The 136234-nt window shown below is 41.1% G+C and overlaps 5 protein-coding genes across 13 annotated transcripts in view; 1 reads left to right on the top strand and 4 right to left on the bottom strand.

The window, feature by feature from the left end:
* Positions 1 to 27840: 27840 nt before the first annotated feature.
* On the bottom strand, positions 27841 to 45792 carry CASP2 (caspase 2). The gene is made up of 11 exons (XM_027722156.2): positions 45775 to 45792; positions 44644 to 44794; positions 41016 to 41183; positions 39242 to 39317; positions 37781 to 37875; positions 36167 to 36343; positions 34846 to 34974; positions 34317 to 34407; positions 30585 to 30734; positions 30384 to 30493; positions 27841 to 29765 (listed from the first exon to the last, which is right to left on the bottom strand). Exons 2-11 carry the CDS (start codon positions 44791 to 44793, stop codon positions 29631 to 29633), a joined length of 1281 nt encoding a protein of 426 aa, XP_027577957.1. The 5' UTR covers position 44794; positions 45775 to 45792; the 3' UTR covers positions 27841 to 29630.
* Positions 45793 to 46348: 556 nt separating this feature from the next.
* On the bottom strand, positions 46349 to 51607 carry TMEM139 (transmembrane protein 139). The gene is made up of 3 exons (XM_027722076.2): positions 50864 to 51607; positions 49540 to 49848; positions 46349 to 48197 (listed from the first exon to the last, which is right to left on the bottom strand). The coding sequence occupies exons 2-3, from the start codon at positions 49785 to 49787 to the stop codon at positions 47789 to 47791; spliced, it is 657 nt and encodes a 218-aa protein (XP_027577877.1). The 5' UTR covers positions 49788 to 49848; positions 50864 to 51607; the 3' UTR covers positions 46349 to 47788.
* A 17022-nt stretch (positions 51608 to 68629) lies between these two features.
* On the top strand, positions 68630 to 114247 carry LOC113988455 (rap1 GTPase-activating protein 1-like). 9 transcript variants are annotated; one of them, XM_039381630.1, is made up of 24 exons: positions 68630 to 68656; positions 75998 to 76091; positions 76554 to 76589; positions 81945 to 81992; positions 83088 to 83126; positions 83265 to 83456; positions 90049 to 90152; positions 91614 to 91692; positions 91976 to 92029; positions 92120 to 92203; positions 92914 to 93014; positions 93623 to 93752; positions 94001 to 94156; positions 95917 to 95988; positions 96170 to 96256; positions 96951 to 97085; positions 98517 to 98663; positions 99889 to 99992; positions 102271 to 102384; positions 107236 to 107362; positions 107451 to 107553; positions 111221 to 111306; positions 111458 to 111529; positions 113550 to 114247. In XM_039381630.1, exons 3-23 carry the CDS (start codon positions 76572 to 76574, stop codon positions 111479 to 111481), a joined length of 2004 nt encoding a protein of 667 aa, XP_039237564.1. In that variant the 5' UTR covers positions 68630 to 68656; positions 75998 to 76091; positions 76554 to 76571; the 3' UTR covers positions 111482 to 111529; positions 113550 to 114247. The 9 variants fall into 9 exon arrangements, 8 of the variants coding, with proteins under 8 accessions (XP_039237564.1, XP_039237563.1, XP_039237559.1 ...); XM_039381629.1 differs by lacking the exon at positions 68630 to 68656 and adding an exon at positions 68714 to 68804; XR_005563654.1 differs by lacking the exon at positions 68630 to 68656 and adding an exon at positions 71850 to 71951 and having other exon boundaries at positions 111458 to 112088.
* On the bottom strand, positions 113755 to 121997 carry GSTK1 (glutathione S-transferase kappa 1). The gene is made up of 8 exons (XM_027722093.2): positions 121814 to 121997; positions 121157 to 121238; positions 120274 to 120402; positions 119795 to 119895; positions 119347 to 119382; positions 116322 to 116438; positions 115715 to 115808; positions 113755 to 114716 (listed from the first exon to the last, which is right to left on the bottom strand). The coding sequence occupies exons 1-8, from the start codon at positions 121877 to 121879 to the stop codon at positions 114676 to 114678; spliced, it is 666 nt and encodes a 221-aa protein (XP_027577894.1). The 5' UTR covers positions 121880 to 121997; the 3' UTR covers positions 113755 to 114675.
* Positions 121998 to 124231: 2234 nt separating this feature from the next.
* Positions 124232 to 136234, bottom strand: part of LOC113988479 (antigen WC1.1-like) — a 15786-nt gene continuing 3783 nt past the window's right edge. Inside the window, exons 3-15 of the mRNA XM_027722130.2 lie at positions 135214 to 135522; positions 133362 to 133676; positions 132257 to 132568; positions 131507 to 131824; positions 130486 to 130800; positions 128902 to 129216; positions 128061 to 128123; positions 127660 to 127974; positions 127435 to 127470; positions 126979 to 127116; positions 126584 to 126679; positions 124759 to 124932; positions 124232 to 124375 (exon numbers count right to left, since the gene is read on the bottom strand). Of these exons, the coding sequence (XP_027577931.1) occupies positions 124269 to 124375; positions 124759 to 124932; positions 126584 to 126679; positions 126979 to 127116; positions 127435 to 127470; positions 127660 to 127974; positions 128061 to 128123; positions 128902 to 129216; positions 130486 to 130800; positions 131507 to 131824; positions 132257 to 132568; positions 133362 to 133676; positions 135214 to 135522 (2813 nt within the window). The 3' untranslated portion in view covers positions 124232 to 124268. The remainder of the gene's footprint in view (positions 124376 to 124758; positions 124933 to 126583; positions 126680 to 126978; positions 127117 to 127434; positions 127471 to 127659; positions 127975 to 128060; positions 128124 to 128901; positions 129217 to 130485; positions 130801 to 131506; positions 131825 to 132256; positions 132569 to 133361; positions 133677 to 135213; positions 135523 to 136234) is intronic.

Genomic DNA, 136234 nt, shown 5'->3' with positions numbered 1-136234 from the left:
GCACAACCGGAGTGAAGAACATTTTCAGGGTTTATCTTCCCAAAAACTGGGGAAGTTTCATTGCTTGAGTAACAGAGGAAAAGCTGCACAGAATCTCAGGGAAAAAATACATCACAATCTCAAGACTTTTCTGGGAGCTATTTTCTGAGAGCTCAGCACATGTATAAAACTGTTCTCTCACAGTCCAAAGTCTAAGCTATTTCCCATGCCGTTCAGACTGAACAATACATTTTACACAGAATACTCCAGTCCTGAAACCCCCTTTCCCCAGCACTGTCAGTGCATCCTGTTTATAAGTTTCTGCTCCTGGTCACTGAGGCAGTCCTGGGCTCTGCTTCTCATCCCTTTCATTCCAGCCTTGTAACCATCCTTCTATCTTCATTAGGTGATTTTTTTCTGATGGATCACAAAAGAGAAGCCGTATTGGTCTCAAAGGTGAAAACTCCCAGAATTCACTGCATAAGTAGATTCAGATGTCAGTAAAAAGTCTTGACTCAATGGCTTAGACATAGAGCCAGTGAGGCACATGCAAGCAGTGGGGGACAGCAACAAAGTAATAGTTTTTCCTGTAGAAAAGGTGGCAAAGGGGAGGGTCTGTCAGCAATTCCATTACTTGAAGGGCGAGAGGGGTTGGAGAGAAACATCAGAGCAAGACTTCGTGGAGGGGCACAATGAAGGACAAAAGGGAAAAAATACAGCTTGCAAAAAAATCCATGCAAAAGGAAAACATGTCCCCATCTACCCCCTCTTGAGGGTGGTTCAACACAGGAACAGATACCCAGAGAGCTGGGGAATCTTCAGTCTTGTTGATGCTCAGAATGTGCCCGGAAAAGGCCCTGAACAACCTGACCTGTCTTTGGAGTCAGTCCTGCTGTGAGTAGGAGCTTGGGCTGGAGAGCTCCAGAGGCCCTCTCACCTACCTCTCTGTGAGCCTGTTATTCTGTATTACTGCATTGCCTGATTTCGTATTGCACATCCCTCCCACTACACCCATCTGTGTATTGCTGAGTGAGCTCTCTGCCAGGAACACACTTTCTATAGTCACAAATAACACAGCTTCTAAATACTTCACCAGCTGTAGCTGCTTTTTCATGCAGACAGAAAGCAATACAAAATCCTACAGTGTATGATAATGTATATTTTTATCAAGGTATATTATATCATCTATCATATATCTACTATCTGTTATCTTAATTGTCCAACATCATGTGTATATTTTTATTATTATTATTATCATCCTACTATTGTTATTATTTTATTATCTATTAAGCACTATATGCTTTTTTACCATTTGAAGGTCCAAGACAAAAGACCAAGACTTCACTGTTCTAGGGTCTGTGTAAATCCAATCAAATCACAGGTAAAACAGAAGGCAACAGCTAGCAAAAGAAAAGTGTACAACAGAATCAAAACCTCTCTCTGCCAAATGTTTTTTCACGCATCAGTGGAGAAAGAAATCTTAATGATTAATCTAGATGGAAATGGATGAAAACATGTGCAGCAGGTTGTTTTTCATGTTAATAACATGCTAATAAGTATGCATGTTTGTACAAAGTATACATGCATATTTATAATTTATCTGAATGTGGATGAATGGCTAGCAAAATACACACATGCACAGCAAGCCTGGCTTTGCCAGAATATGTCTGCATACAAAGTTTCATACATAAACATACATGCATATGTGTACATGGTTGTTTATGTGAAGTATTTCTGGGACATATTTTTCAGTAAAACTATAAATAGAACAGTCTTTTTTTTCGGTTGCAAATTTTGTTCACAAATGCATGCTTGCTTGGGGACATATCTGCCTGAAGATATCCTTGGGAATGGATTTGATGGCCTTCTTGTTTGTGCTTGAGGTTGTCTATCTACGTGCACTGACCATCATGCCTCTGGAGCCGAGGGCAGAGACATTCTGGTGCCAGGCAGCAAGAGCACAGCGGTGTGTTGTGTCTCCTTACTGTGTCATCTGTGTCTGCTGGTGAGTATGGTTTTAGATGTGTGGGACTGGCGTATCTGGTGGATATGCGTGGACTGGAATGTTTCTGGGATGCACTTAACTGGAGAAGCAGTTTACATCCTGCAGCTCCCTCCCACACCCCAGCTCACTGTCTGTTCATGGTGCACACACCAAGGTGCATTTCCTTTGCCCATCTCAGCTCTCCAGCCCCAGGTGCTGCCCTACTTGCACGCCATGGGGCAGGTGTGACCCCCAGTGGAGTTCAGCTCCAGGTGGGCACACGCACCTCTCCATCCTGTCCCACCCTACCCCATGCTCCAGTCAGACCTTTTCCAGAGGCCTTCCCAGTGGCGCTGCTGATTCCAAACCATCTGGGGGGTGGTTTTGGAAGACTTTAGTGTAGGACACATGCAAATTCTCTGATGTTTTAGTTTCAGAAGAGAAATTACTGAATATGGCCAGATAACCAATTCTCTTATCTTTTGTGATGTGACACATAACCATCCTCCTTGGGATGCTTATCTACTGGAAGAGATTTTCTTGGTGCCAAATGTGGCTTTTTTTTCTATCACTAAATCACAAATGTCTTCCCCCACCAATTATTCACCATCCATGTAAGGGGATTTGTATTCATGTAAGGAGAAACACCCACTCTATGAATTGCACATTCACACACTCTCTCCCTCATCATTTAATTGGATCCTTTGTTGCACCAAAGCCCTCTTAGGTCAGATTGGTTTGAGCAGAGTGGTAGGAAATTAGATACCAGGACTCTGCTGTAAAACCTCCCTTTGCATGAGGGTGTCCCAAAAGTAGAGGTAAAGGAGATACAGAGAGTAGTGGAACAAGAAGCCATAACCAGAGTACATCTCTGTCCCAGATATTTTTCTGAACCACTGCTTTTATGAACTACAACAAAAGCCAGGTCAAGTGTAAGGGTTAGAAAATCCCTCATTTACAGCTCCCCTAAGAATTACCAAAACTATCAATATACATGTATGGGTCTATGACCATGAAGTTCTTTTTGGTCAGAGAAAAGTCACAAGAGAGCTTTACTTCATCTATACAGCTGTGCAGACAGATACCCATCCATCTACATCACTGTTCTCTTTGATTTTATTCACTCTTCTGCTCTATTTAATATCACTATGCAGATGAAGGCAGCTGCAGCTTCTCTTTGTTTTTACAAATACATTAATGCACTGGTTGATTTTTCCCCATCCCAGCATGTCCATTCCAACTCTCATTGAATCTATGGCAGGTGAAAATGACCTCTGACTTGAAATGCTGATAAGGACTCCTGGCTTTAAGTACAACCCTGAATGCCAATGCCTGACCTGGGAGTCAACAAACAGAAAGGGGAGAATTGGTAGGACTGGGAATGGACAGCGATGTGTCCTCTACCAGCACTGTTCTGGGAGCCCTAAGAGCCTATGTGATCTCAGGGAGACCTGTGCTGCCACAAACATCCCAGTTGTCCAGCCCTACCTGTGGGTAGCTGAGGGAGTTCTCCAGGTGGCGCGGGTCGTCCCCTGTCCCCCCGGCCTCGCGTCCTGCCTCCAGGGGTATCCCATAACGGGTGCATTTCTCAAAGCAGACATAGTCGTATTGCGGTGTGCCCCCCCCCAAAGCTGGTTTCGATTCGGGTTCCTGCGTCATGGTCTCTGAGCTCTCCATGCCTCTACTCTTCCTCACGCTCATCCTTAACGGAGCTGCTGCTCTGGGCCTTACCTAGAACCACCTCGTGTTCTGGCAGAGAGCAAGGCCTCCGCATTTTCTGCTGCTCCTTCCTTCTTTTTTTCTCTCCTCAGACCACTCTGACTTGTCCTATTCTTGCACTCTCTTTCTCTCTGCACCCCCTACCCTCTTCCTCCTTGTGCCTGTCTCACTTTCTTCCCTTCCTGCACAAAGGCAGTGATGACAGGGTTCAACTATATTTATAGCAACCTTCATCTGCCACATGATTCCTCAGTACTGTGCCTGATCTCAGTAAAAGGCAATAACTCTGTTGGGATTGAATATCAGGTGTGAGCAAGAGGGGAACTCCTGAAGGAGAGGGAAGGGGGAGGGGGAAGGAGGTGGTATGACAGACAGAGATATAAGTACAGAGAAAGAAAGCAGACAGGAGGAAGCAGAAAATATTATCCAGGACATCAGTTCTTTCACAGCTTCCCATCCTGAGCAAGCCGTGTTTGCAATGACTACAAAAGTCAAGGGGCTTCCTCATTCTCTCCCCAGACACCAGGTGTCCAGAAGACTGAGCGACAATCATAAAGATGCCAGCAACTATGATGAGATGGAACAAGATAGGTGTCCACTTAGTGTCCCAAGAAAATTTTACCTAAGTCCACGGCCCACAAGAGAAGGAGCAATCCCTAATGGAGAAGTCAGGCATCCCTGTAAACTGCTGAGCATTACAGTCTAATCTCAGCCTTCCGACGTGCCCTTATGGGGAACACTTTGCACTTTGAAGAATGTCACCAAACTGCTCTGCGGGTACTCAATTATATGTGTATGCAGAAATTTATTCTTTTTAATGCTCATTTTTCACACACTAGAGCATTGAACAGCATTTTTTCTCCAATCTGCCAGTTGTTTCTCAGCCAGAGAAAAAAGCAACAAGCTGAGCCAACACCAGTGAGCTACCAGACAGTGCTAGGAATAAGAAGCGTGTTACAGTAACGTGGCCTAGAGGCATCTACCAGTATTGCCAGTGTGCTGCCTGTATCCATTCTGATAGCTGTTAATTACGAAAGAACAGTGAGTTCAAGATCCTAAAAACTGTGTACAAAAAAAAAGAAAAAAGACCCCCACATGTCAAGCTTCTCATACTGCAGGATAAGATGGTGTTGAAAGAGAGGCAGGCAGGATGGTGTTGAAAGAGAGGCAAAATTCCAAGCAGTGGTCCCATTATTTCATTTTGCAGACCCCTGTAAAACATTTCTTCTTTTGCTTTTTCTTAATCTGCATAGTTCTTGAGAGTGAATTAGAAAGAAAGTCTCCAAGAAGAAGACACACCTAATTTCCTCCATAAACCACCTTTTCAACTCCTCCTGTGTTTCTGCTAAGATATCCATATCGATGTTCATTAGCAGTAATATCCATACGGATATTGTTAGTCTCTACAACCCACGACTGGTGGTGGGCCAGGCAAGCACTGAATATTTACAAAAGCAATACCAGTGCTGCCTCAAAATCTAGAGACTTACCTGTTTCATTCCCACCAGCACTCACTTTACTGTCAACAAGCAACGTTTTCTGGAGGAAGGCTACCTACCAACCAGTAGGACAAAACTTGTAATGAGTCACCTTAAAGAAGAGTTTCTAAGTGACTATGTCTAGGAAATCAGAGAAAAACATTTGGATACCCTCATAGATTACCATCTATAAAAGCATTAATTGCTCCCAACATACTGATATGCTTTTGGAAGATCAATGTCACTATGGCATAGCATATACTATATAGTGTATAAAACATAAAAAACTCTGTAGAATATAAGTGCACATCATATATAGGAAGCCTAAACACCAACCACAGTAAGGCTCAGCAAACACCAAAGCTGTAATACAGCGCCAGATCTTTAGTTACTATTACGTGTACCGGAGGGGAACACTCATCACAGCCACTGGAAAAAGCTACTGAGAACCTTTACCCAAAAGTTCACTCTTCTAGCTCATGTTTTTCAAGAGGTACAAGAATAGCACATTAGAAATTGCTACAGTATGAAAATGAACCCCACACTGCCAGCTAATCAAACTCTACTCTCTCTCTTGCCTAATATTGTTGTGAAATTTCCATGGGAAATAATTACATAATAATAGCCTAAAATAGGATGATCCTACCCTGAAAGGTTTTTTCCAAGAATTGTCCCTCTCAGCCTCTCAGCACCAGTGTCACTCATCTTATCAATAAAAGCATGAATGATCCCAAGGCCAACATTCACCAAATGACTCTAGATGCCACTTGAACCTCTACTATCCACATGAAGAAGGCAACCTACAAAAACCCTGAGCCCTCACTCTTGCTTTCCGCAACATAATACATCTCATCCAGTGCATGGAGTGATAACTGAACAATCATTGTGCTGTGGTGGTACCTATGTACACTCTAAAGACCTAGCTCCAAGGACATCTGCAGCTAAGGACCTAGGATTTATCTGATTACCGGTGGGACAGCACTTCTCATCAAATAATATCTCTACCCCTGGTCTCCATACTGCGATACCGTTTACCAAGAAAAAGACTGAGAACTGATCTAATGAAATGTATAGTTCCAGCTCTACCTGTTGTCTTGCCTGTGTTTTCAGATCCACAGAGTAACATAAGTACAGAATACAGAGCACACTCCAAAAAAAGTCTGCCTTTCTGCATTGCTGCTGCCTGGCAACTGCTGTCAAATCTCCCCTATCACTTTTCCTGTAATTTCTTGCCACAGTTCTTCTTCCTGTATTTTCTTTATTGTTCATTTGTCCTGCTTTCTACTACCCAGAGCTTGCTCTGCCCTTATACCAGGACTCAGCAGTGTAGTACTGCTGCTGCTTAAGAGGTTGCCAGCAGACTCAGGAAACTAGCACAGACAAAAAAAAAGAGGAAGATTTAATAACCATCTTGCACTAGCTACAAACACAGATGATCTGTATGCATAGCTTGACTCTTCAGGTGCACCTAAGCCTCTTGAAAAGGCTCACAAAAGTTTCTGGACTGCTCACGGCATGCAAGAGGAAAGGTATACAACTTGCTCATACACCTTTTTTTTTTCTTTGCACATTACAGGCCCTAGTGGGACTGCAAAGTATGTTTCTGAGTGTACTTCCTTCAAGCAGGGCATCTTTGTGACAGATGAAACTGCAGCTATAGTCCAAATTAGGGTATTAAGTGATGAAAAAGGAAGGAACAGAAGTTGGAAGAACTCTCACCCAAGATGGGTCTCTTCAGTCAGCCATCTATTTTTCTCCCTCTTCTTCCCAGTTTTCTCTCAGGTCTCCCTTTATCTGCCTTTATTTCTCCTGCATGCTTTTCAAGATGCAGAAAATAAACATATAATTCCCTTATATATGTATATAATGGCCTTCCCATTCTACTGCCTTTATAGTGAAAGCTCTGATAGGGTGAGGGGACAGATAATTGAAGACTTGCACTTCTCTTATGGCAATTTATCACCTGAAATCCCAGTACTATTAATCTACAGTGAAAATCTTAATGTTCCCTGTGCTCTGCCCACACAATTATCAGATATCATTCTAACTTCTGAGACTTCTGCTTATGCTAGAGCTTTTTTTGGTTTGTTGTGTAGCAGATTCATCCTAAAAGATCTAGACCACTTCATGACCTCACTGTATACAAATGTTATGGCCCACCACCAGACTACAGCCTCCTCTGGAACAAAACATCATGTTTGTTTTTCAGCTGCCACCAATACTTCATACACAGACATTATAGTAGCTGGTAGTGCAAGCCCTCTACCACCCCAGACTGACAGAAGTTGAATTTTCTGAGGCAGTTATTGTTACTCAGAACCCTGCATGCAGAATAGAAAAACAGTCATTTAAGAACAAAGAAAAAATAGCATTCTGTGCTTAAGAAACCTCAGTCCAAGAGGTCTACCAGGCTGTGAACGAGATAATGTAAAAGATAGATATGAGACAAAAGAAACTGCAAAGGTGAAAAAGGGAATTTTAAAGGAGGAAGAGGAGAAAGGTAACAAAACTACTTAACAGCAACAGAGGGTCTAAGAGATAAACACAGAGGTAAAAAGAGACAAAGCACAGAAGGGCATGAGACAATGAGATGCTGGACAGGAAGAAGATACAACAAGCATATTTTGCCTCAAGCAATAGCTTGAGATAGAGCAGAAAAAGATGGAAAAGGCAGGAAAAAGATTTCAGTATGTGTCAGATAAGGCAATGGCTTCTAAATGAGAACAAAGTGCTTGACTAGGACATTTTATTAGAAGAATACCCATGGTGGCTTCAAAGAGCTACAGGAGGCAATTAGAGCTTTGGCAGAGAGAGAATGCTGTGAAAAGGGTTAGGAAGAGGGAGGGAGACTGGAAGAAAAGGCAGCTTTTGAAGTTAAAGAAAGATATAGATCATGGACTGAGGCTTGAACAGCAGCAAAAGACAAAAATTTAAGCTGTGCAGGGGCACATAGTAAGCCAGGAGACACAATGACAGAGAATTCTCAGAGGACACTTAAAAGAAGGGTTGAATTCACAGCAAAAAGTAAAAGGACCAGAAAGTTCAAGAGCTTTCATCATGGAGAAATAACAAGATAATATGATGATATTCAAGTGGACATGTACTGACTAATACTAGACTGAATAGAGTAGAATTGACAGAAACAGGGCAGATTTTGAGAATCATTAGCTTTTGATAACTCAAGTAGAGAGAGGCAGAATGGGGAAAAAATCTCACAAATGAAAGCAGGTAAATACTTACAGGAACACAAGGACATGAAGGAGCCATTGAAGTACATGTTGGAATAGATGAATTTGGAAGGAAACTTGAATAGATCATGATAGGGCATGATGACATTGTGGTATGACATGATATGACAGTATGATATACCATGACTCGACAAAAAATAAATGAACTTTAAAGTTATGTCTCAGTTCCAGAAACAATCCAACTGTGACTGTCTGCACAGAGCACCATATCCATGTTGATGCTGGCACTTAAGGTAAATTACTTGTTAACTTGAGATTGTCTTGTCCTACATCACAATGTGGTCATAGGTTGGAACTGAGAGCAAAAATAACAAGCAGAGAGAACGTAAACAAACCCAGCAACAAGAGCAAGATACAGAAAATCAGATGAAAGAGAAGACAGCAAAATTAGGTTTTATAAATGGATCCCAGCTCATTCGGAGCTTTAAAGTGGACCTGACTGTCCTGGTGAGACCATCAGGCTTCAAAACTCAAAACAGAACAGCCTTTACTGGAATAAAAATAAGATAATTTGATTTTTTTAGACAGAGAAAACTTCAAGCATGCAAGTCAGGAAGCACAGAAATAAATATATAGCTTATACACAACTCTTCCCCACCCACTGTGACCTTGGTTGCAATTAAGCTGATGACCTTCTGAGCTGCTAAAATTTTGTGCTTACAGTCTATTGCCTAGGAGATTGTTTCCATACCTCCACAGCTTGGATGACTCCTCCCCTACAGCTGCCCCTCTTCTTAAATTGCAGTCCTCAATTCCATCAGTGATTCCCTACCCTACAGCATCCTGTAGCTTCTATTAAATAATTTCTTCTTTGCATATGCTCAAAGACTTTCCAAATGAAGAGGTGTCTTACTGGCGGGGTAGAGAAGTGATTGTCTTGTCTTAGAATAAACCAAGAACAAATCAAATAGGCACAGTGTGTATACAAGTGCCAAAAAGTTAAAGAAAAAACTAATAGTGGACTGCCGAGAAGCAGAAAACTTTTTATAACTGGACTGTGCATCCAAAAGCAGCTAAAGTCAGTGAGAACTAGCAAACATTTAACTGTTTGAAGTGGATTCAGTGGATTTCTTATTTTCTAGGATAATAATTTTGCATGACAAACATTCTCTGATGTAATTGGCTTGAAGACAGTTTTAGCAGAAAGGACCAAAGAACATCTAGGAAACACGGATTTATTAGGGATGCTTCTAAGCTAGTGAATTTCTTTTTATTTCAGCACAGATAATCTACAGCTTGTGCCTTTCTTCCCCTTCTCTCTACAGATTGCCTGTTGCATAGGTAAAATTCATAATTGCACATTAGGTCTGTCAATCATGCTATTACACAGCAGCATGACTGACATCACGAGGGTGGAAAGAAAGTGCAGTGATGAGCTGCATAGAGCTGGGCTGCCACAGGCTGTGCCAGGGCTCCTGGTTTTGAGTCGGATTTGGCTAATTTCAAGTGAAGAATGCTGCCTCTTATGTAAGCCATGGCCAACTAGGAAAATGTGTGGTCAAAGCTGAAAGGTTTAGGAAGAGGAATGGCTTATGAAGTAAAATTATTTGGACTGAGTTGAAATGGGAAAGTTTCAAGGACATGTTTGTGGTGTGCTTGAGCTGGCGTTGGTCAAGAAGAAGAGAGCGTAAGTATGGACAGAGTATCTCCAGAAGGCCGTAGCTAGGATTAGAGATATGCAAGAAAAGAAATAATGTATTTAATTTTCTTGATATATGTTCAACTTTCAAAGTCTTGAAAAGTAATTTCTTTGAAGCCCTATAATCTATAGATATCTCTGAAAGAGTGATTACATTACATAATTTAGGGGACTTAAGGAGCAGACTGGTTGAAAAGGACAGTCTTAATTTTTTACGTACTGGAACTAGTGATCAGGAAGCTTGATGCAAGAAAAAAAATTAATTTTTCAGCCAGCTCAGTTCTCCATTCCAAGTGATGAACGGTCACGTGAATATTAGTAAAGAAGTGGTCAGGAACACACCTAGAAACGAGGAGAGGGACTGTCTTTTCTGATTGCAGCAGAGACATAATCAACCATAACCCTTTTCTCAGTAACATGAGTCTTGCTTACATTTCAGACTTCCACCATGATTAGAGCAAGTGCTGTGAACTACTTACAAGAATTCCATGGTTGCCAAGTACTAGTTGTTGTCTGTACAAGTTTATCCTGTCCTGTCTCAGATAACTGAGACAAATGGTGTCAATATAAAAGTTATAGCACAGATGTATTATCATTACCATTCAAGATTTTTTATATGCCTTATTTACTATGTTATACTAGTAAATCTTGTACAGTTTTGACTAAGCTTCCTGTTTTCCTTCTCCTTCCTCCATCTAAATGCAGATACCTATACAAAAGCACCTAATCATCCAGCACAGCTGAGGTCTTGCCTGTTTCCCATAAAACAATCCCTGGTGGTAATATGAGATAAAGACTAAGGTAAACAGAGGGAAGATAGTGTTTCTCTTGGCACCTGAATAATAAATCCATCATAAATGAGGGCAAAGCAATTCCCCTGCAGCAATAACCTTTCCTGTTATCACTGGCTGCTGATACAGGGATGATAGTGAGAGTCAGCTGACATTCACTGGACTCTCTCCCTCTTTTATCAGTCCCTTGCTTTGACTTGTAGGAAGGTGTTGGGGTAAGGGAAGAAGAACTGCATCAAGCAGGAGATCTTCACTAATCTAAGTGTACTTTGTGGTAGGATTACTTGGACAGGCATGTCTGTCTATACAATTTCATACTGAGTTTTGCCACACTCATCATTACAATCCTGTCCTGTCTTGACCTATAGTCTTGTACACTGAGGAACATGATCGTTGCACTAAATCAGCTGCTGCACATTCAGATCTGCTTAGAAGCGTTTTAACGTCTTTAATATCTGTGTTCTGATACCAGGTCTGCAATGTCATTTTTATCGAGATGCCTTCTTCAGCAGTTCTCAGTCCACAGGAGTGTTTGGAGTCAGCTGTGAATTTTTATTCTGCCCTGCTGACAGAACTGCACTGGAAACAAGAGGCAGATATCATCAAAAAGGCAGGAGGTCAGCACTCCCTAAAGGACTTTTGGTACACTCTCCAACCAGATAATAATGCTTCTTTCACCTATATCCATGTGGAACGAATCAGTCTGAGCTGCTCCTGACTAGACAGAACCTGCATCTTGCACAAGAACATCTCATGGACAGTCTCTGGCACCTAACTGTTGTCCTTCCCAGATGACCATCCACTCTCTGTAAGGGCTGTTGTCACTTCTTGCTGGCCTGATGGTCATTTTAATATGGGCATTGTAGGACCTATGGAAAGACAGGTCCAAAGGCATTGGAAAATGGCATGTACCTGATCACCTTGCCATACCTACACATAGTGATGGCTGCCAGCGGAAGGATATGGCAAACATGCAGTTGTATCAAGGGATTTTGGAGCTGGATGGGTATTTGCCTTGTGATCCATCATTTTACAGTGAATGTTGGCAGAAGTAGAATAAGGTGTAGGATTTGGAAGTTTGATTGTCCTGACATGTTGGTTTTTTTCTTGTCATTGCTGCAGCTCCCCTGGGAAACAGATCATATCATACATTTCCTCTACACCCTGAAGAAAAAGAGGGTTCTAGGAAGCATATCACCTGCATTCTGGCAGAGGGCAGCACTAATTTTAAGAATCTGAATATTTAGAAGGTTATCAGCACACTTTGGACTGAAGATTTAGGAGAGAATCACGCATGCAAAAGCATTTTTTTCTTCAGGCTGTTTCTATGAAGGATAGCAAAATTACAATAATTCTGTATCCTCAGGTGCAGGGCAGATCAGAGTCTGTGAACAAACAAATTAGACATAGAAAGCAAATATGGTTCAGTGCAAATGAAGTACCAAAACAGGAACCAAAGCAGGTACACCTGCTTCTCCAGACTGATTCCTGCAGCTGGTCTGTCCCTTCTGTACAAGGTCACTCTTCACAACAGTCAATGCAGCAAGAAGCTGCATTACCAAACAATTTTTTCATCCTTTCATAGGTTTTGAACAATCATGTGACTGAGAGGTGACCAAGATGAGTTGATGGAAAACCAGTTGTCTTGATGGTTTGGATTTCTCTTCAATCAATGGCCTGAGCTAATTTAACATTACAGTCATGGACATTAGACTAATCAGGACAGGGGCAATAGGAAAGCAAATCCAAAGAAGTAGGGAAGAAAATAAGTCTATCCCTTTTCACAGATACTTGACATCAGATCAAATCACATTATATTATATTGTAAGACTTCACCCTGGGAAGCATAAAGAGTCAGCCGATACACTGTTATGGAATCAGCTATGTCAGTCCTCCACATTCAGTAGCAAAGTGCCATCAGCTGATGATTGTTCATTCTCTTTAGACAAGATCCCTTTATTACAAACCTAAGCACACTGCTCTGGGAAAGTGGGAAAAAGGAGGTAAAACCCTACACATACAAAAAGGGATTGTGTTGGAAGTGGAAACCACTAGAAGTTCTGAAAGAGTCAAAAATCTTTGCGGAATGATTTAGAAAGGGTATGTTGGAATATCTAACGTTACACTATTGCTACGTAGCATTCAAGCAGTTTCCCACAGCGAAGGAACAGTAAAAGTAGAGAATAAGGATGACATAGGGCAGCTCAGGGCTGTAGCTGAATGGGGAGTGAAAGGTACCATGGGGAAGGACTACTTCTTGCAGATATTCTGCCTGTTTCTGGGCCCTTGTGGTGAGGGGCTACAAGCCAGGATGGAACAAGACACTCTACCCAAGCTATGCACAGAAAAGGCTGCCTGTCACACTGTGCACTGGCCTAATCAAAAGCTAGTAATATATCAGACCTTGACCTTCTTAGTCTCCCTTGTTCCACATCTCCAGACAGTGTCGAGTCTGGTCTTTTATCTTTTGGTATAAGGCAGCTAAAGAAAAAAAAGAGAACTTTTCCGCAGTCATGGCATAAGAGTAGTTGAGACTGCTTTTGAAATATAGCTCAGTTAAAGAAGAGAGAACACACAGCATTTCAAGATTTTTCAGTGTGGCCCGAACCTTCACAGCTGTCCCAAAACTGTGAGCAGCATAAAGAAAGGACAGTCACATTCCTTTCCTTGCACTAGCTTTGATATTTCTGCTCTGAGCATTGTGAAAGGTAAACTGACAAAAAAATATTCATATCCTCATGCAGTTAACTGCTCAGTTGTGCTCTGAGTGAGTTCACTACAGGTTAGAGGAGCAGCATGTAAGTACCAGGCTATTCATGTGGCTGTCAATATATCATGTCAACTACAAAGTACATACTCATATGCAGCACTAAAACATACGTTTAGGGAAGAGAACTTTGCTTAGCCTTTGCTTCATCTTCCCAAGAGAAAGATTTCTATGTACCTCTGGAATAAAGTTCCTACCCCACTCTGGCTGTCTCTACTGTCACTACTCTGTGGCACAGCTGTGATAAATTTACTGCTGCATTTGCCATTACTTGGAAAAGCTTAGGTGATCCTGCAGCTCTTTTGCCCTATGAGCCTGAAGCATTATGGACTTCAAACTAATGGAAATGAGGTTTCTAACATGCCCTATTTCTATATGAAAATGGAACTAAAAGCAGCCTACCCTCAGTGCCATGTCCTCTATCTCTGATAATAAACTTGATGCCAAGCAGCATTAATATCAACTACCTCTCTGGTCTGGATAATGGCTAACAGTGTTGTTAAGGAATTCAGAAGAGTAAAAATGGCTGAAGAATTGTACAAAGACTTTAACAGGATGATTGAGCATAAAATCACAGAAGTCAAAATAAATCGAAAATGATTACTCTGAGGAGGAACAGACATTCTAGCTTTGCATACGCCAGAATCCTCCAACTGTTGCTATTTAAGCTTTTACTATTTAAGAATAAGGTCTTGGGGTTACACAGAATGGTCATGATAATGATTCCCTCAGCATTTATTTAGAATTACAGGTTAAGAAGTAGGAAAATAAGACTGAACTAAATGCAATGTGCCTTTCTGTTTCCCCCAGTTTAAAAAAGAATATAATAGAACTGGAAGAAGTTTCAGAGGATGGTCAAAATTATGGAATAGCTGCTGTATGAGGAAGAGTTAAGTAGACTTGAACCTCCCATGCTGAAAAGGGCAAGGAGATCTGGACATGAATAAAATAACGAGTGATATGAAGAAAGTGAACTGAGAAGATTTGTTTTGCTGTATCTCAGGAGGTAGGGTTAGTTGTTCAGAAGGGTCAGTTCAGAAGAACAACAACAAAAAAGTTGATCAAAAAATATTCATCTTGTTCTACTGAAGTCAGAATTTCTTGGAATTTAGATGCAGGCAAAGAGTTTTAATTTGCTTCTCCATAATAGAAATAAATGACAGGTTTGTGTGAATCACTTAACAATAAGGGTAGATAAGAGAGTAGAAGATCTTGTAGACCAGTAGCTAACTTGCACTGCTGTTCCTCTGAGTACTTTAGTTAATTACAGAATCACAGAATATTTGAGCTTTGGATGGGACGCGTGCTGTCTTGTCCAATACCATGCTCAAGCAGTGTCAACAGAAGCAGGCTGCCCCAGGCTATGTCCAGACAGCTTTTGAATGTCTCCAAGGATGCAAACTCTACAACCTCTCCAGGTAACCTGTGCTAGTACTCAGTCATGCAAATCCTCTTTCTTTATGTTCAGACAAAAATTCCTATTTCAGTTTGTGCCATTTCCATCTTGTCCGGTCACTGGGCACCAATGAGAAGAGTCTGGCTTCACCATGTTCAGTCTTCCATCAGATGACAAGACCTCACCTGAGATTTCTCTTCTGGCTGAACAATTCCAGCTCTTTCAGCCTTTCCTCAGATGTGAGATGCTCCAGTCTCTTCATCATCTTTGTGGCCTTTTGCAGAACTCTTTCCAGTAGCTCCATACGTTTTTTGAACTGGGGAGCTCAGAATTGGACACAGGACTCCAGGTATGGCCTCATCACAGCTAAGTGGAAGGACAGGATCACCTCCCACAGCCCACCAGCAACGCTCACCCTAATGCAGCCCCAGGATACCATTGGCCTCCTTTGCAGCAAGGACACATTGCTGGCTCATGTTTAACTTGGTGTCCACCAGGACCACCAGGCCAAGCTGCTTTCCAGTCAGTCAGCCCCCAGCATGGATTGGTGCATTGGATTGTTCCTCCCCAGGTGCAGGACTCTACACTTCCCTTTGTTGAACTTCATGAGATTCTTCTCTGCCCATTCCTCCACCCTGACAAGGTCCCTCTGAATGGTAATGCAAATTTCCAGCATATCAACTGCTCATCCCAGTTTTGTATTATCTGCAATCTGCTGAAAGCTTACTTAGTTCCATTATTTAGGTAATTAATGAAGAGGTTAAACGGTACTGGATCCAGTATTGACCCTTGGGGTACAGTGCTAATGAGTGGCCTCTAGCTGGCCTTTGTGCTACTGTTCACAACCTTTTGAGCCCTGCAGTCCAGCCAGTTTTAAATCCACTTTGAGGTCCACTTGTCTAGCCTTAATTTTCTTCCTGAGGATGTTGTGGGAGACAGAGCCAAACGCATTGCTAAAGTCAAGATAAACTAGTCCATTGTTTTCCCTTCATCCACCAAGCTGTCATCTGATCACTGAAGGCTATATGTTGGTTAAGAGTGATTTTCCCTTCACAAATCCGTGCTGGCTACTCCCAGTCATCTTCCTGTCCTTCATGTGCCTGGAAATGGTTCCCAAGATGAGTTGCTCTATCACCTTTCTGGGGACTGAGGTGAAGTGGGCCAGCCTGTAGTTTGCTGGACTTCTTGTCCTTTTTGAAGATGAGTGACATTTGTTTTATTCCTGTCCTCAGTAAGCACTGTGAATCCCTATGATCTTTGAAAGATAAGTGAGAGTGGCCTTGCAATGAGATTGACCAACTCCCTCATACTTGGGGGTGCATCCCATTAGGTTCCATGGATGTGTGCATGTCCAGTTTGTTTAAACGCTCCCTGACCTCAACCTCTTCCGATGAGAGTCCTTGCTCTTTGTCATCTGGTCCCCTGACCATTTTGCTGTTGATATACCTGTAGAAGCATTCTTGTTGCCCTTCATGTCCCTCACCAGATTAAATTCCAGATGAGCTTTGGTTTTTTTAACTTCATCCTCACACACTGGGCTGGTGTTTCTAGATTCCTCCCAGGTCACATGACGCTGCTTGCACCTTCTTCTGTCTTAGTTTAGTCAGGAGCTCCTTGCTAATTCATGCAGGCTTCCTGCTGCCTTTGATTTCCTGCTCAGCAGGATGGATAATTTCTGAGCTTGGAGGAGATGATTCCTGTACACCAACCAGCTCTCTTGGAGCCCTCTTCTCTTCTGGGCCATATCCCATGGGGTTCACCCAAGCAGATCCCTGAAGAGCTAAAGACTTCTCTCCTGAACTCAAGGATTGAGATCTTGTTTTTAGCCCTTCTCTCTTCTCAGATCTTGAGGCTGTCCTGGGCCTTCACACCCCTGACCACTCCTTTCTCCTTTGTAAATATCAGGTCCAGCAGAGCACCTCCTCTTGCTGTTGCCTTGATTATCAGTGTTAAGAACTTGTCAATGCACTTCAGAAACCTCCTGCATTGCTTGTAAACATGAGGCTCTTTCAGTTGTCTGAAGAAAGCCTCATCTAATTCTGAAATCTGTTTGGAGGACTGTGATCTATACCCAGGCTGAGTACATTCTCAATACTAGGTAAATATTTTTCTGTAGCTGCTAAAAACAGTAAATTCTTTCTGATAGTAAAATATTTTGTAAGCTTCTGTGAGGGGTCTTCAGGCAAATTCTGTTCTTCAGTGTCCCAGTGGAGATTTGGATAACTCCAGGTCTCAGGTTATAGACATCCACAGTCACTATAGCAGTTTACACCGTATCAAAGAATATGTATGCTAGACTATACACAGTTAAGACTAATTGGACTAACTTTAATCTGAAACAAACCCATGGGTGCACAAGATTATGTACTTAAACACTGCGTTTCTTCACATCACCAAATCAGAAAACAACATACCACATGTAATTTGTCAGAGTTTTTAGACCTACAGATAATGGCTTTCTTTGAAAATGTGTAGGTGCCACTCACAATTGCATTATCAATGCAATAGATACAGTGAAGGTGCTTTGTATTTTTATGTACTTTTAGAATCCACTCTCAATGCTGATAGTTGATAAGCAAACATTCCTGATCCATGGCCTTTTATAAATATGTTATGGAAATGGATGACTGTGACTCCCAACATCCACTTGGTTCCTTTATGGACACACAAGAATCAATTTCTTCACCAGGAGGCAGGAATTTGTCGTAAAGGTACATGGCTCAGTTTTAACAAAGTGAGCAAATCCTTTAACCCTCCCTATATCCTTATCAATGTCAAAAGACTAAAGTGTCTGTTGCAGTCACAACTCACGGAGGATCTCTTTGTTAGTCCTATGTTCAGTGTGAAGAATACAAAAACATAACATGCTTTCTGATGCAAAGAACCCACAATATAATCTGGTTCCCCAAGAAGTCCTGTGTCACTTAGTAAATGTAAACACTAAATAAGCAGATTCTGTCTGATAAGGTGCTCTCCAACATTATTAACCTATGTTTGTTCTCCCTCTGTGTTAATGAGTTAACAGTTATCATTTATTATGCAGGTATGTGGAAGCTGTTCCATCAAAACTGACAACAGCAACTTACTGCTGCCTTGCTAAAGCAAACATTGAAAAATAACTTATTTTTATGTAGTGTTTACCACCAGCTTCTCTCCAGCATGCCCATGTTTTTTTGCTGTGATTTCATGGAGATTCACAACAGTAGTCGAGTTTACCTTGGGGATTTTTATTTGCTGTACATTTCAGTATTGATTAATTATTTCTCATTTACCATACTTTGTATGCCACCTGCTGTACAGCTTGGGCAAAAATTTCTGTATTCCACTTGCCCCTCTACTGCCATTGTTGAGAACTATACTAGCAACAGGTCTAACTTCTTTTAATGTCAGGAATTCTAGTACATGGTCTTTCCATACATACACCCTCGGCCACAAACTTGCCTGAAATAATTTAATCTGCTACATTGCCAAATTAGCATATATCAGCTGTCAAAACAATTATGTACTTTCTTTGTCCATATATTAAAGCTTATAGCATGTAGCTACCCTATTAAGTTTCAAACAAATGTGGGATGCCTCCATATGCCATTTATACACAAGCAAGTTTTCTTACTTTTTACAGCACAAGATCAACAGCAAGGTTTAAATTGATCAGCATGCTACCAGCCTCTGGGATTTATTTGTTTGGGCAGGAGGTCTGTACCATTCATGGAAAAGCTTAAATTTTGTAGCATTATAAATAAGGGATATGTAGCTGGACAAAATCACTGAAGTATATTCTTACTGCTACTGTGCTATAATTGTGACAGCTTTCTCAGGAACAGACAACTGCAGTGCTGAGGGACAACACCACTGCTATCCTACTAGCTCCTGGTGAGAGAGCTTCTGGTGTGAGAGTTCCACTTTGTACCTGGACACTTCAGGTGGTTTGGAAATAACATTTTTAAAAGTATAATTCTGTACACCTTCCCAAAAGAACCAAATACCTGACTGATGCTGGAAATGTGTGAAAAAATATCTTTCTGCAAGTAGCAGAAAAGGCCCCTTGCACCCCCTGCCACGATGGTGCTATCCAGGGCACAGTGTTTGCAGGGAAGCTGCTCCTGTGGGGCTGTAACTGCTCCTGCGGTTCAGTACAAGGACAACGTGGGCAACAGCCAGGGAAGGCAATGACGAGCGGCAGGAAAAGTCTTTAGTACCATATCTGTTGCACGTGCTACTGACCAAACTTTCTCTACGGGAAAAAGCATTTAGGTCAGGAATATACAGCACTAGTGTGCAGCTGTGGGTGTCACCTTGGGAAGTCTTGCCTGGATTGTTTTCTGGACAGGTTGAAGGAGCTGGGTTTATTCACCCCAGAGAAGAGGCCGAGGGGGATCTATTTGCTGTCTGCCATTACCCAGAAGGAAGGTATAGACAACACAGAGCCAGGCTCTTCTCAGAGAGGCACAAAGAAAATGCAAGAGGCAACAGCCATGACTTGAAACAAGGAAAATTCATGACCAAGGAGGTTGGACAGGATACTGCCAGAGTTCCCTTCCCATCTAGATCTTACTATGACTCTGGTTTTTTTGCTTTGATAGAAACAAAACAAAATAATGGCAGGCAAACTTCAATTATTAATAGAACTATGGAGACCAGACCTGCTAGCAATACAAACTGGAAGTGAGAGAATTTCCTCAGGAATATGCTAGGTCTCACAGCAGAGCTTACGGCCACAGCAAAATATATAAAAAAAATTCCTAGGTAGGGCAGCTCTGCACATCTCTCCCATGCAGTGATGGACTGAGTTAAAAATTCCTATTTTTCTTTTCTACTGTCACAGTCAGCAGCCTACATCTTGCCATGTACAGCTTGGCCCTGTATTCATCTGCATCTTTTGTCCTCTTCAGCTTTAGAATGGGCAATAGAAATCTGCACAAATGATCTTTCTCATGACCTCAGTTCTCCAGGTCTCTTCTGCCTTCTAATATTACTTTCTGTATGATTGACAACATCTTCAAAAAGAAAAAGAGGAGAGAGGAGCTGTGGAGAATCCCCCCTCTGCCTTGGGACAGCACAGGGAAAGGGTCACATGGGATATTTTTAGAACAGAATCCAATGGCAGGGATGTGAGGAAGGCACAGAGAAAAACACAGCTGTGAAACCTAACACTTGGCTTCATAGATATTGAGAGCAGGAACGGCAGAGAAACAGATTGAGGAGACGCAGCAGAAGACAAGTGAGGAAAAAGTATATGACAATAACAAGAGAATGGTAAAAGAGTAAGTGACAAAGAGGCAATGAATATCTGGGAAAGAAATGGCTAAAATAGATTATTGGAGAGGAATGGGGAAAAAAAAGCCAGGAGTGGAAAAAATTAATAAAGTGGTCATATTATATAAATAAGCAGAGATACTTCAATCATAGAAGGGATCTAAGGACAAGAAATGGTCAGATGACTCATCAGCACTCTCATGTAGACCATTTGTGACCTTGATGGCTGACCAGAAACTACTCACTCTACCGTATCTCCTCATCCCAAAGTATAAGTTACTTCACGAGTAACTTAGGTTATGGATTGTGACACTGTAATACATTTTCTAAATCAGAGGAAAATAGAAATCATTCCTACAGTCTTTGAAGTCAGGCAATGACCTACTTTCTCTCTTTTACTACTGATCAGCATGCCCAAAGAGCAGCGATTGCTTTATGTCTGATGTCTTAATGTATGCCGCATTAGTTCAGAAGTGCTCTCTGCTATTGTTCACTCACTAAACAAGAAAGAACTAACATGACTGAGAATACGGAGTGAAGAGAGGTAATGATGACACTTGAGAGGAGCCTGCTCCTAAAGATAGCATTTAAGGTGTAAAATTGCTAAGATACTCAAATCCTGAAAGTGTCTGGTATCCACTTAAGGCAACTACATCCAGAATTACGATCCCTTTTTCACTTGCTACTTAATCCTTATAAATGTTATTAATTTTTCTTGTTTTGAGAAATAATTTATTCTTCATTGAGATTCAGCGCCTACTTAACACTAATGCCTGGATTATATCCAGCAACTAGCTGCTCTCAGTAATTAGCTGCTACTCTGCCTATGATTCCTGAGGACTTGAATATAGATGGTCATTCTCAAAGAATTCCCAACTTTACAGTCATCTCTTATGAAATAGGTTGTAGCATGGCTGCCTCCTTATCACAAAGCTTATCTGGGACTTGAATTCAATAAAGAACTGATCCTTTTGGGTTTACCTATGCAGATACCTCAGGAATCAAACGGCTACCATTTATTACACTATCCTGACCTGTCCAGAAGCCTAAAAGAACTCTCAATGGCAAATATTTGGGATGAATTTATGAATAAATTAAGATCATGTAAGACATTTTCTTTCTTTCTCTCCCCAATAGCTATTCAGTAATATACAAATATTTTGTCAAAGACTTGCCTTTGCTCACATAATACAGACCACGATCTTTGAACTCAAGAAATCCAGTACTAGTTGTGTCTTCCCATATTCAAGAAAACTCATTAGTGTAAATACTCTGACTGGTCTAGTTCTACCCTAAAGAACCTAAAACTGAAAACTGTAGACATTCATGAGTTTGTTACATTTGCAGAAGAAATATAGTCATTTTATCCAAATAGCATACTTGCTATTTCTGCATCTTTTGCTGTCCCATGCTCTCTTCTTTACCACTGCTTCTGTTCAGGTTTTTATTATTTCCTTACAGTTCAGTGTCTTATGCAATCATTACAAGTTTGTTTACTATGCAAACAGGTCACTGCAGTCCCATTATGTTCTATATTAGGCTCAGTCTCGATGCCCCAGTGTTGGTACCACTCACTCTGAACAGTGAGGATGATTCTTTTTTGTATTGGACAACAAAGTCAGGCTGCCAGAGATGAACTATATCATAATCCAGCCTTTCCACTGTAATGATTGTATCCTTCAGAAACATTAATACTTTATATGCGATAAATAGGGCTCTTAGTAAAACATTGTTGAGCTGAGGGCATGTGCTTGTGATATGCCTATTTGGAGCACTCAGAAATTTACATTCATTACATATCTCTGAATTTTAAATCAATATTTCAGTCATAAAGGGCTATATGGTCACAAAGATCATACAGTTCTTCATTCATCTGTAAGGCACTATGTCCTACACAAGAGCAGTGTTCAGCAGCAGAGAATTTTGAACTGAAAGCTACTCTCCCGTTCTTCAGCTCAGCTTTCTGCTCCCAAAGACAACAGTACCTTCTCCTTAGTAAATCAGATGTTCTAGAAACGGAAACCAGAAAGTGTAGCAACAGCCTTCATTCAAATATCTATAAACAAAAGTAGTACAAGACCTTACTTGGATGTTCCCAAGAGATACCATAGAGCAACAGGTAAAGTCTCCATCTTTCTTTTCAGTAGCTTAAAGAAGATGAGATTTCATACTTTCCTCAGCCTCAACACAATCTTATTTGTCTCTAAACACTGCTACCAAAACTTTGCATGCTCAGGTCACTATTCATTTTTAGAGGCTGGGATTCCCTTCGTGCTGCTCCACAGGCAATCTAGAATGTATGATGCTACTTCTCACCTCAGTGACCAAAGTGGTTTTTTAGACACAGTACAGGCTGCTACCTCCACTTGCCCAGAAAAGTGTGAGGACTTAAGAGATGCAATGAATCTTAGTTCTCCTAGTTGGTGGTAACTCTTTAAAGTATTTAAAGCAGAAATTGGTGCAACAGTTCATATCCAAAGACCTATAAAGCAAAGCAGTGCCTGACGCCAGTTGGATATGCCCAAAAGATGTCCTAGAACAACATGCTCCATGCTCTCACAGCACCTGTTAACAGCCACTATGGCAGAATCCTAACCACATCTTCTGGGAGCTGCAAGGAAGGGCAGGGAAAGGTTTCAGTGTCTTATCTGTGGTTGTCTGGAAAAAGGAAACCCATTCACAACCAGCAGTTGAATTTCTATGCATCTCTGCAGAGTAGGTATTGCTACAGCCCTGAGTCACTCCAGCACCTTTTTCCTTGTCTGGTGATGTAAATTTTTCATCCACGTGGATTAGGATCAACTCTCATTTTCATACTGAGCAAAGGAAAATATGGCCTCGTTCTCTCTTGGAGGAAGCCACTACTGGAATGAGTGCTCAGGTAGATCTCTCACAGAGTCTGTCTAATGCAAACAGGGAAGGATATTTGTAGGCAAAGAAAGCACTGAGCCCCTTAAGCAGAGAACGGAAACCAGCTATCATGCAGGAAACATTCTGTCCTGCTGCAGGTATTGTACTCACCAGCGTTTGTTGGTATCTGAACGCTTTTGTTGGAGAGGCATCCCCAGTCATATCCCCAGCAACCGTGTCCTGTGGGATTAGGGTTTGTTCAGGACAATGTCTTCCTATCTGCCGCCCACAGCAGAATCATGGAGTGAAACAGGCACAAGGCTTCAGCTAAAATCCCACAGAGCACCCTGAGAGAGAAGGTTACTGGTGAGGGAAAGACAGAGAGGGAGAGTGTAACCAGAAACTCCCTGCCCCCTCCTGTTCAGTCTGCTTGGACACAGCAGCCGCTTCCCTGCCTTAATCTCTCTCTGCTGACCTGGCAATGGGACAGCTCAGTAAATTAACAGGAGGTAACATTTCCCTCTCCTCTCTCAGGCAATGTCATTCTTCACTGCATTTGGAAAGGGTGGGGGACCATAGAAAGAATAGGTGCTGACAGCAGAGAGAGACTAGGGATGAAAAGGGTGGAAAAGAAAAATTACCAAAATTAGAGACAAGAGAACCATCCCGCAACTTAAGCAGGATTATTCCTACAACTTGTTTCAGGGACAACTTTGTGAAGTGTCAGCATCTGAGAGGGCAAGTATTCCTAGCTGGCTGTGGAAGAATATTCTTTATATAAATTACAAACTGTCTTCACATTTAACGTATTTTTTCTTAAAGCACATCCATTATTGCTTGTTACCTCGCCATGAATAAGCAGCCTTCCTCACAGTCTTAGTACCTTCATCCATGGGCATAAACAACACTCAGTGTCTTTTTCATCCAGAATCACAGAATGGCTGATGCTGGAAGGGAGCTCTGGAAGTCATCAGGCCCAACCTCCCTGCTCAACCAGCACCCCTGGAGCCAGTTGCTCAGAGCCATGTCCAGACAGCTTTTGAGTATCTCTAAGGATGGAGACTCCGCAACAATCTGTGCAATGTCCTCTAGTGCTCAGGCATCCTCATGTAAAGACATGTTTTTATTCTTGTCTTAAAGTTGGTGGGGTTTTTTCTTAATCTCTGACTAGAAATGACATGGGAATATAGAAGACAACAGAAAAAACTATGCTTAAACAAATTTTGTTATACCTAAATCCAGTCAAAGTTGCTCAACAGCACAGTCAGGAAGGGTTTGTGGGCTCTTGAGGATCCTGGGACATCTGCAGGGTTGCAAAGTAGGGAGGTCCTGTCTCCTGCCCTGCTGTGTGTTTTGGGCCTTTGCCACAAGAAAAGCAAGGAGGAACTAACAGTATATAAAGCACAAAATCAGGGTGCTGCTGTGTGCTTCTGCCTTGAAAAACAGCACTGAGCAGCTGTAGCAACAGCTACATCCTCAGCTGAGTCAGTGTTACTGTCTGCTGTACCCTGAGGCAGCAGCAAGCACAGAAGTGTGTGGGGAATGAAGCAGATAATATAGGTCACAGATCTTTTCACAGAAAACTGCTCATTTTTTTTTATCTGCTATCTGTAAAGCTTTTCATTCAGGGAAAATGATAAATTCTATATCTAGGCAAAGCAGTTACTTAGAGCAACGTCATGACTTCCTAAGCTGCTGCTCCCACTAAATAAAGATGGGTTATGTAAGGTTATGTGAAAGGTGAAAGCATCTCCTTTGTTAAGGTTATTCAGTCAAGGACTTTTTCAGTGCAAAAGTTGGGAAGCCACAACTAACACCACAGAGACCCAGAACTCAGAGACAAAGAGAAGACAGAAATCATGCAAAAGACCAAATATCTAGTCACTATTTGACAGGCCATTAAGAAAACTACAGCCACAGCTTTGGACAGGTCCAGCCCGGACTTTTTAACTATTATGAAGAGGGAAACAAGAGGAACATAAGGATTTGAACTAAGTCTGCGGGACTGTGCAGAACTTGATAAGGAAAAGGCTTGGGGAGGAACAAAAAGGGGAACAGATGGAAAGGGACAGGTTTCGTGAAAACCAAAGCTGGTCAATGTCTGTCCTATCTTCTTATCAAATGCCTTCTTCATTATCTTTCCATGAAATCTCATTATCCCATGCATATGATGCTGTAAGTTTGAGATGCCAGCAGCTGGCAAGACTGGCATGAGTGAATTTGGGGTCAGCAACTGCAGTCAGACCAGGGGTGTTGGGGTTCTGGGGACAGGAGCTGAAGCAAGTGGGGTCTCAGCATCAGCAGCTGGAGCGGCCACAGCTCTCTGGATCATCTCAAGGGGTGCCCAGAGTGTTAGCTACAGGTCAGACCTGTGTGAGGAGACCTGGCACTACTAACTGGGTCAGACCAGGGCTGTAGGTAGCCCAGGCCTGTGGTCTTAGCAACAGGAGTGCACAAGGGTACGCTCCAGCCTCTAGGATGGGACCAGGACACGTCCTGAATGCACCTGCTGGGGCATGAAGCCCAGGGTTTCTGGGCTGGGCAGGAGGAATGCCCAAGCCAGAGATGCAAGAGGCAGTGGCAGTTTGTAACATTCCTTAACTGCTTTTTCTGTGTAAATTGATTTAGAAAATTTAAGCCTGTGCTCAGTGTGACCTTTTCTTCTCACCCTAAGTCACTTTACAAGTGACTGACAGCTAGCTAGTTTGTGTTTTTTCTTTACAAACTGAGCATAACAAATTCAAATCTAAGTATTTTCTTAATACAGCATGATGCTTACCTTTGTCAAAACACGATTTCTATGGGAGGTGTAACTGTTCATCTTTATTTTGCAGCTGCAAATCAAAACCTTTAGGAGTGACAAAGAAAATTAGAATTAAAAAAAAAATGGCCTGAACCATAGCAATTACAGTTTCTAAGTTAGAGAAATGAGTCCAACTGTGAGCTCTTTCAAAGAGGTAATGAATTACACAGATGTCATCTTAAGAATTTGTGCATGCAGGTGGAACAGTTTATGCAAAAACACAGACTAAAGACCAAGTTATACATAATACTTACCATAAACCAAGGTACCAAATGAAGATGAATGGAAACAAAAGAATACCTTCACAAGAGAGAATTCTGTGTGTAGGACCAGCAAAAGCAGCAACACCAGGCCAAATTGCACTGAGTAGGACATAGCTCACTCTTAGTTAAACAGACTCACCAAGGCTGCTGATCCTGTGACAATGACTGGTTGTAACTTCTCTGGAGATCCTTGTTTCATTCCCTTCCTTTTAAAGAAACTGTTTTCTGTATGCATATGCTGATGACATCATCTATTACATAACAGTATCTTTTCTTGCATTTCCTTCTCCTAACTTAATAATTTAGTGTTGTGATATAGTGAAGAATTCTCATACCCTGAAGGGTAAGAACACTTTGCACAACACAGGTACTGTGTATGTTAGGAGTCTCAGCTTTGCATAAATTTCATTTATAAGATGTTACCCAAATCTTTTCATGTTTTGGAAAGCATGCCCTCTTTCAGTACCATTCTGTACATCCTAATTTTTAAGGGGACCAATGACTATTTTTATAAAGTCGGATCCTTTGAGTACCTATTACTTTTAATAATGGTAAATATGGAAACAAAATCAGTTTAGAATTACAATTTCATTGATTATACTGAATTTTAAATAAATGTACAATTTATAAATAATTAATAAATATTTTCATACAATTTAAGATTTTTAAAATACTTTGTCATCATTGGATTCACTGTTTTCACTCCCCATCCCATAAAACAAAATCTTTGACCTTATTCTTTAGGTTTCAAGACAAAATGTGAAGCTGTTAACATTTGTCAGCTATCCCAACTATTAAAACTAATTCCTTATACTATACTAGTAGCTCAAAACTTACTTCTGTGAAAATACAAACATCTTGTTTACTACGACTTCTGGACTACTAGAAACACTTTCTCCACAAGTAGATGTTGGTAATTCCAGTGCTAATATTACTACTAGATTTCCTGTATCAGAATTCAGTAGTATTAACAAAACCAATGTACTCCTTCACTAAAAACAGAACACTGACACTTCTAGGTGTAACAAATGACAAGGTAAATGGTAACCTCTAGTGGGTCTGGATACTGGGGATTATTTTAGAACTAATGAAAACAGAGCTTTTACCTTCTTATTTCACACTCATTGGCTTTCATTGCTTGTTTGTGAAGGTGGAACAGAAAGTTCTGTTGGTTCTGTGCTGTACAGTTGCTCCAAGTTACAAGTCTTTGGCATAACACATCAAGGCCTCTGGGCATCCCCTGGCATTTGTTCCCATGCAGCTCTCTGATTCCTTGGATATTCCACTTCCAGGATTTTTCCTCCAGCTGGTGTCTTCACCTTCTGTTTGGGCTCTTCCTCTTTCCAAGACTCCTTTTTTTCAGGAGCCATTCATTTTGGCAAGAACACCAAGCCCAAAGTTTTCTGATGTGCTGAAGCACATCATCAGCCTCCTACCTGGTGGTTCTGCCTCATATGTCTTTATTAATGTATTAGCCTTTGTTTAGCTCAGGTGTTATCAAAATTTCAAAGCAACTCACACTGGCTGCAGCTAGCAAGTAGCAGGCCTAAGAGTTCAAAAGTGCCTCTGGGATGTACTATCTCAAGAAATTACGTGAAATTGTTTTCATATAGAACCTCCATTTCTGCACAGAGGTCTGACTCTCCAAATGGAAGATACTGCACAGATTAATCAAACAAGAATTCTTTATTTTAATGCTTCAAGGCAGTAAAATACAAGTATACAAAAAGAACATACAAAAGTGGCAGTGACAATACAACTTGATGCAATCCTACAGAAATTTAATCCATCAGAGTGGACTCTTCATCAATATACCTATCTGTAAAATATTGCACCATTTCATAGAGGGAGCACTCAGGAAGACTGTTTATACTCCAGGAAGGTACAACAGCCTTTAAACTTCAGAGTAAGGCACCAATTGGCAAGTATGATTCTTGTTCCGTTTATCACATTGTGTGTAAGATAAATGCAAGATAAATGTTAATGATGCACCTTTGTCAACTGGAGGAAACTCAGCCTTCATTTTCCTAGGCAGAATAATAAAAAAGCATATGCCTACTTTTCCAGCCTCCCTTCATATCCCTTTGTGCTTCCTATTCATAATTCTATCCTGAAAAAAAATATTTTAAAAGCCATACTTACATTAGAAAAGGAGTAAGTCAGGAACTATGCCAGCTTACTACTACAAAATGAAGAAGACTGAGACTCAAGTGAACAGCCTGTAGTCCATATGTAATCCAGTATCCCAGGATTTAGGCTCTACCACAAAACCAGAAAAATGCCCTTCTCCCACATCACATCAAATGGGAGTAACTGCAATTGGACACAGCAAGAGACAAGTTACAGCTTGAAGAGACTGTGAAGGAAATTTTCAAAAGAAGTGGTAGATTATGCTTTCCAATGACCATGGCTGAAGAAAGAAAACTCATAATAGGGTAATAATGTGAAACTCTTCCCTTTCATTTAAAAGGAAACAAACTGCAATGATAAATAATCTAAGTAACATACTTAGACTGTAAAGAGCTGCCTTGAATATTTTTGTTAATTAAAAAAAACCCAAGCGATCCTTTTGTTCAAGCTGTAGGGTTCCAGGGCTTCAGTTGTACAGTGCAATTTACAGACTCCTGAGAAGTTGGTAGACTGAATGCTGTCAGTCATGACACATAACTAGTATGGCAAACAAATTCCTGAAATATTCCATGCAATTGTTCATTCTTGTGACTATGGGGGACTAATCTACAATTTATAGATTTAAACCTATTTCTGGGGCAGTTTCTGCAGACTTGTCTAGGTCTCTATTTGTTTTGCTGATAATCTGGGATGTCTTGTAACTCTCTTGATAACTTCACTATAGAAAGAATGTAGAAAAATAGACTTTTAAGTGATCACAATGGGTAGGAAAGTGCTGAATACTGAGAACATAACCTTTCATTTTAAAGAGGGGGAGGATTCTCCTTTACAAGGGAGCTCTTTTTCTAATATACACAGTAGTAAACTGTCCTGTATGAAGAACCACACAGAAAGTATTTAAAATTTTTAAAATACAAGCATAAGATAAGTAGCATTTTATGATTAATTTTCCTTTCAGAAAGGCTTAACTTTTTTTTAAAGTTGTACTAATAGTCCATTTTCACTTTCACTTTGTTTATAAATGTCCTCACATCTCCTTCCAAAGGATGTTCCCATGTCTTCCAAATTCTAGTGCTGATCCTCTTTCCATCAATTTCTATACATACAAAGCAAATCAGGATATTAGAATTTTAAACCCTGAACTGAATCAGATTACAAAGAGAGTTGCCAGAATATTTTAGAAAAACACATCAAGCAAGAATTGGACTGGTCAGATGAAGAAGCATTCCTTGCTTGCACATCTGATGTCACAGTCAATAAGAATAAAAACGCAGACATCCATAGTCAAAGTTCAGGTTTGGCAGTATCCCTCTTCAAATACAGAAGGTTATTTTCCTGGTAGATAGCCAGGAAACAGGTAAAGATCCCGACAGAGTGTGCTAGAATATTCTGACATTTCCTTGCAGCGGTGAAATTCTGTGTCTGGGGCATAAGCCTCTCGTTGCTTGATTTGCCTATTCACCTAGATGTGATATTAAAAAAAATAAAAAAAAAATAAAATGACTGGAAGGATTAAGATGGAAGAAAAATGTCATTGTTTTCTGTACTCATAGATTATTCTGTTTAACATATTAAGTAGTCCTCTTTGTATTGCCTCTCTAAACTAAGAAGGAGAAAGAACTAGGGTGCAGTTCCACAGCAGCTCAAGTTGCTGTGATCACACTGCTTTCTTCACTCCTTCTTCCCCGATTTTCTCAATCTTTACCTTATGTGAGTACTAGAGCTTTTACAGCTATGTGGTGTGCCTGTTCAGGGAACGAATTCACCTGAAAAAGAAAGTTATTTCTATAGAAGAAAAGTAATTCCTGGCAAGAAAGAGTAATTCTTCTTGCAAGTTCATCATGTGACCACACAAGTGAAACAAAAGCAGTGCAAGAAACAGCATTTTTACTTTGGTTAAACTGCTATGGAACTGCATATAAATAAATGAATAAATATGAACTGGGAAAGAAATAGTAATTTTGCTACAAACAAGGCAAGAACAATTGCTTTAACAGTTGACTAATCCTAGCATTTTGAAGCACTGAAAGGTTCTTCAAAAACCAGGTAAAAGTGGGAGGGTGAATACACTCCTGCTTACCTTCACCAACATGTCAGCCACGTGAGTGTCTCGGGAGTCCTCTGCAAACACAGAGGTGAGAGCTTCGATATACCAGGATCCATGCTTGGTGTTTCGAATGGCCACAGTGCCTGAAAGGAAAGTGTCTGTGATGAAGTTTTTGGGGAACACAGACACATAAAACCTCTTTATGCAGAAACAATTAGGGCCTCTACCCAGTACCTTTCAGACAAGCATATCCACAGATCATATCCGAGCATGTAGGCAGACGCAGCTTGAGACTTTCTTCCTTGTTTGCATCACTTTCCTCACAGCCTGAGGAATCTGACCGTTCTTTCCCATCTCTCTGATCCACTCCCTGGTCGAACTTATCTGTGGTGGCAGTAAACAAGGAGGGGCGGGGGGGGGAGAAGAAATTATCCAGAATTACTGGGTGTAGTTTTCCTGTACTTCCTTACTTTTGGGCTCTGGTCAGCAATGCCACAACCGCTGTCAAGCAGAAAGCTTTTGCATGACCTTTAAGCTTCTTCAGCTGTTTTAAAAACTCATCTGAAAGTCCTTCTGCACAAACTAAGGCAGATAACAACAACTGTTCAGCTTAACCTGACTTGGTCTGCATGCTGATGTCTGCTCCTCCCTCTTCCTATGCAGTTCATGGGATAACCATGAAAGAAGAGAAGTTTCTGACAGTTCTCCACCATGCATGGAAGGATTTGATGCCTAGCCATAAAGTTTTGATTTTCCACTTGTACCTACCTGAAAAATATCCAAAAACGTCTAGTGCAGTTTGCAGTGCTAAAGACCTATTTACTGCAGAACTCAAACAAGAGCTATAATTTTAGTTGCTCAGGTCTACCTCCAAGCTATATAGAAAATATGGACCAAGTATCTCACCTAGTTCTAAAACCTGACTGCAATACTGCTTGTATTAATCAAAAGCATAAATTGTGCAGCAGTAGAATGCAAAATAACCTGAGCCCAAACATGAGAACTCCAGTACATGGAGATTAGTTTAACATCTTGAGAGAGTATTTGATGCCTTTTCTAAGATTTATTAGTATGTACTATAAAAGTATAGATATTCTTAATTGTTTTTTTTACATGATGCAGAGTTTCCATTATAATCTAGATTAATTGCTTAGTGGTGATAACTTTGATAGTTCAGATATGTTGTAAGAAAATTAAAGCTACATTTTTATATAATTTTGCCTTCTCCCCCCCTTTACTTTTAAGATGAGAATCTATTATTCTACTTTCTTCCTAACAGCATGGGTCAGACTAGTCTTAGGAGATGAAAGTGTCCACTTCAAAGGCCTTCCTGTTAGATGGTTCTTAGTTTTTGATGCCAGCTCAAGCCTTCAAAGTACATTTGGACTTCTAACCCTTTTATAGGCAGTGGCGCTAGTGGGTATCTCATAATTATGCACAGGAAATGGTCAGTTCATAAGTCAGCAACATTGTTCTTTTCCTCTAAAGTGAAAGCAGTAGTGGGAGGGTTGTGATTGTCTGACAGGTTAGATACAGCCTAGAATAATGCTCCATAGCTAAAATGACTTCCATTAAGTTTCTTCCTCATCTCTTTAAGGCAGCAATGCAAATTTTTCCATTTATAACCACACTTTTTTCATGTCTTTTATCACAGTTTTCCAAATCCCTTCAGTTCTTTATCTTCTTAACAATTCAGTGTACTGTTTATGGTGTTTGTTATTTCAGATAAGACTCAGGTAATTTTACAGTCAAGATACATTATTCACACTGCCATCATCCCATTATGTAAAAAGTCAAAACTTTTTTTATTAAAGCTTCAGAATTACACATCTTCCTTGTGCATTTGTCTTCAAACACCACTCAAGTCAACTTACCAACATAACTAAAACCTGTAAAACACTAACCCTCTGCACACTTAACCTCTAATTTATATCAGCAATAACAGCCACACAGATTGATCTAGTCTGTTCACATTTTACTGAAGCTGCCAGATAGGTATTTCGCCAACTGATTTAAATAACTGCTAACTACCCATTTGTCATTACTTAGCACAGTTCTTTACTCTTCTGGATCAACTACTACACTAAACATAGATATAAAGCAGTTTCAGAGTTACATTATGTCATACTGAAACCTTTCCCATTGTTTTCTGTAGCCACTGTTTTTTGATCCATGACTGTAGGTGGACTACTTCAGTTCTTTAGTAGACTCCTGCCAAAGGCTCTTTGGAAATTAACACTTTACTGAATCTTTAGCTACATTTTTTAATGTGCCATTAATAGAACATAGAGCAGGCTTACTACGTAACATTAGGGAAGAAGAATAACCTGTGTATTTCTCATTTTGTTTCAAATAGCTCCAGCTAACTTGCACGGCATTGATAGATTTACTACTATTCTAAAGTTTCCATACTATTTATACAGTCTTTTAAATGCTGGTTTTGAAAAAAAATTGTATTGGCTAGTCTAACCTTTGAATGCTAACATGAAAGGGTACACATTTTTGTTGACAATTAATTACTTCGTAACTGGCTTTCCCCTCCAACTATTAATCAAGGTTTAAAAGAGATTAGAAAGGGCAGGGTTTTGCCTTTTTTTTTTTTTAATCGAGGAAAGAGTTTTCCCTTTCAGTTGTTCAAGTCTCAGTCCTTTGTCTTTCAGAGTATCCCAGTATTGTGTGTAGCAAACTTTACTACTCTTTCTTAACTGCAACTTTTTTGGGAATAAAAAGGCCAAGCTTGATTTGTTAGTCTTAACAGACTTGTTATGGTAACATTACAGTCAAATAAACCTAATTACCAATTATTTCATTACATTTATTTCCACACTGAGTCTGCGCATTCACATTTGCTCAAGAGTATCTAAACGTTCAATAACATAAGGAAAGCAATCACATTCATTACATATTGTAAACATGCATGTTACAATATTTCCAAATACTTAGAGGGATTGGAATGTTTCTGATTGCCAAAATACTTCACGTAGACTTTAGGTTTTTCCCTGCATTGGGATTAAACAAGGTTAGATAACAGGTGAATGAACTGTCCTCTCGGCTAGAGGACAAACTATAAAGCCTGAGAAAAATAAAAAGAAAAGGACAATTGCAAGGAACAAGGGAAAAGCAGGGGAAAGAGCATATACACTAGAATCTCTATCACAAGGGGAAAAAACAAAACCATAAGACAGAACTTCACTTTGGAGTATCTGCAATTTCACAGCGATCTTAGAAAGTCCAAACACTTGATGGAAAAATTCAGTCATTAGCAGATCTAAAAGGTGGTTAGTTACAGATATGTGTTTAGTTACAAAAAGAAGGAAAAGGAATAGCAGAATTAAAAAAAAAGACAAAAACCACAAAGCATAGAAAAAGAACAGGTGTATGAGAATCAAGGAAAGAGTTCTGTACATTAGCACATAAGAATTCTCTAACAGTATGAGGAATAGGGTAGAAAGAATGGCCATTTTGAGGTTGAAAACAGGCTAGGGTAAAGTAAAAAAAAAAGACACACCCCCAAAAATACTTGGAACCAACTTTGACAGTTCAAGAGACAACCACAAGAGACGCAACACATCGAGGATGAAGAGAAAGACACGATCTCAGACAAGACTCCAGTGCCAGTGTACCTCTCCATGCTGTGCTGCAATTCGTGCACCGTATGCCCCACTCCCCTTAATGCAGGCACAGTACGAGAAAGCCTCAATGTATGAGTGGGGTATGACAGAGCTTTATGTCACTAAGGTGCTCTGAGGTCTGCAAGTCAATGCACACACCTCATGCAGAGCAAAAGACACTTACAGAGCAACAGATGCAGTGGCAGCAGCAGGGCAGAGGGAGGTGAATATGGGTCCCACTTACACCTGAGAGAAGCAAACAGGAGAGATGACAGCAAGTTGAATGTGAGGGTGTGCATGTGTGCAAAACGAGCCTTAATGGCATGCCAAGTACTTTTAGCATTTGGGCACTCACCTCCCCGGCAGGCTTGAATAAAGAACATTTTAGGTTTATTCTGGAGATTTGGACAGTTTGCGTTATCAAAGAGCCGGAAAACCTCCTGCAACTGAGAGAAGAAAGAAGACAAATATTCTTCACTGTAGCCTTCTGTAAGCCAAACCCAGCCTCACCTTGCTTCCCTGTATTTTGGTTATTACCTCATCAGTCTTGGTATTTTCTCCTTTATCTCCAAACTCAGCACATGACAAACACACCCCTTCCCCACCCTTTACCCCAGCCAATGCTAGTTTGAGTTCTTGCACTCTACCTAGTACTTGTACAGAAAGAGAGAATGAAATAATTTCCCCCTACTCGCCAGTCTTTATCTTCCAGACCACTCACAGACTCCTGCCCTTTTCTTCCCACAAGCCCTTATTTTTTCCATTTAAAAAAAATGTGAATCCTCAGTCTCCCATCACTTCATTTTTTTAAAACTTTTCCCCCCTCTTTCTTGGTACTTTCCTAGAGACAACCTACAACACCACATCGGGATACAGCAATTTACCTGTAGTAGCTTGCCATCACTACCATAAACTGCACCCTCTACACCATGGGAAAGCAAAGCTACAATGCAGGAATCCACGTACTGATGATCTGGCAGCTTGGAGAATCTCTCCAATGCATTCTGCATCTCCTGGAACAGAATAAAAAAACCTGTTTAATCCTTTCCAGACTTGCACAGGGAATGCAAGCCAATATTCATGGAAAAACATAACCGCTCCCTCCTCTTACAAAAAAAAAAAAACAAACACCTACGTAGAACAAGTTTATAGTAAAAAGATGTGTTTTATTTTAAAAAACCACCCAAACCCAGCAAAATGTTCTTGTTCTTTTATGTAATATTCAGTTCTAAGTATGACATTGTGAAGTAAGAATCACTTGGCCAATAGGGGGATGCAGCAAGTACCTGAGTTGGTACATGTGGATTCAACACAGAAGAAACTAACTGGTATTTTACAAAGGTTTTACACTGACACTTGAGTCTGACTGGTATATTGGAGCAACTTAACTGATATATACTCTGGGACTTCAGGCATTCAAACACTAGTGGTCAATAAACAATTTAAACTGAAAAACTTTACAAACTCTGACAACATGGCAGGTGCAAAAGTATTATTATAATGTTGTAAAAGCTGCTTTCTTGAGTAAAACACTCTTTAACAGGTTTTGTACCACCTGGGTTCACAGGGATTTAAAAGAAATAAGAACAAATGAAGCTGGAAAAGGCAGCAGTTGCATTCCCAGGGATAGTGGCTTGATTAAGTTAGTCACAGAACACTACTAACTTTCCTAAGTGAAACACAGCCTCTTCTTTAGCAAAGCAAAGATGGAAAAAGTAGAACTTAACTGCACAGATACTGGAAGACTGATAAATAGGATGACAATTGACTTCATCAATGAAAGGACATGAAAACATCACACTTGCAAATACTACATCAAGTATTTGCAAAGTTTAATTTTTAGGGCAGTAGAACACTGTAAAAGTCTATCTAAAGTGTACACTTTATTCATTTGTGTTTTAAAAACACATGCAAGGTGTGGTCTAGAAATTCTTGCACCTTGTACTAGAGTCAGACTGCAGTAGTACCTCTTATGGTCCTTTGTAATACTGCTTTCCATCGTAAGAGCTCTACCTTCCAAGCTTCCTCATATTGATCAGTATGTGAGCAGACATTATCCCATTTAGCCTTATTTTCTATTCACAAGTTATAATTCACACCTTCCTGTTCAAAGCTTAGTTACACACCAAAGGGAACATCTTATGATGATTATGTAACAAACTCTCCTTCATACCAGTTGTGAAGTACTGGGATCCACCTCCTTACCTGTGCAGTTCGATTAGGAAGAACAGTCACTCGATATCCAAGGTGCTTGAAAAGCATCTCCAGGGAAGCACAGTCCACGTCTCCCCCTTTGCGATACTCCAAGTCCTTCTCACAGCTGAAGCTGACATTGCTGAGAATAAGTGCTAAGCCCCGGGGCTCTGATACCACCTTGTATGCCTGAGAAGAAGATTTAAAATAGATAAATTTAAACTACACAAAGAAATAACAGTGTGTTAAAGTAGAACAGCAACCCCTACATACCAACTTGATATCATATTCCTGTATTTGCAAGCTTCCACAACTGATAAGCCTATGATGCTATTACTGTTGGACTGGCTTATTTCTCATTTTAAAAGAAACACAGTTTATTCATTTCAAACTGCAAATTAGCTCTTGCTAACTTTTTTCCCCTTTCCTCACCCTCACCCCTGCAGGGCCCCACATATTTCCACCATCCCCATCAATGGTACTAGAAGAATACTTCATAACATTTAGCTAGTATTTCTTAATTGCTGTTGGGAGCAGACAGAGATGTAAAATAGCATGTGAGTGCAATTGTAACAGCAAGAGACTGTCAGGCATTGATCTTGAAAATTATGTGACTGGCAAAAAAGCTTAACAGGAAAAGAACTAATTTAAGAGGATTATCTTCGAACTAACTTTCCCTTTGTCCCTACCAATCTAACAACAACAAATCAATAGTAATTCAGTTACTAATACTCCTGTAAATTGGAAGTAAAATTTAATACCAAAGGAGAATATCAAATAAGGTGTATCCAGGCATAGATGTAAAAGGAGCCAGTCAAGTTCACACTGGTACTGCTTATTAATCAGGTCACCTCAACAGACAGTTTCAAAAACACCCCAAAAAACCCATGATCAAACAACCAAACAAAAACAAACACACAAAGAAAAAAAACCTCTGTTTTGCTATACAAAGAGCCTCTGACAGAAGTGTTGTTAGCACACTGTGTAACCCTAATGAAGCATTTGCCCCATTATACAAAATAATTTTATTCCTTAAGCCCACCCCACCACAACCCATGCTTTATAAACAGAATAAACAAAAAGTGATTAGACTACCTACATAACTTCAAACACTGCAGCAGAAGATTAGAAATTCAGGATGTTCTACCTAGTACTACCCAGCACAGAATCCTGACCTGGTTCTTAAGCCTAAGGACTCTTTCAGGTAGAGCTGGCAATTGAAACAGCCAAGCCTGTGATTACTAATTGAAATGACCTTATGGTCATTTACAGGGTGTGTCATCATACAGAAGATGAGGACACAGACAGATAAATTTGAGGCAATAGTACTGACAGCTTACACAGAGCAACAGAACAAAAGGCATTTCACCAAGCTCTTCATGAATGAAAAATAGAGGCAGAAATTTGTATAGAGTTACAGAACTTCAATTTCTTGACACCTGTAAATGAGAACTACATCAAATGGATCACAACTGGTAACACCTTTCAGTTACACAAATAGCACAGCACTGATCTGCATCCCAGTGAAGCGTTTCAACTCAAAAATTTTAAGTAGCAGGTGTTCAGCTGATAGACCAAACACCTCACAACTTTCACATCTTAAGAATTTCTCTGTTAATGACTTACCGAGTGCTGATGATCACGATAAAATTCAGGAGTGCAATATTTCACTGGAGGAATTGAGTGACCATCTCCATTATCCAAGGAAACTTCCATTGGTCCTGTGTAAGGCAAACATATCAATAATAATAAATTTCAACCAGAAAGTCTCTGCATTAAGGAAGTAACTTGCAAATTCTGAACTACATTCTCTTAGGCATATTTCTGTATTATACTATTCTCACCCCTAAAAATTTTGTTTGATCAGGGATTACAGACACAAAATGAAACACAGCAGGAAAAACATACTGTAAGGGTATTTTTTTTATTATTTTAATTGGTGACTTGTTTTTTGGCTTGTATGTGGGCTAGACTTATCTAAGGCCTAGTGAATTTGGGTCTACAGAATGAAAACACCATTCTCATCTAAAATTAGAGCCTTGTGCTGTCATTTTGCACAGTATGTTATTCCTTTCACAGTTTGGCTGACAAAATGTTGCTAGAAAAATTAAAACAAAATACTGTTTTTCCTTTCATAAAAGGCTTTCCATGCTGAACACATGCATAAGTGATCAAATGAGAAGTTTCCAACTTTCACAAAGTGTAACGCCCTTTTTTTTTTTTTATCTGCTGCAACACTTCTCTCTGGATAAGAGCAGATGAGGGGAATGATAATCAACTATTTGCCATTTGCAGGCAAACACTCCTCTGTACCGAAGAAACTGAGCTAATGACATTCACGATCTCCTTTGAAATTCTTTTTCAGCCTTTTGAGGCGTGGCTCTCCTGGATGGAGGAATATATGCTCTAAAAAAATCAAAACAATCAAACCCTAAAACCGTTGCACATAAATAAAAAAAAAAAACAACCCAAAAAAGTCTCCAAAAAATAGTTAGGGAAAATGAATACTCCAGACTTTATCACAAGCAACATAAATACTAGCAAGGAGATTCATTCCAACAACTATTTATTAGAACAGTTCCCTGGTCTAAGTCACAAATGCATGTTAAAAAAAAGCTGATTTGCTGCACTCGACAGAAGCTACAGAAAACCAAGTTGCGCTCATGTAACACATAAGGCCTTATACTTAGACTGCTTTTTCCAAGTAATAAGTTAAAGTTAAGGCATACTGCCCAAAATCAGTGTCTTGTCACAGCTCTAGTTCAGTGAAACTCCATTACAAATCTTAAACAAAGAAGGAAGTCTTTGAAAAATCTAAAATTTTACTGACGTGTACTGTTTTAAGCAACAAAATTTCCTGTAGGAGTAAATGAAGCTGACGAAACTAATTTGGTTCTCTCTTCCAATATACTATTTCACTTCCATTTTCTAGCCTAAATCACTCTCTTTATCTGTCAAGTTTGTATTCCTGGGATGAGCAAAGTGGTGGCAAGCTTGTTTCTAGAATTGAATTAAGAGACTATTAAGAAAGTAGAAGCAGTCAAATAGATATCAAATCAAGTACCCACAAAGTCACACACAACTCACCAATCCAGCGTGGTCTCTTTGAATTACAGGACTCACTGACAGGGAATGGAAGATCTGATCCATGACAGTGCTCAAGCTACAAGACATCCAATACATAAAAAAAGTAGCATAAAACAGCTATTGTTTTCATCTATGGTACAAGCCTTAAGTTATCATGGAAAAAAGATACATGCATTTATCTACACATAAAAATGACTTGAAAATAATATTACGGTTCACATCCAAACAAAATATCATGACAAGGCACCAGCATTTTCTCTCAAGATAAAACTCCTTCCTTTCTTTGCTCATCTCTACTTCTACCCAAATTCTCAGTCTGGAAACCTTACACTGAGGTCATCATATCCTCCTTGTTTTGGCCAAAAATTTGTCCAGTGATTCCTATATTTTTGTCTGTTGTCAAGATTTCGTTGTTTGAATAGTAAAGCACAATTGAAAACAAAAAAAACCCAGAAGAGCATAATCTAATAAATCCTATATTTTAATAAGGGAACATCTCTGTTCAAAAGTGTCTTGTCTCCATTCCTTTGTAGAATATATGCTTAATGAGAGTTTCCATCCTTGCCAATGCACTAAGAATATGGAATCTGCAAAATTCTTCCTTTAGTTCAATGCTAACAACTACAGATAGTGAAAAAGTGAAAATAAAAACACCAAAAGAAAGAAATAAAAGTATCTCTTTCCTCAACAGACAAGACTAGCTTTCAGTAGCTTCCTACTCAGAGAACCACTGAATGTTAAATCAAAAAAATTTGGAGAAAATATTTTCTTTGCAGCTTTTGGATTAATGATGATATCCATTAACAACATGCTGGATGCAAGAACACCCAGGAACACTGTACAGTTCAGAAAGAGATGTTCAAAGCCCTGCACCTGGGGAGGAGCCATCCCATGCATCAATATATGTTGGGGACCATCCAACTGGGAAGCAGCTTGGCAGTAAAGGACATGTCAAACGGGAACCAGCAACGTACGCTTGGCACAAAGACAAATAGTACCCTGGGCTGCATTAGGAGGAGTGTTGCCAGCAGCACAGACGAAGGGAGGTGATCCTTCCCCTCTGCTCAGCCCTGGCAAGCCTTTATCTGGAGTGCTGTGTCCAGTTCTGGACTCCTCTATACAAGAGACACGAACATACTGGAGAGAGGCCAACAACAGGCCACAAACATGAAGGGACTGGAGCACCTCACATATGGGGAGAGGCTGAGGCAGCTGGGACTGCTCAGCTTTAAGAAAAAAAGGCTCAGAGGGAACTAATCAATGCATATGAATACCTGAAGGGAGGCTGTAAAGAGGACAAAGCCAGGCTCTTTTCAGTGGTGCCATGTCAAAACCATAGGCCATGGGCACAAACTGAAACTCAGGAGGCTCCATCTGAACATCAGCAAACACTTTTCTACTCTGAGGATGCCTGAGCACTGGAGGAGGTTGCACAGAGGGGTTGCGGAGTCTCCATCCTTAGGGATATTCAAAAACCAGCTGGACATGACCCTGGAAAACCTGCTGAAGGTGATGCTGCTTGAGCAGGGGAGTCAGGCCAGATGACCTCCAGAGGTCTCTTCGACCTTGTGATTGGTGGTAGAATGAAAATTCTCTTCTTCCTAAATTCCCTCCTCTCTGTTTTTACTAAGGCTTCTACAAGCTTCAACTTGCAACAAAATCCCATCCTGTTTTTCGTAAACAATTGGTTTTTTTCCCCATTTGACAGAGTCCTTTGTCCCCAACCCAATCTGAAATGCAATCCACCTGTCTTATTTTTTAAAAACTGTTATACCCTTGCAATCTCATGGCTCAGGTCGGACACCGTCTTCAAGATCCTTGCCTCCAGATGCTGCTGCTGGGTTTCTCGTAAAGCTTCACAGAAGGCTGAGAAGGCATTAGGGCCTCTCTTGGGCAGCAAATTGAGGAATTCCACATTTCGGTCAAAGCTCCCAGACTTCGCCTAGACCCAGAGGAAAAGAAAACAAAATCCACGTTCTATGTAATACGCAACACAATTAATTTTCAATGGATTATCAGAACAATTACTTTTTAAATTTCAGATAAACATTTCACCACTATGCTTATCTATGCTAGATCCATTATTATACTCTTCCTAGCTGATTTTGTTCACACTCCTCTGTTCCTATTTGCTCAAGGATGAGAGTATGTAACAATACAACAAGCCAACAATTCATACATTACCATGCACAGTAATACACCAGATTCTCTCCAAACTTTTACTTCCAGTTACCGTTGGAATAGTATCTATTTTTCCTCATTGAATATACAAAGAGTCCAAAATACGATTCCACTACTATCCAATGGTTTATGGTCGCATGCAGATACTCAAATCCTCCAGAAAACATTAAGTAAAATACTTACTATATACAGTCAATTCCAGAATGGTACTTGGTATGTACAGACTGTAACATTTAGACCAATGAGGCAATATATTCTAGTCTAAGTGAAAAAGTAACCATCAAACATGAAATTAATGTATTTGTTAAACATTGTCAAGAAGTTCTATTTGTTAGAACACTAACAGGGCATTTGCCAACAAAATGCATAATTTATACAATAATAACCTTCCCTGTGAAATCTAAAAGACACCAAAAATCACATACTAAAATACTGGATATCATAAATAAGTTTTGGTTTTGTTTTTTTTTAATTATCACTTAGATCTGAGATGTCTCCTTTTGGTAGATGATTGAAAACGGTGAGAATTAAGGTTTAACAAGACAGCAATCACAGGAAAACAGTGCCTTGAGGCACATATCTTCTGCTACAGAAGACATCACATCACCTGGCTTCTTTCATAAAATTTAAAAAATAGTTTAGTATACTGCAAAATCTTGTTGATCCAATGTTCATGAACCTATTGAGAATTTCAGAGCTAGATTCATTCCTGACTAACAGCATTTATTTTTGTATCAACGGTGTTCCTTGACTTCAGTATTCTCCTGTCCTTTCCCTTATTTATCAAACTTCTTTCTATAAATTGGTCGTGATTTGCTACAGCAAACAAGTCACTTTCTTTCAGGCTCCTCATAAATGGCCTTGTCCCCTTGCCAGTACCCTTCCCTATTCCCACAGAATCCTCAACTTTCAGAGCACTGTTGACTAGAGGTGCATACACTTGTGTCTTTCCAGAGGTATGAAGGCACTTTCCCCTTTCTCCCAGTAACACTTCTCCATTAGTCCACAGAAAATAACCATACACATATATCTTCCTGTAAGCTCATTGAGTTTTATTTTAACTAATAAAGTAAATTGAGAGCTTATTTCCAAAGTATATATGAATTGTTTATTTCTCTCTGGTAGGCCTGCAGCTGTTTGAGACAAGCTGAGGATCACTCATCTTCTTCACTTAATGTTTCCGTAATTTGTGACTCTTAAGTCATAAATCATAGTTAAGAACACAGGCTGACCTTAAGAACTGGATTTTAAGTTTTATTAAAAAGTTAAGAAATTTCCATAACGTTCATGTTCTGCATATGTATGTATGCATCATATTTGTATATATACCAGTCAGCTTTTGGAAGACTTCTTCCTTAATGCTTCATTAAACACCCAAAAGGCTGTACCTCTTTAACTTCCACATCAACACCACATTTAGATTACACTAAATAATGTTCAGCAAACATTCAGAAGTAAAACTTCCCTAAGACACACTTCTTTCATTTTATTTTCCAATACATCCTTAATTTATTTCTGTACCCTCACAGATGGGTTTGATAATCTGCATAACAGGAACTGGTTGTAAAACAAATTCTGAATTTCTGTCAACATTCCATAATATTAGTCTTATTGAGCCGGAATATAAACACAAAATCTGTGAAAAGATCATACATATTTTACAAACATTCTAAACAAATTTATTATCACTTTGTCAAAACCAGTGATCCCTTCATTACTGTCTAGTGATCAACACAGAGTATTTAGATTTCCAAATCTACATAGTCTCAGTCTTTGCTTACAGTATAGTGTTCCAATTGTTTAAAGAGCAAAGCTCTTGCTACCTTATCTGCCATTTTGAAGGTCCATCCTAGAGCTCTGGAAGAACATCTCATGCTCTGAGAAGAAGGCATTTAAAAAGTGGATTTTGGACTTTGCCTTAAAAACAGCTGTTTCCACTATCCCACTTTATTTTCACCTTGTTTTTGCTCTGTGTTCAAAATTCCCCTCTTCTACGTCTTCACCTAGATAATTTTATTTACATCATCTTCACTACAAAGAAAACACAATTTTTTTTCTTTACTCTTTATTCAAAGTGTATATAGTGGAAAAAAAACTCACACTGTTTAATATCTTTGTGAATGACACAATTTAAATTCATTCCTGTCAGATCCTACTATCTCCCCACATTTCAGACATCAAAGGAAGCTGCTTCTATTTATTAATTCTTCTCCAATGTACACCTTAAAGTCTTCACTTACTCTTCATATTCCTTATGAGCTCTTCATCCAACTCAATCACCTTTGTCTTCTGTGGCTCTTCCGGCATCACCCTCCCCTCCCACCTTTGACACTGAGCCAAAGTATGCAAAGTGATTCATGTTATCTTTGACAATGACTCAAAATTAATCTGGAAGTTATTTTGTCATTGCTATCAAGAATCTTATCAGTCTCAGGTTTACACTGTCAGCAGTGATGATCTGAAAACAGTTCATAATCTGTTCTTATTACAGGACCATCAACTTTACTAGGGAACTAAAAACTCTCTCAGTTGCTTACTTGAGTCCTGAGATGCACTTGCTGTGCAACTTCAGTCATTTCCTTTCCAGTCTGCTTTCTCTGAAGACCTGTATCTCCATCCTGCATGGTGTTCAGTGCACTACCATCCCTCTGGAAGAAATCCCAAGCTATTTCCAATGACTTCTCTCCACAGTACCCTCTGCACAGGGTAAGTAACACAGGCCTACAAACACAGGCCCATTTGTCAGCTGAGAGTGGGCCTTAAATCCTGCAAGGTTCTTCACGCAGTTTACAAAAACACATATACAGCATAAATTCTTTGTGTGAAACGTGCCACAACAAGTTGGTTGACAACGTATTCATTTACTTGCTTTCACGGTATTCTTTTGGAAACATGTACTATTTCTGCTTCTACGAGTGGAGAAAAAAAAGGCTGAAAAAGACAACAAAGGACTCCGATCCACAAAGCGCAGCCTGCTGCAACTGCACATCAGCACCCAAACAGTGAACTTTTGACAAAATACACATTGCCAAAAGCACCTCACAGTTCTTCTGCACGCTACACTCAAACCCCACATGGCTTTGCACGTTCCCTAAATGCAATCACGTTAAAATGTGCAGGTAACACACAGGTGAGGTTTCTTTCATGCTGCCACTCCTAAGAACGACACCGAGCTTAGCCAGAAATAATGGCCACGGCGCAGGCGAGCCCACCCCGCGTACCTGTATCATTTCCACCATCTCCGGGGTGATGATGTCTTTCTCTACCATGTGCTCCACCAGTACATGCAACACAAGCTGCTTCGCCAGGATCACCCGGTTCTTCTTGAGCGCTTCCTGGTGACACCGCTGCATTCCGCACGCCACCAGCATCCTGGGAGAAGAGGGAAGACCGGGGGCACACTCAGCGGCAAAGACCCACCCGCACTCCTCCCGACTTTTCGCTCAGGAGGGATAGCACGGGCGGCAGCCTCCCGCTCACAACAGACGAAAAAGGCCCTTCCCGCCCGCCTTTTCCCGGCGGCACCCGCGATTCAAAGCGCGAGACCCGCTTTCCCGCCGTCACGTGACCTCCCGCGGACCGGGAGCGGTTTCCCGCCGCCTCTTGCCGCGCGCGGGCTGGGGCGCGGCCTCTCAGGGGCGGGGGGTGGAGGGGTGGAATCATGGCCGGGGGGTTGCAGTGGCGCGGCATGGTCCTGTCTGCAGAGAGTATTAACAAGTGCAGCTTTCCTTGCGAACATACCGGTTCTTGGAATTTTTTTTTTAATTTTAGAGGTTTTGTTTCCTGTGTTTTGTTACACGTACGTTTCAGCGGAAATCAGCTGAAATCAGAAAAGATAACGCGCAGTAATTCAGAGGGAGACAGGGAGCACACAGGGTTTGCAGAGAACATGTGAAATACGAAGGGAAGATCAAAGTGACCATCCTTCTAGCATAAGCAAATTCGCAGCACTTGTCATATTATCACAGGGTCATTATGATTGGAAAAGATCTCTGACATCATCGAGTCCAACCTTTAAACACCACCTTGTCAAACTAGACTATAGCACTGAGTGCCACATCCACCTCCAGGGACAGTGACTCCAGCACCTTCCTGGAGAGCCAGTTCCAATGCTTGACAACCTTTCTGTGAAGAAACTGCTCCTGATGGCTAACTTGAACCTCCTCTGGCACAGTTTAAGATTATGCTCTCTCGTCCCATCACTAGTTGCCTGGGATAATAGGTCACCCCCACACACACCTGGCTACAACCTCCTCTCAGGTAGTTGTAGAGAGTGGTAAGGTGACCCCTGAAACTCCTTTTCTCCAGGCTAAACAACCCCAGCTCCCACAGCTGTTCCTCATAGGACTTACAAAACATCATGTAAAGCTTCAGGTGGTTGCTCCTTGGTGTGCAGGAGTTCCACATGCTAAAGCTTAACACAAGTCCAAAGGCTTGAAAACCCTTACAGATGCTGAAGACAAAATCCAAGTGGTCGTAACTGATGGCATTTTGGTCTTTGTTTTGGCCAGATTTTAATCTGTGGTGGTTACGTGAATTTCTTCCTCACTCCTGGCAGTTTGGTACACACAGAGTTGCCCAGTTTAAGACTCAAAGTTTCTATGCCTATGTTGTCTACCCATATCACTTTTTAGTGAGGTTTTTTCTTTTCTGTTTGCAGTTAGAGGAGGGAAATGCAAGTAGTGATTGGCTTTAAAGAAATCACATTGCCTCTATCAGCAAATTTGTCTCTCACAATACTTGTATGATAGAGGTATCATACCTCCTTCATCACTAATGATATTAAAGTGATGTAGCTGTACATTCAGAAATGGAACACCTCTCCTTTTTCTAAGCCAAGATTATCAGATAAGCAGAATGTGAGCCAAAAGCACGGCTTTGTGGAGTGGTTGTTTTGGGAGGAAATATAAATGATGCCACCAGGAATTTTTAATGCAGTCCTTTTTATTTACAAACAACATAGAGGGTCCTTTTTTTTTCTTTGAACTATAAAGAATCAAACTATAAGAAATAGTTTGTTTGCTTCTAGCTGTGGTTTGATGGTTCCTCATAGGAATTCAAGATGATGCAGTCATACGAGCAAGGCTGTGATGATTGCTGCTCTCCTTCATGAGGCGATTCGGACCACCATTTTTATTTTTATTTTTTAATTTGGACATTCACCAGATGTGAATGTCTCCTTGCATGGTCTATGAATGTAGACCACTTTGACACTGCAGAGGCTATCAGTTTAACTCACCCATTTTAAGAGACTGCACATCACCACTGATCAGTGAGAGCTAAAACCTGGCTCCAGCCTAGAGCCATCATGATGAAGACCAGTTGTGCCTTGGGACTTTTATTCTCAGGTGCTCTCCACTGCAGCTCTGGCCTTGGCAGACAGACTGGACCTTTCCAGAGTCCAGAGAGAAGCCTCTGAGTGCAGTGTGGTTACAGAGATTTCTGTGCAAGTCCTTGCCATGATGACAATAAAGTATCTCAAGCCATCTGTTAGGGGCTGTATTACAGCAGAGACACACACTCTGCTGTAGAGCCACCAAGACTACTGATCTAGGCAGAGGATGCTTATATGTCTGTATATCCCACTGCCAGCCTCTCTTACAGGAGGAAAACTTATCCCCCTCTTGTACACTACCGGCTGTGTGGGATAAGAACCTTGTGAAGAACAGAAGCAATTTCATGATGCCATGCTTGCCGTCAGCTTTTTAACCTTAAGTGACACATATCGGGTGGTACCAGCTTCCAGATGCAGACAGCCACCCTCCCCTCAGTCATGCTCCAGTGCAGCACAGCTGAGGATGTGGCGCAGGTGTGGCAGAGGGGCAGCGACAAACAGCGCAAACCATAAATTTTTGTTGCTGCAAAACAGCAACTCCGGGAAGTGCAGGCTTGGTCTCTCTGTAAGGGTTTCTGGGTGGCTGATGACCGCACAGCTCTCAGCAATATTGCTGTTTGTAAGGCACAGGCAGAATGTGCTTAGTGCTGTTTCTATTCCTCCCCTTTCCCAGGCAGATTCTTTTGGCTGCATCTTACAGTCCTTCTTCAGAGGTTCTTTGATAACATTGTCTGTTCTCATGATTTGCTCTCTTCCCCCACAAAGGTGTATCTTCAGTTTGAGAATGTTGCGGTATATAACACAACTTTCCTCAAGTCAAAGCACTGTGGTATTGCATCAATTTTTATTTTGTGCAAAAAGATTCTAGTGACATCAGAAACTGTGTTTGTAGTTCAACTCTGTTTCAAAGAATGGTGAGACAAACTTTTACAGTTTCAGGCATGAAAAATCTCAGCCCTTTCACCTTCTTTCTAGGAGCATTCTGTATTAGGGTAAGGGTTTGGTTCTGTATTTGTGGAAGGTGAAAGTAATCATAATGCAGAGGGCTGGCAAGCATCTTCAAAGACCTCGTCACTGATGGCACTCTCATAAGCAGGTGGTGGAGTGAGTGGTTCTAGTGGTTCAAACCTGTCTTCAATATCTCTGTCCTCATGGATGTCTGAAACAAACCGCTGCGGTCTTGGGGGCAACACCAGCTGCAGCTGTATCCTGGAGCCTGTGTCTGTCTCAGAGGTGGGCCTCGTGTCTGGTGGCACTGACACGCGGAGAGCCTCGACCGTAATCTCTTGTTGGCCAGAGGATTCAATAACGACGCTGTAAGGAGGAGGCTCGCTCAGTGGCGAGGGCACTGGGCCTGGGTTGGATGTAATCGTCCATATTGCTGGAGATGACATGGTCATCACCTCCTCATAGGTGGGCGCTTCATAGGCAGCATTCACCCTTGTGCAAGAGAGGAAGGCCAGTTACATCGGTTATTTTACTGCTTAGTTTATGCAGAGGCAGATAGCACAGATTATGTACTATGGGGACCATGCTACAATCAACAAATAGATGAGACTGAGACAGGGTATCTCACGTGGTATTGCTGTATGTATTCTGCCCCTGGATCAGTTCACTTGTCCAGCCAACTTAATGTCTTGCTTACTGGTACAGAGAATGGCTCATCTGACCATTTTCCCACACTCCCCAGAGTAAGTGAAGTGACCCCCACTGTTCAGTTCTGTGTACTAGGCTTAGCTTGATGTCCCTCAGTTAAAATCTCCTACCAGTTAAAATTTATTACGAAGAATTGTTAACTACTGATTATTTCTTGGAATAAAACAGGACCTTGCTTTTTTAATACATTAGCTCAATGTTCATCTATTTTTAAGAAGTGAAGAAAATTAGTATTTTCATTTCATTTAAACAAGGACTAGTTGTTCTGTGTTGAGAAGAATTGTCTGCAAAGAAAAAATGCTACTTCAGGAACATTTTCCTTTTCAGGTCATATTTTCAAATAAAAGATACTAATTTTCTTCTAGTATGCCCCCAAGCTAGCATAGCCCAATATAGACTTTTTTTTTGTAGTCTTTCTAAAAATAAACACATAGTAACATTTTTTCTCCTCCCACAGGTCCTGTATTTGAGAGTGCTAAGTCATTTAGGGGTGTGGAAAATGATTACCTGGATTATACAAGGAAGCAGAGATACAAATAAAGTCAAACTTGTCAACTATAGTAGGCAAACAAGGGTTAAATTAGGTGATACTGAGAACCTGCAAATGTACATGAAGCCAAAAAGAAGTATTCAAAGCCTCTCAAAATCAGGATTTATTAGTGTCAAATTGGGATTTTAAGACTGGAAACAGATCCAGATACAGGTTTCTTTTAAAAAGTTTGCCAAGGAACAGTTGCTCCAGAGATAAGTTTTATAGAACTAAACCCAAATAAGAGTCAGTATTGCTTCAGCATTTTTTCTTTTTCCTTGTCTGAGTCATTGTTTGGCAAGCCTCGATTACTCAAAGTAAAATAAAACTGGGCCTGGATCTGTTCAACCTTGGAAATTTTTAGTGAATCAGTTTCCGGTGGGAAGAAAATACATATTGTACAAGATACAGGAGATGCGTGGCATAGATATTTGCAACCTCCACCTGAAGAATAAAGGACAACAACCTGAAAACAACTTTTGTCTTTGGGAATGGAGTCTGTGTTTGTTGCCCCAGGGGAAGGGCAGCAAAACAGTGTGCAAAATGCCCATGACTGAGGTGAGAGGGTTAAAGAGCAATAACCAGGTTGCTGCTTACCCTGCTTGGCTTTGACTGTTTGGAGGTATTTCATTTGCGTCATGTCGGTGTTGATTCCTCAGGTAACACTCAACAAACACACTCAGCAAATAGCCGACCAGGCACACTCCCCCTACCCCTAGAAAGAAATAGCCTACTGGGTTGATATTAGATGAAATGGCCAGCATGGTGACACCAATGAGAAGAGCAGCAGTGAAAAGAAGCAGCAAGGTTTGGCGGATGTTCTTCCAGCGTGTCTCTAACCACATGGTAGTATAGATGGTGGTAGCAGGTAGTTGAGAACAGATGAGCAGTTAAAGGGACAGACATCTGTGGAAGATGGAACAGTTTTTTCAACATGAAACATGAGAATATAAACACATTATAAGTATCATGACCAAAGTCAGAACATACATACTAGAGCAAAGGGCATCATGAGAACATGAACTATGCACATACATAATAAGTCTGCAAAATCCGCATAAATGCACACCAATGTAAATGTGCTAGAATTTCCTGTGTGAATGCATATTGAATAATAGGAACACTTGGACACACAGTTGGAAGACATGAAATGCATAAATAGACCCTAAGCACTTATTGCCAGGCATATCTAAAAAGATCTGGCTTAACAGAGCAGTCTGGGATGCAGATTTGAGGTTACTATGAAAGTGAAACACAGAATAACTTTAAGAGTTAATTCTGGGACATTTGTATGTTGCATAATGAACATTCAAATATTCATTCAGATCCCGGAAGAAAAGCAGCCTTATTTAATGGGCCCGTCTGCCCCACTAAATTGAGAATCTAACTTCAGTGTACCATTATAGCAATAATGTTACTTTAGGTTCTGGATATAGCTAGGGTACGTGTGTTTTTGCAAAGTGTAGGCATAGTTTGAATATTTGCCTATATCCTCAGTTCTTTCTCTGTTGATGTGCTTATTTTTGCACCATTCTCAAACACAAGAGCCCTTTCTGTCCTGCATTCCAAACCCCATCTCAGTGAAAGAGACAGCAGTTTCACTATGTGCAGTCAATTTAGAATGAATACTAGGGACCTGTGGTATTCAAGAATACCATAATTAAGTTGTCTTGCACGTGTTCTGCTAACCTACATGTATCCCCCTGTTTTGATGAAGACCCCTTTGAAGGAAAAAAGCATGACACAAGGGGCATGTTTTTTATGAATATGCATCTCCAAACAAATATACAGTTTTATATAGCTCCATGTTACATTGTGTAACATGTACACTTTTGCACACCAAATGTGTCCCCTTGTTACAGCAAAAATAGTTAAATGTATATATTCAAAAGAAACACATTCTTTTTCAGCATATACTTACCAGAAAGAGGTCTCGGTAGGTAGGAGCAGTCATGGTTTAACTTCTCTCTTCATCACAAGGAAAAATGTGCACTGCTGCTTCCCGTTCTGACCCAAGAATAGGACACCAGTTAGAACTCTCCCTTCCTCCTTTCGAGTTTTGTTGTAGGGAAACAATGAAGATTTCTTTTGAAAATAAAAGTTGGAAACTACTAAACATGGGAAGGTACCAAACAATGAGAAGATCCCATTGTATGAGCTTTGCATGGGAAAGTAGAATCTCCTTTTTCCAGGTTCTGAATCCAAAGCAATTTCTAGACGATCACATACGTTCTACTCTTTTGCAGCTCTTCTCGGTCTGTCCTACAAAAGCAGGAAACTCATTAGGAAAGAAGGCGGAGTGAGCAGTGGGGGAGTGCTCACCTGTGTCGTATCTGTTTGGTCTGCTTTACTTTAATGGGAGAAACTGCCCTGAAAATTCTGTTGGTTTTTTTTTTTTCCCCTGCGTAGCAAAGGAATCTTGAACTCTGCCTCACAAAGCAGGAACAACTGCCTGCCCAGCCCACATCACATGGCCCACACATAAAACTATTTACAAGTTCTGTAAAATGTAAAACTATACATTTTTCTATCCTGATCAAGTGCTTTTTGTCAAATGTTTTTTTATGTCCTCTTTGATTTTACAAACAAAAGGGGGGAAAAAGGGGGGGCAATGGGTTATTATATCACAGAGGGCTGGGTTAAAAACCTTTTTACTCCCTAATGTATCTGGGAAAGATAAGCAAGAGAACAGGTACTGAATTACTTCTGTTATCTGAACCTTTAGTGTGTGTCTGAAAATTAGAATAGAATAGAACAGAACAGAATAGAATAGAATAGAATAATTTCAGTTGGAAGGGACCTACAACAATCACCTAGCCCAACTCCCTGACTGCTTCAGGGCTGACCAAAAGTTAAAGCCAGTTATTAAGGGTATTGTCCAAATGCCTCTTAAACACTGACAGGCTTGGGGCATTGATCGACCCCCTCTATAGGAAGCCTGTTCCAGTGTCTGACCACTCTCTCGGTAAAGAAATGTTTCCTAATGTCCCTTGACGCAGCTTTGAGCCATTCCCACGTGTCCATTCACTGGATTCCAGGAAGATGAGGTCAGCACCTCGCTCTACTCTTACCCTCCTAGGGAAGCTGCAGAGAGCAAGGGGGTTTCCCCTCAGCCTTCCTTTCTCCAAACCAGACAAGCCCAAAGTCCTCAGCTGCTCCTCACAACACGTGCCTTCCAACCCTTCCACCAGCTTTGTTGCGCTCCTCTGGGCACATTCAAGGACCTTCACACCCCTCTGAAATGGTGGGGCTCAGAACTGCACCCTGGAGTCCATGTGAGGCCACACCAATGCTGAGCACAGTGAGACAATCCCCTCCCTCTGAGCGGCTGATGATGCCGTGTTTGATGCTCCCCAGGACATGGTTTGCCCTCGGGGCTGCCCAAGCACACGCTGCTGACTCACACTGAGATGCTGCCCACCAGCACCCCCAGGGCCCACTCTGCAGGATGCTCTCCAGCCACTCCTCTCCCTATTTATACTTGTGCCTGGTGTTACTCCATCTCAGATGCAGAATCTGGCATTTGACTTGTTAAATTTCACACCATGAATGATTGCCTAATGCTTCAATCTGGCTAGATCCCTCTGCAAGGCCTCTTGTCCCTCAGACCTGCTCTTGTCCTCTAGATCTGTTCGTCTCAGCAGTTGTATATTACCTGCAAAATAGTCCTGTCCTATTGCACAGAAGTGGCCCTAGAATTGAGCCCTAAGGAACACCTCTGGTGACCAGTCACCAACCAGATGTGGTCCCGTTCACTACACCCTTTTGAGGGTTCTTCACCCAGTGCACAATGAAACCACTCATCCCACAGCTGGAAAACTTCCATCCAGAAGGATGTGTCCAGAAGTGACAGTATTAATAAACTTACTAAAATTCAGAAAATCTACATCCACTGCCTTCCCTTCATCCACTAGGCAGGTGACGTTATAGTAAAAGGATATCAAATTGACTAAACAGGACTTTCTTCCCTTTGTGAAACCATGTTGACTGTGACAGATGATTGCATTGGTCTTGAACTGCCCTTCAATAGTACCCAGTATGATCTGCTCCATAATTTTTCTAGGTATTGAGGTTAGATTAACATGTCTTTAGTTCCCCCAGTCTTCCCTCACACCTTTCTTGAAGATTGGAATAATACTGGCTAGCTTCCAGTCAGAAGGGACCTACCCAGACTCCCAAGACCTTTGGTAGATGATCAAGAGAGGTTCTGCCATAACATCCCCTAGCTCCTTCATATCTCTGGGGTGAAACCCACCAGGCCCCATTGGCTTGTGAACAGTGATACCGCTGGTCCCTTACAATTTCAGTGTTCACAAATTGAAAGTTACTGTTCCCACACTCATGGTCCTCCAACTCAGGGGACTGGGCAGCCCAAAGTCCACCATTATTATTAAAGACGTGGCAAAAATCACCTTGAATGCCCCTGCTTTTTCTTCATGCCTACTAGTCAGGTGACCATCTTCAACAAATATCACTGAAAATTTTAAACTCAATCATTTCATGATCACTGTGGCCAAGAAAGCCTCCTACCATCACATCTCCCATAAGTCTTTATTCACAAATAGCAAGTCTAGGAGGGCATCCTTCCTAGGTGTCTCACTGAGTATCTGTGACAAGAAGTTATTTCCTACATACTTCAGGAATTTCCTAGATCTTCTCATCTCAGCAATTTGTTATTCCAAGTTGATATCTGGGAAGTTGAAATATTCCATAAGGACAAGGGCTAATGATGCAGACATTTCTCCAAACTGCCTATAATAACTCATCAGTGCTTATCACATTGGAAATTCTCAAACACTATGGCATGAATTACATCCAGGAGCTGGCTGCAGCTCATGTGTGTCTGGAATAGGAAGATGTTCTACTGCTAAATGTTTATTAATAGTATTTAGTTTGGAACATTGGGCCAACAAGAATTCCGTGAGGTTTAACAAAGATAAATACAAAGTCATGCAGGGATGGACTAACCCTAAGCAGCAGTACAGGCTGGGGTCTGACTGACTGGGTTGCAGCTCTGCTGAAATAGCCTTGGTGGACATGATGAACAGGAAGCTCAACAGGAGTCAGCAGTGTGTCCTTGAAGCAATAAAGGCAAACTGTGTCCTGGGCTGCACCAGTAAGAGTGTAGTCAACAGATCAAGGGGTGGGATTGTTCTATGCAGCACTTGTTAGGACACACCTGTAATACTGTGTACAGTTCTGGTTCCCCCAGTTTGGCTATGGTCTGAAAAACTGGATATGGTCTGGTGAATTGCCACAAAGATGCTTTGAGGGTTGGTGAGTTTTGACAACTTAAGAGGCTGGATTTGTACAGCCTAGAGGAGACAAGGCTTGGGCAGATGGTGAGTGTCTACTTACAGTTTTCCAATAGTAGTAGGTGGTTATGGAGTAGTAAGTAGTTATAGTAGTTACTAAAGAGTAATAGGTAGTCAGAGGAGGGAGGTAGTCTTCATGAGGGTACATGGTGACAGGACAAGAGGCAATAGGAAAAAGGGTAAGTGCCTGTGGATATAAGAAAAAAAAGTCTTTAATGTGAAAAAAGCAAAATGCAATTACTTGCCCACAGAATTGGAGGAATCCTCTTGGCTGGAAATATTCAAGACACAGCTGAGTCTAAAGATCAGCTTTGAATAAGGGGTTGGACCAGATAATCTGCCCTTCCAGCCTAGACTTGTCAATATTTTTATGTTTTGAATATTTTCTCCTCATAATTGCCTTTTTTGACTGCTGACAGATAAAGGACCTTTAGTTCTAATTGTTATCCATTCTTTGCTGTCAAGAGAATTCCTTGAAGATGGCAGACTTAATATCCACATAAAGGGGAGGAAGTAAGGATTCTGGTGTGTAGCATGTCATTTTGCAAAACTGTCATTTAAATCAAAGCTACAATTTCCATTTCAGAGTTGCCTGGTGTTGAGAATATCTTGACTGCTAAGGAAGATTTGACAAAACTGTTTTCACAACCTCTCTTCACCGGAATAATGACTGACCCATGGTAGAGTCTGCACGTGTTGGTACTAACACCAACTTCCTTCTAACCAGTGTAGCTGGTGGTTGTTAGAATCATTCCTTAGAGATAAAAGATTTATATCTGACTGATTTGAGGAGGTAATTAAAATTATTCTTCCTGCTTGTCCTCCATTTCCTCTTGTCCTTGCCTTGATTCAGTGCTCAGCCGATCTCTTTCTGAGCCAGCCCGGCCAACTCAGCTAGTGGGAAAGTATTTACATTTTTCCAGAGTGAATTTAGTGGGCGGAATCTAGTCTCCAAAGTATCATCTAACCACTAGTTCCGCATTAAAGGGAAGCAATGGGAATGCGTAGCTAGAGTGGTGGAGGAAAAGGGAGGAAGAGTGGATAATTTCCAGGGCTGCAGTGGCTGTCATTTGACCAGGTCAGCTCAAACTACTGGAGTAGAAGGAAATTATTCCTTCTTTGATAGAGTAAGTCTCACAGAAAGGTGTAGAATCTAAGACCCATCTTGTACTCTGCAAATCCTGTTAGTTAGATCAGGGATTTCCAGCTCAGCCTGATGACTTTAGGCAACTCCCAGCTCTGGTACATTCACTGGCTACTGTTGAATCCCCCCAACAATCTGATCATTGTTGAATCCTCCTTGTAAGTACCTGTAGAAGGTACTTATGCTTCTTTTTGCTGTGTGGAGGGAGCTGAGGCACTTTGCTTGTCTGCGCATTCTACTGTGGGGAGTAGGCACTGCTTTGGGGCAAGATCTTTTTGCTAAGTTAAGAGACGGTCAGAAAGGTGAAAACATTTTTCATTATTTGGTGGAAAACTACCCTGGTGATTGGAAAGGGTGTATTCAATTTGTGGATAGATAGAAAGATGTTGGGTTGGCTGAAAATCTGTATAGTAATTTTGACTGGTGCACCATTTAAAAAAATGTTAATAGACACAGATATGAAATATCAGGATGAAAAAGGCTAGAAATTGTAGGTGTCTTTGCTGTGTTAATTGTTGCTTGTATTATTTCAGTTTATTTCTGTTGAGGTCCAGACTTCAGTAACTCCTGCAGATTTTACACATGGAGTTCATGGATGATGGTGCTGAATATTTAGGAATTATTTTTATTCATTTATCTGAATGCATAAAACAACAATACTGTACAATGCAGCTGTGAATGCATTAGTTGAACATGTTTATGGATGTGATTGGACTGCTTTGTGGGTCTAAGGATACAAAAGAGGATGAACCACTATGAACTAACCTTTGCAATATGTTTTCTAGCAACACAGTTCTACATGAGGCCTTTTGGCATTTCTGAAACACTTCTGAAATTTTAATCTATCTGCTGTTTTGATTCTCTCCATAGTCTGGTTCGGGCTGTCATTGGTTACAGTGTGTGGGGAACCATAACAAAGAAAAAAATGATCACACAGCTGCGTCAAGAAGTCTTTGGTGATGAAAAGATTCAGAAAATGCAGAGGGGCTCAGGAAAGGCCTGAGACATCACTATGCAGGGTTTGTTAAACAAGGTGTTGAAGTCAGGGAGAGTAAACAAGGACATTTATACTGCCATCCTAAACTGTCTCCCTTTCATGTGCAGAAGAGATTTTTTTTTTTACGGAAAGCTTTTTGTTCTGTTGTTCAATCATGCTGTGGGGACCTTCATTTAACAGTAGATCTCTTTAGTTAAGACCGTGGATTTCCTTTTTTGTTTTTAATTCTTTCTTTGTTTCTTCCAGTATCTTCTTGTCCCCCTCTAGGAAGCATTTCACCTTTCCCCTGTTTCATCTCACTATCTACTCAACCTCCTGCCCTGACTGCTACTAATTAACTTAGTACCTACAGTAAGCTCACTTATCAGCTTGGTATGCAGAGAAGCTTGCTTTATTCCCAAGGGCCTGTGACGTACATACCACTGCACGATTAATCTCATGGTAATCGCTAAGTCTATTCTTCCCCATAACCTTATCCTGAAGCAATTTCTGAGAACCTGAGCAAGTACTGGAGACAAAGTGCTACTGAACCACTTTTCCTGTCTTGTCTACCTCTCCTCTTGTCTCCCAGGTTTTGCTTAGTCCCCTTTGTGACTAAGCAAAATGCGTCATTGCATTGTATCTACAGAGTCCACAGGGCAGCCGTGACCTCTGGTTTATATGTTTCTGGTCAGTACAATGTCTTAGGCAGGAGAAAGCAAAACCCCAAAGAAAGCAAAATGCCAATGCTTGGGTATTCAAAAAATGTGTGTAACTTTGAGAAAACCAGTTGTTTGACCTGCATAGCTGAATGTTCATACATTTCTTGGGAGCTGGCAATCTCTTTTTGTCTTCCAGCTTATTCCAGTTCTTACAGGACAATGGTTGAAAGTTATCATATGTGTAGTCACTGTGTGGTGGGGTTTTTTGGCATGGCTTTCTACCTGCAGTAGCTGAGATGTGGTCACACGACTGATATTACAAGAAGAGCTTCTACTGCTGCTATTAATTCCTCAGCTGTCTGAAGGTTAAATGAAAAGCATAAATCTACAGAGAACAAGTCAGAGACACTTATGTTGTGCAGAACTAATGGATTTCTCTTTGCTGAAAGTGAGGAGTCGCGTTCAAGATGAGAAGTGTTTCCAGGGCTGCCTGCACACCTAAAGTTCCTATGTATTTAAAATTAACAAAGCAGCACCTCCTTGTCTGCCAGGAGAAGAACAAGTAACAAGCATTTGCCAAGACTATAGGAGGGTTTTTATCTCCTCTTATAACCTTTTAAATTCACTTACATCACATGTTTTGCTTTTTGTCTGGAAAAAAACCACAAGAAAGCAAATGCAAGAAGCTTCCTCATCTTTTTATTCTGAGTTCTCTTTAGAGTAACGGCTTTCAAATTGTGAGGTTTCATTAGCATTGGTAAAACTTTGTGCATCTGATTTAGTTTGATGATAGAGCCCAACCTGGTCTAAATTATTTACTTTTTGTTGGAGGACTTTCTACACTTATGTAGAATCTCTGCACACCACAGTACTTCTACTGATGAAAAATCAGATGTTACTGTATTTGGGATGTAAATTGGAAGTATGCAGTTCTTTGAAGGAATCCACTCTGGTGACTGCAATGCTACTAAATGGAACACTACAGTGACCTCTCCTCTTTTGCTGATTTAGAGCTCCTAATGTGGATCAGACAGAGGAGGAGATGTCGGGTGGTGATCACTGAAGGTGAAGAAGAATGAGAGTAGTTAAGATCCTACTGCTAGAATATGGTGAAAGAATTAAGTGGAATACCTAGTGTGGAAAGACCAAATGAGCAGAAAAAAATAGTTGCAAGATGAAATTAAGGAATCAATTGAGAACAGTTAAAAGAACACAGTAAGATCATTTGCTATCATTCTGGACTGTACTAGGTGTCTCTGGAAATAAGAGAAAATAAAACCTGTAGATGCTGAACTGCTTTTTGATGGAACATTCTTTTCTCTAGACATAATTGCACCATTCTAAAACAGGAAAGTTTTCAGGTAAAGGACATGAGATGCAGTGAGAAAAGTTAATGTGTAATTGCCACAGAACTTCTGTTCCTTATCTTCCTCCCTGGTCCTAGTGACATATTCTTGCTGCTTATATTGCCAAACCTGTTATACACTGGAACCCTCTCTGACATGTTCTGAATTGCTAACAAGACATAAAAAAGTAAAAAGGAAAAAAGCACTATTTTCTCTTGTGTTAGTAAACCAACAATCACAAAAACCTGCAGGAAGTGCCAGTACAGCCACAGGAGAAGAGAAAGGACCTCATGGCCCGTTCCTGTGTTGAAGAAAGGTTGATGCCCTTTTCCTTTCAACAGCATTAGATGGTTCTGCTAGGGAACCACACCTGAAATATTTGGGCATTACCACTCAGCATTAAAATATAGTCTCCTTGGGTTGGAATTCACCAACTATCCAACTCGCTGTGATACTAAGTAATTGTGGACTAAAACATAATAGGCGTGAGAGGAGTAAAAGAGGCTGAAGCTCCTGTCACAGAATGCAGATTCCTGAGCAGGAATTTGGCATCGTTTGCTGTCACTGGTGGGACCCACCATGTCTCTCCATGAGGTGCCTTTACATTCCTATTGTGTAGAGCTGCACTTTCTTCAGATTCTTCCAGTAAATAGAGGGGGGAAGAATGGAGAAGGTATTGCCAGGCAAAGAGATCACTTGACTATTTGCTTTGGAGAAAAAGAGTACACTGCTGTTATTGGTACTGGTCCCCTCTCTAAGCGTTGTGCTTTATAGCAAACACAGTGCAGAATCCCACATGCTCCTTGGTGCCTATTCTCAGTCTAAGGTGCCCATAGTCTAAAGCAAGTGTGACAAAGACACAGAACAACAATTCAAGTACAGAAGGCCAGAGAGAGATAACTTAGTCAAAAAAAGAAAAAAAAGAAAGAAAAGAAAAATTAGTAAAATCTATTTGAATAAAGATAGTTTTTGCCTGAAAACTATATGTATAACTGGGATCCTTTTTTTTTACTTCATTAGATATCTTCCATTCAAAGACAATACCATTTGTTTCAGCCTAGTTTTAGCACTAGTTTTCACTACACTTTGCTCCAGCTATGTGTCATAAAGGCAGCACACCTCGGAGAGAGGAAACTCAATCTGGTTCCTTTTTCTGCCTCAGGAAAAATGAGTGTTACATTTCAGTTACATCCCTGCAAACAGGCATTCACAGGGGTCAGTGAAAGAGCAAATATGCTATTTTATGAAAGCAAATAGTCACATGAGCTGAAAAGAGCGTAGCTTCTATCTTGGCCTGGTTCCTCAACATGCGAGCTGCTAGTTTATTTAGTGATACATACAGGTTTTGTCCAGTTCTGGCATGGATTTGCATTCCTAATAGACACTGCCAAATTAGCAAGAGCACATCCTAATGCATTTCTGGTATGTGCCATTGTCATGCCTTATAGTATTGCAGTTTGTACGGCATCTGAATTGTTATTCTGGTACATTCTAGCATGGCATTGTGACAATGTTTTGGATGTTTGTTCCTGTGGAGGGAAATGACTGTTTTCAAGGTCAGCCATCAACTGCAGGGACAGTATCATAAAGAGCACTGTGCCACATCACTGCCAGTCCAGCCTACTCTTTGTGAATCAGTGCTGTGAAAGCAGTACACCACTTTTGCTTTCTCCTGAGGCGGCAGCAGTGGTGATTACTGCAAGTCCTATTGTTTATAAAGGGGAACTCCGTGTTATCAAGGCTTCTGTTGCTGAGAGATAGCTTTCTTGTTCACTGTAGGCAAGTAAAAATCAGGACACTCAATAGATGGAATTAACTGTATATCTGTTTGAACTGATGGCTTTGAGAATTTATTAATGGTGAAAACTGTGCAAGTCTGCTGCTTCCATGAGAAAGTGCTGACTAGTTGCAAAGGGTCTTTCTGTGAAAATGAGAAAATTTCCATTGAAGGGAGAATTTCAGGATAGAGTGGTCATAGTTCATGGCCATCTGTGTTGGACAAAACTCATATTTGATGCCAATGATGATCCATGAAATGGTGCCTCTGTTTCTTGGGAAGAGTTTTCAAGTTTACTGACTATTGGCAACCTCTGATTCATAAAGCTGTTCTATGAAATCCCTTGCTGATGAAAAATGTCAGAGTGATTCAGGGGACAGTGTTTACTATTTGAAAAGCTCTCAGTGACAGTCATTGCATGAGAGATTATAGTTCTAGTTGAAGAGACTTCTTTGAATATATTGGAACTACTGATGAGCTATATATTCTTGTCCACTGCCTCCTCTGTTCCTCCCTTCTTCCTCCAAATTTTGTCTCGCTCAATTAAAAAAAAAAAAAAGGGATAATAGTCTTTTGTAACAGAATCACTGTTACATGATCCTTTACTTCTCACACTTGAATTTGTGGCAGTATGTGACACCCAGATCTCTCACAAGTTTCCGGTCTACACCTGCTTGAGATCCTGCTTGAGACTAATATTGAAAAAGTCTCCAAGTATCCATTAATATTGATGAAGTTGCCAAGTCTGTGATACACAGTGGTACTGCTTATACTCAGATTCCCCTGCTTATCAAGCTACTCAGCAACAACTTTGACCATCATCAAGACTTCTTAAATTTTCTACTTCAGCCACTGCTATGGGATGTACATTTGGCCATCTCCACGATAAGAGCTGACTCCTCTGCTTCCTTGGCAATATTACGTTCGCCTGCTGTTCTTAAAAGATATTTACAGAGCAGCATGAGGAATGTATGGATGTGAAGTAATTTCTACCATTTCTTAGGAGCAATGTAAAGGCCAAATGATGCACTGATCTTTATTTATACAAAATCCCTGACAAGCGTTTGATTATATTGAGGACTACAGCTTTCTGCATCTCTTGCTTCTGCTTGCTGCTTTCCCCTTGCAACCCTACCTTGAAGTGTCCTTCCATGTCAGTCCAGCTATAGTGAACTTTGTTAAGCTTGTCTCATGATTTTTAAAATTCTGAACCTCAAGTATATGAAACTGGCAACATGAGTATCTACCATATCAACACTCTTCATTATGGGGCTGGAGAAGGCAGAAATATGTTCATTTCCATGCAAGGTATGTCTTATTTAATGTAATAAAGAACAAAATATGACTCATTAAAACACTTCTAGAGATATTTTCAGATATTATTTTTATGCCCTTACTTTATATTTTATGAATTTGCAGGCTAAATATTTTTTCTTACAAGTTGTGTTGAAACTGGTAGGTCAAACAAGCAGTGTAGAATCTGACTGTAAACATGTTTCCAAACAAAACAAAGACAAAATCAAGGCTTCTTATTAATTGTGGCTCTCTAAATGGAGAAGTTTTGGCTACAAATTGCCATAGTAAGAGGTTTTTGTGGTAGGTCAGCTTTTTGTGGTAGGTCAGTAAGAGACAACTGAAGTGGAACAGCTTGAAGAACACTTAGAAAAGGGTGGAAATCAAACCTGATATTCTCCAGATTAACACTATATGTATATAATTGCATGAGTCAAGGGGAAAAGAAATGACTGTTTTGGGGTGATAGATGAAATACTGATATTATAAAAAACAAGGCTGTGATTAGCTGATTCTCCACATTTGACATGCCTATGCAAAACTCTTCAGGATGAGAGAGTAACTGATTGTTCTTGCTGTTCCTAAAGTCTCTGGTTTAGCTGTTGACCCTTCTGAGTTCTCTTCATACCATTCACACCAAGCCAGATGGGCTGGTTAGTTGCGCAAAAAACACAGTGTAAATATTTACTGCCTAATAAATCTAACTTTCCTGATTTTGATTAAGTCCCACTATTGATTATAGCTCTGCCTTTCATTCCACAAATATATTTGCATCAGTTATATCAATATATTTATCAATTCTTAATATTCTTTGAGAAGGAAGTAAACATCTTGTCCTCCTTTCATTACATTTTAGTTTGTGCAGCTCTACTTGGTGTTAGAAGATTGCCGGATTTTCTCTATTGTCAGTTTTATGTGTGGCATTCTTTATTTCAGGTCTGCAATTTATAGAAGACCACTTGCTGCCTGAGAATGGCTGAATGCTTTTTATCCCATGCTGTTCTGGTTTTGACTGGTTTGGGTAGAATTAATTTTCTTCAAAGTACCTTGTATGAGGCTGTGGGTTGGATTTGTGCTAGAAACAATGTTGATAATTTAGAGGTGTTTTAGTCAATTGCTGAGCAGTACTTGCACAGAGTCAAGGCCTTTTTGGCTTCTCACCTCACACCACCAGCTGGAAGTGGACACAGCCCAGATAGCTAAGCCCAGCTGGCCAAAGGGATATTCCACACCATTTGGTGTCATGCTTAGTATATATAAAGCTGGGGGAAGAAGGAGGAAGGTGATGGTGTTTGTTTTCCCAAGTAACCACAACGCATGATGGAGCCCTGCTGTTCTGGGAATGGCTGAACACCTGCTTGCCCATGCAAAGTGGTGAATGAATTCCTTGTTTTGATTTGCTTGTGTATGCAGACTTTTCTTTACCTATTAACTGTCTTTATCTCAACCCATGTGTTTTCTCACTCTTACCCTTTTGATTCCCTCCCCCACCCCATTTCAGGGAAGTGAGTGAGCTGATTTCACTGCAATCTATGAGGATTTTTTTTTTTTAATTGTAGCAGTTGAGCTCCCTGCAGCCTAGGAATTTTACTGGATTCTTACTGACTAAGGTGCTTTATGCAGGCTGATTTTCCGGTGGTGCTGTTTGTCCTCTTAGTGCTCTCCAGGCCAGTGAGGTGCTTAACAAACCGGCCACAAAATCATTTTTCCTTATTTTTTTTCATTTAAATTTGATGTGGAAACACTATTTTGTGAGAAATGTTGTCTGACAGTACTCCAAGAAGTTTAGGGAGCACTTCTTTGTAATAAGTAAACTTGAAGCCATAAATTCTGTTTTTACTGCAGGGCTGATAAACAGAATATATGTATTTTATAAATATATGTGTATCTATACTGTACAGCCCACACATACCATGTGAAACCGTATCCTACTGTGATATGTACTGTACAAACACATTAGGACATGGTTTTAGCCATTTACAGAAGCAAAATGTTCCCCACATTCTTCACTGGTAGATTTTCTGGGTATTTGGGGTTAGTGTGTGGCTCCTACGTCGTAGACACTTTCTTACTGAATATCATGAAGTGATTCTTTTTAAGTCATTGTATAGGCCAAGTATTTGTCAGTGTTGACTGATCTTGGCTGTTGTACACATACTACTGGACCCTCCTTATTCTCTACGTGTCTGTTTTGGTTAACAAATAAATGATCCATTATTTTGTCTCCTAATGCTTTGCATACACCAACCATCTTTACTGCTTTCCAGGTGGTCTGTCATTGTGGAATAATTGGCAGGTGCTTTTTGATGAAATTCTGTTGAGGAATTAATTGTGAACAGTCTGCATGTTTGTTTACTGTCCTGATTCCTGTTAGTAACAATATCCTCCTCTTTCCATGATTGAGAAAGGCATTGTATCACAGGCTTTTCTTTTATTGACGAACAGTAAGAAGGAAAGGGGAAGCAAGGAGACTGTTCCTGTAACTGAGGCTCTGATCTCTGATTCAGGTAATCTCAGATCAAATTCCAGTTGTTACAAACCCTTCAGCTGTGACTTTAAGCAAATCTCTTCACTGCAGGTGTCTCCGAGAACATTTTCTTTTAGAATGGGAACCTTTGCAAGTAGGGCTGAGATTTTTCCCGAGCTATCATCTCGCATCCTCTTTCAATTAAAAAAATAAACGGAAACGTTTCACCGAAGTACAAACGTTTCACCGAAGTACAAATGTTTCACCGAAGAACAAATGTTTCACCGAAGTACAAATGTTTCACCGAAGTACACCATTTCATAATATTTCAGGTGTTAACCAGGTCCAAGAAATTATCAGCACGACTCCTCTGCCCCCACCCCGCCTGTATTTACAAGCGAGCCAGGGGTGTAAGCCCTGTGGGGTCTCACCTACACGCTCCGAGCACGGCAGCCTATTTGTGGGCGTCCCGGTCCCGCTCCCGCTCCGCAGTGGATCGTGCCGTCCACACTAATCAGCACCGGCTCCCATTATTAAAGGGGCCGCTGCATCGTTCTCATTTCCCAGAAGAGGGGGCTGCTGCCAGTGGAGGGGGCCTGAGTCTCTTGTCCCCGGGGATTCCCCAGCTTGGGTTGGTCTGACAGGAGCCGTTCCTGCCACCCTTTGAGCTGAGGGCTGCTTTAACTCCTCTGCCCTTCACAGTTGCAGAAGATGTTTGTGGGGAATAATCCCAGCTGGTTCAGATTATCTGGACAGAGAGAAATTGAGAGCAACTTTATCCCTAATTCTGCAAAAGGAACTTACTTGTCTGATTGCCTTTCCATCCAGGCGTTCCTCTGTTGTCTTCACCTGCACTACATCCCAGTCTGACCTCCATTCCTCCCCAGTCCGTGTGTCTTTCTAGCAGCAAGCACCATTTGGAAACTTGTGGGTATACACATAGCAAAAAAACTTTGCCTGTGCTCCCTGTCCTTCTGTTTGGATTAGGCAGCTATTATTACCCTTATTTGAATACCATTTCATTACTGCAAATTGTTAAACCTGTTGATCCAACCCAGGCAAGGCCCATATGTTCACCCATATGCTCTTCAGCCTCTCACCAGTCTAACAACCCGCCTCTCTGTCTCTTCGGTCCATCTATCTGTTTTATCACGACCTTGGCAATCCTTTCACTTCTCTGCCTTGATTTCACATGTAATTCACGGACATGAACTGGCTTTGTATATCCATGTATCACTGCTTTTGAGGGACTGGGCTGAGAGAGGGTGTAAAGAAAGTTTTCCTTTGTTAAAATTATTAGTTAAAGGCAATTATGAAGTTAATTGTGCCGTAGAGCCTAGGAACACCTTTCTCTTAGGTGTTCTTATTATATAGATACTACACTACTATTTGCAAACTATAGGCTTGTTACAGTGCCTTCCTCTGGTAGAGTTGTCCTCACATCTCATGTTTTCCATCTCCCTGAGTTATCCTCTCATTGAGCAGCTGTGATATACTTCCAGGGCAAGACTTGCTGGATGCTACAAACTCTCTGATTTTCCAAATACTTTCACATATGCCAAGAAAATTTTTACCTGCTGAATGATTAGAGCACTTGATTTCTGGTTGGAAACCACTGGTGAAAAATTTCAACTTGATTATGATCTGATACACTGCAGAACTTAAAGCTCTTACATATTGTACTGAAATTATGAACTTTGAACTTTTGAACATTTCATGCCATGGATTTTCTACCATGCAGTGAATAAAATCATAGAATAAATTAGTAGGGAAAGGTCTCATTTAGGTAAACTACCATGCACAAAACAGACAACTTCAAAGGTAGAACAGGTTCCTCAGGGCCTTGTCCATACATCTTCTGAAGATCTCCAAGAATGATATTACTCAGCCTCTCTAGGCACTTTTCAGCACTGAACTACCCTCATAGGAAGAACCAGTTTTTCCTTAGATATAGCTGAAATTTTCCTTGATGGAACCTTAATGTTATCTCTTGTTTTTCTGCTGTGTCCGTAGTGAGAACTTCTGTGGAGGAGCTGCTTCCTCTTTTCTAAATGCTGGGCATTCCGGTCACATCTGAAATTAGCAAGTAATCCCATCATTTCCTTCCATATGAATTTTTTCTGTTAACAAATATCCAGAGTTATACTGTCAAAATCTCCTCCAATTCGTACAGTAATGACAGGGAAATAAATTAATACTTCTCACATCATTAAGTTCTACTAGCAGGCAGCTTTGCTCAAAGCTTGAAAATAAACTAAGTTGTTATTCAAGGGCTCTGCTGAGAGAATGATGATGCACTTCCAAGGGCCAGTTTAAAATTCTGCTGCTTGCAAAAAACAGTAGTCCTGCCATATCCCATTTCCATCCCTGACCACTTATCCCAGTCCCCTTCATCGCATCAACACTAGCATTCAGGATGTTGTGCGGATCCACTGGCTGATCCGAGTGGGACTATCCCTGTGTCAGTGTGGTATGCAGGCATCTCAAGCTGTTTATACAACTGCACTGATGGACTGAGAGCTCTATCTCCTTTTGCTGACCCTGTATGACAGTGAGGGTTAGTGTCTCTGTGCCACTTTATCCTTATGTAGAATACTGGTAAGCATGGAAACAAATATCAGTAATGTATTGTGAGATCTTCAAATAAAGGTCTCAAGGAAATGTGAAGTGTTAGTACTTATATGGAAACAGTATCTTTTAGAGTCTCTACAGACATATGTGAAGACTCAGTCAGTTTGTAATCTAAGGGTGATTTAAAGACTTGTATAAATGGCAGGATGTTATAATTGCATTGATCAGGTTATGAATAATACTAATTTCAAATTGTAAGATACCAAAATAGTCACACAATTAGTCCAGTATGAGTCTAATATTCAGAAAAAAAATCAAAAATATATGCTCCTATATCTGCAGGTAGATGCACAGGTATTGATATTTTTTGTTTACTGGAAAGCCAAACATGACTGCTGTTCTAATATTTACAATGCTGATCTTTTTACTTTTATTGAGTTTTACCATGCATTGTTCTTAGTCTACTTTTCTGGAAAAAACCCATATTTTAGACAGTCTATCTGTGTACCATTATCTCTTAGTAACCTTTGGAATAGTTATATTCTACTAAAATTAGGGTATCAAGGTCTCAAAGATAATTTATTGATTTGATAATTTCCTTAAAATTATATTCTGATAATTTGATAATTATCTCTTTGATATATCTTTGATAATTACCTCAAAGAGAATTTTTTTCTGTTACATCAGAGAAGAGGTTCCTAACAAATTAATTAAAATGGTCAACCAGAAAAAAAGATTTCCCATAAATGGTCCAAAGGAGGGAAAGCTTGCAAAGTGAACGTCATCGAAGATTCAGCACAAGAGGAGGGTCTCGTAAATGCTCCAGTGGATTCAATCGAAGTTCTTAGACCTGAAACAGCTGCACAAACTAAATCCATGGAAAATTTGTTGGTTTTCCATCTATAGTACTTGATGGTTCCCATGCTCAAGTAAAAACAAAAAGGTGCTTTTTCTTTATTTAAAACAAAGAGTTTCCAGCCTTCATAATTGTGGAGAAATGCTTGACAAAGACTGATCCATGAAGTTTTGAAAACAAGATAATTAAAAACAATCACAGTGCCCTCTTAAAAAGAATTGCTGGTTGTCTTACTCACAATTGTGGTTGTAATACCAACAATTTCTATTAGACACTTTATTTTTAATGTAATTTCAGGAAACTCTTTATTACTTCTGGTAAAATTCCTGCAGATTTTTTTTCAAAAGATGGGAAAAATTAAATAGGGCAGAAAAGCCATGATGACCTTCTGTTTGAGCACCATAGTATATTGGGTTTTTTGGGTTTTTTTTCTGTCTCTGTGATGCCTCTGCCACATCTGTGGTCATGGGAAGATTTAACAGAAGAAATTACTGTGATGTTTGAGTTGACCTAGCAGGAAGGTCCCCCAGCAGACCTATGGGACCAGCATGAGGCTGAATTACTCCAGTGTAAAACAGAGCAGCTAATTTGGCCTGGGAATTGAACCTAATTTTGCTGTGAGGCAGATTTAAAGCACTCACCCAGTTGTAGGTAGTAGCCCCTCTACAAAGGGAAAATGCTTTAAAAGCCTTGGCCTAAGTCTGCCAGAACTCATTTTACCTTTGCCTAAGGCTGGTACAACGTAAGAATTCTTTAATAATCTACAAAAATTGTGACTGAACAATCATGCCAACTCACAGGTCAGTCTCATGACTATGATTACCAAAAGCATTTGCAGAAAGTACCATGTCATCCTGTCACCTCAGATTATCCTCTTTTAGTTCCTTTGCTATGATACTAAATCAGTACTACGTAAGCAGGTTTCAGATTTTTCCAGTCCTCTACTTTCCCTTCCTACTCTGATCTATACACATGAATCCTGATGACCCAGCTCACTGTCACCAAATAACTGCCATTATACTTGAGAGGACTAGAAAAATGTACTTTTCTGTGGAAAAAACACCCCCTCTCTCATTTTTAAAGGTGATCCCCACAGGTCTGGGATTAGAAGTGCAGGGAGCAGGATGTTGAAGTACAGAGCTGTCTGTGCTCCACCTCTGGAGCTGCCTCCTGTCTGTCCCCTTCTGCTAGGGCCAATCTTCCCTGCTTAAGAGCACAGCTGCTCGGCAGGCTGACTGTTCAATCGGCAATGATCTCTAGTTTCAAGTATGACAGCACCGACCTGCTCAGCCTCCATTCAGCCGCAGGTGGGGGCAGCGGAAGAGAAAGGGAGGGAGGGAGGGAGAGGGAGGACACTGCAACCTACGTGAATAATTGATAGTGCAAGGAAAGGAAAGCAGCTGGGTTCCCTGTCTCCATCTGCTCACCAGCTGGGGATGAGAGATCCTTGCTCAGGTAGGGGATGAACAGCTTAGCTGCTTTTATTTTCGTCTTGCCTGCAATGCCAATTAAAATATTTTACATCTAGAAGGAATGGGAGCAAAGATAGCTGGGGGAGGGTTGATCCATATCTTCTCTGTTGCTTGCGTGGCGTTGTGTAATGGATGGACTTTGGGGTAGTTTCAGCCTCAGCAGGGAAAGTGTTTGTGTGCTTTTATAAGACATTATGCTACACTGCATTGTGTAGAGAAGCAGTTGGAGAGAGAGAAAGGGACAGTGAAGCTGGGGAGAGCAGATGTCTGTCTAGGAAACGAAAAAAACTGAAGGGATGAAGGGGCATGAAAGAGGGTCTGTCCAGACTCAAAGGAAGCCCACCCTGATTCTGTCAATCTTGGACATAAAATGATGGGTCCAAGTGCGCAGCGGGAGGTGCAGTCTGTGCACAGCCAGTACTATATATAGAAGCTGTGTGCATACATCTGTGGAAACAGTTGATGTGAAAACATGTATGTTTCTATCTGTGGATGCATCTATGAGTTTGGGTAATATTGTAGTAAAACATTAAAAAAATACAGTTTTTACCCTGAAGAGTTGACCCTTGAAGGATATGCTGCTGTGTTTATCTGGTACTGCGCAGTTTCTGTGGAGCTTCCGATGTTCTCACAATGACTCAATTAATAAAATTGCAGGGACTAGTTTCTGTGTTACAGCCAGTACAGACTTTTCCTATGCGAGCAAGATAAAATGCTAATGCAGGTAAACAAATGAAAAACTTCTGCTAATAAAAACTAGAAAAATACATAGCAAAAGGTATAAACACCAATTACTGTAATACATGTATTAATATAGCTACATGGATATCTGAAAGAACAGAAAATTGTATGCCAGTCCCTAAAACACACAATAACTATAATATGCATAATGACCTATGCAACTATAAAAAAATATATGAATTACAATCTGAGATGGTAAGTACTCGGAATTAGTCATATCAGAATGCAACTATCAATAGGAGCTGAATCTACTTAGTACAACTCAAGGCTTATATTTGGTGATATTGTTGCATCAACAGGGTAAATAGTAACAATCATTAGCTTGATTATAAGTTGAGGAACAGAAAGGGGTCCTGGCATTTGCTTGCATGTGATTTATTCACATGATTATTGCTAAAGGAGGCTAATTAGAACAGTAGTTAAGGTATTTAATAATTGTTTGCTGGTTTGCTTGTGTATCTTGAGGACTTTGTACACAACTGGAGTTGCACAGAAGGTTAGGTAAAGCTGTGAGACAGTTAAGTGAAAACTGAGCCCAGTGTGGCTTTGAATCTGAACAAAGTTGGCTCTTGTCTGTAGTGGCAAGCAGCCAAAGAACAAGGATGGCAGAAAGACCTGGGCCTTACTGTATGCTTTCATGATGTCCAGGCTCGCTAGTGCTGCTGATAATGACCCTGAGATGGGGGAGGGCAGTAGTTACTGCTGGCAGCCCTCTCTAGCAGCAAAAAATAATGTCTCTTCCTCCTTCCTAGATGCAGCAGAAACGGCAAGCTTGGCTCTTTGCCTTGGCCCAGTCACATCTCTGCTCAGACATTCAGGTGAATGAGTGAGAACTGCTTGTGCTGCTGTATTCGGTGCTCTGGGTCCATTTGGGAGGCATTTGGGTTGGAGCAAGGACGTAGGCTGTATGAGTTAGCCTCCAGCATCACATCTTCAAGGGGAAAAAAAAAAAGAAATAGACAAGAGGAAATGGAATCACTCGAACTCCGTGCAACTTACTAAAAATAGCAAGTAGTCACTCTCTTTGTCTATTCAAAGTTGTCACCTGCCTTGATTCCTTACTCCTTGCAGTCTCTTTTCTCACAGACCCTTGAAGCCCCCATAATCATTTCTATCCAAGTCTTTTATGAGCAGAATTTATAGGAAGCATTAAGATGAAAATGCTGCACTCATCCCTAAACCTTTGATGTAACTGCTTGCTCTCTATTTTTCTTTTTACTCCCCCCCCGCCCTCACTATATCAACTATCTCATATTTCTGTCCAATTTCTCTGCATTCTATTTGTACTCTTCCTTTGCATCTTTTCCTAGCTCTCTGGCTTCTCTGCAAATTCTCTCTTATTCTGTGTTTCCTTATGTCCCCTTCATGAGTCAGAACAAAACCAGTGTGAGACTGACACTTGGTGTAAGGTTCTAGCTGCTGCTTTTATAGGTCTTGATGTAAAGAGGAAACATTACATCATCCTGTGGAATGAAATTCAGACTCCAAATTTAAAAAAATTGTCCAGAAGAGCTCTGTATTCTTGTTTAAACACAGGTATGTGCATACTCTTGCAATGGAAAGGCATCTTCTCACGCTCAATTTTTATTAGGAGTGACGACCTATTGAGTGAATGCAAATACATGTGGTTAAGGGGTTTGTGATTCCTCAGAATTTGAGCTTCCTAAGTTTACATCTTAGATCAGTGAGCTATTTCATAAGCCGTGTAGAGCCAAATCTCTGTAGTACTTGATGTATGCCAGCTCCAAATGCCAAGGGCTAGTGGATTTAGTATCTTCTTATCCTTTCCTTGAAGGGAATGGACATATACGGAGCCTTGATGCTCGCTTTCCCCACTGGATACTGAGAGCTTGGGGAAGTGATCTTGTTCTATAGCAAAGTGGAATAAGGGACCCCTCTGCTCTTCCTGTCTAACGCTGTGCTTGTCTTACCATCACGGAGAATCTGGAGAGCAGCATCCCCGGCTCGGCTGTCCCAGCAGCTGCTCCTGCACTATCCGTGGACTCCCCACAACCCAGGGCTCTAGGGGGAACTCATTTTCCACAGCGGAGGAGGGGCAGGAGTCACCAACCCATCCCCCTTTATCTCATCTTCCTCCATCCCTCCTCCTCCTCCTCCTCGTCCTTCCCTGAGCCGCTGCCGGCTGGGGCCCGGTGCCAGCCGTGGGGGTCCCTTCGCTGTCTCTCCGGTGACTCCCGGCCCGAAAGGAAGAGGAGGGGTGGGGGCGGGAGCCGCGGCTTCGCGGGGGACCGGGAGGGAGCCTGAGTCCTTCTCCATGGCGAGGCCGGGGGAGAGGAAGCTCCCGAGGAGGGAACCCGGGAGCTGACTCAGCGGAGCAGTGCAGCATGTTTTCCCGGGAGCAGGGCTTCCCTGCCGGAGCCTGCGGAGGGTAGGTACCGGGACCGGGAGTGGTGCCGGCGGCCGCGGGGCCTGGGCCCCTGCCTTTCCCGGGCAGCCTGGGGACGGGGCAGGGCAGCGGCTGCCGGCGCTTGGGGCGCAGTGCTGGAGCAGCAGGAAGAGCCCTCGCGGGTTGCCTGGAAGGGCGGAGGGCCGAGGAGGGGTAAGGCGATGGCTGTGCCCCGGCCCAGCAGGTCCGGGTCTGGCTGTGGGCCCGGCGCTCCCTCTTCTCTCCCACCCCCCTTCCCTGTCTCCCTCCCGGACGCGCTCTGGCCGGGGGGACGCAGGCGATGAGGTGACATACATCAAGAGGGTGCTCCTGTCCCTGGAGGGAAAGAGGGAGGCTCGGCGGGCTCTTCTGCAGCCCTGGGAATGGGGAAGCTCTCCGGTTGGGACTTCTCAGGAGCTGGGAGTGTGAGATAAATTTCCCTCTAGAGTTATCCTTTCTCCTGCCCCGCGGGGCAGTACCTCACGGGCAGAGAGAGCTGGCTGGGTTCTCCAGGCCCTCCCGATACCCTGCCCATCTCCTTTGTGGCTGCACGAAGACCTGAGCAGAGGGCATGGGCAGCCCACGAGTTTGAACAGCGGCCTCCACGCGAGGGGCAGGAGCTGGGGGGAGTGTGGCTGGAAGTGAGGTTCCTTACTGGAAGTCGGGGTCTACGAGCAGAAAGTTTGTGACCACCTGAGAGCAAACCACGTCTCATCCGTAGTGGTTGTTTCCTTTTCTTAGTTCTGTCTCAGTAATTCCTTCTCTTGAGTTTTAAGAATCTGCGTGTAAGCAAATTTCAAAGCTGTACAGGTGCTTGAGAGTGGGGCTATTCGTGTCATGTTTTCAGCTGTCTTCGCTGTATACCTAACAATCATATTTGGTAGACTAAGTGTGTCTCTATAAGGGAGAGATAAGAGAGAAAGAGCAGAAGCTGTTGCTCATGAGAAGTGGTTGCCCAGAATTTTCCTTATGAGTATTTCAGGCCTGCTTTTGTTTCACATTACCTTCAGTTCTAAATTGCCTATCCCTTCTAGTGAGGGATTTAAAAAACATATTAGTGTCTCACTATCCTATCAGGCTGTGACACCAGTTATTTTATTGACTGTCATTCCATAGATAGCTTCAAATCATGCTGTAGTGTTTCTCCTTCTGGAAGGCTTCCAGATTAGCTGAAGTATTTACAGTAGCTATGCACCTGCTTCCCTGTGAACTTCCAGGAAACGAGTTACCTGAGGATTTGGAGCACTTGTCTTTTAGAGTGCAACAAATCCCCTTTACCTCTGGAATACTTATGAAAGGATGTATGAAATTCTGTCAAGTCCAATTTGTATTTTTCTTAGAACAAATATTTGCATTGACTTGGTTCTTGAACTGGCTCAGCTATAGCAGATAGTGACAATTTTGAGAGCTGTATAGAGGGATCTCTGTATCAGGACTGAAATGATGCTGCAAGACAGGAAATATAGGGCATGAGCAGAGTTCTGTGTGTGTGGAGATAGAGGTCTGCAAAGGTGCTTCCTGCACTATTTCAGAATTGAGAGTGGAGTCTTTGGCAGTGGATCAGCAGTACCTATGTTTAGTTTGGCTACCCACTTGAAATTAATGCACTGGTTAATGTCACTAGCAAAATCCTGGTTTAGACTTCAGCATTTTCCAGGCCCTTTGCTTCCCCTAGTTGCCATTTCCTAAAAATAAAGCTTCAGCAAGTATACATTTGCAAATAAATATTCCACTCCCAGATTGCAGAATTGCTTTTCTTTCTCAAAAGGATGATATTCTTCTTTTCTGTGGTCAAAGAGTTTGAAGTTCCAATTTGAAAAGAAGTATGTTCTCTTTCCTTAATAAAGGTCAGTGCTTTTCATTCCAGAAGTTAAAAATTCATAAGTAGATTTTCAAGCAGTAGTTATAATGGCCCCATATTTTCGTGATATTTTATAAAAGATAACCTAAAATTCAAGTAATCCTCCTGGATTTCTAAAGTCTGTTGGCACATTCCTAATCTGGGATAATTACAGAATTTTGAACATCTCTAAATGTATGGTAAGACTGGTGATTTTGGTCTCTCCTGGACTCATTTTGACAATAGAACTGTACTAGGATTCAACAGTAAAGGAGAAGTTGCTGCACAAAGTTCTCCAGTCAGTCCAAAGTATAGAGATGAATTTATGGTGAGAGAACAGGGGCACTACTGGTCAGAGTGATCTCATGTAGGAACTGCCAGATTTCCATGATGCAGGTGTGTATTTAACTCTTCACTGGATGACTCAGCGTTCAACCCAGTGACATGCCAAAGAAAACACTGTAGCATGCAACAAGGCCCCAGTTGCACAAAAAGTTCAACTATTACATTTCTTTCTGAAAATGAGAATTTATCAAATCAAGCTCTTATCTTTTTAGGGCTCGCAGAATAAAAACTTCAGGTTTTTAAAAGAAACAGTGAAAATCCTTCATGTACTGCCTTGGACATATATTTTGCTTATCCCAAATATGCTTCAAGAAAATGAATAAGATGATGAATAAAGCATGTATTAGTATAATATTAATATTCATTTAAAATATATTTGCCATCAAATTATTTCAATATTTATTTGGGGTTGTCAAGACTAACTCCTACATCTTCCCTCCCAGATATTTTATGGCTTTAATCTCTAGATGCATGACACAGACCTCTCTCATCTCCAGTTTCAGGATGTGGGATGGAAGCATTGTGTTACTTTGTGTAGATGAACCTATATGCAAGTTACATGATGCCATTGGGCCACTAAAATAAATTGCGAATTGTCAGAGCATCATGCTTCTTGGAGCTTGTGATAGAGTAGCTTCATGATTACAGAAATATGTTATACCTCCATACAACAGGGAATGCAGCCACTGGTTTCAAAGCAAGAGTCTGCATGACTTACAGATACTGATCTCTTAGAATGGAAGCTGTAGCAGTCATGCATCTAATAGCTAGAGGATAGCAATTCTTGATTGCATTATATGATTATTATATGCATTATATGATGATTATATGGCCAGTGACGAGTGGTGTCCCTCAGGTCTCTGTCTTGGGACTGGTGCTCTTTTATATCTTTATCAATGGCATAGACAGTGGGATCGAGTGCACCCTCAGCACATTTGCAGAAGAAACAGAGCTGAGCAGTACGATTGACACAACAGCAGAAAGGGACCATCCGGAGGGACCTGGACAAGCTCGAGAAGGGGTCCCATGGGACCCTTGTGAAGTTCAACAAGTTCAAGTGCAAGGTGCTGCACCTGGGTCAGGGCAGACATGAGTACACAAGAATAGTATGTATGTCTTTTAAACTACAGTGGATTAATTGTGTTGCTTTTTATTTTCCCTTCTATGAAATCAAATAAAGTGCTGCTGCTGCTTGTACACACTACTACTCCAGCAGGGGCCATAGTAATAATATATTTTCCATAGAAGGTGGGCAGGCAAAAGCCCATCTAATCTCCACACTGGCTTTACTAGCAGTGGTAACACAGAACTGTGCCTTCATCTCTCCTGCAGGCTGTATCAGTTCTGATCTCACACCATCTCTGTTATGCCCCTGTCTTGGAGACTAATACCCAGGCTGTGGCAACTGGGGCTGTCCTTTAGATGCTGATTTTGGTGATATTTCAGAACTTTCATCTCTTTTAATACGGTCAAAATCTGAACACAAAGCTTCTTGTGAGACCTTCTTGTGATTCTTTAGTCTGCTGCAAATCCATGATGGAAGAGGAACTTGGCAAAGAAAGACCATTCAGCACTTATATGACAGTTGTGAAGAAAATATTGTGTGTGAACAGAGACAGACCATTCAGGGCCAGAAGATTTTTGCTGTTATATCGAGGATGTTTGCAGGCGGTAAGTAGTAATATCTCAGGGATTCTCACAGGAAATGACAGCTTCCTCATAGGTAAGAAATGGCCTGGGGAGAGGAATAGTAAGCAGAAGGCAAAGGAGACACTGCAGGCAAGCACTGGCATCTTGAATTCTCTAAGTGTTAAAACTTTTTTCTTCTTTTTTTTTCTTTTTCCTTTTACTCTCTCTGTTGCAGGAGGTCTGAGGAGGTAGCGCGGTGCTTCAGCAATGTTATAGACTCTCCCACTGAAGGCTTTCCATGTGCCCTCACTCCGGCTGTCCCCAACAAGGTAAAAGCAGTCTGTGTTCCTCTGGCTCAGGGTTGGAGTGTGCTTTGAACAAAAGTTATGTGTGCAGAAGGAATGACTGAAATCAAGCTCATGTGAAGCATGTCTTACGGCTATAGTTGCCTACTTCTGTGAGAATCCTAAACTTTTTCATTTAAACTGTTGTTATGCCATACTGTATCAAGTCAGCGTGACCCGTTGAAAGAGAGAAATTCCTGATACCTGTCTGACCAGGTTTCAGGCCAAGCTTTTGCAACACAAGCTGAAGACAATTTGGCCAGTTGTTTTGCCCATGCTATCAGTTCTAAGGAAGAACAATTCCATCATGTCTTTGGTGAGCAAGTAGTTTCCTTGCCAGAACATGGAAGGAACTGTTGGCTCCTTCAATATCTGAGATACGACAGAAGATAATGTTAGCTTCTTCAAATGTTAAATTATTTTCCCCTCTTGTCTTTTCCTTTTCAGACTGTGGACTTGTTTGAGATGATTGAAAAAATGCAGGTATGGAGAAGTAATTCTGTAAAGTTTTGGGATATCTTGATTTTTTCATAGCCAAACAAATAAGCAGCTGCCATTTGTCCTGTCACTTCACTCCCAGTGCCCTTTAATTTAAGCTTGCAGAATGTTTAGGTCTTCTGGGCTCAAGCTCCTATGGCTGCTCTTCAATGGGATATCAAAAGCGTTTTCTGTGTTTGTTTTTTCCAACCAGCATGATGGAAGCAATAGACACAGATTATTATAATTCTGTATGTTCTTTGTGGAAGTGTGATTCTGAGAGAAAATCAAAGCTGCATTAAGGTGTCTCTGTCATCTTCTTCAGAAAACTGTGTTTCTGCTGGGTAGCAGGTACTAATGACAGGTGATTAATTGGTTGTTGACCTAACTGCGTTTAGCAAGGTCAAACAGTTTAATAAATAACTAGGGTAGGTCCTGTCTTTAACTTGTGCAAGATAGAAGGACTCTGCCTTAATTCTTATGTGGAAATAGGTGCATTTAGTTGCATATATTATGTTATAAAATGAAAATAGGGCAGAGTTAGGTTTCTCTGCCTTTTAACTTACCAAATAAAGAAATAGGAGTATAATAGTATGTTATATGTGTTAAATATATAACAATGAAGTCTTTAAATTTTTCACGTTGTGTGTTCTCAGAGCATCCTTGCAAGCTGCCAGTATTTTCCCTGAGTGGTGCACCTTCTTTAAAATGCTGTGCTTAACCTTGACCTAGCATAACACACAACATATCACATAACTCCTGCCTTTTATTATGTGCAGGAATTAAACTTATCAAAACCAATTAACTTATTTTCTGGCATTTGGGTGATCAAATTATGAGTACGAGGAAAATACAAGACTTCAGTGGGACCATAAAGGTGAGGAGGTGAAAGGTAGCAGTAAAATGCTAAATATAGATTATGAGGTTGAGGTAGTATTTGGCAGACCAGAAAGGAAGAGGGAGGGAGGGAGGGGCTGAAGGTATATCTGCTATATATTCATGTTAGACAGACACAGGCCTTGTAACCACTGTACTGACATTCAAACTATATTTGGGGTCTATTCTCAGTGATTTAGAATTACAAGCTCTGTAAGTGTGCCTGGCTTATTTAACTCTGTGCTGGAAAGTAAGCTTGAGCATACAGTGCTGCTTCAGTTCAAGCACATGTTAAAAGGTATGACAGTCCTTTCCAAGCCTTTTGAAATATGTTTAGAGAAGAGTCACTAGCAGATGTCTCTTACTGGAAGACTGTTGCTTATGATTCTCAGTGTTTCTCGGCTCCTAGTTTACCATATGAAAAGTCTCTGACTGGATTTGCACTCCTTTAGTTAGATAACAGGAACCTGATAAGAATTTCCAACATATGCAGGCTGCTTAATTTTGCATCTGTGTTGTTTTCTTAGCTGCCCATTGTTAAGACTGTATAGTAGTTTGTTTTTTTCTAATTTAGTTTGTTTTGTCATCTGACTTGCACTAGGAGAACTAGTATCTGCTGTGTAAGCATGACAAAAGCTTTTTGAAAGAAGAGAGATGTTTTCCAAAAGAAAAAACTCCCCGATATTTTGTTTTAATATTTGCTGTGATCTTTCTTTGTATTTTTACTAATTTATTATTTATTCTTTTTGGGGTTTTTTTTGGTTTCTCCTTCCATTTGACTGTGACAATCCTTTAGATTTGTTGAATCAATCTTGAAAATGAAATGTGGGATTTTCATTAACAGTCAAAGTGAGTAAAAGGCAAAGCAAGAGACTTGAACATTTCTCTTGTAGAATAACAACAGCAAAGCTACAGGATAGAATTGATTTTTGAGTATTTTAACAGTTGGTTTGGAGGCTAATTGTATTACTGACAATTAGCATAGCCGTTTTGCATTGTGTGTGATGAATTAACAGGTAAAGTTGTGCTCTCTTTTTAAACTGAAACCAATCCCCAAGATCTGGGAGAGAAGTTTGCCTTTTTTTTTCCTTTCTTTTTTTTCTTTTCAATTTCAATTGGACTTGGAAGTAAATGGGCTATTGGCCACTTTATTCTATACTCCCAGATGTAGTGAAGTCACAGTAAACACTTTAAGGACACATAGGAATATGTTGTTCCTAGACTGCTTTGCAGTGCAAGTAGTTGAAAAACATGGACATTTTATTTCAACCAATAAAACCAGATTTTTCACATCTTCACATTTGCATAGCCAGTCCCTCTTCACTTAACTGCTTTTGTTTGCTACCTCTGTTCTGCATTATTTTTTGGTTTCCACATATTTTTCAGTCTTCTTTTCTCACAACTACCTTCGTGTTTTTTCCCTGTATCCCCTTTTGTATCCAAGTTGTCTGTTTTGAACTAGTCCCCTCCAGACACCGCTCTTTCCCCATAAAAAACGTCTGTGACTGTAGCATTGTTATGCCACGTTGGACCTGACTCTGGGTTTGGACAGTTTCTTCTCTGCCATTCATTCTCTCATTTTACTCAGACCAGGTGTTTCCCCTGTACAAGACCTTGGGAATATCAGATTCCCAGAATGATCCTGTCTTCAGTAGGGTACCCAGGGAAACAGTGAGGGAAAGTCTTTCCTTAAAGGCAGTACTGCAAGCCAAACTGGACCAAATCAGAAGAATATCTCAACCAGTGGCTGAGACTGCTGTAGTTTATGCCTTTCCCTTTCGAGGAATGACAGTGATCATCAACAAATTGGTCTGCCCGTGATCTGACACTTCCAACAACTTGTGCTGTATATTTCCGCAGTCCTGGTTACCCTTTAAAATAAAGCTTTGGACTGTACAGCCCACGGCTCCATTAGATCTTTGCCAGTATTTTAAACTTCACTCTAAAGGAAAGGTTGGTAGCTTTAGACCTATGTCTTCTACTCTCAGGCTAGCAGGAGCTCCCTTAACAGTGCAGGGTCATGGAATGTGCTGGTACATTCCTCTGCTCTCTATAGAGGCTCTGATACAACAGCAGCTCCTTTATCAGGAAGTTTTCCCTCGGGCCTTGGTGCGATATTGGTCTCCTACCAGGACCTCCTTTGAAACTGGAAAGTTTTTGCAGTTATTAGATCTGCCAAAAATGTCAAGGAAGGGGAGACAAATATTAGAAAATTGCAGTTTCCCAATCTCCATTTCCATGTGCAAAAAGCCCATGGTGCACAGTAAATTTGTACCAGTACTTTCCACAGTTAGTTGCAGAAGGCTGTGGCTGCTTTGTACCTATGTATGCCCTGGTAATTTGTTGTTCACTTTGACTGCTGTATACCAAAATCACAATTCAAAACAGGTCTTCTGAAGTTTCCCTATGAAAGGTTCCAAGCTGGTATTTGTTTAGAATCCCTTGTTGAAAACACAAATGAAAAAAAATTTTTTTTTTTTGAGGGCAGGGTGGTGGTGGTATAACTCTCTCAAAACTCAGCTTTTATAGTTTGATCCTGTGTCACCCTGTAGATACTATTCAAAGCTTCTTTCTCCTAATACATTTAAGGAAATCAGTTTCGTTTTCAATTTTGTTGTCTGCTGATTGTTCCTTGCGTGCTTTACTATGTTTCTATATTTAACCAACTAAAATTTGTTGTTACTGCTCCTTTTTTGTGATTGAACTCAACTTCAAACTTAGGAAGAAGGACCTCATGCTTCCATTACTAGTCTTCCTTACCCTGGAGTTTAGCCATACTGTTTTACTTCTGGTTTTTCCTAAGAGTTTTTTAAAGATGTTAAGCATCTTTAGGAGCTCAAAGTCTGGCTCCTCGTCATTTCATTAAAGTTTAGCTTTTTTTATGGCTCATTTTTATATTCCTTTAATAACCTTTCTCATTTTTCCAAAATCTCATTTTTATGTGAAATAGGTATGTTGGGGATTGTTTCCTTTTTTTTTCTTTTGTTGCTCCTGCAAGGAGCATCCTGATTATTAATAATCCTCAATGTAAGGTTGCTATTTCTTAATGTCAATGTTGATGCTATGCTGGCAGTTTTTGCACCCTATACAGCTGGAGCATTGGCCCAAAACTTTTGTTCTGGAGCCTCCTAAGTTTCCACTGTAGAGCTCCTCTGAGATTTACCTATTTCTACCAGAATCTCATTTAAAAGCTAGTTCCACTGTAGAATACATACATAGGCATACCTGTTATAAATCACATCCTGCTTATTTTCAGAACAAAGTCGAGAGCTGCCTATCCTGTCTGGAATCCCTGATTAGCCGTTCCATTAAGCAGTCGCTGATGGTGTATAAAAATGTAGTCTCAGCATCATGTTCTGGTATGAGAGTTACAAGATTTAGGTGGCAGTAGTTGAATATTCATGTATCGTGTGTAAGAGAAAGCTTCAACTTAAATCCTGGTTTTCAGCTTCCTATCCAGCAATGCCAATTTTGGCTCTTATTCTTCAGTCTGTGATGGCAACTTGGACTATGGCCTGTTGACCCCCCGTATCTTTTTGGCTTCTTCTGTTCTGGGCCTATGCTCTGTGTTGGGGCTATCCTCCATAAAATTTTCCTATTCTCGTATGCTTCTGCTGCAGAGGTGTGGTGGAAGTGAGCTCCTTTGCCATGGTGAGAAGGCAGAGGATGGAATAGCCTTAAAGAAAGAGAACCAAGTCTGGATGCCAGCTCCTGATTCAGGAAGAAACAGGCATTCAGTAGCCTTTTGCCTTGCAATTCCAACCCACCTTGTGGTAATGGTGCCTGGGAAAGCAGATGTACATGGTTTCACTATGTGGCTCCTTTTTGCCTTCAAGAGTCTCTTGCACTAGTCAAATGTTTGGATGGAGAGCAGCTCTGATTTTCTGCCTTACCTCCAAGAGATGGATTTGTTCCCATATGTGGATGGAAGCAAGGCACACTTGCTACTGGATGGAGCTACTTGATAAGAAAAGGGCTTCTTGTTTAACTCTAATGCTCAAAACAAGTGTTTTTTACTTCCCTGAACCTTGCTTTGAGGCTCTCTATGCTTTGCCTGACAATATCTTCAAGGGAGAAGGAAGAATAGAACAGGAAAGAATGATTGGAAATACTGTTCTTTTGTGTTCTGTCTTTACCTCTTCCACTTTTTTATATTGCTTTGGATAGGAAATAAAGTAGCTAGAAGAGATTAGAGTAGCACATAGGATAATCAGTTTGGGAGATTGCTTTTGATATCTCCCAACTTTCTGCTTTTTAAGAGATGTAAGTTTGGGGGTAGCCTTTCAGTTTTAATGTCAAACTAGGGGACTGGCCAAGTTCTAGCTTTCCTGCTCTTTTTTATTCAAACTTCCAAACTTGCATAAAATAGAAGATTATGTAGAGAGACAAAATATGCATATTAAGTATATGGAGAAGGACACAGAGGGTAAGTGAAACAGACATGCTAAAATATAGGATTCACTGTCTGTGACTTTATGTTTCCAGGGGAGTCGTCTGGATGAACAAAGATGTTCCCTTCCAGCTCCTCTCAAGGTCAGGCCAAGTCATTGTTGCCTCTTAATTTGCTGAGAATGGCAGATAATTACTGACCTGGCTTGTAGTGTATTTTCATCTTGGATGAACAGGGAGTTTACAAACATCCCAAGAACACATATATGCTTGCCTTTTTTTTTCTTTTTTTTTCCTCACTGCTGCACAAAAGGGTGAAACTGTGTAGCTGAAATAGAATTAACACTTCCCTTTTTCTAATTTAATGGTTCCAATAAGTGTTTATTATTATTGGCAGTCTTAATTTTGCCTAAGTAATTTCTTAAACTTAGTCAATATAACAGCTATAATAATATCCATGAAACCAGATTACATTTATTTCAGTAGTCTGCTTGAAGACACATAGAGATACTCTAGAAAACTCCATTTTGCTCAATATTAGGACAATAAGGACAGATTCCCATCTTTAAATCCACAACTCTTCCTCTCCATTTCTTCAGTCTCAGCTCAGGCTCAGTAAACTTAAAATCAAACTTGACCTTGATTTTAATCTTGGAATAACCTTTTAAAAAAACCACTTAGAGAATTGATACAGCTCAGTTCTGACAGAGATAGTCAGTGATCTTTGTGGTGATGCAAGAGGCATAAAATGGCTTAGATACTGTTCCTCTTCCCTCAGTCATGCCTCAGCACCTGTGGTTGTATGCCACAGATCTAGCAATGGAGATGACACAACCTCAGTCTCACTGTAAATAACAGTACTGTTTCTACTATTCCTGCTGTCATCTCTGTCTGCAGAAGAACAGCAGCTGTCTAACACTGTGTGGAAGGAAAAGAGAGATACTCCTCTAACCACATTGAATTTGCCTATAGTTTGGCTACCTCCACATTTTGCATGCCTATATTCTGTGGTTTCAAGGAGGAGGGTGGGTAAAATCTGACTCCTAAATTTGTTGTTCTCAAAGTTCTATATTACAATGCTGAGACCTTGGAAATGGAGTCTAACCTTTAATCCTGAAATGAAGCTCTAAAGATGATCTAGGGAAGAATGGAAGCTGAGAGCACAGCTTGCACCATCATGAGCGCGTAACACTTTAAAAGATGTCACATGCTTTTGCTAATGGTCTCTTCTGATTTCAGACAGAAGAGGAGTATATTCCTTACCCCAGCATCCATGAGGTGAGTTAGTACTACTCTCCATGGGGTGAGTTAGTACTACTCTCCACTGTTTTTCCTTGGACTTTATTGGTTTTTCAGCTTATTGGCCTTCCAGCTTATTGGTGTGTGGGTTTTGATGCTCTCCGTCCTTCTGAATAGGTATTACAGAAAGGGTGGCCATATCCTCTCATTATCTTACCCCAGTTTGGGGGCTACTGGATTGAAGGGACCAGCCACAACCTGTCCAGCTTGAGTCCAACTCTGTCTGATGTACCTTTTCCCTGGAGTGGTAAAGTGAAACTGGAAAGTGACCCTACAGCCAAGCTGTACCGCAAACATTTTCTGGGAAAGGTAAGGGTGACCTTCAGAGCCTTCTTTTCAGCCTCAAGACTGAGATGTTTCTCAAGCTTTTTCTGATGGACTTAGAGATGACTGCAGAGCTGCTCCATTTCAGTTCCTTATGATGCCTTGAACTAGTGTAAATAAAGTACATACTGTGGTACGGCCTGTAGTATGTTAAGTTGGTTCTATCTCCTTGTGAAATGTGGAAATGTGCATCATCCTGTGCATTAATAGAAGAGAAAGATTTGCACAGGAAATTACTATATTTGGTTAAGAAGCTATTTTGAGGCTCCTGTACAGATACCAACCTTGGGATGACAAGGGGAAAACAGTGTAATAAAATTGGAAATGGAGATAGTATTATTTCAGAGGGGACTTCACCACTGACAGTGCAAGCCTCTCAGTAGGAAGAAAAATGGTCTGTTTTCCTCAGTGTTTGGTCATCATAGAATGTGTATGATGAAACTGGAATGTGTGTTTTATAGTTGTTGATTTAAGTGAGCGTAGTGGTTTGGTTTTTTAGGCCTTCCTGGTAATCAGGTCAGAACTAGGAGGTGGCCATGTTCCCAGTATTCCCTACGATTTTTTTACGTAAGCTAGAGTATAAATAAGATGGGAGAGAAGCCGCTTCCTCTCTTCCCTTCCGGCAAGGTTTGGAGACAGGAGACTCCCATGGCTGGTCTCGCTCCTGTGGGGGAGCTGAGGCCTGGCCGGGCCTACAGGGCCTGTTGTTTCTGCCGATCTAGGGTCCGGTAGCACGGCAGCGGTGTTGAGTGCGATTGTGCTATGTCAAGGAAAGTATTAAGGTTTTCTTTGGCTAGTTCTTTATTGAGTGTGTATACCTGTTTTTTCATTTTTTTTTTTGTTTTATTCCTTTTCCCTTTTCTGTTTTTGGGTTTTGTGTTTGTTTTTTTTTTTTCTTTTGTGTATATAGTTTTTGTAATTGGATATAAATGTAATATAAGTGTAAATATATTTATATATTGCTTTAGCTCTCTTATTTCGGTTCTCTTGGTTTTTTTTCTTTTCCCTTGGTTCTGGTGGGGGGGGAGCTCTTGCGGTGGGGTTTGGGGACTTGGCAGGGAGCCAGCTCCAAACCACCACAGTGAGTTTGGTGCTAAATGCTCCTTGACTTAAAAAAAATCAATTTGACACATAGGGAAACAGAGCTTGGCCTCATAAAGTGTATGTTTGCTGGCTGGCCATTAAGGTCCATCTGGGTTGGCCTACTTAGTGAGTTGGTTGATTACAAGACTGAATCTAAGGATGATATTAGCCATCAAGAAAAAGTGAGAACAACCCATGATCTCTTCTGAGATTCAATTCATAGCATAAAGAGATAAAAAAGCCTGACAGGTGTACTCATGCTGCTTACTCAGTGATCTCCCTCAATGACTGCACAGTGAGTTCAAAAACAGGAACAGGTAGAGCTTTGAGCAGGTCCCCAGCACTAGTTGTGCTTGTGTAGTATGCAACTCTGAAAACTGATATTAATATAATTTATAAGTACTTAGGAAAAAAAAGAAAGCCTTCCTGGAGACTTCCTTTCAAGACTGGCAGATTTGCTGTGCAATCTGTTAATGGACATTTATCTTGCAACCTTCTGGAAGCTTTCAGTGGCAACTGTAATTATTTTTATGTCATGTTGAATTTGGGGTTGTGCTTGAAGGCTTCCAGAGACAGATAGCATGAGAGGCAAATTGGGATATGATTTTTTCAATCTGATTGTAGGATTCACTACTGACCTGATACCACAAAACAGTTGAGGTTGGAAGGGTCCTCTGGAGCTCATCTTGTCCATACTCCTGCTCAAGCAGGGCCATATCATCATTGTTCCTTGCAAGTGAGATCCAGGATTCCCTGTATCATCAGACTTTGCATTTGCAGAGTGACTAACCATCAGTGCCTCAGTACTACAGAAAATCTCCTCTCTCCTATATTATTCCTATTCTAGTGTCCTGTGTTTTATTCTTTGCCTTAATTGATATGAATGTGTGTCTGTGTTTAATTAAGCATACACGTTTTTGAGCAAGCCAGTGTCAGAAAAGAACAGGGTGAACAGGACTCTTGTCACAGAAAAGTCTTCCTAATAGAAAACTTTACCCAATGGTTTAAGGGCTTAGGTAAGGAGGGAGCTCAGAGCTTTTTCTCTAGATGAGTATTTCTTCAGTGCAAAGTTTGTGATACCATTGATTTTGGTTCTGTGTGGATTGGGTCCTTTTCTTGCTGAGAACATGGGAAGGTTATTTCAACGATGTCAAGAAAGTTCTCTTTCAAACTTTGAATAATGGCAAACAGTTCTTAGCTGAAGAAGAGTCCAAAAGCATCATGTGGTGGGAGAGGCACAACCAAATGGTTTAGGGAATATCCTTTAGAAAAGATGGGAAATTAGAGCATTTGTGTGGTATTACAAACTTAATATGCATGTCTGTGTTATGCATGGGTGTGCATATACAGGTCACTCAGACAATTCTTTTGACTCTTTTGCAGAACCTTTTGTAGCAGACTCTCTAAAACAACCTTCAAAAAAACCGATAGGACACACAAGCCGTAGCTCAGTTCCTTTTCTTTGCATCCTGGTCTGTATTTTATATGATGATTACACAGTAAGATTTATTCTGCCTGTAGGAAGAAGGCTGTAAAAACCTTATGTCTTATACTTTGGGAATAATTCCATGTCTACTTTGTTTTCCAAAGTTATAATAAAGAGAAGTAGCCTGAAGCCAGGAGGGATTTAATAAAGGTGTACATTGGAACTGCCAGTCAAAGAGACTTAGGGTGCAGTTTCACAAGTGCTTGAGGCTGGCAGTGCTGATGAGAGAAGCTTTCTTGCCATGCATTCCTGTGTTTCTCCATTAGGTTGTCCTTTCTTCATGCTGGTTAAAGTACTGTTGCTGCAGATGGCAGATGTCTTAATAGCTTTATAACTTCTGAGGCAAACTGTCAGTCTTTCCCCTTGGACCCATGGAAGAGACTTAATTCTTTTCACAGAGATCTGTTTGAAATCCAAACCTTCCTTTCAGACTGCATTAAATGTTACAGAAACCGCTTCTATGGCTGAACAAATTTGTACCTATATATAGGTCATCTCAGCTCCAGGGTATCTTGTCACCACTGAGAATCTTCAGTATTAACCATAAAGTCTTCTGATGGTTCATCTCTTAATATCAGGACAGCTAATGATAAATGCTGTTGTCCATTGAAGGACTCGGAGTCTGCCTTCTGTTGCCTATGTGTTTTTACAGAGAAAGAAAATCACAGAGGAAAAAGAAAATCGTAATGAGGAAATTACAGGTTTATACATACGTATGATTACTCAGATCTCAGTTTAAAACCCAGGCTTACATTCAGGATCAAGTTACACAGCCACAGTAGCTTTGAAAAAAATTCAGTTATTTTAAGACTTCCACTAATTCTGGTGCCCATTCCGCTGTGAAGATTGCACCGTTTTGTATAGCCCTGTTATGTTGCCTACAGAGCTGATACCCCGGTCTCCAAAACAACTGAGATCTCGAAGTGTCAAATCTGCTGGGGTGTGGCTTAGAAGTCTCACCAAAAGAAATCTTGATTTCTGGTCCTTGCAGCTCAGTGTTACTTTTGGCTGCAGCTAACTTCAGGTTTTGGCTCCTTGTCTTTTGCTCTGCCTTCTAGTCCTGACGTTTATTGGCATTGTGACATATTTTTCCTTAACAGCCTGTCTTGGCCATCTACCCTAGCATATGACTTCTTTCATTTATGGGTTTTGATTCTAGACTTCAGCTGACCATTGAACATGCTTTTGTTTTGCTCCTTGAATCTGTCTATTCCTCAGCTACTCTGTCTGATTCTTGTTCACATCCCAAAAATCTATTAGTATCCTGAAAGTCATGATCAGAAGAAATAAACTGTCCTTTGTGGCTTCCTTTGATTTCACCTTTTCTTCCCATGGACAGATAAGTTCAGTCACTATCATTGACTTGTGTGACAGATCACACTGAACTTACAGGATTTGAACACTGCAGCTAGAGGCCATATTACTCTGCCTCTTTGCTGCTCTTTACTCACACTTTAACTTTTTCAGATCCTCTCATTTGATCAGCTGTGAAACCTTTTACCCATAAGTCGGTAGCAGGGCAGTTCTGGGTGTTGGTTTTTTCCTGTCCCAAAGAGGAAATGGGGACAATCATATCTTTAATAATTAAAGAAGTCGGATAGCTTCATCTTCACATTGAGGTTCAGGGTAGTGATTGTAGTCTTAGTTATTCCGTTTTTTGTTTCACAGAGAGAATTGGTTCATGTCTGTTAACTTCAAGTTGGCTGTGTCCACTTAGATATCAGAGTATTTCACTAGATATATCTTTTTATTTCACAGTGAGTCAGAGCTATGACTAACACAAAAAAAAGTGTAGACAGCAAAAGGCAGTCTCACCAGTGTATTGAGAGAGGTTCTGCAAGCCAGAACAGACCTTCTATATTTTCTATGCAAAAGGCTGAGGAAAGAACTGACAGACTAGCAACCATTTTGGATCAAATTACTCTTTGCTCCCATTGAGTTCTTACTAATCTGTTGTGTCTGGAGTATTCCTTTGACAGAATGTGTTTCAAATTGTGCAAGCTTTGACTGTACAACTGAATACAACTTACTGTCTCACTTTTCTGTTATGCATGAGGATGCTTTTATACAGTGCTTCCTGTGATGTTCCCTCTGAATCTTGCAATCCTGGTTACTGACTTCATTCTCCCTGGCCGTCTTGTCAAGTTGACTCTATCTTTGATTCTTGATGGCTGGTGGTAGAACAGCCCATTGGCATGGGAGCAGTGTTTTATCTCTTCCACTTAATTTGACAGTGACAAACACTTTGCAGTTAGGCTGAGGAGATCACTTCTACAAACCAAACAGCATAAAACCACTGGTATACACGAGGACAGAATCTGTACACACTGAAACATATGTGGAGTACCTTGAATATATCTTCCAAGTAAGTTGGTGATGGGTAACACCATCATTAGAAAGCACATCAACAAACAAGATAGTAGTTGGTGCCTCTTCTCTGTGAAACTGTTGACAAGTGGAATTTGGGAATCAAGCTCCCCACTGAAGTGTGTAAATTTTATGTCCTGGGAGCATCTGACTTCTCAAGTGAGTAGACAGAGGTTCTTTTTCCTACAAAATCACAAGTGGGAAATCCATCTAGATATTTTGAGGTATATCGTCTGGGATTTGGAAAATCCCAGGATTTGTCTGTAAAAGATACTTAAAGAAAGCTTTCATTTTTTTCCTGTTGTCTAAACTGTTCTGCACTGCAGGTCTCTGTGGGCACATTCCTGATCCTCTGTCAGCAGATTGCTGTATGACTTTCTTCTGTTTTCATGGTCCCAAGGCATAAGGAGGCACTGATAATTCCGCCTGCTGTAGGGTAGCTGAGACGATAATGGTATTGTGAGTCTTTGTTTTGATTTATTTACTATTACTTTGCTTTGCTGAGGAGCCTGACCCCAACTTTCATCATTGCTAGCTCAGAAGTACCATACTGATCTCACTGTACTCCTCTGGGTTGGAGGCTAAATACTGAAACGTACTACTTCCCCTTTCAACAGAAGTTCTTGTTATCAGCAAAAGATTAAGATATTAATCTAATCCAAAGAGAACCAAATTCCTTGCATGACATTTTCATTGGTCTCTCTGTGCTTATACCTCAAATTCGTTAAGTTTGGACTGTTTGCTGAAAGCATAAATTCAGTCTCAGTGCTTTGGTCAGAGTTTGTGTAGCAGCCAGCTCTGAATACTGGCTGTAAAGAGGTTTTCCACTAGGACGATGGGAGTGATCAAAGCATTTCTGCATGATTCCACCTTTGTAGTATTTTCATTATGCTAGAGGTTTCCATTCACATCCTGTGTCAAAATGCTTTAACCTTTAGAGATTAGAGGTTATATATATTGATATACATAGGCCATTGGAATATGGCTGTGCAACCAGGAGAAATGTATGGCCACAGCCACTTACATACAGAGACTGTAAAAATGTTTGCATTGTGGCTCATGGTTTGACTGAATGACTCTGTTCTAGGCACACTGCTAAAGCTCGAGCAGTGTCAGTGGCACTACTGAGAACATTCATCTGCAATGTGATTACTTACTGACTGTATCCTTCCTGAGATGTGAGCACTCTTGGAGGTCAACCATTTGGCATAATGATCCTTACTTTTTGTATAGAAAATTCCCACAACCACATCCAGTTGAATGTGCTGAGGACCACTGCTTAGTCATGAACAGTCTGAATGAATACAGGGAAAGTCCACGGAAGATATAATTTTGTTTACAAGAAACTCGGTTTCTTCAAAATGTGTTGCTGAATGTTCTAATCCTATTCCTTCTCAGGAGCCCTTCTGATGTTGGACAGGTGAGGAGAAAATGAATTGACAGTGGATGCACTCTGACTGATATGCTCATGCATTGATGATCAAGTGGGCTGGAAGACAGCATATGCATGTCTTCAAGCATGCTATTGCTAGTTAAATTAAAAATCAGCTAATCTTGAGTGACAGGTTGTATGCAAAAAAATCTGGTAAATTTCTCTGGGAAGCATGTTGGGAATAATGCATTTTGGCTTTCTGTTTGCAGGAGCACCAGAACTTTTACTCCAGTGACATGTCCTTGGGCTACCTAGTACTTTCTGTGAAGTATGAACAGATTGAGAAGCAGGAAAATCTACGCCTGTTGCTGAGGTAACGGTGGCTGTTGTTGAAGCATATGTTACTGTGCTGTGCTGTACCTTAAGCTTCCTCTGTGTAGATGTGGGTGTGAATTTCATGGCTTTCTTCTGGAGGGGACCACAAAGAAAACTTTGAGCCATTTTTTTGCTTGCCTTCCCCTCTGAGTTGCTCTCAGCAGTCTCCTTCAGGAAGCTGAAGTGGTGCTTGCAAGTGCATCTTTATAGTAGCTGTGTGAAAGATATCTGTTCTTCCCTCAAATAGGAAGTTTTTCTGGGTTTTTTGTTTACTTAGAGACATGTGAGTACTCTCTAGGAGAATATAGATTTCCTAATGGAGGACAGCCTAGCCCAGGCTTTGTCCTTGAGACTAAGACTCCCTTGAAGGTGAGCTAGAACATTTCCTAGGTTCCCAGGGCAGCCTGCAAAGTGACATAACCTTTAGGGCTTCCACAGAGAGACATTGCCCAGAGAGAGCTGCTGAATGAACTAGAGGAAGAATAGAGATGGACCTTGCATGGGTGAGAGGCAATGCTTCAGAAAAGCTTTTTACCACAGTATGGGCTGGGTGAATTTCCAGTAGGCAACATGCTACTGGAATCAACAGTTATTCTAATACAGTTGCTGCTGAGAAGGATTCGTCCAGGACTGAGGGAAAATACTGGTTGCATAGGAGTCAGCTACAAGAGAATCACTGGTGGTTTTCCATCACTGTATGCAGATAATGCTTCAGTGCCAGCAATAATCTTAAAATAAAGAGAGAGCCTATTTATGAGCTGTGCCTGGGAATGTTTATCTGAGCCCCAAACCCTTCCCTGTAAGAGACCAAGGAAGAACAAAAGGGTAGAAATTCCTCTATTATTTCATTATATGCAGTACTTTTTGCTCAGTAGCTTGTTTATAATGGTTTGAAGAGGATTCTGACAGCTCGATAGTTCTTTCTTAGAAAGATATCTCTCATTAAATATACAAATACAGAGGAAGGAAACTTTTCTATCTTTATCTTTCTGGAACAATGCTACACCAATTTCTACCTCCTTTACTTTGCTTAGATCTGCTTTCCTAAGCTGTCTATAACAGACCTTTTACAGTCTTTCAAGCCCTCATTATGTGGTCTTAGGAATCGTTTATTATTCTTTGTTCATGAATTGTATTTCAGCATTTAGATTTCTGTGAAAGAAAATCGGGGGGCAAAAGAAAAGCAAAATATTTCTTTAAACAAGAAAAGAATGCAAAGGGGCAAGAGAATAAACATTCCTGTTTCGTCTTCCTCTGCTTCCCACAACAAGTGATGAACAATAAGAACTGAAAGTACCTTGTTCTTCTAGTGACTTTATGCACCAGGCTTAAAATTAACCCTTTGGGATTTACTGCTTTAAGGATACTCTGAAGAAATGGATACTCTTTAAGAAAGAACCAGTGTTGCTTGTGTTTCCCTTCAGCTATGTCTCTAATGCCTTTTTTTGTTTTGTGTCAGGACTCGTACTGGCACCAAACATGACCTAATCCCCATTTCCTGTCTGAATGAGTTTCCCAATGCTGTCCAGATGGCAAAGGTGAGATTCATGCTTGCCTGTTTAAGACCTCATTCTTCAAGTTATTTTCACTTCTGTCTTCCCATTTCCCTCTTTTTCTACTATTTCCCAGTAGAACTGTCATACAGTTCCCTCCTACCCTTCCATTTAACTTCTCTTCTTTCTCTTTTAATTTTAGCTCAGATTTTTTGCCTGAAGGGGCTTCTGTCAAATAATTGTAAACAATGCCTGCACTCTCATGCATGTAGCAAGCTAGGGCAAATGATAATCATGCTTCTGTTTCCCTCTCTTTCTCACTTGACAGCTACTGTGTGAGGATGTGAATGTTGAACGCTTCTTTCCTGTCCTCTATCCCAAGGTACGGTGTTCTGGTATGTCTGTATGTCACTTTTCCTTCAAGATCTGGCTAATGACATCCAGCTGATAATTTCTGTTTTCATTACCTCAGGCTTCGCAGCTTATTGTTGCATTTGATGAACACGTCATAAGCAATAACTTCAAATTTGGGGTCATCTACCAGAAACCTGGACAGGTAAGCTCTGTCAGATCCCACTATATGTGAGACAAAATGCAAAGAGTCAGTTCTCTTAGCTTAAATGTAATAAGAAGATCTGTGCTGTCCAGAGGCAGTGGTGCAGAGGCAGCAGTGCTTGTGCAGTGCCGTGGTTCCCTTGGCATGCCTCTTCCACCTCCAGTATCCCTGGCAGCTTTGTAGATCTCTGAACCCTAACCCTAATGACAGCTTGGGATTGAATTAGAAGTCCCCAGCTCCATAGGCGGCCCAGATGAAGTTTGTGGAGGCAGTGATATTGTTCTAGTGCTGTGCTTCCCTTGTCTTGTCTCTTCCACCCCCATTGTCCCTGGAGCTGTAGGCTTTATGGATCTCTGAATGCTAATCCTAACCCTAAAGGCAGTTTAGGGATGAGGCAAAGCTCCCCAGCACCATGAAGTGGCCCAGATGAGAAAGGTGTGGAGGAAGCAATTTTGGTGCAATGCCATGCTTCCCTTGGCATGCTTCTTCCACTCCCAGTGTCCATGGAAGTGCAGGCTTTATGGATCTCTGAACCCTAAGTCTAACCCTAATGGCAGCTTGGGGCTGAGGTAGGAATCCCCAGCACCATGGAAGACCCAGATCAGAAATGTATTTAAGCAGAGATGTTTGTTGGTTGAATTGTGCATAGAAATTACTGCTTGTTCTTTGTACTGCTTGTGCTTCTTACAAGTTCTGCTTTCCTTTTGTAGACAACTGAAGAAGAAGTCTTCAGTAACACAGTAGAGAGTCAGGGTTTCCTGGAGTTCCTGGATTTTCTTGGTGACAAGATTCAGCTGCAGGATTTCCGTGGGTGCGTACCCAGCGCAGCTGGAAAGCCAAACTGAGTCAGAGAACACTGTGCATTCACAGGCTGCGACTCTGCTAGAGCCCTGCTTTCAGAAAAGTGCTGTGTCCTCTGAATCCCAGTGCAGGTGAAGAAGCCCAGGATGCTTTTGTCAGCCATCGTGGCTGGAAACTAGTTAGGTGTCTGCTGGTATTTTCCTGGTATCTCAGTCTGACCCGCAGTATCATCAAAGAATAATTTTATTTAACAAGTGCAAATACAAGTTTGTTTCACAATGGTATGGAACAGTATTGTTTTAGGCTCTTTCTGTGGGGCAGCCCATCCCTTCTGTAGTTCTGAAATATGGAGTGTGTTTCTCAGAAGAATACCAAAGAAAGTAGCATCTTTGAGGATCCCTGGTTTAGCTTCATAGCTTTTAGCAAGCTGGTACGTTCACCAGCAGAAACACTGTGCAGCTTCAGTTGGTTTGGGTAAGATTTGGTGCGTCACTATCACTGACTTCCTAAAAATTACCTTTGATAATATTGATGTACTACTGTTACTGATACTGTCGTTTTTCTTTCTGCTTTCTCATCTCTACTGCCTGACCTATGGCGTGGTATGGATTTGCTCAGGTTCCGGGGAGGCTTGGATGTTACCAGAGGTCAAACAGGCACTGAGTCAGTCTATACAAATTTCCGGGGGAAGGAGATCATGTTTCATGTATCTACAAAGCTGCCCTTCACAGAGGGAGATTCCCAACAGGTATCAGAAGGAGAACTACAACAGTGTGTCTAAGAGAGGGGGGATATTCGAAGAAGGACTGTGTAGAGGGGAGAACGACTAGCTGTATAATGTTGGGAATCATGGCTGGAGTAATGGTAAAAGTAGTGGTGAGGGGTTTGGTTGAACAGATGGGTTTGAGATGCTTGGCAAACGGGTGTTTGAGGCCCCATTGTACTGTTCTGCTCTTTTTCACCTGCCTTCTCTCTTTATTATTTTTTCCTCTCCAGCTTCAGCGGAAGCGTCACATTGGGAATGACATTGTAGCCATCATCTTCCAGGATGAAAGCACACCTTTTGTCCCTGATATGATTGCTTCTAATTTCCTACATGCTTATGTGGTAGTTCAGCTCACTCATAGCACCACTGGGGACACTCTCTACAAGGTAACCAGAATCAATAGATTCCCCTCTACTGATTTTGATCCTTGAAGTGGAAACCTGTACTTGGGCCTCTGGGAGAGGTACAGGTTCAGTCAGCTGTCATCCTCATTTCTTAAGTATCTGCACACGAAACTAGAGTGTTAGTTGTATGTTTTTCAAAGTAGCTGATGAATTTCTGAAGCTTGAAGCTTGGGAATAGAAGCAGGAAGAATTCAGATAAAAGAATTTTGTTTACATCAAGGGACATGAGGCACAATTGATCCCACTTTGGGGGTTGTCTTGCTTACATGATATAAGTCAGGTAAAATTCATGTCTGCATTTCTTCTGCTGTACGGCGCAGTGCTTAGAGCTTGCACTGCCTGAGATTGCAGGTCAGATACAGCTGGCTGGCCTAATCTATGGGATCTGAACCAGCTACACCTGCTTTTGCGGATCTCAGAACTGATGCCTATCTGGTAGGGAACCTGTTAGGGCCCTCCAGTTGAAAGAAGTCCTGCTAGAGCTCATATTCCATATCTGCAGTCTTTGGATACAGCTCTCTTTCTCCCTCCCTGACATGACTCTGTATGGATGTCTATATATCTTTATGTTCAACTTTCAGTCATGCTTAAAGAGCAGAAAATATAAAGAAACTTGCATTTATGATGGAGTTTCCACTGTAGAAACGTTTTAATCCGTGTGTTATGTCTCGTATTATGTAGGGATTTTGATTTGGTGATGATGAGTCCCTATGCCTTGGAGGTCTACAGGAACACTGAAAATACCAAAATTAGGACAGGATCTCCATCTGCTTTTCCACCGAAGAGGGTGTTGGTGGAGCAACCATCTTCCATTGTTCTGCTTTGGGCAGCCATTTTGTAGTGACAAATGAAAGCCTCGTGCTGATCAGGGGCATGGGATTCCACTTCTCTTGTTCTCTGTATTGTAGGGCACAAAAATTCACTTCTTCTTGGTAAACTCACACCTCTCATTGGCTCTGTGGCTCTGTGACATTTATTCGTTGTTATTTTGAGGCAGTTGAAATTGTCATGACATTGTTCCCTCTTGAATGAAATAGCAAATAACGATATTGCTCCATTTCAAACATGACAAAAAAATAACTCTGAAATGTTGTGAAGTGCTCTATGTATCTGGTAAGATAGCTGCATGTAATTATAAGTAAGTGCTGTGAGGAGACAAGTGACTATGTAAAAGCTGGCCTGCATTACAGTTATTTTTTTTGACATTGATGTGTTAGGTAGGAGCATGTTAAAAATAAAACAAACAAAACTCATGCATTTCCTTATTTCATACTGGGAAAATGCTTTTGCATGTTTATCACCTGTGACTCAGAGAGGCAGTGGCACTGAGTGTGCAGTGTATCTCTACCAAGGATTCTCTGTAAAAAACAAATAGGTCAGTACAACCATGTTGACCAAAGTTGTTCTAGTGGAGGTAAATCTTGCAGCCTGAATAGAAGCATTATTTTTTTTTGGTAAATATACTGATTATACTGGTTATTATTAAAAGTATTTTTTAAAAAAGCAGTCGGTTCAATTTTTTGTTGTTCTTGCTGTGTGCACATCCAGCTGAATTTCTAGGAGATAAATCAGCACATTCATCCACTGAGTTCAGAAACAAAGGGATGCACAGGACGCTGTATTAGATCTCTTTTGGGTATGTAAATTATTCAGAAGGGATCAGGTCTATCATAGTAGTTTGAAAACTTTGATAGTTTCACTTGTGTTACGATACTTTTTTTTTCTCCCTTATATTATTTCAGGTTTCAGTCACAGCCCGAGATGATGTCCCCTTCTTTGGACCCCCTCTGCCAAATCCAGCCATATTTAAAAAGGTTTGTTTCTCTGGTCCAATGTTAGATGGCAGGAGGATATTGTACACACACTTAATGTTCTGAGTCAGTCTGGCTAAATGACTTTGGAGGTCCAAAGAGTAGTAAGCAGAGCTTTTATCATGTGATATTTTTATTACTGTTTTTATCTCCAGTTTAGTCTAGTCTTCATCTTATCTTACAGAGTGCAGAATTTCGTGAATTCCTTCTGGTCAAGCTCATCAATGCTGAGTACAGCTGCTATCGAGCTGAGAAATTTGCTAAATTAGAGGTGGGTCTATTACCTGGTTGCTTCCATTAAAAATTATAATTATATGTAGTTATAAAGATATTATTGTCAGATTAAGAAAATATAGTAAAATTTTTAACTTTTGATTTTGTGTTGCTTAAGAAAGGAAGATGAAATGTGATAATACTCAGCTATGGGATGCTTCCTTCATATTTCATAGCAGGTGTGATAGAGTATGAACAGGTGCATTCTAATGTAAAGGTCTAATCCTCAAGTAAGAATGGGAATGTGACACATACAGTTTGCTGGAGGAAATTCTGTATTAGCTGAAACTCACTATTATGGTACAGGATGCATACTGATATCACTGATTTTTGGTACCAAAATTCTGTTCCAGACTCTGCTGTTTGCCTGATCTGGAAAAAAAAACGCCTCTGTTTCATCAGCTGTAAAAAAGTGTCCTTTATGACTTGCTTTAGAAAGAGTTTAAAAGGGCTGGGTCTTACTGCAATAATAACTGTGTCGTAAAACTGTAAACTGTAACTATGCAGTTAAAACACTTCATACTGTTTGAAGTATTTTCATGGGGTTTTGTTGTTCTCGTTGTTGCTGTTTTGGGAATTTTTTGTTTGGTTGGTTGTTGGGTTTTTTTAAGAAGGATGTGAGACATTGAGAAAACAGGGAAAAAATCCTCCGCTCTCGTTAAAAGATATTCTCATTTCCAATGCTGATGCAGGAAAGAACACGGAGTGCCCTCTTGGAGAGCCTTTTTGAGGAGCTGCAGCTTCGCAGCCGCAGTATGATGGGATTACCCACAGGGGAGGATGACAAGATAGAGAATGGCAGTGGGGGCTTCCTGGAAAATTTCAAGGTGAGCCATCCTACAGAGCTATATTGTGGTGCAGAATTCCATACTGGCCTGTAGAAGTCAAACTCTTTGTGCTTCATGTTGGTGTTTAGTGTCAGATGGGGTTTTATTCTGTGACTTACAGAAAAAGGAATCAGTGTTTGCAAGTGGAATTGTAATAATTAGTAGCAAGGGGCTTTTGGTTCCTACAGCAGATCTCCTCCAATTCATTTTCGTTATAATTGGAAGAGTTGCAAGAGCTACTACAAGAGAGTTTCTAAACTGTCTCTGAGTGTCATGGCTGGGCTTCGCGAACAAAGATTTGGGAAGGGCTCTACCCATGTTTGTTACAAGCGCATTGGTGGCTAAAAAGGCCAATACGAGACAGACACGTCCGGTTGCAAAAGGGTCTCTGAGTGTACTGTCTAGAAAAACTGTGATGCTTTACTTACTCTCTAAAAGCCAGAGTTATTTTATCTTTGTTCAGTGTAAATGGCATGGTGTTGTTTTGTTTCATTTTTTTAATAAGTCAGGATCAGGTGACAGAACATTTGAAAGTGATCAAGATGATACGAGAAAGCAAAGTTTTTATATGAATGGGCAAACTGAGTTTTGAACTGGTTATATAGAGAGAATCTGATGTCACTTCTGTCTGGAAAGAAGTGTTATGAATAGCATTTCTTCAGATGACCTCCACCTGCTTTGTATGGTAGGCTGGTTAGAGTTACTAAGGGCTTTGAAACGAATCCATTCACATACAGTTTCTTTAGCTATGTGCATAGCTTTGGTCAGATCTGGGATGCTTTGGTGAGGTGCATTTTTACATACAATCAATCTACCCTGCCTTTGCTACTAACCATGAATTTTATACCCATCCATGTCTTACTCTAGTTACCCTAAAATATCCCTTTTCTGACTTCTAGCAGATACTGTGGTTTGCATGTCATGTATACAGATGACCTTTGTAAAAGGCTGGAAAAGGCTGAGTAAACTCAGAAAATGGCTTTTTCAAATGCTTCAGATTTTGATGTCTGCTTTCCCCTTGCAGCCAGCACTGAAATTCATACAAGACTGAACCTTACAGTCTTGAACAGGAGTTTGATTTTGTGTTTTATAGCCTGTACTGGGTAGGACTGCTCCAGTCGATGCTGTCTTATCCAGTATGCTGGGATACTGGTAGGGAATCTCGAATTATTGCAAAAGGACAAGGGAAATGAAAGTAGAGAATATATATGAGGAAGAGTTCCTCCCTGGCTCTTCCCAGAGCTCCATGCATGAAATAGTATGGACAGTATCTAAGATGCTGCCTTCTAGGAATTAGGATTTGTGTGGTTCTGATGTCGGTCTGTCACAACTTTCCACTCAATCTGTGATGCTTCTCATACTACCCTACCGTGTGCATGTCTATATGTGTATATCTGTGTTTGTCTGTTTCCCTGCCTCCTTCCTGTTCAGCGGGTGATCAGAGGCCGCAGCCAGAGCCTGGATACCATGGGGATATCCATGAGAAAGCAGCAGCCAGCCACCCTGCCCAGCCGCCCAGCTACAGCTGGCCTTGCCCTCAGCCAGAGTGTCGCCGAGGGCCCTAAGGCCATTGCTGCGGTAAGGTATTCGGGTGGGCTGTAAGAAGAAAACCCGGCATACCTTTGTAGCCACCCATACATTTTATTTCTCTTTCCCTATTAGTTTGTCCTCTTGTACCGCTGTGAATCTTTTTGTTGTATCATCCCATTTCACAAGTGGTGAAAGTATGTGTTGTAGTCTGTTTTGTCTGTGCCTGTCCTTTAGCCTCAGTTCATGTGTCAACTAGAGCTGAGATTGATACAGACTGAGAGAAGAAAGTCAAACATGGTTCTACTTTTGACATATATCTCTGCTATCCTGGATTAGATCCTGTACCTTGCCATATGCTAAAAAATGCATGCACTGTAGTTTGACCAGAATGGTACTGTATTGTCATATGGCAAGAGCTGAGAACATAAGGACACTAGAACTGTTTAACCTTTTTCAATTTCAACAATCAGATTATTTTCTGTAATATAAACAGGTGCACAATATATATTCAAGGTGCTGTTTTGCTGTAAATAGAATTTGCATGTTTGGAAGCAACAGCAAAATTAATAAAGTTTGGGGTGAGAAAAAGAATGAATATTTCTAGTCACTATCAAAGCCTTTCTTATTTGATAGGGATACTAAACATATGTGATCAGTGTGAGTATAATAAATCTGTGACAAATCTTTCCAGAAAAGGATCCGTGTTTCCAATACTGAAAATATGGTTACCTTGGCCAAAGTGCATCCGGCCAGTTGTGGTCTCTGCACTAGTGATGTCAATACAGGCAAACTACAACAAAGGCATCTCCGAGTAAGCCAAGAAGGTGCCCTTCAGTGGGAAGATTTCTTGGTTGCATGCGTTCTCTATGTCAACACAAGGAAGTCACAGCCTATTAATGACTTGGGTTTGCTGCCTCCTCCACACCTTTAACTTCTTGATTTCTTTACCTTTCTGATTCTGCCTCTCCTCTCATCATAAGGGGAATACCTCCCTTCCAGAGCTCCTTTCTCTGTATACTGGCTGTGTTCTGCCTTTGTTTCTATATCTCTCTGTCCCTCTCTCATACCACCTTTGTAAGCCCTGGCTGCTCTTTCTCACTGACAGAAAGTACTCCTTCTTGCAGAGGTGGAGCCGAGCCATGCTATTGTATTGCAGAGTAAAGGAGAGGATCTGGATTCATGTCACAAACTCTTCTGCCACGCTTCCAGTTCTCCACAGTTTTTCCTGTCTTGTTCCCCTCCTTCCGTTCTATCACGCTTTCCTTTTTTCTAGTCTTTTGCCTTGCCTGGTAGGAGCCCATCACGTACTCGAGCCAGCCGCTTCCATGGGCGACGGAGTAGTGCCATTGGCATTGAGAACATACAGGAGGAAAAGAGGTATGAGCTGTGGGAAGATGAGACAAAGAGGGTAGAAAAACAGGAGGAGATGAGAAAAGGAACATGAAAAGGCACATATAAAGACAGAAGGGGAATTGACAGGAATGAGAGCTGAAATGAAAATGGTTGGAAGAAAAACCTAATTATCAGCTGCTGGAGAAATGGACAAATGACAGAAACAGACAAAATTAAAAAAGGACATTTGGAAGTGGGGAGAATCAGTATTTGAGGAGGAATGGAGGAAATGGGCGGAGGAATATTGTAAGATCGCTCTTAAATATTTTACAGTATGATCCAGGACTCTTGAGTCTCCTCTTCTGTATTCACCACTTTTAGATAAGAGTCAGATGACAGGCTAGTACTTGGTAAAGGGATGCTTGATTGTTTGTTTCCATGTTAAAATGTTCAAATAGGCAAAACTTCTTGTATCTTAAAGGACTTTCTTTTTAAAGCATTAAGTCAAAAAGACTAGTGTTTAAGTCAGATCATCTGACAAATAATTATAACTAATGGAAAAAATACAGGTTTCAAGGAGTGATTTGGCATATCTGACAGAATTATAACCATTCAAAAGTTGTCTACTGGTCACCAGAGATTATTTAGATAAATCATAAATTTCTCTCAGCTCTAGCTGAGACACCTTTTTAAGATTATACAGAGTCTCAAAAGTCACATGAGTGCTGTGCATCTAATATGCAATTTTCCCAGTTGCAAGAATTCCAGAAAGCAGGTTAAAGACTCGATGTAGAAGGGAAAAAGTAATCTTTTATGTGGAAACCAGTGATTTTATGACAGAAGGAAATTACTACATATTCTGTTCTTTCTTAATGAGGTACATATGACCTAATCTGAATAAAAATAGTATAGAATCTACTTGGAGAAAAATCTTCTGAGACAACTGCCCTGTTGCCCAGTCTAACTGCCAACACAGTTAGGCACAGCTTCTCACTATTTTAATTACTTTTGTACTTTAGGCAGTCGTGTCCCTCAATCCATTACTTTGTGTTCAACAAGCTTTTCTATCCCCTTGAAGAATCTGTAAAACTTTTCTATCATAAAGAAAATGCCTGGATTTATTTTCTTCTTTTTTTTTTTCCTGCTCTTTGCTAGGAGGAACTGGTAAGCTGTTTGGCTTATTTAGCTTTCTTTTTGCATATTTGTAACCTTAGATATGAGGAACAGGGAGCCTTAGCTTGTATTTTGTGAAAGACTTTTTGGGTCATTCTTGAAGGTGCGGTTTCACTAGCAACTGTTCTGTTCTAACAGTTTGTTGCTATTGAAAAGCAGATGTGATACTTCCCCTCTTCCACAGTCTCTTTCAACTACCCAGTTCTGACTGTTCCTTGTGATGGCTCAGAGGCTCAGTGGATCTTTCATGGAACCGATTCAGCCCACTAATCTAAGAGGAAAAGTATCAACTTGCTTTCCTTGATAATTGTCTGCCAGATTCTGCCGTGAACTGGCTCATGGAGAAGTTTGATGGGTATCAGGACTGATGGGAAGTGCACTCAGTAAGAGTGAAGGAGGCTGGAGCATTCTCTCTTTCTGGCAACAGTGAGCTCAACGTGTGACTTCACCTGAAGCTGTAATTTAATGATGTGCAGGCTTTGGTGACGGAGCTGACCCAGTCCATCCCACTTGTTCATGTGTTACAGAAGTTTCAGGATCGTTTTAATTTTAGAATTTTTGTCAGGGTAATTTCCAGTCTCACAAACAATTCTATTAGCACAAGTGAGGGCGTGAGGAACTGTGATTTGAGGGGTACAGGTAGGATCAACTGACCAGGAGAGCAGGGGAAGAGCTCTGTGAACTCCCATCACTGAAGCTCCCCAGCATCCCCCTCCCCCCAAAAAAACCCCTTAGTTTTCCTTTACTTAATTAAACATACCTCTCTTTTCAGTTACTCACACAGACAGCTTTCTTCAGAAGTATCTTGGCAAGTACTAGCAGCAGTAATACTATAGTAACCATCATATTTACACTCTCTATTAAATCCTAATGAAAGAGGGAGGATAAAAGAAAAAGTTAAAGAATTAAAGGTGAATACTGAAATTAATTTAAGCTTTTAAATCAATTCAAAAGGAGCTTAAAGTTTGCCATTTTGAATATGTCAGATGTGACATGTAAGGAGTCTGCCCTTTTCAATATAACTGTGTTTACTTCTGTTTCACATGTATATGAGAGATCCAGCTTTGTATTGGGCTTGTAAAGGACTGTTAGAATAGACAGTAGTTAACTCTGGCTCTGAGTATAGCTTGTTTCTCTTTTCTCCGAGCAGAGACACTGCAGAGAGGATACAGAGGGTATTGGACAGTCCAGGAACTTTCTTTGACCTGAAGTCTGATGGATCATCCAGTCCCAGCTCCCCAGAGTTCCCGAGCAGGAAGAGCAAGTGAGTTGAAAATAATTTGAAAGATGCTCACTGTCTCTGGTATTGGCTTAAGTGTGGTGCATGTCTCGTTCTGTTGGAGGCTTTGCTGAGATTGTCCACATCAGGCATTGTAGCGTCTTAAAAGTTAGATGTCTGGCTGTGGTACAGTATTTCAGAGCCTGTCAAGGACTCGGCTTTCTGAAGCAGTCGGTGAAGAAAGATTGGACTACTTAAAGGTGATTTTGGTTATATCTTTACTATAATTTTAGCTTGCATCCAACAGGATACGCAGAGTCTTAGCTGTCCAGTTATCCATGTTTACTCATGTATATGTTTCTTCTATAGTTTGCTCTGGAGTGATTTTGGAGCTTCATGGAGAAGCTTGGACAAGGGTATGTTGGGATGTTGGGTTGTCCTCAAGTTCTGCCCCTTTAAGCAGAATCCATGCCGCTGCTCCCAACCAGCGTGAACTAACCTGTCTTCAGTCCTCCCGAAGTGTTATAGCAGGTGTTACAGCACGGTCTCATGTGTTGCACCTATGTTTCATTGCTAAAGCACGCCATACCACACCCAGTGTTCTTCTGCAAAACACTTCATGCAGCAGTCTGCAAAATAGTTTTCCAGTTTCTGGTTGCCAAAAACTGGAAAAATGCAATTTCCTTGTAGAAATGCAATTTCCTAGTAGAGCTTTGCTGTTGCTAAGCTGTTTTATATTGGTGTGTGATCCTATCTAGAATACTTCAGGCAAACCACCCATTTACATTTCCAAGACTCCAGAGCAGCCTGTCTCTAAATCCAAGGCTGCAGCTGACTTTCTGGAACAGCTTGCCACACCTAATTTTTTTCATGAGAACTTGGATGAGACCTGTCGCAAAAAAAGGACAGATTATTTTGTATTAGGGCATGTCACTTCCTCAGGACTGTGTCTAGTCTAAGAAAATTTCAGGAGGTGCCCTAGAACCAGGGCTCTGTGGTTGTAGTTGCTCCAGGTGCCAGATTTGACAAGGAAGAGCCTTCCTTCCAACTAGACCCAATGCTCTCTAAGAATTACAGGCTGCTGACTATCTGCAGTAGTTCAGCTACCCAGTTGTGTGCTGTAGTACTGCCCGGAATTTTGTCACAGCCAAGGTGCAGAGTTCTGGTAAGTACATTTTTGTGTATGTGCTAGTTTTGGTTTTGGGTTGGATGAGTGTCCAGAATTTTGGTGTGGAGGAGGATGTGAGTACATCTAGGAGATACAGACCATTTAAGATGCTAGCTCTGGCAGCCAAGGACAAGAGAGAATGCAGGACATGGAACTGCTGACTGGTCAGCAACCACCATCTTCCAGCATTACCACATCATTCCACCTCCCTTTCCTGATCCTGCCTGGGACCTTGTTAGTGAATTAGAAGTTCCTGACTAGGCATGTGTTAGGGACTCTTGTTTTGATTAGATAGATGATTACTTTGCATAATAAGCAAGACTTCTATTTAGAAAAGATCTCATAGTTTGGCTACTCCTGGTTACCTGACTGTAGAATGTGTGCATGTCCTGGAAAAAAAGAAGTATGAAGCTTTCTTTCCTGACTTTTGCATATGATTGTGGGCTTCCCCCACTTCCCAACCCCCGTTCTCCATCAGCTGAGGTGAGCCAGCTGCAATGGCTGTTTCAAGTTGGTATCCATATGCTTTTGGAGAGAAAACGTAGCATGGGATTTCACTAACAATACTTGCATGAATATTGTTTATGCACATGAGGCATGACCTGTATTATTTGGCAGTCTGTCTAGTTCTGTCCCCAGGATTCTCTCTATGCATTTTTTTCCAGTCACAGACTCAAACCACTTACGATCATAATTGTGGTGGTTTAGCCCATTCCTGGAGAGTTCGTTTATGAGGTGGGATGTAGCACGGAGTTTTGCACAATTAGTGATTATCCGGAGTTAGAGTTGTGATCTCAGACTTATGGACTAGCTCATGTGCAGTCATACTTTCTGCATGTTGTCTGAGACAGGGGAGTAAGAACATGTAATTCCACCATGTAAAGCACACCATTTTCAGCAAGACATTATTAGCACAGTATTGCAGGAAAAGGCTGGGAGCATAAATTCTCACAGTCTGTCTTGGAGACCATTTACTGATGTTCTGCTGAAATAGCCTATCTGTTTTTCATTGTGGAACCACAAATCAGGATTCATGATATAGGCATAATTCTAATGCAAAAAGAGTTCTGAATGGTTCTAGAATAATTTATGTAGTCCCTATTAGATAACATAAATGGCTTATCCCTGGTAGTATGTCGTCAATCCTCTCCAGGTTCTCTCCATAGAGTAGAGTCACAAGAAATTTCTCTTATCGCAGAAATGTCCAGCATGTTGCTGCTGGTCTTAAGTAACCATTTCAGATTCAAGACTTGAATGATCAACCTCTTCATCTGTGTTCTACTAAAACTAGCCTGGAAATAAATGCCAAGGGAACACATAAATTATAGATTAATTAATTTATAGTAGAGACAAAGTGGCACTTACTTTCTGTCTTTGCCTCCTGATTCTCAACACACCCTTCTGCAGTGATCAGCCTGCAATCCATGAAACTGCACTGTTCACTTGAGCTAATGGTGTCGTCTGTCTCACATGCAGGGAAAATTGTCCTTAGTTTTTCTGCTCTTCTGTCCAGGTAGCCTTCCAAGTAATTCTTCTTCCCAAGGGACAGACTTAAGCCAGCCTATGTAACCAAGTAGCAGAACTCCTCAGGAACAGACAACTTTCTGGGTTGCATCTGAAAAATCAAGCACTATACTGTATATGTCCATATCCTAGGAAAAGTACATGGGTTTTTTTTGTATGTGTGTTTTCCCTCCTCAGACACATCTGAGTGGGGACATCAAGCCAATCAGGAGTGGACCGGATGCTACTCAGTCATTGGTTACCTCACTGAAGATACTGGCAAGACTTTTGGGGTGAAATAAGAGTCCTGGCTAAGAGGAACATGAACGTACTTAGAGGACCTCAAGGACTGTGGAGAGACCAATGGCACCAAGTAACGCTCCACTGGCAGTTCCTGGAGCAGGAATTCTGGGAGAGGGAGATGGACAGAGAGCTCCTGTTGGAGCATTTTGGCTCTATGCTCTTCCCATTGCCCAATCAGCAGCCACTGAACCAGCCTCTGCTAATGATGGGGAACGGAGGCCACCTTGAGTTCGACCCCTTTGCTTCCCCTTCCTTCAAATGAGTAAGAATATCTTGGCCTGCAGAAGGCAAGAGCAGAGGAACACATTTCCACCTCTGTCTCTAGTGCCTTTGAATTACATAGGTCAGGAAATGCAGTGCAGAGAACGAGGATGGAGAAACCTGCTGAGGAAAGATGCTGAGAAGCAGATACTTTGTGGAAATCTAGATCCCAGTTCACTTAAATTCATGTTATTGTTTGCTCTGCTGAGGGAGAAGCATGTTGGCCTTCATTTCCTCAAAAATATATTTCCTAAATTAGAGGAAATATCTTTGGCCTATATTGGCCTTATCTTTACTGTTCTCCCTGTTGCATGCTGGCACGGAATATGCCTGGGACTTTAGGTTTCATTACTGCTTGTAGGTCAAGACTGGCCATATTTTGCAGTGTTTCTGAAGGAATAAATATATTTAGTATGTTAAAAGTGTCTTATCTTTCTTGCCTCTCTTAGCTTTTTTTATATTTCTTAACATTTTTAAGCACTCATCTCTCCCTTACTGGCTAGTCTTACGCAAACAGTGGTATTTCCCCATAAATTTTAGGCTTACATGCACAGTGCACCTTCTACCATGTAAGCATGTCAGCCTCATGGACTGCTATATCTCCTAGATGACTGTAAGCAGTGGATCACAAATTCTGATCTGGGAAGAGCTGACCTTAAGGGTCTTTCTTGATAGTTATGAAACATGCACCGGGCTACCTCAGTGTCTGTGTCATTTGAGAAAGTAGTGGTAAAGTGATCCAATACAGTTTGCTTTGAATATCCCTGTTGAATGACCCTGTGAGACCTAAAAGTTTAGTGGAATGGACCTAAAGGAGCCCATCTACTGGCAGTTTGTCACATGGAAAATCACCAGGATGGGAATCTGACCTAGGTGTGTTCCTGTTTGTAAGCAGGAGGAAGTTCTGACATGCCTGTGCAAGACCTTGGCACTTGATGCTAAATAGTTTGACACTGAGACAGCCTGCAGATCTCAGTAATTTGTTTCAACCTTCCCATTGCTTTGTTAAACTTTCTTAGTTAACTGTTCTATAATACTGATTAATGTTTGTGTGTTTTCCTGCCTTCTCGTGTTACACCTGTCCAGAAAACCAGCAGTAACAATTTATAAGCTCTATGGCATGAAAAGTGTGCTTTTTATAGTCCCTTTGTTCTGTCTGGAATTTCACATAAGACCAAACATGATAGTCTGATAGTAGCTGTGGGAATGGGCGGCCAAGACTGGGTCTTGCCTGCCCTTTATACTCGGTTTCACATCTCTTCATATTATATTTAGGCTTCTAAGTCTCTGATCTCCAAAATAAGGCATCCATTGATTTTAATGAATGTCTAGATGTATTTGGTACTTAAATGCAGATGGTGTGACTCACTTCGCTTTACTACGCGTAAGTCTGTGACTTAAAAATTCAGTTAGATTTGTCCTTTCATACAGTTATCCAGCATGGAGACAAAGAAGTGGTGTTTCTACTAAATGATGTAGCAACTAGAAATTAAGGTATGCAAGCCAGTTCACTTGTGTTCTGCTCCTAGGTGGAAAAACTAGCTGTGGATGAATCATTTCTTCTTACTGTTTCTGATTGCTGTATAATAAAGTTATGCCACAAAAAATTAAGCCTGTGTGTAACAATAAGCATGATGATGTTGAATGCTTGCATTTCACAGAATACTCAGGAGTCAGACTTCAGGATACTGTGTGATGCAGCCACTCTCACGTTCTTCATCCAGTGTAAGCAGTTGTTGTAGTGGATTAAGGGAAAATGGAGCATCTGAGGAAGAGGAGAATGACAGGGTGGGTGTCTGATCTCTAACAAACACAGGCTACCCTGCCTGATTTTACCAAGTGCATTATTAAAACACGTCTTCTTTGCCCTCTCCAGGAGCTGACGTGCTCTCTTGAGGGCCCTCCAAAACAGGATTCAATGGTTCAGAATATGTGGCTGGATGACAGTGACTGCACACCCAGTACTTCTAGCTCACCAGGTAAAAAAAGAAAGAATAAAAAGAAAAAATCCTCTACTTATGCTTCTAGAAGCGTATGGGAGGTTGAGCTGCATCCTTTATATGCTGTACTTAAGATCTGAGAAGTGTAGGTGGATGATAGAGAAATGGGGAGAGAAGCTGGCGTGCAAACTTTAATGCGGAGAGAATGTTTCAGTAGCATGAATAAATGGTGCTGTACATACTGCAGACAGAGTTACAGTAGACTGCAAAGAATGAACGTGTTTGTGTTTCTGTGGAGAGCTATGGTTGCATTTCTGAATCAGTGCCCATACTTCTTTATAAACTAGACAGTTTGGATATAGGAATTATAGAAACAGTGTTTCCTGAACTAAGCAGTATGCTTCTCAGAATGGGGGTAATCAGGTAGCTAACCTATACTGAGCTTTTTTTTGGCTAGGCTCTTTAGTCAATCTTACTTGATTAAAGCTGAAGTAGTTGATTAAAGTCAGCTTGGATCCATTCACAGTGCAAAGAGATGATTATAGTCTTCTTTTCGGTCCCATAGCAGGGAGAACTATCGTATTACCTGCTGCTGAGGTTGTATCACCTGCACTGATCTCAGACCCTGTTTGCAGTTGTTGTTTCGCTTTGTTAAAATGAACTGGTTTGTACTAAAGCATTTCATGTTGAGAATCAGTCTAAAGCTAAAATTAGGGAAAATTTAAATCAGTTTCAACCTGTTTCTGAGAATGAGGCTGAGAGGACTGTGTAAGATTTTGGGAAAGTATGATTGAGAAGACTAAGCTTTTGAGTATGGGAAGTCATTAGAAACTGTGAAAGGCAAAACTTAACAATTGTTGCCAAAAGACTGGAATAGGAGCATGTTGAGATGGTAAGAGATACTAGGGATTATGTTTATGGCAAGTGAAAGAGTTGGTTGGAAGGGACAGTGAAATCTTTGTAGGAATTGTGTGAAAAGGGATTGTTGATAAAGATAACAAGCATCAGAAAGTGGAGCCAGTTTACTTTGAAGATAGAGTTAGGTCTTAGTCTCCGCAGCTGCCCCGTATGAGATGTCAGTAGTGGCCCTGCTTAAAATTGTCTGTATCTTAGCGACAGCATTGAGGCTGTGATACTGTCAGATGTTCTGCAGAGACCTCTGTTCTGTGAGACGTTTGTAAGATTTCTCCACTTTGCAGAACAACTCACAGCATGAGTGCTTGTATGCTTAGAGACACAAGAGAACCCAAGGTGCTGGTGTTGAAACTCTGGGAGAACAGGAAGAACAAGTGGGATTATTGATCATGCAGAGGAAGAGGAGAGCCATGCCATATGCTACAATTAGGAGCTGGGGTGCTATATACAAATATTGCTTGTTCTGAAGGAGAGACATAAAGGTGTTAAATGTGGTGATTTGAAAAAGCAGCATGTCAGGGACCTTCACAACAGAAGACAACCAATGAGCTGCTATTATGAGGCAGAAGGTAGGAATGAGCTTCAATAGGTCCTTCTTTTGAAAGCTTGGAAGAAGGAGTTCAGTGTCATCAGCTCAGAGCAAGAATGATTAAAAAATACTGTAAGGCCAGGAGTCCCAACACCATGAAATTGTCTCTTTTGTAAGGGATCTGGAAATGACACCATAAAGGCAATAGTTGCTCTGTGCCTCACAGAGGGTTTTCACTCGTATCACCATGACATTGTCCAGGTTACCATTTCCATGTATTTCTGGGATTATCTTGAGTGGGCCACAGCTCCGCTCACAAATTCACGCCTATTGCCTTTGTGGCATGACACTGAGAACAGGCAGGTGTGAGAAAGATGGATGCTTTCTAGCGGCCTCTGCTGCTCTTCCCAAGATAGTTTCCCTATCTGCTGACTCCTTATTGTCCCACAAGTATATAAATCATGCATCACCAAGAATAATCATTGCAGAGAATGCGATATAATGTTCAACATAATTTTTAGGTTTTACAGACTCCACTGTGAGTGGCAATGATCTGATACTGACACTGCAAAACTTTCACTGTGCTTTCTCAGTACCTTGGCATGGTCAGACAGCTGCACCCTGCAGGAGTGGTGATTTTCTGCTGTACCATATCTATTCTTATATCTTCACTGCATACATGTAAAAAAACCAAACCTATATATGGGTACACCAAAAAACGTGCAGGTCTGTATGTGGGCTTCTGATTTGTGCTAAGAGAGCCATTGTTAAAATGGATAAACATGGATACTTTTCGGATTAGTTGAAATCAATTCATCTAATCAGGAGACTGCAGAGATGTAGTTACACGTGTGTGTGAGGTGTATGAGGTAGCAGAGTCAAGCCTGCATTCTCTAAGCACAAGGTGAAATCTTGCTCTTCTGAATTTGAAAATTTATTTCCAGAAATTCTGACAGTTCTTGAGCTAGAAAAAGATAGGATTAAGACCAATTTTTTGTGCTAAAAAAAAAGAAGGAAAACCACAGGGATGATACATTTATTTTGATTTTTGCGAATACTAAAAATTTTCTGTTCATTTACTACATCCAGTTCTGATGGAAGACTAATTACCACAAGATCAAGTGTGGCAATACATGTTAGTATTCCTAGACAAAATTACATTTAAATGAATATTGGTAATTTGGGTTAATCTGTGCTACAGGGAAGAACTGTAATTATCCATAACTGAACATAATAAACTGAAGATATGCCAGAGTTAAACTAAACAAAGCAAAGAAAGCCCCTTGGGACACAGAGAGGCATCCTGGTGTTTTAGTTTTGCCCTTTACTGAGCTATACAATAACTATTCAGCCACAGTTAATGCACTGTGTAAAATCAGACTGAATTGGTTTTGTTTTTTTTCCAGAGAAACATAAGACATGCCCACTGTAAGTCTAGGTCTTACACTGAATGATTCCAGAATTTCTAATCATGTACACGTTATTGAGTTCTCCAAATTGCCTTTCAGATTAAGAGAAAAATGTTACAGAAAACAAAAAAAAAGTGTCAGCAGTCTGTAGTCATTATGCTCCCAGATAAAGACACAGAGAGCTGCCATTGCCAAAATATTTCTTGATTTGGCTTTAAAGTACAAACATGTCTCATACGCCAGTTCATATCACATGAGGCAGAGGTGACTTTCCTCTTAGCCTCAAGGGCAGGACATAAATCCAGCTATAACTCTCTTTAACACTTCTAGTGTTATATTCTTAGAGATAAGGCATTCAGGTTGTACAGATGTATTTAGTAATGGCATTTCTTAGCTTGACTGCATGAATTGTCACTTACTGGAACCTGCTGTATTATTTTAAACTATTTTTTGTGTGTAACATTAGACTGATACAGAAATTATAAACAGACTCATGAAAACCTTTGTAAAGGTTGGAAAATTCCTTTATTACTCATTAGATAGCTACAGGTGTAGCTTCTTTAGGCAAGAAGCCAAAGAGCTGTGGCATTGAAACAGTCTGGAACCAGTGGCCAGTGATTTTTTTGAATGAATGAATGAAATGAAAATAGTCACCTTCCTCGTGTTTCAAGCTAGAATGAGAAATAGGTCAAGGTAACATTAGTCAAGTTGGCCATAGATACATTCCTTTCACTCTTACCTGTGGATGAGTCACAGATCTGTGAAAAGATTGGGGTAAAACCAGCTATATGTGCAACTCCTGGGATGCCCTCTTGATTATTTCTTTATTGTTCTGTGCTTGGTTCCCTTCTAGGAAGCAGGTTGCTTCCTTCCAGCAGTGTTGCTGGCTCCACTGGAAAAGGAAAAGGCAGCAAAGCAGATGCTCAGCACCATAATCCAGTAAGTGCTTTAATAAAATGTTTCCTTCTCATTTGCACAAAGATGGGAGAAAAGAGAGGAACTTTATTTAGGAGGCTTTGCTTGCTGAGGGTTGAAAGGGCAATGAGAAGGTACTTGTAGAGGGAGGTTAAAGAACTACCTTGTTCTGCAGGCCTCCATTTTGTGCTGTGTGTGATGTCACCGCTGGAGGACTGTCTTGGTGCACACTGGGTGAGGAGCACAGGTAACGGACCTGGAGGAGCGCTGTAGGCCCTTGGCTCAGGATGGAGGCCATCCCTGGCCATCCCTGGCCTCACTGAAACAGTGCAGCAATTACTGTACGGCTCCACAGTAAACAGAGTTAATCCTACACCTTCTTCCCCAAACGATCTTCCATGGCCAGCTGACTCTGGCCTGCCTAATGTACCTAAGCTCTCCCTTTCTTGGTTGCCTCCTTCCTCTCAGGGAACAGCATTTCCCATGGAGACACTGCTCTCTGCCCTAATCTAGGCACAGTTTTTTTCCTCTTCTTTTTTGTTTGTTTGTTCAATTTCCTTTGCTCAGATGCAATCTAGCTTTCTCTGTGCCTATCTACTGCTTCTTATAGTTTCATTACTCTACAGAACCCCTTTCTTTTGCTCATTGTAATGTTGTGCCTATCTGTTCACTTGCTTGTTTGCTTTTAGCCTAGTATTGGTGGGACCTACTTGTCCATGCCAGTTTCACAGCTTTTCCAGACATGGGAAGTGGGACTTGATTTCCTGGAGAGATCTGTAATAGAGCAAAGGGGAACACACCTTCAGGTTTGTTCCCTACAATTCATAGTCCAGTTTTGCTTGTGTTGCTGAGAGTATCTCTTTTCGCTTGGTATATTCCTTGCCTTGCTCAAGTTCTGGCCTGACAGCTAAACAACATGCTGCCTTGAAAGTGGTGTGGATGTGAGGCTCTCAGGAACTAGTTTGGTATATAGTGAAGTAGAAGGGGTATCATCTTTATAGAAGAAAATTCTTCCACCTATTGCTAAATAATCCTGAACAGCTGGTAGTTCTTATTATTGCTGTTTAGATCCTCAGTGTTTTTTCAATGTTCGGCTTTTAGCTGCCCTGCCACCTTGTGGCATTCAGAGCAGTCAGGTCAGCAGTCAGCATTCAAAGTCAGTCACCACCACTCCTTGTGGTGGTGGTCACTGGTGACACAGATCAGAAAGGGAAAAGCCAAGTAAAGAAGCTGTTACTTATCACTGAGACTACTGCAATGCACACTACAACAAAGACAAGTACTGAGCATGACAGTGTAGCTGCCAGCCGAGCTTGTGCTCTGTAACCCAGGAGCAAGGTTGTCTGAACAAGAGGCAGAACTCCATCAAAATTCTGCTCCCAAACAGGCAAATTTTGCTCAAAGTATGTATACAGTCAGAATTACAACAATTTGCAAACTCACTGATATAAATGCAAAGGCTGTGGTTTTGCATTTACTGGTGGTTATTACAGGCACTAAGCAATGGAAGGAAAATTCTGAGTTTGGATTTTCCTTATCTCAGTAGTGTTTTAAGTATTATTTTAGTACCTAAGGTTTTGAGCATTTAGTTTCCACTGATTTGAAGTAGGTCTAAGGGCCTTTAAAATAGTTTTGTGAAATATATCACAGTCTGTAAGATCCATCTCATTTGGGACACCTGCTAAATCAACATTCTGCCACAAAGGCTGGTTATTTTTCAATCTGTCTGGTTCAAATGATTAAATTTCATGAGACCCCAGCTCTTACCTTGAGATTATCTCCAGATGTTCCTTGAATTCTCACCAGTTTCTCATCAGAGTTCATTACTTCCACAAAAGGGCATTTTACCCACTTAAAGATAGCACTACTGGCTTAAAGTGATGTTTTAGTCATTCCATTTTATCACCTCAGAATCACTTTGATAGCACAGATTGGAGACAAGCAAATTTCAGGAGAGAAGTGGTAAAAAATTGCTATAACATGGCTTCAGGGGACTCAAAGAAACCTATGGTACCTACATACATGTCATTCTAACTCCTTTTGTATCTCAAAAAGATTACCTGAAGTTCCAGGCTGGATTTGCCCAAAGACTAATGGGTGCACTAGTAGAAAGGAGGAAGGGGTTCTTAAGTTATAGGATATTTCCTGAAGAACTGAAAGAGGTGTAAGAAGGCAAAATTGTGGATGGGGGAACATGATACTCCCACAGCACTTATAGCTGTAAGAACATGAAAGATACAGATTTTTTTTCTGATGCTTTGTTCCAGGATTTGCTGTTCAAATGAACAAGTGTGAACATGCTTTACCTTAAAGTTCAGAAAAAGACAAAAACCAGAATTCCAGCTGCTGCTAGTTCTTCTGCTTCATTCAGTGATGCATCAGAGACAGCCTGGGATCATTGAGAAATCAAGCTTCATACAAATCAAATTAGTTTCAATGTGTTACTCCAATTCAGCCAATACAGGGCCAGGATCAAACTGTTTCCATGGAAATTTCTTAATTTTATTGTTTCCACACCTTTTCCTCTGCAGACTATGTGATGGAAAGTCCCTCATAGCCATATCCAAATCACCTTTGGATAGGCAGCAGTTAGGGCAAAATACAATCTGGTTCAGTTACCAGCTAAACTTGCATGGTGATTACCACTGTCCTGCGAAGACATTACTGTAAAACTTGCATTAACTAAAAACTCCTGCAAGGTCTGGGATTGGTGCTGCACGTGTATGGTGGTTTCCTCAAATGTCAGTCACTGCAGAGCAAGGTGTACAAAATACTGTTCAGGATGGGGACAATTCCTTTTGAAATACTTGATTGGTTCCCTAGACTTTTCTTTGGGCTTGAATTGTGTCCCCTCCAGTTGCCACGCTGCTAAGTAAAAGGAAGCATGAATACCTTATCCTGTGCTTCTAGTGCCTATGTAGTATATTGGATTTAAAATAAAAGAAGAATATGGCCGCTTCTCTTAGGCTGTGTGTGTGTGTGTGTGTGTGTGTGTGTTTACAAAGGACAAGCAGGAAGACATAAGAAGTCCAGAGATCACAGTCCCATTACAATTTAACCCTCATGTTTTAGGGTAAACGAAAAGAGGACTAACGAGAAAAGAAGAATGTTTGATTTGCAAGAAGTTAAATATTTAATGTTTTATCTTTCATGTTAGTCTGTGATCTGTTGAAAAAAACTAAGCACATTTGTATTGGTAAAGACCTCACCAAACTGTAATACTGGCAAACCTTGAAATTCTTCCTAATTGGAGATGAGATCAAGCTGTAAAAGTAACTGTTATGGATCAGAAAGCCATCTCTCCCTAAAATTGATATATTCAGATAATCACTAAAGATTGACTGTGTGTATATATATATGTATTTTCCTTCTTGTATACTTCCCCAGGACTTTTCACAGTTTGGCACTTGGGGCTGGTCCCAGCCATTTTTCACCTGCAAGACAAACCAGACAAAAGAGACAGTTAGAATTTAATACACAGGAGTAATTCAGCAGTCATATTTCTACAGCAGGATGATTATTCCTACTCTTTTGAGGGGTAACTACTGAGACAGAATACAGATCTTTATGTGGTTTGACTTCAGACAGCTGCATAAATCCTTCACTGTCTAGGAACAGCTGAAGCTGTACAGAAGAATTTTTCCTCTGTTAGACATGAGAAATTTGGTGGGTCTGGGGTATTGCACATGAGGGTCAAACCAATTCTTTTTAGGACTCCTTTTTGGGGGGGCTGGGGACTAAGAAAGCAAAAAAGAGTGGAAGGCTGGGGAGTCAGAGAAACAAAAAGAAAATCTGAGTAAGTCCTTGGAGTTGAGATTAGAAACCAGGCCACAACATTCTGATCAGGACTAGTGACTACTGTAGTGGGTGTTGGGTAGTCATCTTCCTCACTCTCATTTTATGGAATCAGAAACCCATTAAGAAGAGAAAAAAAAAACAAACTCAAAACATTTCTCTTCTGTTTAAGCCTATGACTAATATTAATTTACATTAATATTTTCTGCTGAATTTTTTCAACAAATGCATGAGAGCTAGTTATGTGCATAACTCTTTCTAGTGACATACTCTCTCAAGTGCCAAATCTTGAGATCAATAGACAAATGCCCTCTAACCCATTAAAACAGGTGACTTGATTTTTTAACACAGCCTATTTCAACCTCTTTAAAAATTTAAAGTGTGCATTCTGTGGTAGAAAAATGAAAATAAGGATGTTTAATATATGAATATCTGTTACAAATTTGTGTAGGTAGACACAAGTTATGCAAGGTATAGGTTGGGGAGCTGTGCTTTTTATTAAAGAGATAGAAAATGAAAATGTTAAAACTAAAAATATTTGAAAGACCTTAAGAGCATTTTATTCAGCTGCATTATGTATTTCATTAAAAGAGGGTGAAAGTCTGAAACCAGAAGTGATGTTATTAGGTAGACTCACCTATAACGCTGCCTAGCAGCTCTAAACGATCAGAGCCAAAAAAGAGATGAGGTTCCCCATTATAATGTGCCACAACAGCAGGCATCCCAAATGCCTATTAACACCAGGGAGATGAAACAGAGAATGTTATAATGAGAAAATTTTTTGCAGACACGTCATCAGTATTCAGGAATGAACCCCAATAAGTTTGACTTTTTTTCCTCCCCTTCTTTTCACCTTCTTCATTCTTGAAGTCTAATGGAGCCATCAGAAGATAGGTGACTCTCCAGACCTTGTGTGCCCCTTTTGAAGGAGCAAAAAAAGTAGCCTGATAAATCCACAGTTCTATTTCAAGTAGTGATAAGTGGTGTCTTGTGGTACTGGTCCCCTCCTTGCTGTCCAGCTGGAATAAGCTGAATGGGTCAACCTGGTTTTCCCATATGACAGTGAAATAAACTACCAACAACAGTGAGTTAGCTTTCACACATTCAAAAAGCAAAGAGCACCCAACAGAGATGGTCTGTATAGTGCTTTCTAATCATCACCTTCATTGTTCCTTGCTTCCCCATATTCATAATAGAGAAGAAATGCATAGCTGTGAAGCCCAATGGCATTGGAAGCGTCTCACCCCATATTTCATTGCTTCATCTGTTGTCTCTCTCAGTCGGTCCTTCACTGTAGGGGATGAAATCATTTCAAGTACCTTCTGGGAGAGCTCTGATGATAGCCCAGCCTGTCGGGCAACCTGAGAAAAGATGATATAATTAGGAGTACCTTATTAGTAAATACTCTAATTCCTACTATGGTCTAATTAATTTAATCCTTAGTATTATCACCCAAGGTCTATTGCAAAAAAAATTTCAAAATACTCTTGAAGCACTTCTTGCACAATTGTCTTGCTGTGTGCCCAACCCATTCATCATTTAACAGTTTTCAGATACAAAGTAGAAGAGACATTTTAAACTTCCAAAATCTGCACATTATTTTAAGGAGTTCCTAAACATAAAAGGGAAAAAAACACTCCTAAGTTGAACCTCTAATACGACGACTCATAAATAAATTACCAAATAAATTACAATAAATTACAAAAACCTCAAACTGGTATTATGAAAACAAAATCTTACTGTACAAGCCTATCAAGACAGAAACAGTTTGTATGGCAAATGTGGCCACATGGATTCTGTAGGTGACTGCATGAAAGTCAGTCACTGTAACTCAAGGAGGTTAAACAGTTGCTGGTATTACTGCTGTATCTTTTTCACCTCCTCTGTGCTTCTGCCACACAGGAAGGAGATAAAGTAGCCAAAGTTAAAGGTCTGATGTTTATGAGATAAAACTGAGATTACAATTACTTTTAATAAAGTATTTCACTAAAAAAAAAGCTTAACTTGCCTGCCATCTACCTGAATGGCATGCTTTTTCTTTTTTTTTTTTTTTAATTAAAAACCCCAAAACAAAAACAACAACAACAAACCAAAAACCCCAAAACAACAACAACAAAACAAACCAAAAAACCCCCAACCAAAACAAAACAAAATCCACCAACAAAAAACAAACCAATAAACCAACATTGCATATGGACCACTAATCCTGCACATGCAGGTATTACTGATTCTTTCTTTCAATTGCTTTTTTTTGTTTAGCATCCACATTTCCTTGTACCTTCTCCTACTTACACATCAGGGAGATTAGGAGCTCTTTTTTACTGTGCTTGAACAGGAGCTTAAACAAATGTAGCACTGGATGAGAACAAAATGCTGTGTATGCTTGATAGCCAGTGTTCAGACTGCAGTATTAGATTGCAGTGATGTAGTATCTAGTCCTCACCATTTTAAGGGCAGAAAGAGTACTTAAATAGACTGAGGCAGAATTCAGACTATACACTGCTGCTATAGCAATTTATGTGAAGTTATTGCTGACAAAAATAAAGAAGTAAAAAAATATTAAGGAACTGTTATCAAGTAAAAACCATTCAGTTTTTCTAATTGATGTGTAAAATAAATTCGCCTATAATGACTCAGATGAAAGGGTTGGGACCTCTCACCAAGGACCCCTTTGGATGGCAAATTTTCAGAAGAGAGGAAAGTCTAGTACTTGCTGCAGGGGTGAATGAAGACAGACACAAGCAAACAAGAGGACATCTACTTGTCTGCCTCAATGAACATAGGGGGATTCTTATTGACTGCCAAACAGTGACTAAACTTAAGATCTTTCTGAGTGTGAAGTCTGACTCTGAAGTTCTGCATGTCCTTGATTTATTTAAATAGTGATGGATTAAGAGACTATGCGGTGATGTTCTGTATATATTTATGTACTGGGTCTGGTTGGGATGGAGCTACTTTTCTTCATAGCAGCTCCTATGGTTTTGTTTCAGAGTTGTGACCAAAACAATGCTGATAACATACTAATTGGTTTAGCTATTGATGAATGGTATTTGCATAGTGTCAAGGCATTCTCTGTTTCTCACTCTGCCCCCACAGTGAATAAATGGGGGGTTCACAACATGTTGGGAGATGACACAAGGCAGATGACCTGAACTAACCAAAGAGATATACCATGCCATATAACAGGCTGAGCAATAATTAGTGAGGAGGCAGTTTAAGGAGGTTAACCTCCTTTTGTTTGGGAACTGGCTTGGCATCAGTCTACCTGTAGGAGGTGGTGAGTGATGGCCTTTGCTTTGTTTTCTTTCACTCTTCTTCCACTTTTGCTTATTAAGCAATTTTATCTCAACCTACAAGTTTTCTTGCTTTTATTCTTCTTTACCTCTTCCCCTGTCCTCCTGGGCAGTGGGAGGAAGCAAGTGAATGTCTGTGTGGTGCTCAGCTGCCTACCAGGGTTAGCACACCACAGTTTAATTATATCCTTCAAATCTTGCCTCTTGAAAAGGGAAAAGGCAAGCCTTTGCTGTAATTCTGGTAAAAAAGGTACACTAAGAGGAAGCTGAAGTGCAAGGACTAGACTGAGGGAAAAGCAAGACTGCAAGTTTCAAATTTCAATTAGGGACGTTGGGTAGGAGAGACCAGTCGTGGACAATTCCTCTCTTTTCTTCATACTAAAAGAACTTATAAAATAATGTAGAAAGGAGAGCCCTTAAAGAGGATCTCCTGGTATATGAACTTACATACCATGACAGCTTTTACTATAATAAACAAAATCTAAACATCAAAAGAAAATACATCAAGAGTGTAATTTCTAAGCATACAAAAGGGCAATGCAGCACTGAGCTTATCAGAAAGCCTGGCTCCATCACTCCATGGAAAGTCAACTTCCCCAAAGTGTTACATTTTACCTGAACATTTCATATGGCAGCAATACCTCAATGTATTCTGGAGAAACGGTTTGTACTTTCAAGACTTAATAAAGCAGTATTAACAGATAACTAATTGTCCATCCTGGGTATCTTGCCACGTGAATTAACAAAAAAAAAAAAGGGGATTCTGGTTCTGAATGTGATGCAAGCATGACAAGAAAAAAACCCCACATTCCAAACAGAGCTTCTAGGCAAATTAAATCCATTTTTTTCTACCTGAAATTTTTCAAAACTCCAAGTGTTCATTTGACTAAGCTGTCTTCATATTTATTACTGATCCAAGTCATCAATAAGAATCTGTATCAGAAATGCAGAAGCACCAAAAAAAGGAGACACTTACAGTCAATATGTTCTCTGGCTGACTGATATCTTCATGCTGGTAAAAGAATAAAATAAGTAAATCAGTACTTAAGAACAAAAGCTCAGCTCCAGACTTGAAAGCAAGTTTTCTAACAAAATAGAAATAAAACCAATATACTAGTTGCTGGAGAAATTTCCTCAGAAAAGGTATTAAGTCACCTAATCTAGGAAGTTTTTTCTGATAGGAACCACTGATCCACTCATCCTGTAGGACTCATCATATGATGAGTAAACTAAAAGAAGTAAATTAAGGTGACTATAAACTAGTTCTTTTCACAGTGGTTCCAGAACTACTATGACCTTAAGTTCCTCTTATGACTCTTCATTAAAAGACATTTCCTTTCTCTTGCTTGAATCCCACATTTGAATGGTGTGGGACAGGAAGGGTGACAGAAAGGATCAAAAAGTTGGCTTCATAAAATACTGACCTGTGACCAGAAACGTATCCAGAACTCCCTAGATAAGGGTTCCAGGTATTCTGGTTTTGTCATATCAATGGCTGTGATAAAGCGCATGGCCGCAAGACTGCCTGGGATTAGTGGGGAGACAGAGAAACAAGGCACAGGTTCAGGAACAGAGATGGTCTGCATGAGTGCTACCTAAGAACAGTATGACCTCCTCTGTAACAGGCCCGACAAATCCAGTCTTTAATAGTAAAGCTTATGTTGATTCATAGTAGCTTATGTTGATTCGCTATCAATTATCTCCCACTGATATTATGTGAATTATATCATTCACAGTCATATTTCTCCAGAAATTTCTTTTATGGTTAAAAATGCACATATTGCTCATAGATACAGAAAAAGGCTGCGGACAGGGAATTAATTTTCACCTTTACTGTTAGGGAGAACTCGAACCAGAAGTGTTAGAGATGAGAAACACCAGCTAAGCTAAGTCTCTTTCTTACTTGTACGAAAAATACGTTGGAAGTCATCTCTGGAAATTTTTACAGGCACTTGGTAGTATTTTGCCATCCTTTTTATATCCTTCAGCAGGTATTCAGCACGCTTTGGTAACATTGCTGGTGGCTTGTTACCTTTAAGGAAAAAGTTCTGTTGAGATTTCCAACTGTATTATAATACTGGACAAACCAACACTGGACAAATTAGACCTCATATGTACATGTGCCCAAGGAAGAGTATAATTTCTTATTGGCTTACTGAAACATACTCAGCTTTTCCAAAGATAATGCTAGGATTTAAACATGATTTATTTTGGTTTTGCACAGATCAACCCTTTAAGATAGCAGAATCAGTTTTAAACCAAGGTACAAATGTCCTAGCAGGGATTTTTGTTGATTCAGACTTTTAAGACAGACAACTACTAATGCATGGGTAAACCAATGTAGAGACTTGTTAATTTCATGATTTGTAAGTCTCAGTGATCAATTTGTTTTAATGAGACCATGAGTACTGTTTTAGGACATACTTGGATCCTTCCTGCATATTACAAAGTGCAAGAGTTCCACAAATTATTTCTGGTTTCAACTCAACAGAAAACTTTAAGGAAAACACTCCATATCAAATTATTATGGTATTTTAGAACTGATGAACTTTGGCACAGACTGCCAAAGTCTGTGTGGCTACGTAGTTGCAACAGTATGAAATTCTTTGTGAGTGATTTCTCAATCGCTAGCGAGCTCCACAATCCTATGATTAATTTGTTATTGGTGCCAAAAATTAGTTTAAAGCAGGCTCTGTGGGCTCTGCACTCACCAAGAGTTTGCCCACTAGTGCCCTACTAGTGAAGAAGGTGCTACCCTATAGAACTAATCTCTTTGTGTTGCCTACCAGTTTGTTGCATTATGCCACCAAGGAACGCTGGGCGAAAGCGCAGGTCAATATTCCAGATGTGCTGGTACCGGCAGAGAACCTGCAACATAAAAGAGTAATGATTTAAAAGTCAGAGGTGTCTATAGAGCTGTGTGCAGGTAAGGCAGTAAATAGACACTTCAGATAAATCCTTTTCTATTTTATCAGTGATAGCCCTAAAGCCTTTTCTAGATGCTGCCAGAGAACTGATCTCAGAAAAACTGAGAGGACCATATTCGTATCATGACTGTAAAAGTCTAAGCAGGAATAAATAAGCGAAAGATTAAGCTCATGAGTGGACGCTCACACCTGTTAAACATCAAAACTATCTCTGAAGCAAAATGTTCAGCAGTAACTCCCGCGTAGGCACAGGCCATGCCGCCGTTTGGCTGGGACACGCTTCCCTGGATTTCAACACCCGAGGAAGAAACCCAGACACCCCTCAGAGGTGCAAGAAGAACTAACTGCGAGGCGGGAAGGGCACTGCCTGCAGCCGGCCGGACGAGCTGCCCTTGAGCGGCCCTTCGGAAAGGGAGGCGGCGACGGGAGCGACCTCCCGGGACCGCCCGGGCACCAGCGGCCGCAGTGACCCGAGGCGTTCCGGGCAGGGCCTCCCGCCTTCTGCCGCACCCTCACCTCAAACCCCAGCCAGGAGTACGGGGAGATCACATCGTAAAACAGCTCCACGACCGTCCGGCTCATCCTGGCCCCGTCCCGTCCCGCCGCTCCCGAGCGCGCTCCCGCAGCAGCAGCAGCGCCGCCCCGGGCAGGGAGCGGGGCGGCCCTTCCGCAGTCCCTGCACGCCCGCCCCTCAGCCTCCTCCCCGTCCTTCCCTGAGCCGCTGCCCGGCCCGTCCTTTCGCTGTCCCTCTTGTGACTCCCGGCCCGGGAGGAAGAGGAGGGGTGGGGGCGGGAACCGCGGCTTCGCGGGGGACCGGGAGGGAGCCTGAGTCCTTCTCCATGGCGAGGCCGGGGGAGTGGAGGCTCCCGAGGAGGGAACCCGGGAGCTGACTCAGCGGAGCAGTGCAGCATGTTTTCCCGGGAGCACGGCTTCCCTGCCGGATCAGCAAACGCTTTACGTGCAACTGGCCCTTTTGTCTCCCTACCCTCGATTTTCCCATACTTGTTCCTCCTCCATTCAGCTAAACCCTTCCCTTTCCCCCAGCTTTAGTTCCTCCCCTAACCATCCTACAAGAAGTTACGTGCAATGCCCAAACGCTTCCCCCTGCATCCTGTCACGTGCTCCTCATGATTCGTCTGGCTGTAATCTCAATTGTCAACAAAGCGGCTTTCTGAACTAAGAGTAACTTTTAAGGATGAAAAACACGAACTACCGACAGTTGCTGAAATCTTTTTTTAACACGCGAGTACAGGGCAGTGAAACAATCGTTAAGAAAGGATTTGGGAGAGAGCTGGGAAACACCAGTGTGAAGTCTTTACCAGGCACATTGGTAGACATAGTGGGAAAAAGGAATTAATGAACGACTGAACAAAAAAAAAAAATCTATTTAGAAGAATTAGTAGTGCCTTTTCAAAGGAAAATCCTGCCTTGCATTTTTCTCAAGGGGTCAAAACCACTGCAGAGTGTGAATTTAACGGATGCTATAAGTCACTGCCTCAGACATCCTCTGAACATCTGGGGTTTCCTTTTTCCGGGCCACTGGAGCCTATGGATGTGACTACTGCTTTCCCATGTGCCAGTTCAGCCAGTAGAGAGCCCGAGTGTGTGTCCCAGAGAGATTCATAGGTACATACACACAGGACACTAACACAGCTGGCTACACAGACTGCAGCAAGCAGTGCTACCTGTAACTCCACTCACAGACAACAATTTCCTTTTGTACCTGTTTTTTTTAAAAACTTTAAAGGTAGATTTGTAATGAGCTTGGTGTTAGCCTGATTCTCTTGGTTTTCATCCTGCTCTTTAGCCTCAATGAATGATTCATTGTTTCTGATTTAATAAATTGAAGTGATCTGTTACTTATACATAATTCGGTATGCGTCTGTTTTCATCCCCCAAAATAAGAATTTTGCTTGATAGATCCCACAGTTAAGCCACTTTACATCTTTTGTTAATCTTCTGTTCTGTTAATATGCTTTCAATACAATTACTCCAATTATCCCAAAAATGACCTTGTGCGGGTCCCATTTAGGTGCAGCCATAATGTTGTAAGAGTTTGGCTACAAATTTTAACACCGTGAGCACATTCCCAATATCAGTCCACTCATCCCAGTGAGGATTATATACCCCAGTCACCTGGGGAATACTCAGCTTAAATGGATCATGTTGATGACATCAGTTGTTGCCATCTCTGAGGCTCCAGGGTTTCCTTCTTCCTGGTCACTGCCTGGTGCCACCAGAGAGGAGAAATTCTGTCCTGTGTAGAGTTCTGACAGGGATAAAATTTCTGCCAGACCTTTTTCTGCCATAGAATTGGTTGCCCCTGTCAGTTTCTGCTGCCTTTTCCTGTTCCTTGCAAACACTCTCTATTTCTACTTTCCCAGTTTTTCTGTTAGTGAGTCAGGAAAGTAGATAGCATGATGCAGTTAAATCACATGGATGTATGCGTTTCTCTCCTTCCATCTCTCACGGCATGCCTGTCAGGCCTTGTTGATGGTGTTGCAGAAGCAATCAGCAAGAATTCCTTTTTCAAAGACTTGGATGAAACAGAATTTTGATTATTTTCTTGCAGTTCATTCTCCATTCATAATAATCCCCAGAAAGGTGTCCCATGTATCTGGGAGGAAAAGCATAAATTTGAGAAGAGATCTTTGAACAGTTTCTAATAAGAAAATATCGTAATTTAACAGATTAACTCAGTAGAAAAATAATTGCAACTACAATATTTAGAAATTAAAAGCAAAAAGCATATAGGCAGTCTTGGCAACAAGAAATTATAAGGGAAATTTGAAAGATTTTCTTGAAAGTCGTGTTTGTTTATCTTAGAAGTGTGTAATCACTTCTCTACAAATAATCCAAATTTATGTAAACTAATCCTAAGTGTAGGTTGTTCTGGTTCTGCTAGTAGTGAATTAGCATTTTATGAACAGTTTTATTTCCAAAAGTGGTCAGTACAGCTCAGCAGTCTCTATCAGCATCCCAGCTCTTCAATGTAATCATAGCCTGTATCTTCAAGAGCAGGGGATGAAGATCTCTCAGCTTCAGGGGTCCTGTTTCGGAACATACTAGGACTCCAGTCTGAAAACATGAAGGGAAGAACACTTGAGACAGATAAATGCACACTCTGTATTGTATAAACCCATTTATATGGTTGCGCAGCTGTCATTTGTCTCCTCTAGAAATCAGAACCTTAGATATGAGTGACTGTGAAAGACCTGAGAAATGCTTATGTCATTCTGCCTTCTGATAACATGCACACATATCCAAAGATCAAGCTAGCTGTTTCCAGAAAACAGATTACTGATCTGACTTTAAACACTTCTAGTAAAGGCAATTCTTCCTGATAGTGGTTAGATAAAACCTAGCTGATCCCTTGAGGTACCTTCCACCTTGATTATCTTTGAGTTCAATACAGTAATTATTGATTACGAAAACTAACAGCATTGCTCTTCTAGCCTCACCTGTCTGTGAGTCCTTGTTTCTGTCACTTTCTCCAGGGTTCCCAATGATTTCCTGTTCATTCTGCCCGTAAAGAGAAGCATCTTTAGGTCCAGAAGCTTCTGTCGCATCATCATAGTCATTTTCTAGGGCATTTTCAGGCAGTGGAAAGATCTCTGGAACAGTACAGGTATTAGCTATAACAAGGAGAGTTCTTCCACTAGAGAAAGCAGTAGCTGATGATCCAGCAATACAAGGCTTTAATACTGACATGTCTGTACTTAACTGGAATCCATCCCTCAGAGAATGTTAGTTTTCACAGTTTTATGGTATATACATATACTTACAAATAATATGTGTATAAACATGAAAATAAATTAAAGCCCTCCTGTTTTACTTTTTATGTAACAATCAATACTCAATCTGAATAAGAAAAAGAGATCTTATTTGGAATAATTATCATCTTTATAAGCATTTCAAAACAAGTAAGAAAAAGCTTTTAATTTATTTTTAACTAAAAAAAAATCAGTATTAAAAAAGCAATGGACAATAAAATTAAGGACATGATGCAGCAGAGTCTGATATATGGGCAACTGAGGTCCAAAACTGCTTGTGCCTTTTGAAGTTGATCTCTTGGAGACCAGACAGCAGCTGAAGGAGCTTTTTGATCAGTTCTAGGAAATTTCAGCTCTTTTTCAAACACTTGCTCTCCTTCAGCTATTTCAAATTTAAAAAAAAACCAAACCAAACCAAAACCCTGCAGCTGGGAATCTGCGTTTTCTTCAGACCTCTTGGATTAAAATTTCCTAACCTATTCAAATTGTATGCCAGTGTTCTTATTTGGAGCATGTCTTTCCTCTGTCTTAATTCTCCTCATTTTTCTCAGAAATAAAGCAATAGTTTACAAGCTATTACAGTTGAAATTTCTGGAAGAAGCAGTTATCAAATTGTTGGATTCATGTGACTGGATCCTGTGGAGTGTGCAACAGTATCAGCAAATGTCTATTTCAAACTTCTCATATAGAAGAGAAAACTAGCACTTGTATATGAGATTGTATGACATTCTTCCACCACAAGAGTTAAAAAGAAAATTTTGATTCACATCAAAACATCACTAGCACATGGAGTGCAGCAATGAAAAAGTTTTAATCACTAATAATGAAAATTTTGGAATTAAAAACTACTCTGATCTGGGATCTCTTTCTTTGTATGATCATTACCTTGAGTTGCTCCAGGACCATTTTCTTCATCGTCTCCTCTATAAAACTGTGCCTTTGTTTTTGAACTCTCTGAATAAGAATCTAGGCAAATGGGAAAGAATGTGGTATCAGATTAAACTCTCCTTATCTGCTAAGACTGCATCATGAGAAAAAGAGCAGGCTAGAGTAATACCATCCAAGTTCAACAGATTCTTAGGCAGTCAGCATTACTCCTGCAAGGCTTACAGTGGAATAACCAAGGATCCCTCAGGGGTCCCATAACATTCTCATAGCTCATGGGGGAGACAAGCCACAAAGGGAGAAAAGCAATCCACAGGAGGAAGCCTACAGGGGCACAGTTCCTGGCAGAGAGATGCAAATTATTCCTTTATTTGTCCCTGCTTTAAATAATTGCAGCAAGAAGCTTTTGTTTGTTTGTTTTGTTTGACCTATACTGATCTATGGTCTATGGCTGCACAAAACAAATTGTCCTTAGGAGAGGAATTGGCAGAGTCCACTGGGCAGAAAACTCCTCTCCTCAAATCTAGGAATTTTTAGTTTTCCGGTAGATTTGGGAGCTGCAAAGTATCAGACGGGGGTCGGGGGCACCAGAAAGAGCTTTCCCTTGAGAAGAGCAAGACACACAGACCTGAGAGGAAAGTCACGACCTGCTTTTCCCCCATCAGATTATAATCAATCTCTTCATAGACAGCCTCGGAGAAGGGGTCATAGGATAGTCTGGAGTCTGAAAGTAAAAGGTAATGATCACTCACACAGTCTCTGCTCATACTCAGGTTGGGGTCTTGAAAAGGACAAGTGCCCTAAAGGGGCTGCATGGCCGGGTTAGTACCTAGAAAGTCACCAAGATGTGCTGACTGAGGATAAGCACTGCTGGGCCACTTCGCTGCCAGAAAGCGAGGGAAAATCTTGGTGTGGCAACAGATGCAATTCATCTCAGTCACCCCTCCCCTCAAACTCCCCAGGCAACTAAACACTTGCCAGCCATGTCAAGGAGGCATTTCATACCAGTCCTGAGGGACCCACCTCTCTGCTGTGCCCTGGCACGTTGGATCTGTCTAGCAAGAATGGCAAGGACCAGGCAGAGAAGGGTCCCCAGGATAATGCAGAGGATGACAGGCATTGAAAGTCTCGTGCTGTCTGTTGCAGGGCGGCGAGGGGGATCTGAATGGAAATGAAAAAGGAACAGGAAACGAATCAGATGTCCCAGAGAACTCCCTCCTCCGGAGAGCTGCTCCTCTACCCTGTGCCCATGCTAGCATGGTGAGGCAGGTCACCTGCTGCCCGGTTGTGGGTCCTGCTCAAGCAGGTAAAATTTGGCAGCTGGGGATAGTGCCACTAGGTTTTCATTTACAAAAGGCTGCAGGAGATGCTTTCTGGTGAGCTGAAATAAACTGCTGATTTACCTGCTAGGCAATATCAGGGACGTTAGACTGTCATTTGATGAGAGAAAGAAAGGGGGAAGAAGGAAGAAGGCATTACCTGCTCTAGTGGGTAATGCTGTTGTTTCTGTCGTACCTGCAAAAGGAAAGTGAGTCTACATTAAAGAAGAGGCAAGTGTGAAAAACAGGGAGAATATCTTCATATCATTTGTGTGTTCCTGCAGACAAAATTATGAAAGGGCTGGTCACTGGGAAGTACAGCTGATGTAATGCTCCTCTATCTGCCTCCTTCCCAGATCTGTGTAATAAAGGACCAGTCACTAACCAGAGCAATTCACAGCAGCATCTTCCTTATGATCACAGCTTTTGCCAAACAAAGACTTGGCAGGACAGTCCCAAAGAGACAGCTCTGTTCCTTTACAGTGCACCTTCTCCAGCCAGATGGGACCAGTCCCTTCCCCAAAGGCAGCTTCACTCAGAGCAGACACAGCAGATCCACAGCCCAGCTGCCTGCATACAACGTTAGCATCTGCCACATCCCAGGTGTCATCACAGATTGTTCCCCAGGAACCTTGGTGCCAAATCTCCACTCTGCCAGAACATTCATCCTCTCCTCCTATGACTCGTAACTTTTCCCTGTCTGCAAAACACAGAAACCTTCTGTTTTACTGAAAGAGCAGGAAGCTTCAGAGTGACAAATAAGGAAAAACAAAGAGGTCAAAGTACCTGAACACCTTGTAGAGTTTGGACACTTAGCAAACGTGGCTGGAGATGTTGCCTCTTTTCTTCCTGCAGAATTTAAATAGTGAAGTAAATAATTTGTTTTCTGAAAAAAGTAAGGGAGTGTAAATTGCCTGAAAATTAACCATCAGGTTAATTTTTTTCCTGAAATACATGTGTGGCCTGCTTAGTTCTTGATGGATTGCTGTTTGGCTATTGCTGTAAGTAAAATAATCTTCCTGTTGGCTATGCTTTCTTTCTTCTCACATGAGGCAGCTGCAATCCCTCTCAGGATATCCAAATGTCATCTAGAATTCATTTATATTATAGTGAATATATATGAATATAGATATTCATACCCAGGGGTATGAAATACTGTCACAAGACCAGGCATTAGAAGTGGATCTTTAGAGCCAAACTGATTTGTACACTTATCCATGGCTATGAGCATGCATATGTGTGCATGTATGTACATGTGCACTGATATGCCTCCATGCATGTAGAAACACATATCTGCCTCTAGACTTCTTGAGAAGTCTGATCCTAACTCAGATCTCACAGGGTGACTTGTGTATCATAGATTTTTGCTTAAAAAATATGCAACTGCACTGTCCTATTGGGGAATCCCTTAGGATTTCCACTGGGTAACTACACTCTGTGACAATCATGTAATTTTAATTCACTCATTTACGTCAAGGATGTAGACAGAAATGTTTCTACCATTTGCATGAAACTAGAAATAATGTGTACTATATAACAAGCAAATATAAGGTAATTACTGCAATGTCCCTATATGTGTGCATAGGTTAATGTCTGGGCAATTCTATATAAATGTATTTCTGATTACCAGTGCAAGAAATGTGGGTCTCTTCTGCTCGGTTATCACATGACTGAGGATCCCAGGGGTCTGACTGACACTGCCAGAGAGAGCTATGTTGCTCAGTGCACTCAATGTGGTCCAACCATGTGGGCCCAGAACCTCTGCCGTATTTGAAATCTTCTGCAATTTCCGCTCCATCTCCACAGCCCAGGTGTTTGCATACAGTTACTGCAGTGAGCTGAGTCATACGATTGGAACAAACACTCCCCCATGTCCCATTGTAGAAAACTTCTAGACGCCCAGCACAGTCATTGCCATTCACCAGCCTCAGAGCCAAGAAATCTGGAAGTGAAGACATAAAAATGGAATTAGAGGGCCTGATTCTTCTAGGAACTTGGCTGTGATGAGTGAAATCCAGATATGTATTACCATATGCTAGGGCTTTTATAGTAAAAGACATTTGGTCTTCCTCATACTATTGATTGCTGGCCACTGACTTAGTAAATTCAGCTAATCCTGATCCAGAGCTTGAATCAATATGTACTGATTGGCAAAGGGCCAGTAGGCATTTTTGTCATGTAGTTGTGGTTGCTCTTCCCTCAGTAGTATTGAATACTTGAACCTAAAATTCAGAACAACTAGTATAGGGCATAACTTAAGTGATCTGTCTGCACTCACTTCAGTGGCACTCAGACACCCTCTGCATATGCAGCTAGGACTTCTTGCATTAGAGGGGAGTAGTTATTTTCTGCTCCTTTGTGGCTCTGATTCAGTGCCAACAGTGTCTCTCATCTCTTGGCATGCTCAGTGCCACAAACTTCTTATGACATGGGGATTTTTTTCCTGTCTGTGTATATAGTCTTTTTTTTTTTTTTTTTTTTTGCAGTGCTAACTGCCTGTATTGGTTCTACCTGTGTTGTGGAGCATGGATGCTCCACAGGCTCCAGTCCCTTCAGAATTTGTACCAGCTCCATCATGGACCCTAACAGGCTGCACTCCCTTCAGGTATTGTACCTGAACCTGTGTGGGTCCTCCATAGCCTGCAGTCCTTTCAGGAGTGTACTTTTTCCAGTGTTACTTGTCCACGGGCCATAGCCCTCTCAGAGACATACCTCGTCTGGTATGGAAACCATATCTCCAGCCATGTTCCCAACAGCATCTTTTTCCACTTCTCTTTCATTTCTCCTTTCTCTTGCAACTTGCCACTCTGTCTTAAATATGCATGAGCAGAGCCACCATAATCTACTTTGATTTTCTAGTGCTTTGGTTCACAGTGGGTTGTTTTCATTGGCTTCAGGGTGAGCTGCAACTGACTGTAATGGGCACACAGCACCTTGCTGTGGAAATCTTTACAAAATCCTCTAATTTACTCCCCAAATATTCCACCACACCACACACATTTGGTGTGTGTGTGTGTGTGTGCTAATGCAAAATATGGACTTCTGTAGACCCTTTGCATCTTGGTAGGACCAAGAGGATATGCTGACCAACTACGCTTGTAATCAAGACAGCAAGAGGCTGTCCAAGCAAGTCTCCACTATTAACTGCTTCTCTTTCATGTAACCCTCCTGTTTGAACCCACAAGCTCAGAAAACAGTTTTCCAAACACACCTGAGCACAGGACTCCAGCATCCTCTTTGTGTTGGCAGTTGTGCTGGCCCCATGCCCTAGAGGGACATGCCCAGAGATCAGATTCATCCCCAGTGCAATTCACGTCATCCAGCCAGATCTGTCCTGACCCTTTGCCATAATGAGCAGAGGCAAATGCCTTGATGGCGTGCCCACATCCAAGTTGTTTGCAAACAACATTAGCATCTGATAGATCCCAATTATCATCGCAGATGGTGCCCCAGATACCATCATGATAAAGCTCTACTCTCCCAGCGCAGCGCTTTGTTCCATTCACCAGCCTGATCTGTCTGCTACCTGTAGGAGGAAAAGCCAGTTGTCAAGCTGCAACACAACCAAAATGCACAGGTCAGCACAATGGCTGTCTTTTTAAAACATTTTTAAGACATCATGTTTTTGTTATATTACAATTCTTCTGCTATGCTTGCTTAGGCCAAACTTGTTTGAGGCTAAAATTGTATAAAGGGAAAGGCCTACTCCTCCATCATGTAAATGTTTGAATAATTCCTGTGAGATGTTGCAAACAAGGAGGAGTATCTGATCATACTGAGTATATGCAGAGGTCACCTTATCTTCTAAAGCCAGAGAAGCTATTCTCTATTTATACTCGTTTAGTTAGACAGAGACAGTTGCTGTTACAGATGGGTTACAAAATCAGAGAAGAGTAGAAACAGTTATAATATTCTTAGGAAAGGCTGCAGGTATCTATAAATATAGAAATGTCACAAAATAAAAGCTATTTAATTCTCAAATATCAATCAGAATGTGTGGCAATCATGGCCAAATTAGTGATCTTATGGCTTCTGTATTCTAATATTTCCTTTGATTCTGGAAGATAAATTCTTTAAGAAATTTAGATGAAGAAAGCATTCTGTAAATTACACATGCTTCCTTAACTATCAAGCTCAGACTCATGCATATGTAAGATCTGCTGAGACCACAGCACAGGGTGGCCTGGAGCCAACCCTAGGAAACATTCTGTGCCTTTCACACGGTAACTCACCTGAACAAATCACACCAACGTCTTCAGAAACTCCAGTTGGCACTGTCTGATACTGATAGGTCTTGCAGAGCATCAGCTGAGTCTCATTTCCAGTACACTGGACACTCCTTAAGCCAACAAGACCCATACCTCGCTCAGACTTTGGAAGGTAATAGGCTTTCTCAGCAGTTCCACACTGGAGCTGTCTGCATACCACCTGAGCATCCTTAATGTCCCAGTCGTCATCCAGGACTCTGCTCCACACACCATGGAGTGAGATCTCAACTCGCCCATCACAGCGGCTCTCTCCACCCGAGAGTCTCAGTGATTCAGCAGGACCTAGGCTCAAGAGAGTTGGAAAATACATTGAAGAATATCTGCTGCTCTTACTGTAGTATGGATAACTTGCAGGAGACATATGGAAGACAAATTTCTATGTTGGTAAAAAATTCATTCTCACCACTGATTAAGGAGACTGCCTGTGCTAAGGCTCTCTTTGCTTTCAGGTACAGAAGGGTCTGCAATAGGAAGCAAGAAAGGCTTCCTCAGCTCAGAGATTAGATCCTGTGGGGAGTCAGGCACTTCTAAACAATGTGAATCCCTCTACTAAATCAAGTTTCTATGCTGAAACAAAAGGCTGGAGGGATGGGGTAAAAGAAGGGAAAGAGTATTAAAACAGGCTGACATACCAGACTTGCTTGTGAGAATGAGATCACCAGCACTGCTCTGGTCTGAAGTTGCACTGCCCATTAAAGGGCACTTCTGACTTACCTGAGCAAATTACAGTGGCTGCTTCTTTGGCTGAACAGGTTGGATTGCCCAAAGTCACTTGAGCACAGTCCCACAGGCAGGACTCTGTCCCTTCACAGTGAAAAGCGTCTCTCCATATAGGCCCATTCCAATCTGCTAAATGGTCTTCCATCTGGATTGACTTTGCATAGCCACAGTTCAGCTGACTGCAGAGAATGCTGGCAGCTTGCAAATTCCAGTGGGAGTGGCAGAGTCTTCCCCACGTGCCTTCATGGCGGATCTCCACTATGCCAGAGCATGTGGTGCCATTCACCAACCTGCCCCCTGCACACCCTGAATGTAAGAGAAAGTGAGTACTGAAACTTTACATTTGTAACTGCTCATGGGCACAACCTGGAAGTGACTGGGAAATAGGAATGAGTTTTCCTTATCATTCAATGGTAAAAATGACTTCACTGGGCCACTGGAACTTCCATACTCATAACTAGACTTCAGTCCACCCTGTTTTACTCAGAAGAATGACTAGAAATCAGGATCTGGTCCCCTTTGCTGTTTTTAAAATCAGGGCACTAGGTTTTGAGACCTTAATTGTTTGGACTAGCCTCACCTAGGGCCTACAGCTATGCATCCTCAGACTGCTGGTCCAAGCCTCACTTAAACCTGGACCAGGAATTCAGTTCCTTGTCTCGAGTACGTGGCAGGTGTAACTGTCTCCAGTCTTGTTTCTTGCTATGTCTGGCTGTTCTCTCCAGATGGACCCTACATTTGATTGATTGCTTTGACTTGTCTGGGACTGTCCATAGACCTTATTACCAATACCTTCCTCTGTCCTCTCTGCAGATGCTTTAGACTGTGCCTTGGTGGCAAGGACTCTGCTTGTGCTGTCCTCACTCTCTGCCCCCAGCTCATCCCACCCTGTGGAGCAGCCCGGCTCTTGCTGTTCCCTGACACTAGGAGCCTTTCACAGAGAGCAACCTTGTGGTACAGATGAAGTGCAACCTTGACTCCTGTAGCAGCAGACAAAAGATGGAACATAACTCCACAGACTCCCTCTGAATTTTGGGTTGGTATCTTTCCTCAAAGAAGGTGTTTTTCAGTTCTCCTTTTATACCTTTCCACTGCTTACCTGAGCATACCACACGAGCATCTTTTCCAGCAGGGCATTTATCATGACCTAGCGCACTCACAGGACAGTCTCTCAGGAGTGAGTCATTCTTCTTGCAGCTGAATGTGCCATTCCAGACAGATCCATTTCCTTTCCCTAAGGACTGTCCACTTGGTATCAGTAGGGCAACTCCACAGTCTAGCTGCTGGCAGAGGATATTGGCAGCTGGTAAATCCCACAGGTAGTCACAGAGGGTTCCCCATGTGCCTCCGTGAAGAAGCTCTACTCTCCCTGAACATGTGGTACTCCCGTTTGCCAGCCTGTACCCGCCATAGCCTGAAGGAAGAATAAAGGAACGTAGCTGTTACTTTTTGTTTTTTTGTGCTATTGCACTGAAAATTGTAAACTGCAAGAAACTAGCTGCAAGGAACTGTCACTCACTGTGCCTCAGGTTATTGGAAAGCAGATTGTTGATGAGCCAGCTCTGTAAAAAAAAAGTCTGTGTTGTCCATGTTGTAGCCTGCACTGCATGACTAAAAGCTTTTTGATTCTAAGTTCAATCTCTCCTTTTCTGCTCTGCTCTCTCCTCCCCCCCCAGTACTGCTGCTACCTTGCAACATCTTTTCTTGCAGAGGCAGTTCTGGCACTACCTTGCTTGTGAGAAACTCAGAATAAGTGCTACCAGTAGCACTCTCTCTCCCAGTAGTTGGTCATCTCATGTTTCCCAGCAAGCAGCAACTACAGTGTGCAATTCTGAGCACGTCCCAGCATAAGGCTCTGAACACAACAGGCCATACTCATCAGCATATTCACAATAAATTAAGTGTGGCATGGGTAGGGCTATTGTGTGCTGCTACCAGTCCCATGTAGTCCCTCTGCCTTCTCACACTGTTACTTCCTATCTTTACGTGGTCCTTGCATAGTATCCCCAATGAGAGCTGGATTTCAGCTCTGAGCAGAGACTCTTGAGAGAGAGAGATAGGAGTCAAGACCTGTTAGATACCTTAACTGAGTTTTTTGGCTGCTACAGCTCCCCAACCAGTGCTCCAGGTCACCGTGGCCAGCGGGACGGTGTCCAAGGCAGTCTTGAAACAGATTGCAACCCTTTGACTGGGAAACAGATATGAACTGCAGTCCTTATCCAGGCTGGTTTTGTGACAGGGTGTTGCCAGAAGCTCTGCCCTGTGCTTAGTTTACCCCTTTGAAATTGTGGCCTCAGAAAAAAAAGCTGTGTTTGCTAGGTCTAATCTTCACTTTTGCAGGGGGTGGCAGTACATTAGCAGTATTTAGATCCCCCAGCAGTCATGACCATATGGAGTTCTTAAGTGATGTTACCTGTCAATCACAACTAAAGTCATCTAGGCCTCTGACAACTTTTTTTTTAATAACTGAATTTTGTAACTTGTGCCTCCTTCAATCTTTTGGAGGTATGATACCTCTCCCAGTTTTTTAATTAGCTGAAGTGCCAGGGGTTAACATACGCACTGTCACCACAGGAAATAAATTAATTTCTCCATATTCCTGCTTGTCTTTTCTGGCCGTTTCTCCTTTTATTTATAAGAGAAAGATGTGTAAAGAATTCTCAGCACTATTGAGTGCATGTCTCTAATAGTATAAAAGAAATTACAGCCCTTTTGAGATCTGCCTCTGGTGCAATAGTGAAGTGATTAGAACAGCCCATGTCAAATGTAGACTCTCAGTGGAGTGAATGAGAGATGGCAGGGTAGCGTCCTGGCCTCCCTTGAGGCGTGATAGGGGAAGCATCCAAGAATCCTGAGGATCACAGAAATGAGTGTGCAGAGGCTCTGAACTGTGGGTTAACAGGAAGAAGACATATAGGACACAAATTATGTTCACCAGTCCAAAGTCTCACCTGAACATACAACAGTGACATCATGAGAGCACGTGTTAGTGTGGTGTAGGTTCCTGGGACAGTGTGCAAGGTGAGTCTCATTCCCTACACAGTGAAACTCTTCTTGCCAGATCAGTTCATGTCTGTCACCAAAGTGAGTTCCTCTCAAGATATCCACCGCCTGGCCACATTCTAACTCATTACATATAACAGAGGCAGTTTTGAAATCAATGTGTGAAAAACAGACAGTAGCCCAAGTTTCTTCTTGCTTTACTTTCAGATTTCCTGAGCAGGCTGTGTCCCCTCCAGTCAGACGTAGACCAGAGAAGCCTGTGGAAAAAAAACACCAAGAAACCCAGCATCAAAGGTTGATTGTACTGACCTAATTTCATAACTCATGTACCTTCATGGGCAAGTCATGTCACTTCTCTGAGGACCACTGATACTTTTAAATAATGATTGGGGCAATTCCTGTATGCCACTGACAAGAAAGAAAATGGTGTATGAGATTGCTTATTTCTTAGTATGTGAAAATATTAAGCTTGGGAAGCTATAGAATTAGGGAATCTTTGAACATCTGCCAATGACTGAGAAGTAGTAACCCCTAAACAGATAAATAAATAGTCATTTACTAGTGTGTGTCCACGAGACTTCATTATTTAAATGAATAGGAAGCCAAAGCTTCCTTCTTTCCAGGAAGAGGAAACAGGAAATGTTGCACCCATCTTCATAAAAGGCTAAAAAGACAGACTGAAGATCTATAGGCTGATCAGCCTCACTTTGGTGCCTGGGAAAATTATGGAGTAAATCCTCCTGGGACACATCTCTGGACTCAAGAAGATGAATAGGAAGAGTCAACATGGATTTATTGAGGGTGTATCATGGCTGTGGGACCTTGTTGCTTTGTCTCACAAAAGTGGATTTATGGATGAGGGGACAGCAGCTCATGTAATTTACCTTACATTTAGCATGGTCATTAGCGCTGTCTTGCACAATATTCTTATGTCCAAAAACTAGGATATTACGGTCTGGGTGGAAGGAC

Source organism: Pipra filicauda, unplaced genomic scaffold (assembly GCF_003945595.2).
Source record: "Pipra filicauda isolate LSUMZ 115617 unplaced genomic scaffold, ASM394559v2 scaffold234_size1211729_pilon, whole genome shotgun sequence".
Taxonomy (NCBI): domain Eukaryota; kingdom Metazoa; phylum Chordata; class Aves; order Passeriformes; family Pipridae; genus Pipra; species Pipra filicauda.
Note: the sequence above shows the minus strand (reverse complement) of the source record. Positions and strands in the feature narration are given on the sequence as shown.

Excerpts from the sequence above, each read along its gene's own strand:
- CASP2 (XM_027722156.2), bottom strand. The coding sequence starts at position 44,793 with ATGCTGGTGGCGTGCGGAATGCAGCGGTGTCACCAGGAAGCGCTCAAG. Across the intron at positions 37,876-39,241 it reads AAAGAGACCACGCTGGATTG|GACCAATGGAAGTTTCCTTG; the intron begins GTGAGTTGTGTG and ends TGCCTTACACAG. Across the intron at positions 30,735-34,316 it reads TATTCAAGCCTGCCGGGGAG|ATAAGTTCGACCAGGGAGTG; the intron begins GTGAGTGCCCAA and ends CTGCCACCACAG.
- TMEM139 (XM_027722076.2), bottom strand. The coding sequence starts at position 49,787 with ATGTGGTTAGAGACACGCTGGAAGAACATCCGCCAAACCTTGCTGCTT. Across the intron at positions 48,198-49,539 it reads AACAGTCAAAGCCAAGCAGG|GGTGAATGCTGCCTATGAAG; the intron begins GTAAGCAGCAAC and ends CTCTTGCACAAG.
- LOC113988455 (XM_039381625.1), top strand. The coding sequence starts at position 71,908 with ATGTTTTCCCGGGAGCAGGGCTTCCCTGCCGGAGCCTGCGGAGG. Across the intron at positions 83,127-83,264 it reads CTTACCCCAGCATCCATGAG|GTATTACAGAAAGGGTGGCC; the intron begins GTGAGTTAGTAC and ends CCTTCTGAATAG. Across the intron at positions 96,257-96,950 it reads AGAAATTTGCTAAATTAGAG|GAAAGAACACGGAGTGCCCT; the intron begins GTGGGTCTATTA and ends ATGCTGATGCAG.
- GSTK1 (XM_027722093.2), bottom strand. The coding sequence starts at position 121,879 with ATGAGCCGGACGGTCGTGGAGCTGTTTTACGATGTGATCTCCCCGTAC. Across the intron at positions 120,403-121,156 it reads TGGCATAATGCAACAAACTG|GTAACAAGCCACCAGCAATG; the intron begins GTAGGCAACACA and ends TTTTCCTTAAAG. Across the intron at positions 116,439-119,346 it reads AGCCAGAGAACATATTGACT|GTTGCCCGACAGGCTGGGCT; the intron begins GTAAGTGTCTCC and ends ATCTTTTCTCAG.